This window comes from Eptesicus fuscus, chromosome 9 (assembly GCF_027574615.1).
Source record: "Eptesicus fuscus isolate TK198812 chromosome 9, DD_ASM_mEF_20220401, whole genome shotgun sequence".
Classification (NCBI taxonomy): domain Eukaryota; kingdom Metazoa; phylum Chordata; class Mammalia; order Chiroptera; family Vespertilionidae; genus Eptesicus; species Eptesicus fuscus.
The window spans coordinates 13,112,814-13,220,878 of record NC_072481.1 but is presented as its reverse complement, the minus strand read 5'-3'; the positions used below and the strand labels follow the sequence as shown (position 1 = coordinate 13,220,878).

Sequence of the window (108,065 nt, the reverse complement as noted above, 5' to 3'; positions counted from 1 at the left end):
AACGAGGAAGGCCGACCTGGCCACGCGTTGTCCTCCCTCTCCTCTCTCTGCTCCCCAGGGCGGCCTCTCGGCTCCAACAGACCAGGCCAGGACAGAAACCAGGGCACCAGGTGGATAAAACCTAGAGCCACACATCTAACGAGACAGAGCAGGGATCGGAGCTCAGATCTGAGTGGCTCTGACCCGCTGCACTAATGTCCACTGTCTTCCCATCCGGTACTTCCCCATAAAATGGTTGCCGTTCTAGAAAACATTTTTCCTGTAGGAGCCCAGGGACAGGGGAGAGACGGGGAAGTCAGATCAGCCAGGATGCTTCCCAGAGCCGCCTGGGCCGGGGGACCACCCTCGCACACCTGTGCCAGGCACTGTGTGGGGCTCAGCGGCCCCACGCGTCCTTCTCCCCTCGAAGGAAGGGCCCCGGCTGACCCGGCAAGTGCGGACCGAGGACTGTGAGACTGAGGGGCGGGACTGAGCCACGGACAATCCAGTCCCGGAGCAAGGCACAGGGCATGCTCGGTGCTGCCGGACACATTTCCAGAGTTTAGGCCGGGCTGCTGTCTCAGGCAGGATGGGTAGGAGAGAGCAGGCCGGGAGACTCGGTAGGTCCTATGACAACACTTAGGTCTGACAGGCCAGGCTGCTCAGGGACTGGGAAGGATTAAGAAATGCTTGAACACAGCATGGTGTCTAGCAGCAAGCTCTGGAGCCAGTGGCCTGGGCTCCCGTCCCAGCTGTGCTGCTCACTGGTTACGTAGTTCAAGCGGCTTCCCGGGTGCCGGCTGCCTCCCCGGTCGCAGGGGATGGACAGTAACAGCACCCGCATCATGGTGCTGGTGAGACGAGAATTACACTCGCTCTTTGTCCGTGTCCAACGTGTGCTTAATAACAGGAACTATTAATGATGAGAGCACTTTTCTTTTTTAAAACATATTTTATTGATTTCAGAGAGGAAGGGAGAGAGAGAGAGACACACATCAATGACGAGAGAGAAATCATTTATCGGCTACCATCTGCATGCCCCATACTGGGGATCGAGCCTGCAACCCAGGCATGTGCCCTGACTGGGATTTGAACCATGACCTCCTAGTTCATAGGTTGACGCTCAACCACTGAGCCATGCAGGCTGGGCAAGAATATTTCTAAAAAATATTAATCCCCCCCTCCACCACCACCACTTCATGAAAAAGAGAGAGAAAAAGAGAAACCCAGCATCTATAGGTACTTTAGGTCTCTGGGCGGCATGGGTGTTTTTGGTTCTTGTTTCTCATATGTGACCTGGCCTGGCCACAGGTCAGCAGTCCCCCAGCAGCAGGACCCACGCATGGGACTGGGCACTGGTAGGCGCTCAGGCCTCCAGAACTTCAGGTCTACGACGCCGATGTGCCAGGCCACCTACATGCGTGTGTGCATGAACAGACGGAATGAGGCCCAGCTCTTGCCCTTGAAGGGGTCACCGTTTAGCGAGGGAGGGTCTGTGCTCCCAAACCCGCAGGGGCCCCCGCCGGCGGCTCACCCAGGCTCAGGCACAGCCACCCCTTCCTCATTTCCCTTCGGTTCCGGGCTCACAGGCAGCTCTGGCCCTGGCCTCCGGACATGCTGGCGCCGGGTGGACCCTGCGTGGGCACAGAGGTTTCCATCTTCCACGGAATGAGAAGCCGTTCGGTCCTGTGCCGGCCCCATGGGCCCCTTCCCCACGTCCTGCCCGTGCTTATCAGACCCGCCTGATGGCTGCTCCATAAAATCTCCCCTGGAGGCGAGTGGGTCCCTGGACTGACCTTGTCCTGTGTTTGATCAGCTGTTTGTGGCTCGAGCCGGGGAACCAGAGCGGGAAGAGCCGGCAGGAGCGGTGTTTGGTCAGAGCAGCCGGGAGCCAGGCCACTAGCTGCTCCTAGTCTCCCGCTAACCTCCCTGGAGGACGGAGCCGAGGGAGTGTGGACAGACCGCCCCCGGGGGACTCGGGGGAGAGGAGGGAGTGTGGACAGACCGGCCCCCGGGAGGACGGGGAGGAGGGAGTGTGGACAGACCGGCCCCCGGGGGACTCGGGGGAGAGGAGGGAGTGTGGACAGACCGGCCAACGGGGGACTCCGGGGAGAGGAGGGAGTGTGGACAGACCGGCCCACGGGGGACTCGGGGGAGAGGAGGGAGTGTGGACAGACCGGCCCCCGGGTGACTCCGGGGAGAGGAGGGAGTGTGGACAGACCGGCCCCGGGGGACGGGGAGGAGGGAGTGTGGACAGACCGGCCCAGGGGGGACTCCGGGGAGAGGAGGGAGTGTGGACAGACCGGCCCACGGGGGACTCGGGGGAGAGGAGGGAGTGTGGACAGACCGGCCCAGGGGGGACTCCGGGGAGAGGAGGGAGTGTGGACAGACCGGCCCACGGGTGACTCAGGGGAGAGGAGGGAGTGTGGACAGACCGGTCCACGGGGGACTCCGGGGAGAGGAGGGAGTCTGGACAGACCGGCCCACGGGGGACTCCGGGGAGAGGAGGGAGCGTGGACAGACCGGCCCCCGGGTGACTCGGGGGAGAGGAGGGAGTGTGGACAGACCGGCCCCCGGGGGACTCGGGGGAGAGGAGGGAGCGTGGACAGACCGGCCCACGGGGGACTCCGGGGAGAGGAGGGAGTGTGGACAGACCGGCCCCCGGGTGACTCGGGGGAGAGGAGGGAGTGTGGACAGACCGGCCCACGGGGGACTCCGGGGAGAGGAGGGAGCGTGGACAGACCGGCCCACGGGGGACTCCGGGGAGAGGAGGGAGAGTGGACAGACCGGCCCCCGGGTGACTCGGGGGAGAGGAGGGAGCGTGGACAGACCGGCCCACGGGGGACTCAGGGGAGAGGAGGGAGCGTGGACAGACCGGCCCAGGGGGGACTCGGGGGAGAGGAGGGAGTGTGGACAGACCGGCCCACGGGGGACTCGGGGGAGAGGAGGGAGCGTGGACAGACCGGCCCACGGGGGACTCGGGGGAGAGGAGGGAGCGTGGACAGACCGGCCCACGGGGGACTCCGGGGAGAGGAGGGAGTGTGGACAGACCGGCCCACGGGTGACTCCGGGGAGAGGAGGGAGTGTGGACAGACCGGCCCCCGGGGGACTCGGGGGAGAGGAGGGAGTGTGGACAGACCGGCCCCCGGGGGACTCCGGGGAGAGGAGGGAGCGTGGACAGACCGGCCCACGGGGGACTCCGGGGAGAGGAGGGAGTGTGGACAGACCGGTCCACGGGGGACTCGGGGGAGAGGAGGGAGCGTGGACAGACCGGCCCACGGGGGACTCCGGGGAGAGGAGGGAGTGTGGACAGACCGGCCCCCGGGGGACTCGGGGGAGAGGAGGGAGTGTGGACAGACCGGCCCCCGGGGGACTCAGGGGAGAGGAGGGAGCGTGGACAGACCGGCCCACGGGGGACTCGGGGGAGAGGAGGGAGCGTGGACAGACCGGCCCACGGGTGACTCCGGGGAGAGGAGGGAGTGTGGACAGACCGGCCCACGGGTAACTCAGGGGAGAGGAGGGAGCGTGGACAGACCGGCCAACGGGTGACTCCGGGGAGAGGAGGGAGTGTGTACAGACCGGCCCACGGGGGACTCGGGGGAGAGGAGGGAGTGTGGACAGACGGGCCCACAGGTAACTTGGGGGAGAGGAGGGAGTGTGGACAGACCGGCCAACGGGTGACTCGGGGGAGAGGAGGGAGTGTGGACAGACCGGCCCACGGGTGACTTGGGGGTAGCATGGCTGGCAGGGGCGGATGGAGAAGTTGGATTCTCCCTGAGCGGCCACAAGGGTAAGCGAGGGAAGCACTGCGTGGTCCCGGCCGAGCAACAGCACCTACTAAGCACCAAGCGCACTGTCTGGGCCAGGTATTTGGGGAGACAGTGTCTTCGTGGACAGGGACCTGTGGCCTGGCTCACTGGGCGACAGGGTAGCAGACGCAGGTGCACAGGAAGGAAGGAGCTTGCTGCCTGTACCGTGTCCTAGTGACGCCTCGGTCCTCGGTCATTTCCTAACCAAGGTGATGGCTCTTGGCCTCAGACAAGTCACTTTGCACACCACACGCGTCCCTGAGTTCCCGAGCCCTGGCTGGGTGTGTCCCCGTGACACTCAGAGTCGGCCCCTCAGTGGTGGTGCCCCGGGGCTGGGTCCCTGCGCCCACCAGTTCTGGCCTGGGACACAGGGCTGTTCGCTTGCCTGGGTGTTGAACGCCCCTGCGGCTCATCCAGGCCCCCAGCCTCAGGACGGTGAGGCTTCCTCCTTCCCGCCCTCTGCCCCTGCCCAGGCCATTGCCAAGTACCTGGGATGTGGACAGGCATCTGTACGGGGCACCTCCACTCCGGGAGACATTTCACAAACGCTGACTCTCCTCCTCACAGTCACTGTGCGGGCGGCTCGCCCAAGGTCAAAGCCTGGTCAGAGGTGCGCTGGGAAGCTCAGAGTCCAGGCCTGAGGTGACGGGTCACCAGGACCCGCCGGCCCATTTCCTACCTCTGCTCAGTCCTCCCGCGCGTCACCTCTGCGGTCACCTTCACGCTGGAGCCAGCGGCAGCTGCCATTACCCCGCTCCTCGGACGCGCTCGGGATTACAGCTCTAAGAACCACAGCGCCAGCCCCTCCCAGACACTGCCTAGGCGGAGGGCACTCCTTCTCAAGGCGCTGCGGGCTCTGGGCCAGTGTACTGGGGCGGGCTACTCCAGCAGGCCCCCCTCCCCCCTCCCAGCGTTGGGTGGGCAACGCTGGCCTGAGCCGAGGCTGCAGGCTAGACCCTCCCCCGGCCTCACACACCGGATCTAACTGCAGAAACCACCACAGCCTCTCTGTGTCTGCCTCTCGTTCCCTTGTTGGCTGCCAACAACGTGACATTCCCAGCTTTCACCACAAAAGGTTTCTGCTTATTTTATAGTTATCTGCTCAGCATCTTATGCTTTGGGGGCAGCTGAGATTCTAGAGATGAGTGAGAAGTGGTGGGTGTTGTAAGGATCCCTAAGGATGCGCAGGGACTGGAAGAGACACGTACGCGTGAAGGAACGAACACTCGGTCTAGAGACCGCAGGGAACGGCTGGCCTGTGTGAAGGACATGGTTAGTAACGACTACAATTTTCAACACCAAGTTCATTAAGTCCAGGCTTTTAACCCACACTACCATTCTGTGGGCAGATACAATAATCCCCCATTCACAGGTGAAGCCAGAGAAGGGCGCTCAGGAGGGGCCTCACCAGTCACACGGTCAGCACGTGGCACAGCCGGGATGTGCCCAGGTCTGACCCTGCACCACACTGGCTCCCTGGGAAAGAGTGTTTAGGAAACGAGACTCCACAGGACAGGCGAGTGCCCCTCCCCCCCCCCCCCCCCCCCCCCCGACCCTGCTAGCATGGCCTGAAGGTGCACAGAGCCCCTAGGAGGCCAGGCCCCTCCAGCCTGTTTGACAGCTGCCCTGAGCCTCAGAAATCACCTGCATCATCACCGTCCATTTGAAGCTCACGCAGCATCACGGTTTTTAAAGCACATATTTTATTTATATAGACTAATGCACGGTGAGCACGGACAATGGTGTGTAATCCTATTTATACAGCACCACGTGCTGCTTAGTCGTCTTGATCACGGGCGGGCCGGCCTGGTAAGGTACGACGACAAACATTTCTGTGATTTGGAAGCCATCGAAATTAAATTGCCCAGGGGATACACTTCTCAACACGTTATCACCAAAGCACAGAGAGTTTCTCTGCGTTATAGGCTGAGTCGATGGTGTAGCAAGTTTCTGAGTTCTGACTGTGCTTCTGAGCCTTTGGCCCAAGTCCTACCAGCCCCAAGGTTTCCCATGGCAACCAAAACAGTTATCAACTTGCCTTCACACTCCCTTCAACCCCAAGTCCTCCTTTATCTACTTCCCCAGGTCCCTGGGATGCACTGGGCCACACCGACCTGGCCTGGCTGCTGAGTTCTTTTGGGAGGACTGATTAAAGTATGCCAGCATTTTCTCCATCACTGTCCAACTTTGTAGCCCGTGTAATAGAAACATTGCTGTAAGAACCACTCAGGGTAAGGTGAGCAGTTTCCTCCACCCTTGGTCATTCACTGATCTCAGGCACATCCGATTTAAAGGCACATCCCTCCCACCTCATTAATATGCCGTCAGCCTGTGGTGCCCACATTACCCGGGTGAGGGAGAAACTCCTAGGGCCCGCCTCATCTCGATTTGGGAGTGTTCCTCTAGCCCAGGCGCGGAGAACGGGCCTGATTCCCATTCATCCTCAGCCCCTCTCAGGCCCTCCCTGGAGGTGAGGCTGATGTGTTCCATGGTCAGCAGGAGGAGAGTCTGAAGCCACCCCAGAGAGGGCTGCAATCTCCAGGGAACCCAGGACTCACACTGTAGACCATGGAAGACCTGGCCTCAAAGTTTTCCAAACACAACACTTTGGAGACGGAAGAGATGGGCTTTATAAAATAAAGGAGACACCTTCGTCTTTGCCCCTGCGCTGCCCCTCTGGCCTCAGGCTCTGCTCAGACATCTCCCTACGGCCATCCTTGCTCCTGAACCTCTACGTGCTTCTCACTTACCTGGATGGTAAGTCCTGTCCCTAAGTGATTCCCATCACTCCCACCGAATTAGCCTTCCGCTCGCAGCCTGCCTGCCTGCCCCTCCTCCCCAGCTGTCTCAGGAGCTCTGGGAGCCACGGACTCCTCCAGACCACCGCATAAGCCCCGCGTTCAGCCGGAGGCCACAGGCAGCACCCATGGCAACGAGGCAGAGAGACAAGACCACTGCCATGAAGTCGGTGAGGGGGACGAGGCCACAGCAACAGTGTCCTCTGTGGCAGTGCAGAAGTGGGAGAAAGAAAATGGCCAACTAGAGCTAGAAAAGTTTTTCTACAATAAAATCACACCTGGGCATCTCCAGAGAGGGCCAGTGTAAGGTCACTGCCAATGCCGCATCTTGCAAAGGTCCCCTCGGAGAAGAGACGAAACTCGGGATGGCCCTTCCTCATCCCCGACCAGAATGAGCACAAGGCTGTGCCCGACGCGGGTGCCGGGCGAGTCTGACAGCAGCAGTCAGTCTGGCGTCTGTGTCCGCTCCCAGCTCGGCGACCTGCTGGGCTGGTGACAGGAGAAAACACATGTCCTGTCACAGCCCGGGTCCGTCAGGAATGAAGAAAGGGGTCTCAGTACCTGAAGGATCGGAAGTTGGGTTTAAAACACACACCTTTCTTATTCGGAAGACTGTTTAAAAGGAGAAACCCCTTTCTGCTGCAGGCCCTCAGCAATTCCTTTCCATTGACGTGTGTTTGGCTGGGAGATGTTTTGAGGACACGCAGTTCCCAGCCGCAGCCTGTGGCTCTGAGGAGCTGCGTCCTCATCGCTGGGCTGGGCCTCAGGCGCTGTAAGCACAGGCCACTCCACTCTCAGTGGGTTTATCTGGTGTCAGCGGGAGAGTCCGTGTCATTTCGCCACTTGCAGATGGAGAGCTCTCCTGGGCTGACAGCTCACAGGACTGAAAACCTTAAGGAGACAGACAGGCTTGGCAGCAGCAGTGAGGGCTGCACGTGGAGGCAAAGTCTCAAAGGTTTGAGCACCATCTTCTGGTCAGTTTTTGGCTTTTGAGGCGACTTGCCTTTGAAACGTCATTGACTTCAGAAGGAAGATCCCTGAGCTGCCCAGCTCAAGCGATTTGCATATCACAATGAGGACACCCTGGAGGCAGGAGTATGTGGGTGGAGGGCCCAGGCGGAGCTCACTGCCTGCAGGCCCTGGCCCACGCACATGCTGGGCAGTGTTAAGGGCCACCTTTGCCTTTCCAGCAGTGTGCGGTGGCAATAAAAGTCCCTCCCGTGACCATCATGGACCCTTTATCCCTGCTGGCCCCTGGCGATGGAAATGTGCTTGGAAAGGGGTGGGCTCGACTTCCGCCACCTCGAGCTTGAAGGCCAGTGATCACATTGGGCGCCGCCCTCCGCAGGGGGCAAGCCCGAGGTGGCAGGGAGCCTGCCTGTGTGTAAACACTGCACTAGCAGGCCAACCTTCTGGCATGGAGGAAAGGAAGATAAATGCTAGTCATTCTCTCCAAATGGCGGGGACCTACATCCATCTAATTGCACTTCATAATGGACTCCACCACCCATTAATTACCAGATTACATGTTAGAAATGGAAGATAAAAAGCCTGGTGCTATTCAGACTCCAAAGGATCCCTGACCTGAGGAAGCGGTGGCAGCCTGGAAGAGTCAGACAGCAGGCCGAACACCCAGTGTGGAGGACGGCGGCAGGAGGCAGAGCCAGGGCGGTCACGGGCACTGCTCCACCTGGCGCGGGTTGCTAGCTCTATTACATGCTCCGGAGGGAGGGCACGCCTCCGGGTCGGGCAGAAGGCAGGCGTTGACAGGGAAGGGGATGGGGGCAGCGGGGAAGGCCGAGGCTCAGCCATCAGTACAGAGCACCACGAAGCTCCCGGAGGGGCAGAGACGGCTTTGCAGCCGATGGCCTCCACTGAACACGTCCAGAAACTCTTCCAAGGCTTCGCTTGCGGAAGGGCTGACGGCACTGCCCGGGTGGGAGTCCCCATGTAGATGAGGCCTTGCTGTGTTCACGGGCTGCTCCTGTCCATGACCAGCAGCTGGGGGGATGAGAGACGTGAGGAAGGGGCCAACTGTGCTCAAGACTGGGAGCCCCTGGATGGTCCGTGGGTGCTTTTCTCTCCTTCTTAAGTGGCCAGAAGGTACTGACAGCATCTGCAGCCCCTCAGTGGGGCTGCGAGCCCACACCTGCCATTCTGCGCAGAGGGCTGCGGCTCCTGGCTCCTCTGCTTACCTGGTCACCAGCTCCTGCCCACGGCTTTCCGACTATTTCAGAAGCTCTGCTCTGCTGCAGGGTGGACAGTGTCACGGAGGCCATGGCCAGCCTGTGGGAGGGCGGTGGGTCGGCAATGATATACTCAGACATTGGTGGTTCAAATGACACTTCTGCCGTCTATTTTCCAAGTGAGACCATTTTGGTTGGTGCTGGGCTAAGATGCTCATCACGCAGGACAGCCAGGGACAGAGGGCAAAGTGCCCGCCGTGGAGCTTTCTCTGCTGCCAGTGCAGGACCCCTTCACCGATGAGCAGCCACTCACTTGGCCTCACCACAGATCAGGGTCACGGTCCCGTCCAGCAGGTCCTCCACGGTCACCGCCACGAGCTCAGAGCTGGTCTGAGACGTCTGCGAGTCCGGCAACGTCACAAACACCTGGGACCCAGCAAGCTGGGTCTCCTCCAAAGTGATCACCTGCTCTGCTGAGGCGGCCGGCTCCGGGGTTTGGATCACCTGAAAGGAAAAGACCATGAGGCTCTGGGCAGCGTCCGCAGTTAGCTCCCCAGAATTTACATGGTTTCCATCTCAGGCTGTAATGATGATATTTATGTTTTCACCTGAGGAGAGCAATTACACGTGCCTAATGGGAAGAGGCAAATCTTACACACCAGTGATGCAAAGGAGAGGCAGGCAAACAATTTAAATAACCGTGTGCTAAATTGCTATAATTTAGCTCAGTATGCCATCTCAGGCCCGGACTCTGATTACACACCGGTGAGCGCCAGCTCGGCTTCTCACACTGGGCCTTCCCGTCTCGAGGATTCCACTGCAGCGTTAAGAGCCATGCGAAAGGAATGCTACTAAGCTGTCAGCTTCATGCTAGAACCACGGACACTGGAATGATATGCCGACAGGGGTGTTTCTGGACCTGATCAGGCTAAGAGCCTCCCGTGGCTCCATGGCTGCAGAGCGAGTGGATGAAGTGTGACTTCTGTCAACTCACTCATCTGGCTCACCAGGCTGGCAGGGCAGGCATCTCCCCTCCCTCCACAGGCCACACCCCTTCCATGTCGGCATCTGTCAAAGATGGCCTTCCCGTCCCGGGAGAACCAGTCTGTGCTAAGTAACCCAGTTCCTGCTGGAACCTCCAGGTTGATGACCTGAACTGCGGAGCTCAGGACAGCCTGATGTCCCTGCTATTTTAAGCCAGAGTGCCCACAGGGGCACAGGTACCCTGGCTCTTGAGAACGAGCCCAGAGTGGGGAGCAGGGCACTGGATAAAAGTGGGCAGCAGTGGGGCAGCCCAGCTCAGCCACGTCTCTGTGCCGCTGGGAGTGGAGAGACCAACTATGATGTTCAACCAAAAACCATCCAGAGGGTAGTTTTCAAGCCGCGTGTTCTTTCTTTTTCTTTTAGCAACGGACTCTTTCCCCAAAGGCCATCTTACCAAGAATCCGAAAAGGTGAGAATGCCACGAGCACAGCGTCTGACATAAGGCAGGAGTCACCCAGAGGCCGGCCCCTGACTGGCCCTCGCACCCTGGAGGCTGTAGAACACGGCTTACAGATGGTGCCCAGGAGGCTGGACGGCCGTGCCACCAGCCTGCAGCCCCTCTCCAGTCCCCCCCAAATTCCTGCCAGGACTTAGAGGGAGCTGCTTCTCCTTTCTGCCCCCCTCTGAAGAAGACGGGAAGAACAATGAAAGGGGGCGGGAGCAAGCTTGGCCTCAACACACATCAGGCGGCGCTTTCCACCCGGTAAAGGCGAGAGGCCCACGTGCCCACGTGTGTCCTGCGCCAGCCGGAGGAGCTCTCAGGGTGAAGGAGCTCCCAACAAAGAGCTCCCCACCTCTCCGAGGCTCCCCAGCTCTCACCACGTCCCACGGTGCCTCACAGGAGGCGGGGAGTGCGGGAATCGGGAGAGCCGCCTAGGTGGTTCTGCTTTTGGAAATTCTTGTTCTAGGCTCCCGCTACTTAGGGGCATCTCGCATGTGGCCACCAGGACACTAGAACTTCCTGTTCTGTTTGGCAAGAGGTCCAGAGAGACCCTGACAGGCCCTCTTAGCGACGACTGTATCGCTTACAGGACCCTCTGAGAGCCCCAGAGAGGCTGGGTGTTGTGAGGGAGAGACCCCTAGAGAAGCCTTAGGAACCCCATGTCAGCACCCCGTGTCTGAGGGCCCAGTCACCTGCACCACCTGCGAGGCCGCTGCCTGGGTTTCAGTGCCCGTCACCTTCGGGTGCTCGGATTCCAGGTGACCCTCCAGCTGGGCCTGGGAGGTGAAGAGCTCCCCGCAGAGCTCGCAGGGGAAGGTGCTCTCCGACTGCTTGAAGTGCTCCGTGGTGACGTGGTGCTGCAGCGCTCCGGGGAAGCGGAAGGTGGCCGCACAGTACAAGCACCTGAATGGCTGCGACCCTGGAGGGGGAGACAGGGATGAGCTGTGGGTGAAACGGCTGAGAGACAAGGGCAGGGAGAGGGAGGAGCAGCAAGGAACACGCTCAAAGGCAGACCCGGGTTCTGTGGGCCCGAAGCCCCCGTGAACCACAGCTTCAGGAGCCTGGGTTCAGGCTGAACCGCCTCTGCGGAAGCCCGCTATTCACTCAGCGGCAGGGAATGGTGCTGCCGACACCGTGTGCCATCAATTCTAGGAAGCACGTTTTAACATCTCTGAAACGGAGTCAACGGCATTAAACGACGCCACGGGCGAGGTGGCAGTCGGGCGTCACTGTCAACAACTGCATGAACATCGACACTGGGTGAAGTCCGGCACCAGGACCCGCACAGGGTGTGCCCGGGGCCTGGAAGAAAGTCCCTAAGACAGGAGCAGTGCATGTCTCTCACTGACGGGAATCCAAAGGCTTAGGAGAGAGGAGGCGAGGGGTGAGTGTTCAGATACACCCCAGGTGGGAATGAAAAATAAACCAGATTCCCATGGTGTCAACAGACCATAGCCAGAGGCCCCACTATGCGCTCCACCCAGCGCTCCGGATGGCAGTTTACCACCATGTGGAATAACACGCATGTCAACAATCTGAGTTGAAAGCTACTCTGAGAAGCTGGAGTCTGACCTTATTTATTTCTTCTGTTTCCCTTTTTATATATACACATAAGAATGCATATTGGGGTGGGAACCGGGTGGAGGGGAGCTATGGGGGGAAAAAAGAGGAACAACTGTAATAATCTAAATAAAGATTTATTGAAAAAGAAAAAAAAAGAATGCATAAAAATTGATGTCAAATTAAGTCCAAAACAGCACTTAGAATAATCTGTAAGTTCTAAGTGACAAGGAAGCAGAGTTTAGTTAGCAGCTGCGTTTCTTTCTTAATGGTTCATTCTTTTTAAAGGGTGCATCTTAAGCTGGCTTTTAGATTTGATGAGACATGGCAGTAACAATGACAATCACAGGTCATGCTTACGGAATGCTCACCGGTGCCAGGCCCCTATGTGTATTTTGTCTACTGGCATATTCAATCCTTACAGTTACCTGATGAGGTAGGAAATACACCTGTCCCCGTTTTACAGATGAGGAAACTGAGGCACAGGTAGCTAGGCTATGTGGCCTGGGTTGCACAGCTGTGAACAGTGGAGAGGAGAGTCTCCGCCGGGCAGGGCAGCTCAACCGCATCCCCAGGGCACTGACCTGAGTGCTGGCACTTGATGTGAACTTGAAGCAAAGCTGGCGTGGGGAAGAGCTCCTTACACTGCTCACATTCATGGAACTTCATATCTGCGAAGCACACAGGGAAGAAAAGGATGGCTCCCTAAGGCTGGACAGTGACAGGGCTGGGGCGGGGTGTGTGGGGGGGGGGGTGACGCCTAACATGAGCAGGCGCCTACCAAGTGCCAAGAACCTTCCACCTATGCCATATCATGCACTCTAGTGGTGAAGACGCCAGCGCTGGGTCCAGACGGCCTGGACGCAGGTTGTTGTGAGGATTAAAGGACAAAATACACGTGGAGTGCTTAGCAATAGTTACTTGCACACGGGAAATGCTTCATTACTGCTGGCTGTTGTGATTATCCTCAAATTCCCCTGCAAGGTAGGTATTAATTACAGGCATCCTGAAGAGAAGGAAGCAGGCTCAGAAAGGAGAAGTCACTCGCCAAGGTCATGCAGCTGATCAGTGCTGGTCAGGATTTCCACCCAGGCCTGTGTGCACCAGAGCCGCCCTTCCCTTGTGCTGTGGCTGGGTGTGACTTGGGTTGGGAGCCGCTTACACTGCCCTCCATCTCTGGGTTAGAGAACTCAAGCTGCTGTTACTGGGCATCAGGGAGGCACGCTTCAGGTGTGCTGGGAGAACGGAGGTCATTACCATCGCACCCTACTCTAGCCCTGAGTTGGGGTGCGGGGTAAACCCAGGATCCGCGTCACTAAGCCTCTCTGCTCCCCGCCTCTGGCACCGCTCACCTGCGTGCTCTGTTTTGATGTGCTTCTTGTGTTCAATGGTGTTGGAAAAGGTTTTGTCACACGAGCTGCACTGGAGTGATGAGAACTTAGAAGATCGATGGTTCTGAGCAGCAAACACGTCAGGGTGGTGGGTCCGATTGTGGTACCACAGACCAGACAATTGCTGCAAGGAATGTGGCAGGTGTTCAGTTTCAGGACGTCCCAGCAAGCAGAGAGCTCATAAGGCCTCATGCGCGAGAGAAACAAACCGCTCTCAGCTCGGCGGTGGGTCTGGACTCCCACTCTTCCCTGCCACCGAGTGCTGGCCTGACAGAGGCTAGTGTTGCGGGAAGAGGCACCTGCGCGTGTCCTGAGAGGCCACCACGGGGCAGGCTCAGCAGGACACTCACTCCTCACAACAAGCCCGTGAGGGAGGAGTTAGAATCATTTCCGTGAGGCGGAGGCTGAGACAGAGGGGTCAAATGCCTTGCCCAGGGTCACACGATTAGTAAATAGCAAGAGCAAGACTCAAATCCTGGTGTCTGTTCTTTACCACTGAGCCGTGTCTCAATGCTGCCCAGTGCCCAGGTGCAGGGAGCAACCTGCTGAAGGGCGCAGGGCCCCTACCCCACAGGCAGGTGACCCCTTTCTGGGTTCGGAGCAGCACTGGGACTCTCCCCAGAATCCCACGGTTTCCTAGGGACCAAGCCCAGGCCTTCCTCAACTCTGTCCTGTAATGTCCCAGCACAAGGCTTGGTACAAAGTCAACATCCCAATCTCGGTTGAGCTGCAATGAGCTGCTGGGCTTCTCTCCATAACCTAAATCTTACAGATGCCGGCAAGGACCCTTCTCTTCTCTGTGCGCTTAGATTTCCACACGTGTGGTTTCTTTTCAGTTCTCTATGGAGTTTCCCTTTAATTACATACAAATCCTAAGGTAAAAAGCAGAGCCCTCCCCTGGGAGTTAAAAGTAATAGTCCTAAACAAAGTAATTCTAGGCAGTGTTACAGGCCCTATTGCCGTTCTCACGTTCCTCCACACTCGGGGTCAACAGAGTCTATGAATGTGACTGCCCTGGGGGAAGCAGCACTCAGTTCAGGGGGTGAGAACTCGGCTCCATTTAGAGCCCCCTCCCTCCCCCCAACCCCCCGTACTACTCCCACCAGATCACCTTAGAGAATCTGCATTAGTACAAGCTGCATCTTCATGAGCAGCAGCCAAGTCGTCCCACCTGGAGACACGATGTGCTCCACAAACCAGACCAGGAGAGAGAAGCCGAGGGACAGGCCCGAGCGCCAGGGAACCTGCGGTCACCTGGTAGGCCTTGTTGCAGATCCCGCAGCTGAAGGGCTTCCCTCCAACGTGGGTCACCATGTGGCGCTCCAGCATGGAGGGGGCGCTGAAGATCTTCCCACACGTGGGGCAGGGGTGGTAGTCCTTGGAGTGCACCTCGTGGATGTGCTTGCGGTGATCCTGCAGAGTGGAGAAGCTCATCCTGCACTTCTTGCAGTCGTACGGATCTTCTATGTCTGGTTCCGTGAGGGACGTCCATGGGAGGAAGGGGTGGGGGAAAAACACAGGCTGGTCAGTGAGGTGTGGGTGGCCGTGCACAGCTCTAGGTACAAGACTCTCTTTAGAGGTCATGCAAGGTCACAGGCTCCAAGGACCAGAAGTCAGTACAGTGATCACCTGACTATCCTAGCTTCATCCCGGGAGGTGGGATTCCTCCGAAGCTTCTGGATTAACCATCTCTGCAGCATCAAACAGTTCCCCTCAATTCCTCACTTCACATCTTACAAGTTCAAGTCTGTTTTACTGCTGTCCAGGGTGTGCTGCTCTTCTCCTGCTTGTGGTGGGCATCTTTGTTTTCTAATTCTCCCTAGAGATTTCCGGCATACTCCCCAGAGCATCACTATTCGTATGAATGGCAGGAGGAATGCTCCCTTGCTCCCCACTTTAGACTCGATAATAAAAACACTTGCATAGGTAATGTTTAATGACACCGTGTGACAGGCACGTTCTCAGTGCCTTGCATATGTTAACCCACTTAACCTTTTGCACTTGGATGTCAAGTGTGACTCGACACGGTTAGCATCGGTAGCAGGAATCGAGAAAAAAGCAAGCGAGTGCAAAGGGTTAATCCTTCCAACAACCCTGTGAGTAGGTGCTAGTCTCAGTCCTATTCTACAGAGGAGGGAGTCAAGGCTTAGAGAGTGTGGGTGGCACAAGCAGGAAATGGCTGAAGTAGGTAACGACCCAGCTTTCATTCCCGGCTCTGGTAGAAGGGGGCCCAGCTCTGGCAGAGTGATAATGTGCTATGACTGTCACATGTCTGAGGCCTTGATTGGGGCCCAGCTCTGGTAGAGTGACAATTCTGTTAGGCTTGTCACATGTTTTCTCAAGGCCAGGTCTGTGCTGAATGTCCGTCAGCCACAACCTCAGTACATACTGTGAAAGGTGTGCAGGTGGATGGAGAGGCCATTGGCCTGCCGGAAGCCCTTGCCACAGTCCCTGCAGACATAGGGCTTGTCCCCGGTGTGGGTCCTCACGTGGCGGGACAGCTCGATGGACTGGGCAAACACAGCATCACAGTACTGGCACGCGTACATTTTTCCTGGAAATACACGTGTTTATTAGAGCCAGCACTAAACATGAGGCCATTTGCAATACGATGGGTGAGAGCCTGAGCCATCCCATCAGAGGACGCCTCATGAACACAGCTGATACACAGCGGGTGTCAGTGTGGGCTCCCCCCTGAGGAATAAGGACAGAGCTCTTATCACACAGATTACCCATCTTTTAACCAGGCCACCACAAGTATGGCAGAGCTCACTCCACACGCAGGAAACAGATATGTCCAGGTGTCCAGAAACCACCAAGTCTGGATCCCCTGAACTTTTTCAGCACGGAACTGCAGCAGCACATAAAGGTGAGAATCAAAGCTTCTCCCAATGACTTGCTATAGTTATTATAAGTCACCTGGCTTCTCTATCTTCTCACTCTGACAAATGTTAGCCTCGAAGACCCATTTTGGACTTTTAACCTCCAAAGCGGTAAGATGATACATTCCTGTTGTTTTAAGCCATTGTTTGTAATACACGGTTTGCATAAAACCAAAGCCCTTCCCTTGGCGTATAAGGCCCTGCAAGGTCTGGCCTTTGGCGACCTCTCTGACCGCATCTCTCAGCACTCACTCGTTTATTCTGCTTCAGCCCCTTCTAGTTCCTTTGGTCTCTCAAACAGCTCAGCTCATTCCTGTGTGGGATGCTTTTCTCCTAGAGCTTCTGCTGGTTCCAACTCTCACTTCATTCAGGTTTCTACTCAGCTCTCAGCTCTCAGAGGCCTTTTCTGATTAAATAAACAGGCCCCTCCTCACCCGTCCTCTTGCTGGTTACCCTGCCTTATTTCTCTTCACACAATGACCACTACCTTTTTGTATTACTCACTTATTTGTTTATGGTCTGCTTTACCGAGAGCAGAGCATACAGTTAGACTGTCCCCAGTGCCTGCAACAGGGCTCAAGAAATTCATTTACTCAGTAAGTGTTTACTGAGCACCTTCCATCGCTAAGTACTATTCTGAGTTCTACGGGTACAGCAATGAAACAAAAGACTAGCAGCTCTGCCCTCATAAAGCTTTCATTCTAACAGGGGAGACTAACTCTAAGCAATGACTAAGGTAGATAATAAATCGTATGACAAGCACTATGGGGAAAAATAAGGCGGGAACTGGGCTGGGTCCCTGAGATTTCACACAGGTGGTCAGGAGAAGTGAGGTGAAGAGCCTTCTTGGGGTTTTGAGCAGAGAGCGACAGGATATGGTTTAGTTTCAAAAGGAAACTGAGAACACTGTCCAGGGGGAGGGGGAGAGGAGACCGGTTAGGAGGCTACGGCAATCTGGGCAAGATGCAGCAGCATTAGCACTTCCATATAAATGCTCCAAACTACGCAGAATCCTTGGAGAAGGCTCCTCCCCTCCAACCGGACCAGAAACCCTACGTCCTCCTCCCGTATGTCCAGTTGTTGTTGGGTATCACACCACCGGTGACTGCACTGTCACTGCCTCTACACTAGACACTCTAAGCCACGAGCTCTGTGAGCACAGGATCCAGCTTAGTCACGCAGCATCTGCCACTGCCCGATCCACAGTAGGTGCGCAATCAAGGTCTGTCCCATGCTCCAAGTCCATCTTCAAGTCCAGGGAATTCCTGGCTTTATGTAAATTCTATGACTATAAAGTCATAGCACTACGTTAGTCAGCCTCCCATCAGAATCACTCACTAGAGCATTTACATGCCTGCACATATGTGTTCCTAGTCCTCTGTGTGCCTAGAGATTTTTACATTCTGTTCTGTTTTTAATCTTCTTGAGATATAGATCCTGCCTAATTCCAAGTGGGTTTTCAGGCAGCTCACACAATTAAAGTATCAGGAGAAATGAAGAAATTCTTGCCCAGACGGTGTGGCTCCGTGGTTGAGCGGCGACCTATGAACCAGGAGGTCACGGTTCGATTCCCAGTCAGGGCACGTGCCTGGGTTGCAGCTCAATCCCCATGTGGGGCGTGCAGGAGGCAGCTGATCAATGATTCCCTCTCATCATTGATGTTTCTATCCCTCTCTCCTTCTCCCTTCTTCTCTCTGAAATTAATAAAAACATTTAAAAAAAAACCACAAAAATTCCCCATGCCTTACCTTCTGAGTGCTTCTTCTTGGTGTGGTAGGCCAGGGCCGAGGCCTGGGTGAAGGTCATGAGGCAGTGCTTGCACATGAACGGGCGGTCCCCAGTGTGGAGGCGGAGGTGGTTCTTCAGGGTAGAATTGGCTGCAAACTTTGCCCCACACTCTTCACAGGAGAAAGGCTTCTCGTCAAAGTGCTCGGTCAGCTTGTGGTACTGCATGCCTGGGGAGGCCGGCCAGGGACCGGAGAGATACCAGTCATCAGTGCCATGACGCTACCTCGTATCATGTCAGGTACACCCCAACATGCCTCGGGCCAGGACTCATGAGGAAGCCCAGCATGAACCATGGACACAGGTCATATCAGCTTTGACCTCACATGGCCATGCTGCCCATCTGCCCAGCATTCCAAAAGTCACCTCAGTCCCACTCATGGTTCAATCAGGCATGAAGGGTCCTAGGTTTTTCTTTCCTATCCTCTCTCTCCTTCTCTTAAACAGGATCCAGTCACCCAGAAAGAGTGAAACCAAACTCATTGTTATGTTTCATTAGGTTTACCCAACATCTGGAGCAAGGGAAAACAATTCTGACTATGTACCCATGGTTTCTCTTGTTTATTATCAAGATTCAAGTGATGCACAGAAGCCTAAGAGTCAGGTGTTAAAATAGTTGGTTATCATATGAATAATAGCCACAATTTACTGAGCACTAATTTAATGTAGGTACTGTACTAGGTGTTTAGCTATATTATCTTAAATCTTCATAACAATCTAAAAAAGTAGGTGGAATCAGGGTGCCTACTGATGGGAAAATTCAAGCTCAGAGAACAGATTCCATAGCTCATGCTCTTCTCAAAACACCGCCCTGCCTCTGGAGGAACCTGCTGTTTTCTAAGCCCATCCCCGGCCCTGATTGCATACAGCCAGGAGCCAGGCCTGGAGTCCAAACCGAAGCATCCAGAATGATCATGCCCAGTTACTTCGCCCTCCTGAACGTACCTGAGGCATGAGCAAATTCTCTTCCACAGAGGTCACAGGTCACTGGAAGCCTCTTCTTCTTCTTCTTGGGGACCTCAGCCTCTCCCCCTGCACCATGGGCCTCCAGCTGATGCTTCTCCAGCTCTTTCTTAGACTCCTTGGTCTCATTACACTCCTTACACTGCACCTGCTTGCTCTTGGCCACCCGGCAGCGCTTCATGTGCACCTTCAGGCGGCAGTAGAAATGGAAGCTCTTGTCACAGGCCTTACACACAAAGCTCTTCTTGGCAGAGTCCGGGGAGGCAGAAGTCTCTTTCTCTTGTTCTGGCAAGGAGCGAGCCTCCCCTTGGCCGTTCTGCTTCCGGGACTGGCCGTCTTCTTCAACCGGCTCAGCTGCCTTTGCATCAGCTTTGTTGTTGGCTTCCAGGTGAAACGTACTCCTCACCTTCCACCTGTCCTTCTCCCCGTTTTCCTGAGTAAGGAAACCTGCATAGGAGAGAAATCTCGTGGCTCTAAGTTTCTCTGTTGCTCCCGAACTTTCCTTCTTAGAGGAGAATGCAGACAACTGGAGACCCTCAGAAAACTCTGAAGCAATATCATCTTTACTTGATTAGCACAAATAGTATCATTTTGCATCTATGTCTATGACTTTTCTAAGTACGAGAGCATATAAAATCAGTAAATAAAGCAACTAAGGTGAACTCTCATATGAACTGCTGCCTCTTCTCTCCAATACGGAAACCCCTGGGGGCCTGACAGGACCCCACCACCCGTTCCTCACCAGTGTGTGCTAACTCCTGCACGACCGGCTGCAGGCCTGGGGAGCTGCGGCGGGCGCTGCACAGGAGCTGACACATCTCAGTGGCCGACACCGATTTCTCCGCGGCTCTGCTCAGCACCGCTCGCAGGGAAGCTTCAGGGCTGGCTGTCTCAGAGGAGCTGCTCAGAATCTAAATGAAGACCACGAGATGAAGGTTTGCGGTTAATATCAACAGATTTTCTACATGGTTTGCAACTTAAAAAAAATAAAAGCTAATTTCAGGACGGCATTGCTCCATCTATAACAAGCTTACAATGCCTGTGATAAGTGTAGTGGAGAGCCCTATTCTCCAAAAACATGGACATTAACAAGTGCAAAAAGGAGGCACCTGGAAGACAAATGTGCAGATACAAAAAGGTGCATGCCAGGAAGCAGGAAGCATTTGCTATGAGAAATACCCTCTCAGCAACCAGAACTTTTCCAGATCTTAATATTAAAAGCTAACTGTAGGATTTGGTTGTTGGTGTTTCTGCCTTGAAGATCAAAATAATTTTTCATAATAGATAATTGTTTCAGTATCTGGAAGTAATTCTGCATGATTAGTGGCTTTACATTTTTAGATACTTAGATGCACCCTTTAAACATTTTCCTTCATAAAGAAACGCAGCTTTTTAAAGAAAGGGGCTTTCAAGAGGCCAAGAGCATTCTTTCAAAGCCATCCTCTTTCAGAATGTGAGAGCTATCAGCAGAAACAGTCGTACACTGAGGAAATAAAGCAAAACCATCCACAGATGGCCAAGCGGAATTTTCATTTTGGAAGTTATTTTATTTCTGCTCTTTTCAAGTCTCTCTAAATAAGCCTGCTGTCCCTGGAGGCAGGCATGAGACTCATTAGTGAGGCTCAACTGATCAGCTGCAGAAGCCCGTCTCTGAAGTGTGTGGCGCTGGGAGAGTCTAACAGACGGGTCTTCCCTCTGAAGCCCACAGAAACGTGTGCCACCTCCCTCCGCTTGAGAGTCAGACTAAGGTGGGGCGGGCACCTGTGTGGACAGTGAGAAACCAGCCCTCTGCACACCTCTCATGCCCACGTGGACCAAAAGGCACTACGGTGAACTTGTGTTTAATTTTAAGTCTTCCCACTGCAGATACACCTGATCCTGGGCTGGACATCCACGAATTCCCCCAGTCCCACCTGGTTTTTCTGGGATGCTGGCCACACTGTGAGAAGCCTTACAGAAAATGAGTTGGCACTATTTGCTACCCCATATGGGCAAAAGCTTTGTTCTCTCTCTGTGTATCTTGGCTCTTTCTAGAAGCCAGAATGGAGCACATAAGACCATTTAAGTTTCCTTCCTCTAAAAGAAGTTGCTTTTAAAACATGTTAGAGAGCAGTATGGCTCCCTTAGAGTTTGCCGAGGTTTAGACAAATGGAATAAATCTAGGTTTGTCACATGAACCTGGGTTTGCACTCTGCTTCATCTCTGAGCAGCTGGAGCAGCCTAGACAAGCTACCGAACACTTGGAGCCTCAGGTCCCTTATCCGTTGACTGGGGATGACATCATCTCCCACGTAGAGCAGCAGAGGTGTGGCTGGCAGAGGCTCGGCACACAGCAGGCACTCCGCAGAAGTTGGTTCCTCCCTAGGAGTGAGGCAGGCCCAGGCACTGACTCTCCAAACGGTGTTTTTAATTCCCACCTCACCTCTTTCACAGCCTCCGCCAGGTGCTCTTCCTCTGAGGTCAAGCCCTTCAGTTCAAGCGTGTGCTGGATGGCCTCCAGGATCAACGTGCGGTGCCTCAGGATGGTTCCTAAGGCAGCACTTTCTGGGGTGGTCACTGGAAGAAAGGGGGTTGAGATCCCATCAGTAAACTATGAGCACCATTCTGGGCTCTGGAATTCTCTTCACCTTTTCTCAATCAATTCTTCATAATGAGAATACACTTCACCTATCTCCTAGCTGGGGGCGGGAGCAAGGAAAATGGCAGTCAGAGTATAATTTCTAATAAAAGCTTAGAATACTTACTCCATCTTTTATTTTAAAAGGTTTATATCCTGAAACAAAATGACTCGTCCTTATTTCTAATGGGAGGGCTTGGAGGCTGCCATAAGAGAGCCCCTGCTACTTCCTGACAACAACCTCTAGTGGGGACGGTCACGCGCAGGTCGGGTCGCCTACCTGCCCGGAAGAAAGCCCCGGCACCCGGCTCCCTTCGCATTTCCTCCATGAGCGGGCTCAGCGGGCAGGCCTTTGTCTCCTGAACCAGCAGCAGCAGCTGCCAAAAGGCTGTCGCGGAGAGAGTCTGCTTTTCTAGAACTGCTGACATCAAAGAACTGAAACCACCGGAACCAGAGTCACGTTTCACCAGCTTCTCCATGACCTTCAAGAGGCAGCACAAACACACGCGTGAGGGGCTTCCTGGCCACTGGGTCCAGGGACCGTGCCTATGGGAGGAGTTTCTCAGCACCTTCACTCTCTCTACCTGAGAGATGCTTGTACATAACGAAGTTCTTCATGCCTCCTGTTGAATGCCTTTCCTTATTACTGCAGAAGTTACAACTATCCTACTTATCACGCCAACGGAATCACCTTCTATTTCTCCTCTACTGACCCCTTAGCATTTCTCAACATGGCTGTGTGTGTATATTTATATGATATAAATACCTTTAAAAAAATTCATCTTTTTCTCTACTTTCTCATTTTACACTCCCCTCCCCCGTCCCTCTCTTACCTCTCTTTCTCCAGGGGCTACACTCCTCAGGTGCGGGATCATGTGCAATAACATCTGGTTGTCTGTGAAAATCTCAGAGAGGTTTTCGTGATAGCGTCTCAATAGCTCAGTCCCGTAATCTTCAGGGCTCGCTTGGACTGTAAGGATATTAGCAAAACAATCATGTTCGGCAGAAAACAGCTCCTTAGGGGCTTCTCCTATGGAGGACCAGGGAGTCACTATGAGAGAGGAGGAGAGAAGTCAGCGCAAGGGCACTGTGTCCTCCGGAGAGGAGCTCAGCTTCTGGCTTAGGCCTCGTGCATGTGCTCACGTTCAGATGTCCTTCAGTCTACACTCGATCACTCGGTGTGCAGGGTCACAGACCATTAAGCCTTTGAAAGTTAGTGCCCCGTGGCAGAAGCTAGCGATTGCTCAATGGGCTGGAGGAAGGGGTGGGGAGAGAAGGGAGTAATTAGAAGGCTTCACGTGTAACAGAATCAGATGAACAGATTCAAGGGGTGTTGTTTATCAAGGCTGAGGTAGAGGATCCATGTGGTGGTCAAACACAGGCAGGCATGAGCCGAGACTGTGGTAGTGAAGCTGACCCACCGTTCTGTTTACATGCCCCTTGAGCCAATCTGCACCTTGAGCTTTCTTTTAAGAGGTCATATTTATTTGAAAGTAAAGAAAAATCAACACCATCAGGCATTTCCATTAGCTTTGCTGATATTTAAAAATTTATTCTCCTTTTTGGTCCAATAATTCCACTCCTGGGGATCAAGGTATTGTCACTGTATAACTTGTGGGGGTGATGACGATGAAGATAATAACGACTATTTATGAGTGCCTATTATATGCAGGCACTGTGCTAAATGTTTTACATATATAATCTCGTGGTAGCCACAAAAATGAATGTGACAGGTACCTTTCTTATCTTTATTTCACAGAGGAGAGAATGAGGTTCAAAAAGCATAAGTCACTTGCTCAGGGTCACACAGCTACAAAATGAGCAGTCTTGACAGTCTTAACCATTATGCTACAGGTGTACCCAAACAAGGGCATGAATAACACATCATACACATCCTTACGAATGAAAACTACCTAGCCTTGAAAAACAGGATTATAGGGAGGTTTTTGTAATGGGGAGGATGTTTATATTATACTGTTAAATGAGAAAAATTACACCATTTGGTAAAGTATCTCAACACTGTACAAATTATTGACAGATAAAATATGATAATGTGTAAATATTGATATAATCAAGTGGTAGGATTTTAGGTTGTTTTTTTTTTCTTTTTTTTTAAAACTGTTCAAGTCTGTGTAAGTATATATTACTTTTAAAAGCTAGAAAAAAGTTCTCACTTCCCAAATATGCTTTTTCTGAAAACCATCTAGTTTCAAGTGCTCTAAGACAGGGGAGAACTGGTTAGAGTGGGTGTTTTTCTAAGGATGGAATACGGACTCACTGCCCCGAACTGAATGGACAGGAGGGCTGCTGGAACCAAACAGCACTCAGTGGGAATGGGGAAGTCAAGATTTGAGTTTTTACTGCTCACATTTGTCAACATAATGTGTCAAAATCGTGAGCCTTGTGAGCCCATTTGATGACACGTGACATCCTGGGAAAACCACACTTGAAGAAACCCTGCACCACTGGAACATCATAAGGGAGCTTAATAGAAAAGAATGGTTCTCAGATTCCAGATCTTAACTTCAGAAATATTAGGATCACTGATTGGTGACAGCTAGTTTCTGCTTTGCAATGGCATTTCTTAACATTATCTTGCTCCCCAGCATGGCACTAAAGCGTGTTTAAGCTGTAATTTTCTGTAGGAGCGGTTCCAGTCCAGCGAGCCAGCAATTAACAATACCTGTGGTGCTCGGCAAAGTGGCTAGTCTCTGCAGATTCTCCAGCAGGAGGCCCAAATCCGGGAACGCCATCTTCACAGCCTGAAGGACTTTTACCAAACTCTCCGCAGTCAGGGTCCTCTCCTCAGACATTCTGTGCAACAACTTTTCTATTGTCTCCTTGGGTGTTCCACTCTCACAGCAATTCAGAATCACCTGTGGTGGCAAGCAATCAACCAGACACCAGTTACTGGCAATTCTAGATGTATCTGTCGCACCACTGGAGAAGCCAGCAAGCTGGTATTACCAGATGCCCTGTCTCCAGGTCCTCCCTCTGCTGGTCTTTGGTGTTATTTTTGTCAAAGTCTCTTCCTTACTCTGCTTCAATAAAGACCCAAAACATTCTCCAAATAAATAGCTCTATGAAAATCAATCTTTCTCAGTGGCAGGTGTGTGTATTTCTTTGCCTCCAACAGTTTGCATTTTGTGAAAATATTCTTGCACTGGGCTTACATGGCAGAGCAAGTAGCTTACATCTAACCTGACTCTTTAGATTTAGTTTGTTCAGACACTAAGGCTGAGAAACAGATTGGCAATTAATTAATACAGTTATAGCATTTTTCAATTTCTGTTCAGTAAAGTACACAACAGTGGTACAGGTTGCAATTTCAACACAATTCTATTATTTTACTTCCTTTTACTTTATTTGCATAGCATTTTGAATACCCAGATAATTTATATATTAGTCTGTGTCCTCCAAAATAAGACTTAAAGTACATTTTTGGATTAGTTTTCTGTGGGTTCTTTGCTGTCTATCCTTCTCATTCCCAATGGCCTCATATACCAGCTCCAGTCATCACCCACATCATCATCTGTTCTTCCTGGTGTGTTGAAGGGTGTTCTGAGTCAGGCGTGCACAGGGCCCAAGCAAAAGGATGAAAGATCAAACAGATGACGTCTATCTTACAGATATTTTCCTATTACAATAGAACTGTTTCTTAATGGATGTACAACTCACTATGCATAGCTTGGCTCTTATGGAACTGATAATGCAGGGGATTATTTCAGTATGTAATCTACAGGTTCACAGTAACTGAATTTTGAGTGTTCCTTTGGGAAAGTACCAGCTCTCAGGAGAAACCGTCCAGCAGATCATTCACAGCAGCACGCCAGAGGATGTTTCTATCAAATTAACTCCCAGTTTAAAATAATTACTTTTGCTACAAAAACAAATTGGTTTGCCCTAGCTGGTTTGGCTCAGTGGATAGAGCATCTGCCTGCAGACTGAAGGGTCCTGGGTTCAATTCCGGTCAAGGGCACATGCCTGGGTTGCAGGCTTGATCCCCAGTGGGGGGCATGCAGGAGACAGCCGATCAATGATTTTCTCTCATCATTGATGTTTCTATCTCTCTCTCCCTTTCTGAAATCAATAAAAATATACTTTAAAAATTGGTTTTATATATGCGAAAGGAAAATCTATATTATATATATTAAAGGAATGGATATATTATAAATAAGTTGTCATATTCCTTGTCAGTACACCACATAGTCCTTCTCTTTAAAGTCTAATGTATCTTAAGATTTCTACTTAAATGAATCATAATTTAAAATTTAAGAGCTTGTATCTAAAACCCATATTGATTTCAGTGCTATCTCTTCATGATGAAGCAATAACCTGATACACAATGAGGAAGCCAGTTACTTTAAGAGTAGGAATGGGTTTTCAAGCCAGATAGGCCTAGTTTGAACCCCAGTTCTAAAATTTATTGCCCGTGTGAGCCTGGGCGAGGTATTTCATTCTTTGAACCTTATTTTCCTCATCTTCAAAAAAAGATAAGTGTACCACCTCTTGCACTATTCTTAAGAGACGTCTAGAATGAAGTTGCTGTTTGGAGAGCCTAGCATAACCCCTAGGACATATGTGATTGTGAATAAATGACAGTAGTTTACTGATATTATTAGCAGCAGTATGCACAGTGGTTAAGAGAATGCGCTTTGTTGAGAAGTCTGGGTTCCAGTACTGGCTACAAGCAGCTGTGACTTTGGGTGAGCTGCTTAACCTTCTTAAGTGCCTGTTTCTTCATCTTTAAAAATAGGGTGATATCCATAGCTTCATAAAGTTGCTGTGAGGGTAGAGTTTATAAACTTAAAAGGTCCCCAGCGTATTTCTTGGCACACAGCAAGCAATAAGTAAATGGCAGCTATATAATTCCTGTTTTTGTATGTTTCCAATCCTGAAGACATTCTTATTCACCATTTCTTGCAGAACAGATAAGGGCCATGGTGCCTGTGATTAGCATCATTCCATAGCAGAAAAAAGCTCTAAAAGGCCTGCGTGCATGTTCCACATGATGTCAAAACACTGAGGCTATTTGATCAACATTCACCTCTACACACCTACTTTATTATTTTGCTTCAATCTTGTGAAACGGAGTAGCTTAATGAGGCTCTGGTGGAACCCAATCCTAAGAAATATTTTTTGTAATTTATTACTAATTTAAGTTCTTCTGCTTCGGCCCTTTCTGTCAAGTTAACTGAAAATGACAGAAGAAAATGACAGCATGGTCTGCCTTGCAGCACACAATGAGGCTGAGTTTGGGCTCTCCCTATCAATGCTGTTTTACCAAGATAATGAAATAGTTCAGAGGACACATCCAATCCAGCTATTAAGGAAAAGGTTTGAATGAGTAATCCAATGGAATCACTAAGGGTATCAGGTGCCTCCAGCACATAAGCAACTTACTTTGAGTGCCAGAAATTACACTTAATCTGAAGTCTAAGGATAAAACAGGGGTTTAATTTTAATATTATTTTGTGTATTATCTTTTTCTAAGAAGTTAAAATTTTAAAAACATAAATAATTTGCAAAACGCAATTTTGAGATTAAAGATTATTCCCATTTTATATGAAACAATAGCAATACAAGATTACTGAAAAAAAGAAAATATAGAATCCAGTCTCACTATGCATCCACTGCTTAGCCATCACACCAGTGATTCGTAAACACTTTCTCCCCTGAACATTTAAGCCACTTCCCACAAAGAATTGATGCCACAAAAGTTCTCTGTTACTATTGCTTCCTTCCAGATATAAAAATATTTTTAGCACAAAGTTGAAATCAATAACACCGACAAATACAGTTATCTAGTTGACTTGAGAAGACATGCCAGCAGTTTTATGAGGATTTTAGTAGCCAGCTGGTGGGAGAGTAAATCGGTATAACCTTCCTGAAGGGCAATTGACAACATATACCAAGCACTTGAAACATTTTATACTATTTCAAAATCCCACTTCTTAAAATTATTCTAAGGAAAGGATTTCAGAAGTATGCAAAGATTATGTGCCAGGGGGTTCTCTGAAACACCATTTACAATAGCAAAATCCTGGGAGCAAATGCCCAACAATAAAGAATTAATGAATTATGGTATGTCCATTAGACAGAGTACAATACAGCTCCCAAAATCCATACTGAAGTAAGGAGATGTATTCACAATACATTAAATAAAACAGTTAAGAAACTGTCTGATAACCCCGTGCAAGGATGACTCAGATGAAAAAAGGGGAGCACACGCTCGACAGGGTTAGCAGTGCTCACCTCTGAGTGATGGGATGGAGGGATATTGGAATTTCCCCCCCCACACACACACTGTTTTCTACAGATGAACAGTATATAATTTCTTTAAAAAGGAAAAAGTGTCATAATAATTACAAATATACCTAGACACTTCAATTCTTGGGACAACTATTTTATAAAACTCACTGATCAGAGCAGGAATACCCATCCACTGTATACCTACCCCTTTAACGTACAACTACAATGCGCAAGGCCCTTGGCACGCTGCTGCTGGGATGCAGAGGCATGAATCAAGAACCTGAACTTCAAGGTGCTTACTATGTCGTATGTACAAAAATTGCTACATGCCGCAGAAGAAGTTTAAAAAAACACAGTGCCTTATGAATTCAGAAGGGAGGAGAGATACTCGACAGCTACCCTTTTCTCGGTGCCGGGCAGGAATCCCTCCGTGGCTGTTTCCAGGAACTCCATAATAGGTCTCAGCTGGGTTACACACTGGATCAGGTCCTCTTTGTGTTCTAGTAACAGAGCGGACAAGGTCTTTCCCTCTCCTGTGCTCCCTGTGGGGAAAGAGTTAGAGACGCACAAGAGAAGCCGGTCAATTTGAAGAAAATGACAGCATGGTTTGTCAAGAGAGATCTAACAGAATAGCAAAGTGATCCTCGGCCTATTCTGAGGATCCAAATGCAGAATCTCGCTTTTTGGAGAGGAAAATACTTTATTATTCTGTTTAAATTGTATGAAAGGAAAAGTGTTTCATTTATCTGTCGAAACACAAAGCCGCAGAGCCAGCCAGAGGTTAACTTCTGGTTGGCAAGGCCACTGCTTTGTACCGAGCCCCAATGAGACAAGCTGAGCCTTTAAAAGTGCTGTCAGCGAACCAGCTCACCCTGGGCTCAACACATCGAGGAGGGTGTGCGGCTTTGTGAAGGGCAGGAGAACACTGAGGGCATCCTCCAACCTCAAGGTGTCAGACTAGTTTAGCACACGAGGGGATAGACATGGAGTCTCCAATTTAGCTTGTACATATTTAACACGCAGCTTCTGGAGTTACATGCACAATTTATGTGAAAATCACTTAACAATAACTAGGCCACTGAAGAAATGAATCACTGTACCGAAACCGGTTTGGCTCAGTGGATAGAGCATCGGTCTGTGGACTGAAAGGTCCCAGGTTCGATTCCGGTCAAGGGCATGTACATTGGTTGCGGGCACATCCCCAGTAGGAGGTGTGCAGGAGGCAGCTGGTCGATGTTTCTCTCTCATCGATGTTTCTAGCTCTCTATCCCTCTCTCTTCCTCTCTGCAAAAAATCAATAAAATATATTTAAAATAAAAAAATAAAAAGAAAGAAAGAAATGAATCACTGGAGCACACTTCATAGTATCTGCCCAGAATAAAACTGGGCGACCCAGTGGATGGGTTTCTCCTACCTCTTGGCTGCACGGCTTCCACATCCTCTGGCTTTCCACCTGACAGTGCTGTCTTCACTGCAGGATTAGAATCCTGGTACAGCCTCAGCAGGGACACAACCGTCTGAACATCCAGGCTCTCGTCTCTTACTTTATCCAGGATTCTCTGGAATGCTGAATGTCCTTCTGCACCCACAAGACATCCCATAATGGTCTACGAACACAAGTACCCAGAAAGATTAGCTCGACGCAAGAACCCCACGCTCCTTGACTTTGGCAAGTAAGGCCCTCAACAATTTGATCCCCACCCACTTGACCTTTCTGTGCCATTTGGCACTGCTATTGCCTCTGTATAACAATTCTCCTCTAACTTCATCAGACTGAATGAAGCATTTTGGATAAGCATTTTCTGACCACTCCTTTTCAGCCTTCCTTGTTGGTTACTGGAGTAACTACCATGAACTTATCTTGTCTCTATGTTTAAAATAATAAATAAGATTCAGACACCAATTGAATGCTTAATCCCCTCTAGTCACACGTATTCAACCCTTCATGTTCCTGTTAGCTGGCCTACACTCTCTGTAGAATGCCTTTTCCCTGACAGCAGTAGGGACCTGAGGTAGGCAGCCTCTAAAATGGTTCTCAATATCCCTGCCTCCAGGCACTCATGCCCTTGGGCTGACCCTAATAACTAAGGAAGGTAACAGGTAAAGGTAATGGATGCCACTTCTGAGATGAGGTCACTGTGACTTCCACGTTGCCTATGTGTGCGCCGTCTTTGCTCTGATGCGAGCTGCCATGTTGTAAGCTGCCGACAGAGCGGCCAGGAGCTAAATTCTCTGGCCAACAGTCAGTGAGTGAACTTGGAAGTGGCTCTTCCAAAGCCTGCCAAAGGTCACATGACTAAGCTTAGAGAGACACTCTCCCAGCTGAGCCCTGAGATGTCAGCAGCCCTGGGTGACACTTAGAGGGCAGCCCTGTGAGGCCCCAAGCCAGGGACTCAGCTAAGCTAGGCCTGGATTCCTGACCCACAGAAACCATGAGGTTATAAATGTTTGTTCTTTTAAGCCGATAAACTTTAGAGTAATTTGTTACATAGCAATGGATAACTGAGAGAGACTCACTCATTGCTAATGCCCTAAGTAAACATTTTTCTTTCTCTTTATTTTCATTTCTTTCTTTAGCACATCATAATTAAATGGCATACAGCTATCTCACTCTATAGGTGGCCAGCTTTGTGCACCCGAAGCTCTCGGAATAGCCCAAATCCACCTTTCTCAGCATCCAATTTGTCTGGCATTATCACTGGAGCCACTGGGGAAGAGTAGCTTTCATCAATGGTGGCATCTGATGTGCTTCTCATTATCCTCTCTGCTGTCTCCTCCTCTGCAGAACTACTCAGCAGTGAAATTAAAACATTTGTTAACTTCATTGCTCAGCAGTGACGCTAGGGTGACCATCTGGGAAGAGAAGGAGGGGTGGGCTGATGAAAGGGCCAGGAGGGAACAGTGAGTTGCCTGGATGGCCCTGCTCTCCGCTCTTTCTTCCAGAACCTACTGGGGACCTGTATCAGAGCCAGCGTTCATAAACTGTTACTCCACCAGCCCCCTGCGCTGCCTGGGGCTCCACAGTGGAGTGGGCTCTTTTCTGAAATAGGATCTCTGCCTAAACAGAAGGGTGTCACATATTGCTACAGGCTGGGGCTCATTGATTGCTACCATGTAACAGACTCCAAGACATGAACCAAAACAGAGTTCTGTTCTTTAACCACACATTTGGAACTCCTTTGATTCTCAGAGTTAAAGGTACTGTACCTTAGTAAATTCATATAAATTCATAGTCACATGTGTAATCAAAGCATATTTATGTGAGTAAAGTGAAGATGAGACAGTTTCCTTTCTCTCAATTATATGTGATAAAACACTTAATCTTCCCCTTACACTCAGGTCTTTTAACTGAATTTTCTTATTTTCCCAACTGTTAGCCAGCAGGTTTGTTTGGGCTACACTATATTCTTGTTTGCTCATGCCTCCCCTAAATGCTGAGAGCAGGAATGATACAGACCACCGCAGCTCAACACCACCCCAGACTGTGCACATGTGCCATCTACTTTACTCCACACATCACTCCCAGGAGGCATTACCAAGACTAGTTAGATGAGTCAGAGAGGTGAAGTAACCCACCCAGGTCACGTGGCAAGTGAGCAGAGGAGTCTGGAAAAACAAACAAACACTGAGCTCATTGACCTGGCACCCTCTTTATCCAGTTCCATCTCCCAGATTTTGAGTGTGACCAAATCCATGTACACTGGATTCCACTGGACTTCTAGAATCAACATCACTGTGAATACTGTGTAGTAGTATCTAGACAATCTGAAGCATTCCACTTGGTCTCAATGATTAGTAGAGATAGGTACATAGTAGGTGCTTAATAAATGCTTACCTGAATGAAATTTCTTTGCCATAACACCACTAGCCCTTCTGTTGATGGCAGGATATCTTAGACTTGATAATTAGCACAGAGGAGATTTGGGGGGAAATGTATTTTCATCTCTCATAGACCTGCAGAGTGAATCCTATTAACTCACTTCTCAAGAGGGTCAGCCTACCCTGTCAGTGAACAAAGTCCACACAGCACAGACCTGCACTTTCTGACAAACTTCCAAAGCAGTGACGTGGTTGAAAACATCAGATTCTCGCAGGTAATAAAAGTTGTTTGCCTTTGAAACAAAGCTGAAGGAGAAAAAAATGCTACTACATCCTCAGCTTGGGAGTCTTTCTAGAACTTTAGGTACAAAGTGGCTCAAACAGCAAGGAAATCAATAGTAGAAAAGGGAATCTCTTTATTCTAGTGAAAGGCTCACTTTGCTATACACACAATTAATTAAAAGCAGGGACATGGCTAGGAATAAAGAAGACAATGAAAAGTTCTAGCGTAAAAGCTGAAAAAAAGCCCGAGTTTGCCTTTAAATAAAGATTTTACTAAGCGCAGCCAGAAAGCCTCTTAGGTCAGTTCCTGCTTTTTCTAACGGGTAGGGGACAGAACAAAAGACAGGCAGAAGACACGTCCTCATCCCAGCACCCAACACACTTCTCCGGAATCAGTTTTGGCTTTGGTTTCACATAATCCAAACAACCCAGCCTCTTCTCATGTTATCACAATCATTGCTCAGGGAATGGCTTTGCCACCTTTCATCATTTATCTCAGGAAATAAAATAATCAGGACACTGGTCCATGGTGTCCTTCCTAAACTCAGGCCAGCTGCACAGCCTGGTCTGTTTTTCAGAAAAGGTACAGGCGGTCCACCTCAACCAGAAATCGCTCATAACCCTTAAATCAAGCCTTACAATGACACATCTAAGGATAAATTATTTTTTAAATACATTTTTTTATTAATTTCAGAGAGGAAGGGAGAGATAGAAACATCAATGATGAGAATCATTGATAGGCTGCCTCCTGCACGCCCCCTACTGGGGATCAAGCCCACAACCCAGGCATGTGCCCTGTCTGGGAATCGAACCATGACCTCCTAGCTCATAGGTCAACATTCAACCACTGAGCCACACCAGCCAGTCCAAGCATAGATTATTTTTAACATTAAACTATTTCCAATTATGTTATGACTAGAGGCCCAGTACACAAAATTTGTGCACGGGGGAGCAGGGTCCTCTCAGCCTGGCCTAAACCCTCTCCAGTCCAGGACCCCTCGGGGGATGTCTGACTGCCTCTCGCAATCCGGGACCGCTGGCTCCTAACCACTCGCCTGCCTGCCTGCCTGCCTGATCACCCCTAACTACCTCTGCCTGCCTGCCTGATCGCCCCTAACCGCCTCTGCCTGCCTGCCTGATCGCCCCTAACCGCCTCTGCCTTGCCCTGCACCCGGGACCCAGGATTCCCTCCTCCGGCCGGTCACAGGCACCCAGGACCCGGGCCAGCTTTGCCCAGGCTGACTGCAGCCACAGGGGACAGTGGGCGGGCGGCTTCACCCGGGCCGCAGCCACAGCCACTGGCACCCAGGACCGCGGGGCGGACGGTTTATCCCTCTCCCGGGCTGCAGGTGCAGGCACTGGCGCCCAGGACCACAGGGCGGGCAGCTTGTCCCTCTCCCAGGCCGCAGTCTGGCTGGTCCCCATTCCTCTCTCATGAGCTCATTTGTGCCTGGCTGGTCCCCATTCCTCTCTCCCCATTGTTGAGTGTCTGAGCTGTGAGGGCATGAGGGAGTGACAACCATTTGCATATTAGCTCTTTATTTATATAGGATAATTAACCAAATAACAACCACCACCAACAACAAAAAATACTCAAAGCTCTTTGGGGTCTAAAAATATGTAAGCAGAAAAACAACAACAAACAAACTGAACCCTCCAAACAACCTTTACAATTGTAGTTGAAATGTAGAATGGTGCAGAACAATTCTTAAATACTCTGAACACTGATGTCTTTTGGTGATTCCTGCAGTTTGGTGGCTTCTGTGTACATTCCCCACAAATTACACCTGGCAGATTTCTTTGCTCTTAGGACATTCTATAAGGATAGGGATCTAGTCTTAGGTTTGTTTTCCTAGCAACCAGCTCAATGTCTGGCACATACCAGATGCAGTAAATATTTACTGAATCAAGGGGAAAGCAAAGAGTAACCCTTGGAAAAATGGATATTCAGTGACCCCACAAAAGTTTAAGAAATGTCAGCAGAGAAACTGTGACATCTGCCATCATACACTAAGAATTCGTGAGCCATTAATTTTCCAGCAGTGCTTCTCAAAAATGTGGTTTAGAGATACCAAACAGCATCCCACAGGGAAGCTGTTAAAGAGGGAGATGTCCAAGTCCTACCACAACCTAGGAATCAGACTCTCTGGAAATGTGGTCTGGAAATGTACAATTTAACAAGCCCCAGATGATTTTTATATACACTGAACTGTTGTAGAGGTGATGGCTGTGTAGGAGACACTACACATACAGACCAGGAAGCTACTTCCAAGATGGGAATGGCACCTATTTGAAAACATGACTTGCAAATTATGCCGAAAGTGACAGCAAACCATCTCGTGTAGGAGTAAATGACCATGGTACTAGGATATGAAAAGGCATGAGGTGAAGTTTGGTGTATTATGAATGTGGCACAGTAAATAAAACTATGTGTACAAAATATTTAGTTTATTTCTATGGGAGCCATTATGTTCACAATATATAAAATGTATCTAATTAAACAATTATGAATCTGTTTTGTGTCCTAGAAATGTTTTTGGGGAAAGATGGCAAAAATGTCATTGGAGCTAAGATGAAAGTGTTTTGTTTTGGAAAAAGAAAAAAAAAGGTATGAGGTGAAAAAGGGGTTTCAAGATCAACTATGTCTAAAAAGGCTGTGTTAATGTATAACAAACAACAGTTGCACCTACTGAGTCCTTTTATGTGCCTGGCATTTTAGTATGACTTTCATATAAATAACCTTAATTTCACCATGATTCTGAGAACATTCCCATTTTACCAATTAGAAAATAAAGGCTTAGAGCAGGCGTCCTCAAACTACGGCTCGCGGGCCACATGCGGGTGTTTTTGCCGTTTTGTTTTTTTACTTCAAAACAAGATATGTGCAGTGTGCATAGGAATTTGTTCATAGTTATTTTTTAAATTATAGTCCGGCCCTCCAACGGTCTGAGGGACAGTGAACTGGCCCCTGTTTAAAAAGTTTGAGGACCCCTGGCTTAGAGAGATGAAGTTGCTCAAGGTCACAAGGTTAGCAGAGCTAGATAAACTGTACATCCACACAATGGACACTGCTCAGCAGTAAAAAGGAATGAATATGCAACCTCAAAATAAGTATGCTGAATGAAAGAAGCCAGACCAAAGGAATACAGACTATATGACTCCATTTATAGAGTACTAGTGGCCCGGTGCACGAAATTCATACATGGGGGGGGGGGGAGGTTCCCTCAGCCCAGCCTGCATCCTCTCCAATCGGGGACCCCTTAAGGGATGTCTGACTGCCTGTGGGATTGGGCCTAAACCGGCAGTCAGACATCCCTCTCGCAATCTGGGACCACTGGCTCCTAACCACTCAACTGCCTGCCTGACCACCCCTAACTGCCTTTGCCTGCCTGCCTGATTGCCCCTAACCCCTCTGCCTGCCTGCTTGATCACCCCTAACCTCTCTGACTGCCTGCCTGATCACCCCTAACTGCCTCTGCCTGTCTGCCTGATCGCCCCTAACTGCTCTCCCCTGCCAGCCTGATCACCCCTAACTGCCTCTGCCTGCCTGATCTCGCCCCCAACGGCCCTCCCCTGCTGGCCTGATCTCACCTCCAACTGCCCTCCCCTGCCAGCCTGATCTCACCCCCAATGGCCCTCCCCTGCTGATCTGATCTCACCCCCAACTGCCCTCCCCTGCCGGCCTGATCTCGCCCCCAACATCCCTCCCCTGCCAGCCTGATTGCTCCTAACTGCCTCTGCCTCAGCCCACACCACCATGGCTTTGTCGGGAAGGAAGTCGGATATCCAGAAGATGGCCGGTCAACCCGGTATAATTAGCATATTACCCTTTTATTAGTATAGATTCTAGAAAATGCAAATTAACTATAGTGGCAGAAAGCAGATCAGTGCTACCTGGGCATGGGCGAGTGGAAGGAGGAGGAGGGAGGGGTTACCAAGGGAACTAAAACTTTTAGAAGCAGCAGACTCTTCACTATCTTGATTGTAGTGATGGTTTCAGGTTTCAAAACTTGTCAAACTGTACACTTTAAATAGTATGTGCAGTTTACTATATGTTAATCATACCTCAATAAAGCTGTCTAAAAGCAAGTAAAAAGAGAGAGAAGTGCGGGGCCTAAGAAAGCAGCACCTCCCTAATGCTATATTTTATTTAATGTAATCTTATGTTCTTGAAGTATCTTTTTCCTTTCTGCAGCAGGAAGATTTATTATGGAATATAACAGAATCAATTTTAAATACAGCCACCAAATGGTGTGTAGAGCTCTTACTTTGACCTCTAAAAACCGAGGAAGAAATAACATAAGCCTGTAATGATTGCCAGCAGTGATTCAGTGTTCTTTCAAAGTACCAGTAATGTTATTGCCATCAAAAGATTAGGATAAGAATTGGAGGGGAAAATGTTAAAGGAGTTCATGTCTGTAAATATTTTTGAGCACCCGTTATGTGCCAGATACTTTTAGGCACCAGTGATAGGAAAAAAAATGCATTAAGACAGAATTCAAGTAAGTACAGAGGTGTCATTAATAATTTCAGTATTGCTGACTAAGGGATGATGTTGCTCTCTGCATCCAAACTTAAGAGGAGAGGAAACCTTAAGAGAAAAAACAAAGAGTTATGACTACAGCTAGCTATCGGGTTATGTCGGAGATCCATTCCTATGGCGCGACGTAACGCGATTTTCACCGTAAGTTGGAAACCCACCTACATAAGCACCTACGTCACTCACATGGAGCACATACACAGCAGTAATGAAGTGAAACAGTAAAAAAAAACTTAAAAGAAAGATAACAATTCCTGACCTTTACTTGTGGTAAATAAATAATAAAAAACATAAAGCACATATGTATATATGTTGAAACTTTTTTTTTTTTTTATAAATAACTGGGAGATGGTGACGTAACCACAAAACGACATACGTTGAGACCGACATAACCCAAGGACTGCCTGTAACAAACTAGTGACAAAATGATGCATTAAACAGTTAAGAGAACATCCAAGTGCAAAAACATAAAACCATAATGTCCTTCAGCATAACTGGTTCAAAGTATACCAAGGCTTTTAACTTGAACCCTCCCTAAGAGAGTCCTCAGGGTTAGCCCACTCTTGTAAATAGCTTATCTCTTAAGAAAATAATTTATAGCCAACTGTTGATTAACCATGGTTAAAGTAAGTACTTGACCTTGACTTCGTTCTTTTAAAAAAAATTTTACTATGCATCAGGGATACATTTAAATATTAGAAGGCATTTATTTATCGGATTAATAGTAACTAACAAAAACTAAACACCTATAGCAGCATGGGAGGCCTCACAACACTGCCCACCAATCAGATGAGGAAGCCTGGGGGGCAGTGCCCTCTCCTCTGCCAGCGCCTCTGGAACGGGAGGGCTGGGGGAAAGGGGAAGCAAGGGGAGTTCCAAAATGGCCCTGGGATCAATCCTGCAAGGTTGTGAGGAATTGGGGAGTGAGGGAGCCTACAGGTGGGGGTGTGTCTCACTGAGATATTGAAGAAGAAAAAAAAGGTTGGCTAAGAAACAGAGCCTGATTACCATTTGGCAGTTTTATGTCAATTAATTCCTGAACATTTATTTATACATACACTAGAGGCCCGATGCACAAAATTCTTGCAAGAATAGGCCTTCCTGCCCTAGCTGGTTTGGCTCAGTGGATAGAGCGTCGGCCTGGGGACCGAAGGGTCCCAGGTTCGATTCCAGTCAAGGGCACATGCTCGGGTTGTGGGCTCGATCCCCAGTGTAGGGCATGTAGGAGGCAGCCGATCAATGATTCTCTTACATCATTGATGTTTTTTTTTCTCTCTCCCTTTCCCTTCCTCTCTGCTCTTTAAAAAATAAAAAGAGTAGGCCTTCCTTCCCCCGGCTGCCAGCACCGGCTTCCCTCTGGCACCCGGGACCTGGGCTTCCCTCACAGCCCCGGCTTCCTCTGGAAAGTTGTCAGTCTAATTAGCATATTATGCTTTTATTATTATAGATGATATACACACAGCACTTTTACCCTTTGGGAGACAGTATTAACTCAACATGTATGAGAACAGCTCAAGTTAGAATGCTTAGTTTGAATTCTTGCTCAGTCTCACAAGCTCTGTGACTTGGCCAAGTTACAGCATCTCCTTAAGATAGTTTTCTCATCCATAAAACAAGGCTAAATAAAAAAAATAGTAGCATCCACCTCGATGATTTTTGTGAGGATTAAATGAGATAACACATGCTCCAAACATAGCATACTAAATGTTCACCATTCTTGTTTGGATAGCTGAAAATGGCCACTGTCGTCCTAAACATTGGATACAATTTACCAGGTAAGTTTATATTACATCCTTTTTGTACCATGTGTTAAGTATTTGTTGTTTTGTTTAATCCTTGATTAACCGGAGGGAATGTTATAATCACTTAAGAATCAAAATTAGTTATAAGCTGGAATTCACCTGTTAATCAAAATACAATTTTGTTTTGAAAGTATATTGCCTAGTACTTTAGGGAATAAATGTAAAAAAAAATAGTTTGAAAAAACTGAAACTCTGGGGGATTTTGCATTTTCATATTTCTGTCCTATTTTAGAAGCGGATCTGGTACCCTGAGAACACGAAACTAGCAAGTAAAACTCAGTACCTACCTCTTTCTGGAAACCTTTAATTTCTGAACATTCCTCTAGTTTTTTTAAAACATCCTGGGTAACCAAGAGTGTGTCTGAGAAGATACTTTCATTTTCTAGAAGAAAATTCATCTGGTAGTGTTTTGTCTCATACTCTGAATGTAAAACAAAATAAAAAAATCAGTGATTCATTACTTGAAATGACTTAAAAGTTTAAGCCGAGAAGCTTCAGGTCATAAACTGCACTTGTGAGTCATGCAGCACACCAGTTATCAGTAATAAATAGAAAACTGTGTCTCTAACATCTTCCTTCTTTGTGCCATCCTCATCCTGGTTAAAGTAATGGACAAGTATAAAAAATGGTGCAGTTATTCCAATATTGCTTTTCTGCTCTGTAGTTCAGCTTCGGATTTTTAACACTCACAAACACAGATACTTTTACAAGAAGAATGCCCTGGTGGGAGTAATGTATTAGATTTTTATGTCTTATCTAACAGTGGTCTTTGGTAAATTTATCAATGAAACAAAAAAATTCATAAAGGTCATTGAATCCAGTCATTGACGCTAGGAGGATAGATTACAAAACAACTATTACACGCGTATTACCTGGTTCTGTGCTGGCCTCCTTTGCCTCACTGAAGGCTTGGACAACAGGGGAGGAGGGACAGATTTCCGCAGTGAGAGGAGTCTCCGCTGGGGCGTCTGCATCCCCCTGACGCTCCTGGGCAGGGGAAGGACCCACACTCATCTCTTGTGCAACCGTAGGGACGGCTTCCTGCGTCTCGGCCTTCACAGGGGTGGAACCCTCCCGGGGAGGAGGTGGCTCTCCCGCACCCTCTGAAGAAAGGATTTCTTCTTCGGGCTTCTCTGACTCCTTCCTGAATGACTCCGAGGGTGGCACGGAGACATCCCTCACCACCTGACCCTGAACAGAGCAGTTTACAAGGCTACTCAGAAGATTTTTACAACTAACAGCCACGTCAAACATCTGGAGGCTGTCGGCTAAAGAGATGATTTTGGAGAAGTTGTGCTTGCCCACAGGTAGTCTGCCAGTGTACATCATCTCTAACAAGAGGGCGAACTCCTCGGGGCTCACCACGGATGCATCAATGGAGATGGTGTCTGTGTTGTCCAGCAGGGTTTTGAAGAGGAGGCTGGCAGCAGCCAGGACAAGTTTGTGGGCCCTGAAGTAAATGGTCCCAATAGAAATGGTGCAGTCACAGAACTGCTGCTCCTTGCACAGCGTGTAGAGCTGCTGGAGCAGCTGCCGGCTGTAGTTGGGGAGCTCCATCGCATCGGCTCTGCCTCGAGGCCGTCTCTTCCTCTCTTCTTCCAGGATCCGCTTTGTGAGGATCAGCACTAGATCCTAGAGAAACCCCAAAAGGCCATGTTAATACTTCACAACACACAGGGAAGTGCCTTGAATGAAATATTAAAACAAGCCAACAAAAGGCAATTCACTCATTCATTAACAAATGTTGCTTAATATGAAGGGGCACTGAGCCAGGATTATAAAATTAACAGTGCTGATAACTGTCATGTGTTTAACTACATGAACAGGATGATACTTAGTGCTTCACCTGGATGATCTTATTTAAGCCTCACAACAAGTCTACATGGGGAAAGATACTACATCCTCCCCATTTTCAGATGAGACTGAAATGCAAGGGGCTGAGAGAACCAGCCTAAGGGAAAGCAGCCGTTAAATGGCATGCCCATATCTCACTGCTTTCAAAGCTGTATGTGTTCCTGCTATCCATGAGTTCTCAGCCAACTGAAGGAGACAAATATATAGACAGTTATAACATAACTAGAGGCCCAGTGCATGAAATTTGTGCACGGGGGGGGGGGAGGGGGGGAAGGGAGAGGAGGTGTCCCTCAGCCCAGCCTGCACCCTCTCCAATCTGGGACCCCTTGAGGGATGTCCGACCGCCCGTTTAGATCCAATCCCACCGGGATAAGGTCTAAACAGGCAGTTGGATATCCCTCTCACAATCCAGGACTGCTGGCTCCCAACTGCTCGCCTGCCTCTGCCTGATTGCCCCTAACTGCTTCTGCCTGCCAGCCTGATCACCCCCTAACCACTCCCCTGCCAGCCTGATCGACGCCTAACTGCTCCCTAGCCGGCCCGACTGCCCCTAACTGCCCTCCCCTGTCAGCCTGGTCACCCCTAACTGCCCTCCCCTGCCAGCCTGGTCACCCCTAACTGCCCTCCCCTGCCACTCTGGTCACCCCTAACTATCCTCCCCTGCAGGCCTGGTCGCCTCTAACTGCCCTCCCCTGCTGGCCTGGTCACCCCTAACTGCCCTCCCTGCTGGCCTAATCGCCCCCAACTGCCCTCCCTTGCAGACCTGGTCCCCCCAAACTGTCCTCCATTGCAGGCCTGGTACCCCCCAACTGCCCTTCCCTGCAGGCCTGGGTCCCCCCACCCAACTGCCCTCCCTTCCTGGCCTGGTCTCCCCCAGCTGCTCTCCTCTGCTGCCCTGGTCACCCCTAATTGCCCACAACTGCCCTCCCCTGCAGGCCATCTTGTGGCAGCCATCTTGTGTCCACATGGTGGCAGCCATCTTTGACCACATGGGGGCGGCCATCTTGTCTTGGAGTGATGATCAATTTGCATATTACTCTTTTATTAGATAGGATGTCCTCATCTTATCCCACCTACCTGCAACATTGTACACAAGTCACCATTGCCTCCCTCTTAAATGCACTGCCACTTGCTCCTGCTCTCTGGTTCTCCTAGCGCCTCACTAGCCTTCTTAGTTTCCTTTGGCCAGATGCCCTCTGCATCACTTTGACCTCTCAAGTTTGGAGTGCTTCAGGACTCAGTCATCTCACCTCATATCTTCTCTCTCATCTGATTCCTTAAGTGTAAAATCTCTAAATGCAGACAGCTTTCAGATTTGTATTTCCATCTCAGACCTCTCCTCGGAACACCCAATGTAAACCTTCAATTATGCATGCAAATCTCCAACTGGAGACCTGACATGTTTCTTAAACTTACATCTAAAACTCTCCTGCCATCTTCCCACTTCACAGCAATTCTGTCCTTCTGGTTGTTCAGGCTAAAAACCTAGAAGTCATCCTTGTCTCCCTTTTTCTTTTCATACTCCTTATCTGTAGGGAGCGGCTATAGGGCTAAGCCTTGGACTGACCAGTGGCAGGGCCAAAAACAAGACCCAGCTTGGAGGCAGAGCCCTCTTAGCATAATTAAGCTTGACCTTATAGTCCTCCCTTGCTCCTTCCTAGGTAGCTAATGGGCTGTGGGAGATGTAACAAGTGCTGCCAAAACAAGGAAAAGAAAAATTAAGGTAAGAGAATGCCGATGACCGAACTACAAAAGGCTTAACACAATTCTCTATCCTAAGTTTCAATTTTCTCTAAGAAAACCATTTCCAGTCTATATCTTAAGAGCTTCAACTCTTTTACGTCTCATGTCAGCCTCCTCACTCCCTTGTCCTTCAGAATTATCAGCTGCTTTCTGTAAAATAAGTAGAGAAGCAAACCACTTAGGATAAAACCTCAAATTCGGTGCAGAGAATATGAATAAACTAACATCTAACAATGTAAAATGGTAAATTGTTCAATGTAAAAAAAAAGAAATAATGGTGGAGTAGAAAGGGCATTATCCATAATTCTGCTAACAAAGGCAACCAGTGTTATTTTGACATATGTCTTTCTATCCTGTTATTTTTACTATACTTTTTGCTTTATACCAAGTGTACAGGTTAATAATGCGGATTTTGTAATCAAAGGAAACACGATGATTTCAAGAGAAACATCAAAAGTGCTTTATTCAAAGTAATGTCCATCGCTAGCTACACATTTCCCCCATCTTTCAGATAATTTGTGAATACCGTCCCAATAGAACTTTTCTTGTTTTGAGGCAAACCATTCAGAGACCCAATTTTCCATTTCTTCGTACATTTTGAAGTGCTGCTCAGAAAGTGCTTGTGCCATCCATCAGAACAAGTGGTAATCTGAAGGCTTATGCCATAGAGGTATAACATCCAAATGTACACCCTGCATCCTACAGAAATCCTAAGCAGAGAAATTAACATAAAAACTGGTCTTTGACATGCAGCAGAAAAAACCCCAGAATACTTTCAAAACCCAAGGCATAGACTCACACAGGGAAAAAGGAAAATATAGAAAAGAGCTCACTATTATAAGCCATATGAGGAAACTTGAATGTGAAAGGTAAATCTATAAAAGCTAACAGTAGAAAATGTCAGAGGGTATCTTTGAAGCAAGGGTAGGAAAACTTTTTAAACTAAAAACCAAAAAAAAAAAAGGTAGAAGAAAAAAAGGTAAAGGATAAATTTGACTATATTGATATTAAAGGTTTCTGTCAAAGAACTCTGTAGATATAAATTAACAGACAAATGGACAAATGGTAGAACTAGGAGATAATATTTGCAAAGTTTAAAGGCAACAAAGAATCAAATCTAGACTATTTAAGAAGTTTCTGTAAATCTTAGGGAAAACATTGAAATCCAAGTGGAGATGGGAAATGGGCAAATTATATAACTACACAATTCAGAGAAGGAAAAGCTTATTTAATTGATAACAACTATAGTAGCAGTCGTTGTAACAACAGCATCTAACATTTATTTTGATAAGGCGGATGCTGTAATTATCCCCTGTTACTGATGGGGAGCCTAAGGCCAAAAGAGATCGAGTAATTTCTCCAAGGTCTCACAAGTAACATGTGGTGGAACATGGATTTGCATCCAGGGCACCACTGGTGGGTTTACAAATCGATACAGCTGTCCTGGAAAAAAAAATTCTGGTAATATTTAGTTAAAATTTCTGTGCATATATGCCTTATGACCCAGGAATCATAATTCTAGGTATATATCCTAGAAAAATTCTCACATAAGAAAACATAGGCAAAAAGATCACTGGGGTATTGTCTGTGGTAGCAGGGAGAGGAGAGGCAATTTAGATGTCCATCACTAAAAGAATGTGTTTATGATGTATACTATGGAATATAGTGCATTACAAAGAACCACCAAGTAGTTATTCAGACCAAAACATAGATCTTAAATAACCAGTGTTGAGTAAAAATGTAAGAACCAAAATGAGATCTAGTGCATGACACCATTTACATAAGTCAAAAATGCACAATCAAAACAATACTATATGGTATATAAAGTGACATATACAGCCAAATACATTTTATCAAATATACGTAAGAGTGGGTGCTATGGGGGGAGGAAAATGGGAGTAGGGGTTAATGAAAACTAAACAAGAGGTGCCTTGCCCAGATTGATATAGGAGGCTCTCTGTATCATCCCAAAATGGCAAAAAATAAAAATAAAAAGTCACATGAGGAAATGAATCACCAAAAAGGAAAGTTAGTAAATGCAGGAAAGTAACACAAATAGCATTCCCAAGAACTGAAAACCATAAAAATTACAGAATATTATGGAAAATGCTAACCTTGTTTCATTTTAATAAGCAGGAAGAATAAAGGAAGACCATATGAAAGAACAAGATAATATGAAAAAAGAATAGGCAAATGTGAAAAAGAACTTTTAGGAATAAAAAATTAAGTCACCAAAATTCACCCATTGATGGATTACATAGATTAGATATAACTAAAGAGAAAATTAGTGATTAGGAAGAGAAGTCTGAGAAAATTACTTGGAAGGTGGCAGAGTTAAAGAAGCAGAAATATGAAAGAGAGGCTAAAAGACATGGAAGATAGAATAAGAAGGTTGCACATGCATCTAATAGGTGCTCCAGATGGAGGCAATGGCAAACATGTGGGAAAAGCAATTTGAAGATACAATTTCTGAGAATTTTCCAGAATTAAAGACAGACATGAGTCTTTAGAATAAAAAGTTCAAAATAACACAGGTGAAAAAATTGTAAAAAATCCAAGAGAAAAAGATATTACTTATAAGAGAATGACAACTGGACTAATACAGACTTCTCATTAATAAAAACAAATGTCAGAATAAAATGGAGTAAGTTTTCATATATTAAGGAAAATAACTATCAATCAAGTATCTATATCCAGTTTGATATAACATCATCTTTAGACAAAGATAGAAGACTCACTGACTGTCATTAAAAGAATTACCAAAGGAAGGAAACTGAATCAGAAAGAAGGGATACAATGTAAAAGAAAAACAAAAGCAAGTAGCAAGCAAAGAAACTGTTAAATATATCCTGTAGAAAAGTTAAAATCACAGACTGGTAACACCAAATGTTGGTGAGGATGTGGAGTGACTAGAATGCTCATACATTGCTGGTGGAAGTGTAAAATGGTACAACTACTTGGGAGAACGGTGTGGAGGTTTCTGATAGTAAAAAAAAAAAAAAAAAAATGAACTACTACTGATAAGGCAACAACATGGACAAATTTTTAAAATATTAAGTCAAAGGAAACCACAAAAGAATACATACCACATGACTTAATTTAGAGGTAACAGAAATACAGGCAAAACTGATCTACAGTGATAAAAATCAGATAGTGTTTGTGGAGGCTGTTGGGGTAGGGCAGGGAAGGGAACTGAATAGAAAGACACACAAAGGAACTTTGAGGAAATGGAAATGTTCTACATCTTATTTTGGATGGTCATTAAAGTGTAGATTATTTGTCAAAACTGTTAAAATAGAAAACTTAAGCTCATTGGACTGCATGTGAATTATATCTCAATAAAAAAGAAGTTAAGAAATGTGTTGGTATACCTAAAATGCACTCACTGTTTAAAAATAGGCATGGGAAGGGGAGGTTAAAAACAAAGTAGAATAATGATAAAAATAGTACCTACCACTTACTAAATGCTTACTATGTGCCAGGTACCATTTATATTAACTTAACAATTCCATGAAGTAAGTACTCTTATTATCCCCATTTTCTAGATAAGAGAGGTTACACTTACCCCAGAGTTACACAACTAGGTCAAGGTCCAAACTCAGGCAGTCTGGTTCTGAGGTGGTTAAAACTCCACTGCCTCTCTGAAATTAAAAAACAACAACATAGAAGATGAAAGAAGGGAGACTAGAGTTAAAAGTGTTCCAAGGTCAAGGGGATGACTAAAACAATGATTAACTATAACCTTTGTTAAGTGATGTATGTTAACAGGTAAGGGCAAAAGGGAATAGAAGCTAAATAAATATTTGCAAACAAGAGGTATAAAAGGAAATAAAGAAAAATGTGATTGATCCAATAGCAATTTAAAAAAGGGAAAAATGAAGGCAAAGAAAGTGTAATAAATAAAAAAACAACTAAAGATGGTAGAAATAATTCCAAATGTATTAGTAATTGCTATTTTTAAAAAGGCAGATTACACTTTATTGTTAAAAGGCAGAGAGAGCCCTGGATGGTATAGCTCAGTTGGTTGGAGTGTCATCCCATGCACCAAAAGATAGTGGGTTTAATTCCTGGTCAGGGCACATGCGGGAAGCAACCAATTGATATCTCTCTCTCTCTCTCTCTCTCTCTCTCTCTCTCTCTCTCCCCTCCCCCTGCCCCTTCCTCTCACTCTCTCAAAAAAATTAAAAGGCAGAGAGATTCTCTGTTTAGATTTTTAAAAAGGGGGGAAAAAAGCACCTAGCTATATGTTGCTTTTAAAAGAATGAAGTGTGGGTATATTTACACGTAAAACAGTATTTAGCACATGATAAATACTACATGTGTTAGCTGTTATTATTATTACCAAGAAAAGATGTGAATAATTCTCATTAAATAGTTTTTTTTTAAATATATTTTTATTCATTTCAGAGAGGAAGGAAGAGGGAGAGAGAGAATCATGGATCGGCTGCCTCCTGCAAGTCCCCCACTGGGGATCGAGCCCACAACCTGGGCATGTGCCCTTGACCAGAATCAAACCTGGGACCTTTCAGTTCGCAGGCTGACGCTCTATCCACTGAGCCAAACTTAAAGTTAGCCATCTGACGTGACAGCTGAAGTATCTATCTGTAAATAAACAATTAAACTATATAATCTTTGAAGACCACTTTCAGGTATGTACTACTGTTACTGAGGGATACACTAGTGATTTGGGAGCTGCGGAAATATACTATAGAGGCTAAGTTATACTTTGCTGACCTCACAACTAAAATGTAAAAGCCTCTGACATATATTTTAGTGAGTTTACCCTAACTCCCTTTGCAAAGATGTTAAATGGAGGAGAGAGAATATAGCATAGCTAGAATGTCACCAAAGTGTGCTTTTCAGAGTTAAGAAACTATAGTATAAACACTGCATGTTGGAAATCTCTAAGGGAATCCTGTAGAATCTCATATAGAGGCAACCTAAATCATGTTATTAAGCACTTCCTGAAATTGCTAGTCTTGGGAAAATTGTCAAAGGTCCTAGGGGGAAAACATTTAAGCAACAAAAGAGCACCAGAATGATGAATGTTCCTCAAAGGAACAATATTAAAGCTTCAAGAAAAGACCATACTGATATAGAATTAAGATACATTGAAAAAACTTAATTGGTTGAACCAAGTGCTGCATAATGACCCGAAACACAAATGGGACTTCAACATAAAGTGATAATTAGGCCAGCTTTCTAAAGAAAGCACATATATATTTTATCTGTGTGTCTATCTATCTATCTATCTATCTATCTATCTATCTATCTATCTATTCATTTACAGTTTTATTCTGTCTACTTTCCAAAAACGAATTGGAAGTTTGAAGATTCTTTAAGTTATAAAGAAACAACAGTCACAGGAGAAAAAAAACACAAAAGTAGCAACTAAGTCATAGTTGGTAGAAGCTATAGAATCCCTTTAATGAACATAGAGGAATATGAAAACTTACAGTTTCAATATGTATTGCTTAGTTTAATAAAATAAATGTTCTGAAATCCACAATTGCTGGCAATGTCCTTAGCAAAGCACACAAACAAAGGCCCTCACTGCCACTTCCGGAGAGTCAGAGACTTTTCTGTGCCTCAGTAACTGGACCTGCTAGTCCCCCATTCACTGTACTTATTTTCCCCTAAGTCAACCAATAATTTATGGGCCAACTGCCTACTATTTACTCAGCACACTGCCAGGTGCTGTGTGGGAGCCAAGTGAAATAAAACACGATCCTTGTCCACAGGGAGTTTGTAATAAAGTTGACTTAACTCTGAAATGATTGAAGAACAAAACTCTTAAGAGACTCAATCCACATGAGACAAGAAGAGGGAAAGAAAGAAGAGGAGAGGAAAACAGATCGATCCCAGTGAGTGGCAAGGAAAGGGAAAGGGAAAGGGATGGAACAGGTGAAGGTAAGTTAGGTACAATTTCAACAGGCAAGGGTGAAAAGGTAAAGAAGTACAGACTGAGGGAGAACCATGAACCCAGTTCCAGAAGAGAACACTTGGCACATATGCTAAAAATAATGTATGTGCACAGGCAACAGGCACTGAAAATGTATCTGATAAGCAGGTGCCATTATGATATGGACACTGGGCTGGCTAGAGTGGGTCTCCAAGAAGAAGTGTGGAGTACAAGGCTGCCTAGATTGGGGAGGCCAGAAAATGAGCAGAGGAACTTACATCTACTTGCGGGAGAAGCTTCTAAAATAAAAACAAAGTGACAGGGAGGATGGACTAATGAGGAAAAGTGAGCAGCAATGCGAAGGAAGAATGGGCATCCTATATATATTATCTACAACTGGACAACTGGAGTTCCATGGAGCAGAAGCTTGGCCCACCTCTGCTGGATTTCTGTATTCCAATATCCTATATGATAAAGGGGTAATATGCAAATTGACCCTCACACCCTCGCACAAGATGGCCGCCCCCATGTGGTCAAAGATGGCCGCTACAAGATGTCAGGCAGGGGAGGGTAGTTGTGGCGATCAGGCCATCAGGGGAGGGCAGTTAGGGGTGACCGGGTCAGCAGGGGAGGGTAGTTGGGGGCAACCAGGCCTGCAGGTGAAGGCAGTTGGGAACGACCAGGCCGGCAGGGGAGGACAGTTAGGGGTGACTGGGCCGGCAGGGGAGGGCAGTTGGGGGTTACCGGGCCAGCAGGGGAGGGCAGTTGGGGACAATCAGGCCAGCAGGGGAGCAGTTAGGCATCAGTCAGGCTGGCAGGGGAGTGGTTAGGGGGTGATCAGGCTGGTAGGCAGGCAAGCTGTTGGGAGTCAGCAGTCCCTGATTGTGAGAGGGATGTCCGACTGCCGGTTTAGGCCCAATCCCACAGGGACATCCGGCAGTCGGACATCCCCTGAGGGGTCCCAGACTGGAGAGGGTGCAGGCTGGGCTGAGGGACACCCCCCCACACCCTAGTGCATGAATTTCATGCACCAGGCCTCTAGTCCTATATAATAAAAGGCCAATATGTAAATCGACTGAATGGTGAACGACTAGTCGCTATGACGTGCACTGACCACCAGGGGACAGATGATCAACGCAGGAGCTGCCCCCTGGTGGTTAGTGCGCTCCCACAGGGGGAGCGGCGCTCAGCCAGAAGCCCTGAGCCAGGCTCACAGCTAAGGAGCGCAGCGGTGGTGGTGGGAACCTCTCCCGCCTCCGCGGCAGCACTAAGGATGTCTGACTGCTGGCTTAGGCCCGCTCCCTGTCAGTCGGACATCCTCCGAGGGCTCCTGGACTGCAAAAGGGCGCAGGTCGGTCTGAGGGATGACCCCCACCTCAAGTGCATGCATTTCATGCACCGAGCCTCTAGTTCCATGATAAAAGCCATTCTAATACTTGATCAGGGGTCCTCTATTCTGGTTCCCTAACAATTCTGTACTCTCCTTGCAGAACATCTATCTCAGGGCCTAAGACATTTCTCTTATGGTCTTGTTTGATGCTACCTCACCAGCTTAGAGCATTTTTCCCCCTTACTGTTGCTATTGATAATCCCTATCTCCTGAATAAAATTTTTACTTCTCTTGATGCCTCGGCTCTGCTGGAACCAGAGAGCTGGAGGGGACCTTGCTGAGCCCTATTCATTGCTTTCAGCAAACAGTTCATTACTTTATCTATCATGTACTCTTGTCATATGACTAAATGACCTTAGTGCAATCTCTTCCTTTTTTAAGGAAGGAAACTGAGGTCCTGAGAGGCAGAGTTGCTCTTTGATCTGAGTCAGCTTTAACCCCATGGCTGTTTAGTATCACACAAACAACCAGAATCAGGTGAAATAACAGGCACTCTCAAATAATTAGAGCAAAGATCACACATTCTGAGACAAGAAATGGGGCATTTGCTCCACACAAAAAGATGATTTAAAATGTAAGGTATCTAAGGAATCGGCTAAGTTAAAAGGGAACCACTAGCAATTATTTCTGAGAACGCAAGGAGGATTGGTGAGGTTAGAAAAGGGTGACTGTAGCTTTTAGCAGGCCCAGATTTCTCAAGTTCAAAAGCAGCTGTCATTTGGTCTCTTATCTTACACTGACAGCCTGAAAGGCAGCAATTTATAGTGTAAGGGATGAAGATTTTTGTATCTGACACTCTTGGGTTTATGGTAGTATCTTTTCTTATGTATCATCATGGTTATTTCTAATGTTATCATCACTACCATCATCATTCCATCCCAAATGGTGGTCTACTCCTGTTCCAGTCCCTAAGATTTGCAGCAACACCTGACCGACCTGTGTGCTTTCCTAAGTACATCCTGGTCACTGGGAAATCCGGGTAGATAGCACAGCTCTGAAGAACTCGGCACTCAAAATTCTAAAGCAGCTGAACCAGGCAGAAAACACACTGTTGGGGATTTGGGGTGCTGTCTACTGAGCTCTATAGCAGAAATCAAGTAAGGATGATGCTACGATAATAATACCTTGCTTATATACTGGGATTTGTGCCTCATCATCCCATTTATCCTCGATGACTAAGGCTCAGAGGTGCCAAATGCCTTACTATGGGCCACAGAGTTAATAAGGAGCAAAAAAGAGCCCAAGTCTCAATTCTCAAGCCATGGTTCTTTCCTTTGTAATGCGAAAGTCTCACTGAATGCTAAGGCTTAACTACCACTTCTGCAGATCATTCTCCCTCCCAAGAGCTCAGCAGCCATTAAGAAGTATAGCTGTCAACTCTTGGTCACTTAACAAGTATACTTACAGTCTCCCTCTGAGGGAACTGCCCCACTGGCTCAAGAGACTACATTGTTCTCAATTACCAATTCATGTTTCTCAACAAATTAGTCTTAATGATATTTTGCTCTCTCTTCATATTCTACCAAATTATACTAGAATATTAATCATCAAATAACCACTAATAAGAGCTACTAATAATTAAATACCTTGTTATGTTTATAAGAACTTTTTACATGTTACCTCCTTTAATACTAACAACCTGGCAAGAAAGTCAAATCCAATTTAAAACAAGTACTGATAGTGAAGAAGTTAAGGAACAGGCCCAAGATCACATAGCACATCAGTAGAGAAACTGAGATTTTAATCCAGCCGGCCTGATTCTAAAGCTCATGACCTCTGTCCACTAGAACAGTTTCTCAAGCTTTCATGTGGGTAAGAATCATGGGGGATCTTGCCAAAGGAAAGATTGTGATCCAGAAGTTCTGGGTGGGGCCTGAATTCTGCATTTCTAATAAGCTCCAGGTGATATGAATGCTGTGGGTTCAAGGAATCCTCTCTGAGTCACAAAGGACATGACATTATCTCTTCCCAAATCTCAGTTTTTCACATCTAATTATTATGCTTTAAGCAACCCTTCACCTCTAAAAAGTTGCAAGTCAAATCCCTTTTTTTTTCCATCTGCCCTTGGCTCCAGCCTAAAAAGCAAACTCCAGAATAGCTCTGGGAATAAAACATACAAAATACGGAATATTCCAATAACCAGGCCTTATCGACTAGCGCTATGGCCTGGCACCAACCCGAACTCCTTTAAAATGCATTTCAGCAACCTGGTCCTCCAGGACTAGCTCAGCTTCCCTGGCTGCTGCCCAAGTAACTAGAGGTCAAATTGCTCCCAATCTCGAGTTAAGTGGTCCACCGAGCCTGGTCAAGCCTTGGAAGGGCCTTAGGATGGTACAGCCATTCGATAAACGTATGCTGAAATGCATTCAGTGAAGAGATCTTGGTTCATGACATTATATATGATATATTGTGACATATCCTTCCTAGCCACTGTGCCACCAGTCTTCCCCCACAGAATCAGACAACTCTCCTTATCCTCCATAGGCTCCTACTCAGATCCCCTGAAAATGGTATTAAAGAGCATTTCAAGGCCTGTATTCTCTTTCCTAGTATGAAGTCTAAAATTAAGGATCAATATTATGTGCTGCCTGGACATTGGGTAAAATCAGGAGAGCCTCAAAGGGCTTAATCACAAATTCCACTACCTTCTCTGCTCCCATGGATGAGGTCCTGTAGCCGAATTATCTTTCTTATAAAGGGACCAGGTACAGTTCCTGTTTATCCTTGAGCAGTGGGATTTAGTTCCCTACAGCCCCATTCACATCCTCTGGCAAGAGCCAGAAGGCACTCAATCCTCTTCATGTTCCAAAGCCTGCCTCCCACAGCCCCTGGTCCCGCTGCTCCTGAGTACAGTCGCACCCTGGCATGGCCGGCTGTGTTCTCCTCTGGCGCCAAGTGTATATGCTTATAAACTGCTGTCAATCTTATCTGTCCAGTGTCCTGTGTTGTAGGTTCAGCCATGACCCTAAGATTAGAATCCCTCCCTTGTCACTGGGATGAAATGGAGGTCATTAAAACATCTTTTTTGCCCAATCCACCAGTCTCTACTCTTTTCACATCTTTGAATCTCTTCAATGCCTTTGACAGTACCTCAACTACTCTGATGGTAATGATGTCCAGCACATGTTAATCACAGTCTATACACTTTCCCATTTACTTCCCCGACCCTCCCTATGAGGTAGAATACCATCATTATCTCTAATTTTCAGGTGAGGAAACTAGTGACCAACAAGGTTACGCAACTTGCCTAAGACTCACAGCTAATGAACTTGGGCAGAGCTCAGATGCAGATCTGCCTGGCTCTTAATGACTACCTTAGTCTTGACAGGCTTTCCGGGCTCACTGCTGTCCTTCCTCAAGGCCTCTCACAGACAAACGTACTGCGGGATGCCGACAGGAGCACCTGCATTTGAGGCACCTTGTTCCTTCGGCCGGTCTCTGCTGAAAGATGGATGGAGATGTGTATCTGGCACACAGTGCTGTTGGAACAGGCCAGCTGACTGGCTAGGTGCCAAGACTCTTCCCTCGATGACTTGAACTTAAGGTCTGGTTTGGTTGTCAACCTTGCGGATACAAAAACCCCATCCAGTAGAAGTCTCACAGTTAATTGGACTTGGGGAGGTTAGATAACACTGTCTAAATTCATAAGAGAAGAACTATAAATCAAAAAGTCAATTTATTAGTTGATTTACTAGTGAAATATGCCTACTCTTAGCAGTTACCTGTAAAAAAAAAAAAAATTAAGCAGTGAGGCCAAGAATCATCAGAACGCCTTTTAAGAATCACAGAAGAGGCTATATTCACTGGAAGTCTGATGCATCTATCTTTTCCATGGAAGTAGATGCCTGGCCTCAGGACTGGGCAGATAGAGTCTGAGGGTGAATGTACACTGTACAGGCAGCACCAGCTGCCATTCTATCTTTTCACCTTCATCACTGAGTTTCTGGACTCTTCTGTGGCTACCGTCTCTCTTTGGAACGGTTGGACTCAGCTTTGTCCTTGAGGTAACCCTGTGCGGGTACCTAACAGCAGTGATCATGTGCTAATTTTTCAGACTCTCTGAGAATGTAAGGAGTGCCCTCCTGTTGCTCCCGCCCACGGGCTTTTCTGTTGGTGCTCCAAACATCTATCTATCGCAGATCAGAACTCCTCTTTCCAGGAGTCTAAGCCCAATGAAGCTTTCAACTCACTTCAAACTTATCCGCCTTCTAACTTCCATCTGGATCATCCACCTTACACTGGCTATCCCACACACTGTGTGATTTTAGGAAAATTACTTAACCTGGGTGGGGCAGTTTCCTCGTCTACAAAATAGGAGTCTTAATAGTACCTCTCTCATTGAGTTGTTAGAAGCTTTATTAAATGAGTCCACATACTTAAAGCACCAGCACTAGGAACACACTCAATAAATCAGTAAGCTGCTGGCCATCATCATCTCCACCATCACCTCACCACAGATTCTCAAAGTAGAGACACAGCAGATTAAGGTCCACTAGAAAGTAACCATTACATTCAACTATTCTTTTTCCAGACTCTCAATTTCAAATGGAATTCTTCTTTTGAGGCATTCTATAAAATACCATGATATAAAACATCAAAGTGCTTGGCATAACAAACTGCTAGTGTCCTCTTATCTCAGACTAATTCAGAGAAACGAGTAATTTAAAATGGAAGGAGGCTTTGAGAGACTTATCTGCCTTTGCTCTGCCGTTCTGGGCCATGCTGCTCTGATCCAATAGTTCATCCAAGATAACTCTCAACAGGCCCAACTGCAAAATCTCCCAAGCAACACATTCATCTAATGAGTGACAGGGGACAGTGACTGCATCACATCTAGGCTGACTGTTGCATCCTGCATCAAGAGCCTCAACAAGCAATCATCACTTCAGTGCCCTCACATCCAACCTCTTAGGTGTTAGTAAAGACCCTTGGCTTTGTCGCGGGTACCGATAGACTTTTTGCTCTGACCTGAAAATGTGGATGAGTCCTGAGTTCTCACCAACTTGATTATGAGAATACTTTTCTTCAACAGGGAATAAATCTGGACCAACACAAAGCCAAATTCTAAGTTGAGAGATACTAGTCTATCAAAGCACTCAGGCAAATAAAAGAGACCAAGTCAAGCCTTGGGACTCCAGAGGCTGTGTGCTTACAGTAAACGTTGGCTCTAGACCAGTGGTTCTCAACCTTCCTAATGCCGCGACCCTTTCATACAGCTCCTCATGTTGTGGTGACCCCCAACCATAAAATTATTTTCGTTGCTACTTCATAACTGTAATTTTGCTACTGTTAATGAATCGTAATGTAAATATCTGTGTTTTCTGATGGTCTTAGGCTCTACAGCCGACCCACAGGTTGAGAACCACTAGCAGGGTCACCTAAGACCATTGGAAAACATAGACCCACAGGTTGAGAACCGCTGCTGTAGAGCCTAAGACCATCGGAAAACACAGATATATACATTACGATTCATAACAGTAGCAAAATTACAGTTATGAAGTAGCAACAAAAATAATTTTATGGTTGGGGGTCACCACAACATGAGGAACTGTATTAAAGGGTCGCGGCATTAGGAAGGTGGAGAACCACTACTCTAGACAGACAGCCAGGGAGTGAAGTGCAGCTCTGCCCTCTAACTATCTATTTAACTTTAGCTAAGTTGCTTAACCCTCTAGGCCTCAGTTTCCTCATATGTAAAATGGGGATAACAGTTATCTCATGGGGTAGCTACAAGCAATAATATACTACTACATGTAAATGAGTCAATAGACATAAAGGACATTTCCTGTAACATTTTAAACATTCACTAAGTGTTAAAAGGAATAATAAAAATACACCTGCCAAAATATGTTTTTGTATTTCTTAGGTTGGATGGTCAGTTCACAGATGTACTTTTTAAAAATCACTCTGCCTCATCATTTTATATGTTATCTATTTATCTTCTATATATGGCAAATATTACAAAAATTCTTCTTTAAATGAAAAGAATTTCTAGACAATCACATTACTAGTTTCATACAGCTGGTCTGAGATGGGAGTCAGCTAGGAAAGAGAGAATGAAGAGGGTTAGGCCTCTTATAGCACAGACCTCTGGGCTATCATCAGAGATTTCATTCAAAGCCTTAAACTCACTGAAAATTGGGAGGAGATATAAAGAACTTCTGAAATCACCTGGTTCAATGCCCACATTTTGTAGATGAGAAACTGTTGAGAAGTAAAGTGTTTTTTAAGACCTTCTAGTTAACTAGTGACAGAAATGAGGCTGATCTTGTTACCCCTGTCTGAGCTATATATTCTAAGTGGGAAGTAATGAGGAAGACATTTTGGAAAGGGAAAGAGGTAGACACAGTTTGAAAGAGTTAAGGAAGTGACCTAACAATATGTAGCCAACGTTTACCAAAATCTATTATATCCCAGCACCATGCCAAGAACTTTGCCTGGGTAGCCTTATATAATTTGTGCAAAACCTGTGAGGCAGTTACTATTATTAACTCCACTTTCAACTGGGAAAGTGGAGGCCTAGAGAGATGAAATGACTCACCCCAAATCACAAAGCCAGGGAGTGGTGGAGTCAGTAAAATGAACCCACACTGTCTGACTCTGGAGCTGGAACCTTACCACTCACTGTATCTTGCCCAACCTTGAGAATTTAAAAAGCAGTTAAGCTTTTGATCCTAGAGTCTTTCTCCTACTTTTTTGGTAACTTCTTTGTTCAGAGGCACTGCAAAGATAAAAGAAGTGATTTTTAAGTAAGAGCAGATGACATTATATAGCATTTGCTTATTCTGGGCAACATGAGGCATCATACACATACTTCTCAAGCCCCAGACTTGTCCCAGGCCACACAGCTGGGCTGTGAAACCCATGCAGCCCCAGCATGACTCCAAGGCCACGTCCCAGCCTCATCAGTGGACAGTGTGTCCAGCAGGTCTTTACCAAGTTCAGCCAAGTGCCCTTACCTGTGGTTTGACACTGCACAGGGAAGAAATTCAGCATAATCTCTGCTCTCAGGGAGCATATGGCACAGCTGAGAAGAGACCACCTTCAGCTTAAAATCCTTCCTTTCTTACACCTTAGTAGTTAAGTAGCATTAGCACTGAAGAAAATGAACCCCCAGCTCCCTGTATTACTGTCCTACTGTCCTACTCCACTACTCAGATCAGCTGACCTTCGGTACCTCTGTGTTCATTCACAGATGAACTCCATTCTCCTCTCCTCCTAGTGCTGTAAGCTTCTTCTTTGGTCTTTGAAGAAATGCGAATTATTTTCATCTCTATCTTTCTCTCATCCATCACCAGGGAGTACGACAAGAGGGTTAAATTAAGGAGCTAATAAAAAATGTAAAAGGCATAACTTCTTTATTGTTTTTAACTTTGAGAAAGAGCCTATGGAGTCTCTAGTATTTGCCCAAAAATGTTCAAAGGAAGACCTGGAACATTTCACCCTCAAAAGTTTGCTGCCCGGGAAGAAAATCCAGAACTCCAGGGGCCAATTAGTCTGCTGTCTTGGACTTTGACCTTGGAAAGTCTCCCTGTGGATTGAATCTGACTGGAACTGAGGGCAGCTGACAGCAGAGTGGTGTCTGGGTGGTCAAATTTAATGACTGCCAGGCCTTTAGAGCAACCTTTAAAAGTTATAGTACCACAGCAATGTCAGGGCTAAATGTATAAGAGCAATAAGTTTCGCTGTTAAACTTACAAGTTCCTATTATGTTCCTGACATCATGCTAGGAGCTGGGCACTCAAAACAGAGGCAGTCCTTTAAACATCAACTCATCAAATTGCACTAATAAAACTAGACAAAGAGAAGGCAAAGTGTGAGCAAGAGGAGTAATGACAGGAGGGCTTACCGTTTATAAATGGCCAAAGTGAGGGCAGTATCTGTGATATGCATTAGGAGGGACTAATAAAACATTACCAGTTTGAGTTTGGAATAGTGGCTCTCGGCTGTCTTCTTTCTGCTTTTCCCTAGCCAGTTGGAGTTAAAATTTGGGGAAAAAAAAAAATCTTAATAAGGAGCGAAAAACAAGTTAGCTTCTAAAGCTGACTTTAGCTTTGTAATCTTTGAGTTACTTAAGCTTTCAAAACCTGCTTTCTCAAGTGTAAAATGGAGTGAACATGTATGTGGGAGTTCACAATGCTATTCTCACTTTCGTATGCTTGAAATTTCCAGTTTTAAAATGGGGATAATAGTACCTATTGCTTAGCTGCTATAAGGATTACACAAAAGAATTATGTAAAAACACCCCGTACCGTGCCTGGCACTTTGTAGGTGTTCAATAAATGGTAACTGTTATTACCAACACGCTACTTTTTAAAGTTCTGGGGTGGGGATAAAGAGAACAAAATACTATGAACCAGTGGATTAACAGCTGCAGAGTGCAGATTTATAGGTCTAACTAGAGGCCCGGTGCACAGAATGGTACACAATAAGTTTGGAGTATATGGATGTATGCAACTTCTCTGAGACGTTTTAGAGGGAATCTTAAGAATTTTTTTTAAATTAAAAATGGAAGTCTAATAAACTGAACAAGAAGCATACAAATTTTATATAAGGAAAACATAAAGCACTCCTGAAAAATCATAAAAGTAACCCTGAGCTAGTGGAAAGACAGGATAGGACAACTCAATATCAGAAAGATGTCTGTTTTCCCTAAGCTGACTCATAAATTTAACATGATCTCAATAAAAATGCCACCAAGTTGTCTCCTTCTGAAATTAGACAAATTAATTATGAAGTTCATATTGCAGAATAAATAAGCAGAAACAGCCAAGAAAACCCTAAAAAAAAAATACGAAAAAGTTGGCCTTCCAGATAGTAAAACAAATTAAAAGGCTCTAAAATTATGATGCTTTTGTAATTGCATATGAACTAGCAAATCAGTGGAACAAAATGGAAAATCCAGTAAGAAATCCAAATGCATGCAAGAGTTTTATATCCAAGAAAGAATGCATCTAAAATCAGTGGAGAAAAGGTAAGAACTTTAAGTAGTTTTGGGATGCCTGTCTGGCCAATAGGAAAAAGATAAAATTGATCTTTTCTCAAACTAAATGCCAAAAATTCCAGATGGATTAGAGTCTTAGATGTTTTTTTTAAAAAGGTGAAACCATGTATGTACTAGAAGAAAACATAATTCCTCATAAATTAAGAGTGGGACAAACTTCCTTACTCCGACTCAAAATCTAAATCAGCGGTTTTATTTAGTCAGGCGCACTAACCTCTTTTCCCTTAGGATGCCAAATAGAAAAAAAATCATAACAGATAACACAACAATAGCCATCTGGTGTGAATGAATCAAAATTATACCTTTTTTCTTTTTTGTCCAATCGGCTAAAACTATATTTTTTGGTGTGCTGCAGACTTTTAGTAATCAGTTTACGTGTGCCATGAGATGAAAAAAGTTAAAAAGTGCTGGTCTAAAGCAGGACATACACTGTAAGTCTGATAAATATTACTATAAAATATATAAAACTTTTGTACAGCAATAAAACAGGCAAAGTCAGGCAGATGACAAATTGGAAAAAAAATCTTGCAACTTATACCACAGACATTGGGCAGCTAACCTGTATCTCAAGAAAGGAGAAAACAAATTTAAACTATACTGATATATTATTTCTTACCTAACAGACTGACAAAAGCCCAAAACTGAAAGCAAGATTCAAGAGGGAAAAAGAGGAGTCAGGCATGAAATAAAAACTTGTGTGAATGCACCCTGTTATATAATTTGGATTTTGAAATCATGCAAATGGTTTACACAGTTAAAAACAAAATTAGCCTTGGCCAATGTGCTCAATGGTTAGAACACCTGCAGTGCACTGAAGGTCTCAGGTTCAATTCTGGTCAGGGCCTGGGTTGTGGGTTCACTCCCTGTCCCTAGTTGGGGAGCACGCAGGAGGCAACCAATGGATGTGTCTCTCTCTATCTCTCTCTCCTTTCCACACACTCCCTGAAAAGCAATGGAAAAAAGATCCTCCGGTGAGGATTAACAAAAACAACAACAAAAAATTAGGCTTTTAAAGCAATTTTTAAAGTTTCAAACAAATGAACCTGTTTATCAAGCTGGTGGCATAGCCACACAGAGAAAATAACTACAAGTGCCTTTAGCACAGATTTGACTATACATCCCAAGTAGCATATAGTCTAAGGACAAAGAAACCACACAGAAACTAAGACAACATTCAGTAATCTAATGGTCAGTGTGGCTAATAGCATCGCCACTGGCCGGGTTAGTAACATGGCCAGGAAATCAGCAGCCTCAAAGCCCAGAGCGTGGCCCAGAGAATGAAGTTCAGTGACCCACTGAATGTTTTCTACAGCTTAAGTAGATGAGTGAGAGGGAGCTAAGAGCGTGCTGAGATGAGGCTTGAGTCTGGCCCAGCCAGAGAGCTCGAGGCCAGCATATGCCAAGCCACGAAAATGCACTATCCTGAGGGCAGACAACCATCCTGGAGTTTCAAGCATGAGAGTGACATGTTCAGATTTGTGCTTTACAAAGATCACTGACAGTGAACAAAACATACTGAAGAGCAGAGCTGGAAGCCAGGTGAGCAGCTAGAAGGCTGTTGCACTGACCCAGGACAAGAGATTATAGTAGCTTTAACCAAAAGAAAAAAAGGGGGCCATCCAACAGGTGTACAGCTGACATACATGTGTGCTCTTTGTGAGTGGGGGATGGAAGGAGGGTGGCGGCTTCAGAGAAGGGCAAGGACGTGGGAGGTTTCTGCCTTGGGCAACTCTGTGGTGCCATTTACTGAGACTAATAACTGAAGGGAAGTACCAGATGGGAGGAAAGTGGCAAGTTCCCTGCTGCCTGAGCGCCTGACATGCTATTTCAGTTAGGGGGACAGGAGCTGAAGGGGTCAAGAAGGAAGATCCACGCTGCAGCCTAGAAAACTGAGAAACAGAGAAGAAACTAGTTAACCTACTAGTTTACCTCTTGCAATATTTTCTACAAGTCAGAAATAGTCACATCCTGTTCACTTTTGTTTTTATATTTAAAAATTCAAGTAACCAATATTTGGAACCTCAACAGCTATTATTTACACTTGTAATCCTATATTTCTAATCTCCCTCATCCTTCTTGGGCCCTTTCCTTCATAAAATATTCCCTATTATTTGTCCCAAGAACCAGACTCTAGGACGTATAGCAGAGGCCACTCATCCAAATACCTCCAGGGGGCAGGCAGGTGTACAATCTCTGATGTTTAAATGTAAGCAACTAGTTGTTAAACACTATATGGACCAAACTCTGGCCTACAAAAGATTTCTACTGAGGTGGCATTTTTACAAAATAGCCTACGATGAAGATCTAAAAGGTATGTCCTCCCTCTTATTTCCCTTCCAGTACTAATAAACCCAGAAATTACATCTATGAATTGACTTTCCCAGGGGTCTTAGTATTAGAGACGTTCTGAGTAAAGTTGTTTTCAAAAAGAAGCTCTTGACTTTCACAGGTACAGACAGAGGGACTCCGGGACAAAAGCAGGCAGGCATCCTCTCCTCCTTACTCCTGTCTCTGCCTCCCTGACTACCTCTCTCCTCCTCTCCATTTCCCTCCTAACCCTCACCTCCTAGCTCTGAGGAACTGAATCATCTGTAGGAAGCTGAAGCCCAGAGCCAAATAATTAGGCTGCTACTGCTCTTCCTTTCACCTGTCTGAAGAAACAAATTCGGAATCTGCTAACAAGGTTGCCAAGACAACATGCCCCCATTTCACCGGTCTCACGTACAAGAAGGGCAAACAAGGATCTCTAAGGGATTTCTGAAGCACCTCTTTGGGTAAATATCTCTATTACAAATAAGCATTCAACTATGCTTGACTGCTTTAGGCAGGAAAAAAGGTTGGAAAGATAATTTCAAAACTCTGAGATCAAGGCCATACAACTCTAGAAAGTTACTGTTTCCCGAGGGAGTCTCAGCACTACTTCCATTTGTGATGGACATTTCGCTGTTGGCTCTGCACCCTTTGAGGGGTCAGGGACTGAGATCTGATTAATGTAACGGGCTCTCTCCCCAGAAAAACAACAGTCACACAAATCTGCAGGCAAACTCAAAGGGTTCATGGATCCCTTGCAGCTGGGCCATTCACCCCAGATTAACAATCCTTGCTAGAACACATTTACTTCACCGAAGGAAATGAAATACTTGAAGTCATGATTTTGAGGACCCAACAGCATGATGTGGAGGATAACATTAGGAAAGTGTAAGGTAAGTGAGCATTCTTTCCTTTCCCTTCTCTCCCTTGAGGCCTGCAGGAGTCTCAACACTGCACACCCTGCATGACGTTTAAAAAGGGACAATCTCACCTTTGAATTTAAATAATCTTAATATTTAATTTTTCTTCTCTGTGGTTATAGCTTGCTTTTTTCTATATTATCAAGATGATGACTTTAGAAGGCGGGCTATTGGAGATCCAGAAACCATATACCCCAATCCAATGCCCTTGTAAAAATCAAAGCGCTCACTCTCTGGAGGAGTTGAAAGAGGCTGAGGGGTCACCCCTGCCCCCAGGGCGCTGGCACAGGCAGAACTTCAGAAAGGCAATGTAAATACGCAGTATGAGGCAACGGGGCATACCAATTTGTTTTTCAATCTATTTTATTTCAGTTCAAAGCCTCGTTGCAGACAGGCAGTCCAAGAAAATAAGCCACATTTTAGTTACACTCAGTCTTCCCCAATCTCCTAAAGCAGCCGAGCATTGTCCGAGTGTGGCTCTTTTTCCTGCGCTGCCTGTCTGCTTTGAACCGAAATAAAATAGACCGAAAAACAAATCAGTATGCCCTGGCTCTTCCTGCAGTTTTATATTATCCTTCAAAGCTAGTGTTACCACCTACTTTTTACTGGAACCCAACAGACCCAAATCACAGAGTGAAACTGCAATACTTTAAATGTGAAGGTCCCACCCAACCCTAAAATAACCATTTAATTCGGGGCTTGTTGTTTAACGTTGCATTAACATGCCACTCTCTGTCCGGTTCCGTGCTCCATTTGCTGGGCTGGATCATATCTTCTGATGACATGTGCCATCTGGTTACTGGATACAGTTTAAAGCAAACCTTGACATTGCTCATCGTATATAGTTTGCTCGATTTATTACTGCCTCTGTAATTTTCCATGTTCATGAGCCCAAACATCATATTATGTTTACCTATTTAAAAAGTCCCCTACTTGCTTTAAACGTATTTAAAGCAGGGCATTGAAAATAATGCAACATTATTTTGAAAACTTTTAGAGGAAACCCAAATCATTTGCAAACAAATTTTGAAATGATCTCCAACTAGAGTGTGAAGCCTATCATTTTGTTAGCATGCCTCTTTCATGTGTGCAATGGAGGAACAAACCGTTTCAAGCTTAAAACACCAAAATGATGAAAAATGCTCTAAATAGACATTTGTATAATTAGGTTGAAAAAATTTACTTCCCAGTTGGAAAAGTTCAGCTCTTAAGAGAAACATTAAGAAAAAATAAGATTTGTCCCTCTTCTCCCAAAAGACAGAAACACACACACACACCCCTTCAATTTTGTCTATAACATTCTTCTGGATTTTTGTAATCATTTACCATTTTACATAAGTTTCCATTTGGGGCCAAATTTCATTAGTTTCCTCTGATTGGAATTTGGCAGCATATATAACAAGAAAACTCAGAACCTATTTTTACATGTTCTCTAACTTAATCCACACAATAACTCTTTAAGGACGTACCGTTATCCACATTTGGCAGATCAGACAACCAATCTGTAACTGGCTCACTGGCATGCAGCTCTGTCAGCAGCAAAGCCATGTTCAGGGCCAGGGACTCCGGACAGGACTGAGACCCACAGCACAATCACTCATTTCTTTCCGTTCTGCAGCACCCCAAGTTCTTGTCAGCTCACAGGCTCTAAACCTGCAGAAAAGTCCTGCCTTCCCACTTCTCTCCCTTTGCCCTCCTTGCTGGACTGGATCCTTGTCACTCAACAAGTTTCAGCTTAAACTTTTCCAAGGCCCTCTCAGGTTAGCACTGCTTTGTTTCCTTTTAGCAGTTGCCACAATTTGGAATAACTTGGTTATTTCTTCACCGTCTCAGACACTGTTTTAGGTCCATCTTGCTTACTATGGTATTCACAGGGCCTAGCACAATGGTGTCTGGTACAAAGCAGGCACTCAAATGTTTGCTCAACGAACAGCCTGGATTTGTTTATTTAATATTTACCAGATGACTGGTTGTGGGCACTGGCTAGCAGCTGATACAAAAGACTGCCCTTGAGGACCTCCCACATTGGTAGAAAAGATAAACAGATGGACTAATACAGGGTGGTGAGTGTGATCAGTTCAGGTTCAGATCCCAGCTCCCTTATGCATTAGCTATGTAACCTCGTAAATCTCTTCTGAGTCTCAGTGTGTTCATCTTTAAAATGGTAGTATTAATACTACCTGTCATAATGGTGTGAAGATTAAAAGATAATCCGTGCAAATCAAGCACATAGTCTAAGACAAGCTCAAAGAGCTCTGGGCAACACAAGAATTAATAAATATTAACTACTCATTTGTTATTATGATGCTCTGACAGCTGTATTTGAAATTATCTTTGTTTACTTGTGTACCATTTGTCCAAGCCCCTATATAATTTAAATTGTGTGGAAGGACAAAGTTCACATTGATCCTTTCACCGCTGTATTTCAAAGGATCTGGACCATCCCTAGTACACAGTAGGTGGTCAACAAATACTGAATGATTTATGAACGCATGCATGCAAACATAATATTCTGAAACCATTTGTTAAATCAGTGATGAATATGCCCCGTGTGGGCTCAATCCCCGGTGTGGAATGTGCAGGAGGCAATAGATCAATGATTCTCTCTCATCATTGATGTGTGTCTCTCTCTTTCCCTCTCCCTTCCTCTCTGAAATTAATAAAAAATATATTAAATAAGTAAATAAATCAGAGATGAATAGCTAGGTTTGGGAACTACTGCCATATATGAAAGGCATCTAAACTAGAAAGTGGAGTGTGGCAAAAGTTCGAAGATTTTAGCCAAGGAGAGAGGTATTTCACTTTGGGGTTGTCATTAAATCTACATACACCACAAAAGACTTGGATACAATTCCAAGGAAGAACCAATAGCCCCAGATTGAGAGAGTTGAAAGAATAAATTCTGAGCATATGGCATGGGTCACCAGGCAGGGGCTTCCAGGCATGACCTATATATATACAACCTGTGATCTAGGACCACTGTAAACAGCTGAACCACTCAGAAACTAAGATTCCTCCTCTTAAGCAGAAACATGGACACTTGCTTATAAAGTGTTGCTAGCACAAAAATGTTGTGCATGAATGTAAATAAACCACCTGACTTCTGGTAGGGGCTGGGTGGGTGGTATTACTGTTATTTAAAGTAGGGGAAACAATTCCCACTTGGAATAATACATTAAGACCAGAAGAGATAATGGAAGTCAGAGTGTTTTGTCAAACAGCTCTCGGTGCAAGGGACAGGTGTACCCAGAGTTTCCCATTAGGTGTGAAGTGACCAGAGAAATCGCTGGACAACATCGACCCAGTCTATTTGTGTCAAGGGTAGGGGTCGGCACCCTTTCTGTGAGCGGCCAGCCAGCCAGATATTCTCCGCTTTGTGGGCCAAGCGATCGATGTCATGCAACATGGGACTCTCCCAGCTCTGCTCCTGCAGCAGGAAAGCAGCCACAGACAATACATAAACAATGAACATGGCTGTGTTCCAATGAAACTCCCTTTATGGACTCCGAAATCTGATTTCATATAACTGTCACAATTCATATGAAATATTCTTCCCCCCGCCCCCCAACCATTTAAAAATGTAAAACCCATTTTTAGTTTGGGAGGGGGACGTTGGGGGATGGATTTGGCCCTAGGCCAGATGGCCCGCGCCAGGCGAAGGGACTTGGCGGGGGAGGGGGAGGGAGAGGGAGGACCGAGAAGACCGGCAGCGGCAGCGCGAGGCCGCGGTCCGCCGAGGAGCCGGGGTGCGGGGCCACGGCAGGCCCGGGGGAGAGGAGGCCCCCGCGGGGGGCGGGGGGAGGGCCCAGCCGGGACCCGCCGCCTTTCTCCGCCGGAGATTAGAGCCGAGCCAGCGCTCCGGCTGTGGGCCGCTCCTGGGGGTCCCGGGGCAAGGGGCGGCTGGGACTGAGCAGAGCCCGCGGAGTTCGACACGCGGAAGGGTCTCTGTCTCTGTGATCCCCTCCTGTGGGGCGCCTCTCAAGCCTCAGCTCCAAAAGGGGTCTCCACGCTGAGTCCTAGCCCCGTTTCTATGGTTACCTGTTCAGCACCGATTCAAACTGCCGTTCTTTATTGACAGCGCCATAGAGGACACGAACACTCCTGCCCGAAGGGAACAATAAAGATTTCTCCATTCAACAGCGCCAGAGACGCCACAAGGCGGCCATCTTGAGGCTGGCGAGGCAGGGATACCAGCAAGGAGGGGGAGGCCCAGCCTGCCTCACGCGCCGCGGTCACGTGCCGGGGGCGTGCCTCCGGGGCGGGGCCTGCGTCGCTCACGCGCCCTCCACCAATGGCAGGCCGAGTGCTGGCCTGGCCGCTCGTCTTCGCTCCTCTCCCCCACACTTCCAGGGAAGTTCTCATTGGGTCCCACCGTCCCTCGCTGACGCAGCAGCCCTGGGGTTAGGATCTTATTTCAAAGAATGGTGGGAAGGTATACACAAAAGATTTCTCTCCGTTTTTCCAAAACAGTACGTTCACGTGCCAGGCGGAGACGGGACCGGAGGCTGGTCCCCGGACGTATTCTCATTGGTGGAGAGGCTTGACACCGCTCAGACGTGATTGGCTAACAGGCCCGTGTCAACCAATCGTGGTGTCTTGAAGGCATTTTTTTTTTTTTAGAGCCCGCCTCTCCTCCCAATTTTAGTATTTAGGGTTTGGGAGAAAGCGTGTTTGCTAAACTCGCGTGTCCCGCGCTTTGTCGCACACGACACGTTCCACGTTGGCGCCCCCCTTGCCAGCCTCACACAGCCCAGCCGAGGAAGTGCGATGCAGACGGCCTCCGGCTCATCAAGCCGGGCCCGCGCCGCACACGGTCCCTCTGAGCCGCAGCCACCTTTTCTGTCACTGCCAGTCGTGCGGCCCAAAGCCATCGTCTCGGTACCAGGCCGGGCTCCCTGTGTGCTGCAGCTGTTGCCTCCACAGTGTCAGCATTCAGTCATGGTCAGACCGACTCCCACTCCATCACCGTTTTTAACCACAAATTCAATCCACCGGGCAGAACCGTCACTCACGTTGTTGCTGTCAGTGGCCCCTCATTTTTACCGTCACTGTCTGAGGTGCAAACACTGCCCATGACCACACACGTCAAGCTGTTCTGTGCAGCGTAGCACTGGGACTGTGTGCCCAGCGGTCACCCTTTCAGTTGCCTTCACGGTCCCTGGCACTCGCCTACTTCCACTGCCACACAGTCACGCCGACATTTAGCAAGCCCCCACCGGTGCACAGCTGTCCCTGTGGCTGTCCAATCAGTCACTTTCACTATTGTACTCACACATCACTGTCTCGTTCAGAGTCAGGTTTAATGTAGCTGACACTCAGTCACTGTTGTAGTCACTGGAGCCACAACACAGCTGTTGTATCTCCTAAGCATGTATTTCCACGATCGTTGCATCCTCCTTTAAGTAAGAGCCCTCAATGTAGGGTTGCCAGATTTAGGAAACAAACACCTACAATGTTTCTTGGCACATAGTAGGTGCTCAAGAAATACTCATCGAATGAATAGATTTAAAAAACACAGTATTATTCCAATGTACTGTATGTGAATGTGGATGACTTGAGGCTTATCAGTCACGAGCAACAGGAATAACTTTGCGGGTACAATCTGTCCTCCCTCTTCCACTTACCCAAACTCTGCATCCTATCGGGACTCGAGGAGAAAGCAGGAGAAATGTGGCCACTATGCCTAAACTGAAATCCTAGGATCGTGTTTGCAAAGTGTAGGGTTGGTTTTTTTTTTTTAAGTTTTTATTTCTTATTTTATTTCATATTCTAAAACAAAAATACCTTCGCTGTGGAGCATTTGGAAACATTGGAAGGAGTCCCCCCTTCTGAAGGGTGCCATCCCTGCCCTTGCTGGTTTGATTCAGTGGATAGAGTGTTGGCTTGTGGACCAAAGGGTCCCGGGTTCGATTCTGGTCAAGGGCACGTACCTTGGTTGCAGGCTCCTCCCCAGCCTGGGCCCTGATCGGGGCATGTGCAGGAGGCAACCAAGCAATGTGTTTCTCCCACATCAATGTTTCTCTCGGTCTTTCTCTCTTCCACTTTCTCCAAAAGATCAATGGAAAAATATCCTCGGGTGAGGATTAACAACAACAACAAAAGAATACCATCCCTCAACGCACCCCACACATGTACACATAGTCAATGGGTCAACGGCTGCAGTTTCTCCATAATTGTTTACTTGTGGTTTTGCATTACCAGAAACTCCCATGGGGATGCCTGGACCACAGTGCATGAAAAACAGCATAGGGTCATGGAGAGCAGTGGCCCTGGGTTCTGGCTGGCCGTCAGATGGGAGAAGAAGAAAACAGCGGCTGGACCCTCTAAGAACCTAATCTCTTGGGAGCTCTTCAAGGTTTTTAGAGAAATAACGATTGCTTCTAACTAATCACCAGAAGGATCCAATCCTTGACCTTGAGGGGGAAGGTACTTGTGGACTTTTCACCCTTTTTTCTACCTTAATAGAAAATGTTCCCAAAACAGTGGCTGAAACTAACCCACCATTTCTGAAGTGACTATTACATGCCAAGAATACCGGGGAGAACAGGACATGGTCCCTGCCTGGTAGGAGGTAACACAGCCACTACCACGTCTACAGCTACTAACAAGTCACCACTGATCCCACTTTACTCTCTGCCAGGCACCATGCCAAGATCTTTACCTGGATTATCTCATCTAATGCTCATAACCACCCAATGAGGTGGGTCACACATCACACTCTTATCCCCTTCTATGCAGGAGGAAAGTGACTCAGAGAAAGAAAATAATTTGCTCTAGGTTAAATCATTTTTTCTACTAAGCAGTGGAATTGGGGTTTAAAACTAGGAAATCTGACTCTAGAGCCTTAATTTTTTTACCCCAGAATAATGACTTAAGTTTTTTACAAAATATATAGGTTCATTGTGAACAATTCCTGGATTAAAAATAAAAAATAAAAAAACATACACAAGAGAGTTAAAAGCAGAATCACTATAAATCCTACCACTTAGCGGTGACATTACATTATAGGGAAACATTTCTCCATCTCTAGGCAGTTACATGCAGGTAGATAGATGGACGAATAATGATAATAATGACAGTTTCCCCCCAGTGAGCACTGTGTGCTGAATGCTGTTCTGAGGGCTTTCCATGAATTAACACATTTAATTTACTCAGAAATGAATAGACAGAATTTTATGAAAATGAGTTCCTTTAACATATTCAGGGGTCGCAGCAGCAGCCAACCACCTGGTGGTGTTTTCCCCAAATCTGGTTCTTTTCTGGGTCTTTGCTGTCTCCTCTCTGCCTTCCAATCCAATCTTAAGCCCAGCGTCCTTGGGCTGCAAAAGCCGAGTCTTTAAATAGCATCCTCGCACAGCTGCTGCCTGGTCAAATGTCTCTGCTGTTCCCCAAGGCGGTGGTGTTATTTGTAGAAGTGAATTTTGCTAGAGGCTCAACATATGCTTTCTATTTCTTAGAGTAGGTATCTGCGCCTTGGCATTCTTTTCCCTGGCTCTCTAAGTGTCAGAATTTCACTCCCCTTTTCTCCAATCCAACTGAAGCTTGGTTTTTAGATCTTGCCCAGTGGAGACCAGAGAGTCTCAGAAGAGGATGCTGTTGGAATTTGCCAAATGACTCAGAAAGGTCAGCTGCCTGCTTATCCATCTGGGATGACAAAGACAGAGAAGGAGGGAGATGGCCTCGCTCCAAAGGGGCTGTGGGCCGATGAGAGTCTGGAGCACTTCGGTGGTTCTGGCTCTACCAATATCATGTACTGTGAATGAAGCCCTTGCCTCAGTTTCCCCCGAGACAAAAGGCACTCTTGCATTTAGAATGATGGAATCAACATCTCCCCGGAGATGGAGAAGCCACCAAGCCTGCCTCTCCCCTCTGGCTCCCCCGCTCAGAGTCTAGCCCACCCACCACTCCCTGCCCCATTGCCCAGGTCAGACACTTTTGTTGCTCAACCAGTCACCAAGTCTTGTTGATTTTTGCCTCTAAATAGACTCTCTCCGTGTCCACAGGCCAAGTCCAAATGACCTTTATCTCTCACCTACTGGGATATCCTCTGGTGCGGTCTCTGTTTCTGTCTTTTACTTGGTTCTGTAGACAGCACAACAGCCCAGTCTTACATTTCTATTAGAATCAACTTTATAAATGTATAATAAAGTTACACCCAAGACAATATACTCATTTAAAGTGGAATTTTGGGCAGGGTATACACTTGTGTAACAAATTGAAACATGGGACATTTTTTTCAAGAGCAGTTTTAGGTTCACAGCAAAATGGAGAGAAAGGTACAAAGATTTTCCATAGCCTCCTGCCCCTACACATGCATAGCCTTCCCTACCACCAACCCCCCCCCCACCAGAATGATAAATGTGTTACAATTGCTGCACCTCCATTCACAGATCACTGTCACCCAAAGTCCATCGTTTACATTAGGGTTTGCTCTTGGTGTTGTACATTCTGTGGGTTTGGGCAAATGTATCCACTATCATAGTGCCAGACAACTAGTTTCACTGCCCTAACATCCTCTGAGTTCTGCCTATTCACCCCTCCCTCCCCCACCCCCAGCCCGCCCCATAGGGTTTGCCTTTTCCAGAATGTCACGTAGTTGGAATCACACAGTATGTAGCCTTTTCAGATTGACCTCTTTCACGTAGTCACATGCATGTAAGTTCCCTCCGTGTCTTTGCATGACTGGAGAGTTCATTGCTTTTTAGTGCTGAATAATATTCCACAGTTTATCCATTCACCGACTAAAAGATAATTTGGTTGCTTGTAAGTTTGGCAATTATGCCTACAGCTGCTATAATCATCTGTGTGCAGGTTTTTGTGTGTGTGTGTGTGGACATAAGTTTTCAGTTCACTTGGGTAAATAACAAGGAACGCAATTGCTGGATCCTATTGTAAGGGTATGTTTAGTTTTTATAAGAAACGGTTCATCTGTCTTCCAAATTGGCTGCACCATTTGGCATTCTCACCAGCAATGAATCGGAGTTTCATCTGCATTTGGTGTTGTCAGTGTTTTGGATTTGGGCCTTTGTAATGGGTGTATTGTGGTATATCTCATTGTTACCTTAATTTGCATTTCCCTGATGACATATTATGTGGAGCATCTTTTCATATGCTTACTTGCCATCTGTGTGTCTTCAGTGTGGTGTTTGTTAAACTCTTTGGCCCATTTTAAAAATCAGGTTGTTTGCTTTCTTATTGTTAAATTTTAAGAGTTCTTTGTGTATTTTGATAATAGTTCTTTATCAGACTAGAAGAATATATTTTCAATATATGTGACTGACTTTAATATTGGAAATGTACAGCAAATAAGAAAAAAAGGAGGGGGAGAATTCTATATAAAAATGTGAAAAGGAAAAGATATGGGCGAACAGTTCATAGAACCAGGAAACCAGATACCAGAACGACTAATAAACAAGAAAAAGAGATGTCTAACCTTACTAATAACCAGAGAAATGCAAAATAAAGTGAGAAATGGATACAACTTTAAATCCAAAGATACAATATGGGGTAATATCAAACTGCCAAAGATGTGGGGAAAATGCAACCTTTACGCATCACTGGCAGGGGAAGGCAAAACTGGTGCAGCCATTTTGGGGACCAATTGGGGGTATTTAGTGGTAGGGACAAAGGGCATTCTCACTCTATACTGCAAACCCTTGTGTATAAACCCCAGAGAAATTCTTCTTTAAGTACACAGCTTCTTTAAGAGAGATGTTCAAGGATGTCTATTGCAGCCTTGTTTATAATAACAGAGCTGGAAATAACCATTCTTCAATAAGGAATTGCTAAATAAAATAGACTAGATGGAAAGAATGGAATAGAATGCAACAGTCAAAAGAAGAGGACTAGACCTACATTAATGAATATTAATAGATTTCAAAGAAGCAGAATGAGACATGCAACAATGTATCACCTAAGTACATTAAATATACTAGTACACATCGTATGTTGTTCATATAAATGCATATCTATGTATTCAAAATGTAAGTGTATTTATAAGCTATAAGTATAAATAAAATGGACAGAGAACCTGAGAACAGTGCCTATGGGGCAAGGGAAATGAGACTGGAAATTGAAGATGACCAGAAAATTTTCAATTAAAAAATAAAGTAATAATCCTATATAATAAAAGGCTAATATGCAAATCAACCGCATGGCAGAATGACGGGTCGCTATGATGCTCACTGACCACCAGGGGGCAGGTGCTCAATACAGGAGCTTCCCCCTGGTGATCAGTACACTCCCACAGGGGAAGTGCCACTCAGCCAGAAGCTGAGGGCTAGCAAGTGCAGCGGTGGGGGTGGGAGCCTCTCCCACCTCCACGGCAGCACTAAGGATGTTCAACTGATGACTGATGCAGGGGAGCAGGCCTAAGCAGTCAGTTGGACAACCCCCAAGGGCTCCCAGATTGTGAGAGGGCGCAGGCTGGGCTGAGAGACCACACCCTCCGAGTGCACGAATTTTGTGCACCGGGCCTCTGGTAAATAAAATAAAAACAAATGATAAATATGTGTCAACCTGGGGCAAGACTGAAGCTCCTTACGTGTAGATCTGGGCTTGGTTCCTCTTTAAAGCCACAAAACTCCCGGTTTTACAAATAACCGATACTCCCTAGTATTATTTGACTTCCTGGCTGACAACTCCCCAAACGGAAAATCGGAAAATCGCTGAGTCTGGTGTGAAGCCTCGTGGGGTCTGTGTGACGATTCGTGTGAATACTTTCCTCTTAGGGGCTAGCATCATTTGCCTCCGACTGTTTAATCTCATCGAGCGGTGCGCTCACAATTTCAAGTTCTTTCTTGTGAGGCCATTATCATTGCTGAGGTTTTTTGTTTCTCATTTGGCATTGTGTTTCTAAAGCATCGCTTTCCCTGCAGGTTTTGAGCCATCTGCGATAAAGGAGGTACTTAGGATTTCAATAACAACAAAAACAGATTAACTAAAGGTTTGCCTTTCATGTGGAGTGTGTCTCCGTTCAACTTTCAGGCGATGCACTACAAAGAGTCTTTATTTTGTTTCAGTTGATTGAAAATGAGGCCGAGGTACTGGGTGGAATGTATTTCTTCTCTTTTTAGCTGTTTCCAAATGTGGCCATCTCTTCCCGCAGATATCCGCATTCCCTCAATGTGAATGTTCCAATGTCATGTTTTGGAGAGGCCTTCTCTCCTTGCAAGAGCATCTCCATTACTCCCTCCCTCCTTTATTCTGCTTTATTTTTCCTCATGGCACTTACGATTACGGTATATCATATTCTGTTCATTTGTTTATCTGTCTCCCCACACTAGAATGTGAGCTCCATGAGCACAGAGACCTGGTCTCCTCCGCTCACTGCCCCACCCCTGCACTGGGAAAAGTGCCTGGAACAGAGACAGTGCTCACTAAATATGCAACGTCTGCAAGAATGAGGACTTTTCGGACAGATTTTGTAAAAGTCTCTCCATTATATTCCTATTCAGTTCAGTACATTTCTTATAATGAACCCAACGAGCATTTATCCCTTTTGCTGTTAATCTTTCCACCCTGTATAAATGTCATTCACCCAGTATTTTTTGAGCTCCTACTATGTGCCAGGCACGGTGCGAGGTGCTAGGGGATTCTGTGGCAAATGAAACAGGCCATGCCTCATAATATTTTTTTAAATTTATTTTTAGAGAGAGAGGAGGGGAGAGAAAGAGAGGGAGAGAGAGGGGGGGAGAGAGAGAGAGAGAGAGAGAGAGAGAGAGAGAGAGAGAGAGAGAGAAACACTGATGTGAGAGCAAAACATTGATCAATTAGTTGCCTCCTGCACACCCCCTCTCAGGGATCAAGCCTATAACCCTGGCATGGGCCCTGCCAGGGCAATTTTTGTTTTTGCTTTCAACAATGACAATGATCTCACATTTCTAAAATCAGCACACGCCTATTAAAAGTTGACTCTGTGCCAAGCAGAGTGAATCTCATTACATCCATTGTCTTTCTCAGACCTCACGATAATCCTATGAATTTGATATCATTAAAGTATTTCAAAATTTCTTTCCCATAAGCATGCAGTTTATGAGCAATAAATAAAACAACAGAATTAACTTGTACTCACAGAGCGGTACACGGGGCACAACTACACAGAACAGGGGCAGAGCCTGGCAAAGACCCCCCACCCCCCCACCTGTTCCCGGGGTTCTTGATGCCCTTTTGCCCATTAAGTGCCCCTTTGCTTCAACTGCACAGATTTGTTTAGTGCCTGTCTCATCCCTCGAGGCTTTTATCCAGAAGAAACACAGACTGACATGGTCACAGGGCTTTAGGACTTATTTGCACGTGTTTATATCTAGTCACCTTTCCACTCCACACCCAGCACTCTCCTTCATGAGAAAGTGGAGAGGGTGTGGGCATGAAAAAGGGAGGGAGGTAATGTTATGCACTGAGCTTTGTGCTAAACACAGTATTTGCTGTTGGAGGGCAGGGACTTTGTCCGTCTTGATGTATTCCTACTGATGTAATAAATACTCTTTGGCAGATGGTGGGCCGCACATTATTGAAGAAATGACTGTCTGACTGGTTGAATGAATGAATGAATGAATGGGAGGGTTTTAAGCAGGGAGATTATATTCTAATTTTTGAATCAGCACTCTAGGAGTAGGAATGCAAATAGGTCACGATGGGATGAGGTTGCTGGCTATTGGACAGGCTGCTAGGAGGCTAATTTGGTTCCCACGCTTGAGATGCTGGTGGCTTTGACCAGGTGATAGTGAGGGGTGGTGGAGAAAGTGGACAGCGAGGGGCCAGGGAGGGCAATAGCTCCGGGACTTGATGAGCAGGGGCTGAAGGACAGGCAGGAATGAAAGGTCCATGGTTTTGACTTGGACAACTGGCTGTCTAGGGTACTGTGGGGAGCATTGGGCAGCTATAATCCGGGCTCCTTGTCGTGTGCCCGGCGGGGGAAGGCACGTTTATGTCTGGCCTGCAGGCTTTGGCATCTGCTGTTCCCTCAGTCCGGAAGGCCTTTCCTGTGCCTTCCGTACCTGGCCACCATCTTTGCCCTGAAGGGCTCAGATCAACCACCACTTTCTCCATCGTTGCTTCACTGTCACTCCCACCTGCTCGCCAGGTGTCCCTCCTCTGGCTTCCACAGGCCCTGGCCAGTCACACTGGGGTCTCTTGGCACTGACCTGCTTTTCTGTCCTGTGTGCCTAACACAGTGTCTGGCATGTGGCCGGCCCCCAATACGTGTTTGTGGAGGGAATGAAGTAAATTGACCATATTGTATTGCTGAACAAGAACCGGGAGATTTCAGTTCCGTAAATGACCTCGGAAGTAGTAGGATTCCTTTGCACCAACTGTCAGGGGAGATATCAGGATGGGAGGGAGGGTCAGGAACCCGGCTCTCACCTGCTGTAGGAGGCCAATCTCTCTCTCTCTTCTTCTTCTTCTTCTTCTTCTTCTAACCCTGGCATCACAGACTTCGGTTTGGAGGCCTGAGATTGAGGCTCTGCTCAGCCACCCCTCTGCTGTGTGGCCCCGAGCCAGGCAGTTCCCACTCCGGGCTTCGGCGATCTCTCCATGAAGTAACGCGGTTCGACTACACACACAGAGCTAACCTAGTTACTCATCGGGGGTGCTCACAAGTCCCGGGCACTATTCACACTGCTGGTGCCTGTATTATCTCACTTCATCCTCACGACAGCCCTCCAACATGGTAGTATTCTCCTCTATTCTTCACGGGGAAACCGAAGCACAGAATGGTCAAGTACTTTGCCCAAAGCGTCACAACTAGTAACAGAGGAGGCTGGGCCTTTACCCAACCCACCCTTCCCAGAGCCCACCTCTTCACCCCGAACGGACTTGCCTCTCCGCGGGATGACTTATAACAAGCCCCACTCCTGCGTGGCAACGGGGGCTCTATTCTCTTCCGATGGAGGATACCTGCTTTTGGTGCGTCAGAGCCCATTTTTAACTGGCCGCCTCCCGAGAGAGCAGGATTGTCAGCTTTTCCCCTGCCCCTCGTGTGGGTTGATTAGCGAGGAAGCTGGTGGGGACGCAGTCAGTCAGGTGCTGGGCTCACCGGGCTGGGATCGCAGCCGCGTCGCTCACCTGCTGCGCTACGGGGGCAATCCCTTCACCTCTGGGAACCTGGGTTACCACGCCTGTGAACCATCTGTGCAGATGGTTCCTGGCTCCAGAATCCTCCTCCTTGGTGGCTGGGAGGATGAAATAATACAGATGGGGTCCCAGATTGAGCGAAGAGAAATACAGGCTGCTTGAATCCCAGATAAGCAAGGAATGATTTTTTTTTTTTTTTTAGTATAAGTAAGTCCCGTACAACATTTGGGACATACCTATGCTAATAAGTTATTCCTGGCTAACCTGGAATTTGAATTGAACTGGGTGTCCGGCATTGAATCTGACCTTATATGCGTGTCCCATGGGAAGTGCTCAATAAACTTAGAATCTCTGCTGGAGCCACTGCTCTGCACGCCCCCTTCCACCCCTCGGCCCTCGCCGCCCAGGGCTCGCAGAAGGCCAGGGCTGTGATTAAAGTCTGCAATCGCCGTGACTGAGCACCTGGCTGTTGTGGCCGGAGTTCTCTCACCTGTGTCAGCTCAGTGAGCAGGGAGGTCAATCTGCCTCACTTCCCTTGCCCACTGACCCTCTCCACCCTCTTGAGCCCCTGATCTTGATCCAGGGTGAGTTACAGCTAATTCCTCCTTCCTCCCTCCCCGCTGCCACGGTGGTCGTGTCCTCTCCTCTCCACTCCCACTCCTTCCTCCGCAACCCCCACACTTCCCCACAGCGGGAGTCCTCAACAGAGCCGGGACACCCGACGCCCCTTCTGCACCCACCTCCCAGCATCACGATCCCATCCTTCTCCTTTGCTCTAACCACCCCGAGCACTCAGGTCCCCAGAGACACCCTGCCACTGTGTGCCTGCGAGTAGAGTAGCGTCGCTCTCTAAACCCTCCTCTGCAAGCCCCCCGCCTGCCCCACCTCCCCAACATTCCCCTCAGGGAGTTGAGCCCCAGCTCCTGTGGGCCCCACTGGCCTCTCTCAGACCCCACGATGGCACTGGGCATCCTCGCCTGGCCACTCAGTTCCGGAAGACGGGAGAGAGCCCTGGCTGAGACAGGGCCTCTGGGGTCAAGACGTGGGGCTCGATTGTCTGGATTTGAGGGGGACCTTGGACTTCAGTTGAGGAGGCTTGATAGGGCCTTTCTGAAACACAGGCTGATGAGGGAGGTACCCTCCTCATCAGAGGCCAGGCAGACACTGTAGGCCCCTTGTCAGCAGTCCCCATAGTAAGTCTCCCACCCCGGCCAGGCGCACTCCAGTCAGTTCCCTATCCAAGAGCGCCATCTAGTGACAGAATCTGGGTTGGCAGCCTCGTGTGTGGCGGAGCAGAGGCCGGGACACTGGGTGGGGCCCAGAAAGGTCTAGCTTGACCAGCCCTGTTCCCTGCAGAGCCTCTTTAGCTAGTTCCCCAATCGCCCTGCTTTCTCTCTTTCCACTCACCTCTGGCAGCACTGACTCTCCATCACACTCACATTAGCCTACTGAACAACACCTGTACCACACAACACCTGTACCACACCGTGGATGCTCACACAACACCTGTACCACACCGTGGGTGCTCACACAACACCTGTACCACACCGTGGATGCTCACACAACACCTGTACCACACCGTGGGTGCTCACACAACACCTGTACCACACCGTAGGTGCTCACACAACACCTGTACCACACCGTGGATGCTCACACAACGCCTGTACCACACCGTGGATGCTCAGACAACACCTGTACCACACCGTGGATGATCACACAACACCTGTCCACACCGTGGATGATCACACAACACCTGTCCACACCATAGATGCTCACACAACACCTGTACCACACCGTGGATGATCACACAACACCTGTCCACACCATAGAGCTCACACAACACCTGTACCACACCGTGGATGCTCACACAACACCTGTACCACACCGTGGATGCTCACACAACACCTGTACCACACCGTGGATGCTCACACAACACCTGTACCACACCGTGGATGCTCAGACAACGCCTGTACCACACCGTGGGTGCTCACACAACACCTGTACCACACCGTGGATGCTCAGACAACACCTGTACCACACCGTAGGTGCTCACACAACACCTGTACCACACAATAGGTGCTCAGACAACACCTGTATCACACCATAGATCAGTGATGGCGAACCTATGACATGCGTGTCAGCACTGACACGCGTAGCCATTTCTGACACGCGGCTGCTGAGGCGGCCGCATGCCGAGGATGAAACATTTGCTGCTCCTGAGGATGAAACATTTGCGACTAGAGTCTTGGAGTTAGTTTTTTCCTCAGAGTGACACACTACCCGAGTTATGCTCAGTTTTTTGGCGAAGTTTGACACACCAAGCTCAAAAGGTTGCCCATCACTGCCATAGATGCTCACACAACACCTGTACCATATTGTGGATGCTCAGACAAACCTGTATCACACCGTAGGTGCTCACACAACACCTGTCCACAACATAGGTGCTCACACAACACCTGTCCAGACCATAGATGCTCACACAACACCTGTATCACACCATAGGTGCTCACACAACACCTGTACCACACCGTGGATGATCACACAACACCTGTCCACACCATAGAGCTCACACAACACCTGTCAACACCATAGATGCTCACACAACACCTGCCCACACTGTAGATGCTCACACAACACCTGCCCACACTGTAGATGCTCACACAACACCTGTACCACACCGTAGATTCTTAGAGAGGCTGCAGGTATGGGGAAAATAGCACAGATAGGAGTCAGAAAAGCTTAGGTTGTGGCTCTGGCAAACCACTTACGAGCTATACCACCTTGAAGGGATTCTAGAAACTCCTCTGAAGCCATTTCTTGGTGAGGCTGTGATAACAATCCCTGCCTTGCATATGTTGACAGACTTGGGTGAGGAAGAATTGGTTGTGCATGTAAAAGTGCTCTGAAAACTGTACAGTGCCATGGCAGTGAGCGTAATTTCATACGTATTATTACAGAGCTTCTATAAGAATAGGCTATGTTATTAATAACGGTGACAATGGCAACATTTCCTGGATACGTCGGTAGCTCCTTGTTCTGTTCGCCTCCCACTTCCAGGCCCAGGATGCACCGCTCCAGGCTCGCCCTTCTGTCTGCACTAAATGCCACCAGCATCCGGGCGACAGAGTGGCTCATGTGGCAGTAAAAAGCCTGCATCTGCCAGAGGGCACTCAAGTTCCCTGTGCCTCAGTTTCCTCACCTGTATAATGGTGATAAGTCTCCCTTCTGGTGGGGAGTCAATGAGATAATAGGCGGGAAGCACCTGGTAACTTTAGCAAACTCTAAAGCAGGGGTCCTCAAACTTTTTAAACAGGGGGCCAGTTCACTGTCCCTCAGACCGTTGGAGGGCCGGACTATAGTTTAAAAAAAACTATGAACAAATTCCTATGCACACTGCACATATCTTATTTTGAAGTAAAAAAAAATGGCAAAAACACCCGCATGTGGCCCGCGGGCCGTAGTTTGAGGACGCCTGCTCTAAAGAAGTACTAGTTGGGATTTCTTTCACATACTGGCTGTTAGTCTGCTAGGAAACGTGCGGAGAAATGGAAGTTGCATGGGGCTGTAGCCAGAGACGAGTGACTTCCAATGTGAGCTCTGTCACCAACATCATCGCCAGGCGACTCTGGCAGGGGCCTTGACCTCTCCGAGCCCTGTTCTCCCCCATGAACTAGGGCAGTGGTCGGCAAACTGCAGCTCGCGAGCCACCTGCGGCTCGCGAGCCGCAGTTTGCCGCTCTGTTGGCTAATGAGTTTGCCGACCACTGCTAGGGAAAAACACTTAAAAATCATTTTAATAATGTACTAATGTCTTTAACCTGAAGTCGAAACTTCTGGGTAAGGGTAATGCCTTATGCAGTGGTCGGCAAACTCATTAGTCAATAGAGCGGCAAACCACGGCTCGAGAGCTGCAGGTGGCTCTCGAGCTGCAGTTTGCCGACCACTGACCTAGAGGGAGAAAGAGACTCTAGCTCCATGGCTGGGGTGAGGATTACCCGACACCACTCTGTACAGTGCTCTGCATGTTCCGTCACTGCCCAACCACCAGGTGAACGGCAGCTCTTATGTATTTCCTTCCTCTCTTCCAGCCACAACCTTTCAACCTGTCTATTAAAAAGCATCTATTAGCCGAAACCGGTTTGGCTCAGGGGATGGAGCGTCGGCCTGTGGACTCAAGGGTCCCGGGTTCGATTCCGGTCAGGGGCGTGTGCCTTGGTTGCGGGCACATCCCCGGTGGGGGGTGTGCAGGAGGCAGCTGATCAATGTTTCTCTCTCATCGATGTTTCTAACTCTCTATCCCTCTCTCTTCCTCTCTGTAAAAAATCAATAAAATATATTAAAAAAAAAAAAAAGCATCTATTACACTTCCTCTACGGCCCGATCACTTGGTAGTTGCCAGGGATACAAAGATAAATAAGACATGAGTCTTGCCTCCGGGAATATTCAGTCTCCTGGGAGAAGAGTACTGAAAAGAATCACTTCATTTAAAGAATCACCTTCTATGCGGCAGACACTGGGGTAGGGCCTTCCACACACCCTCTCAGTAAATCCTCACGGGGACCCAGGACTTACGCCCAAGCCCCATGACCTGGCCCAGAGGCCCTGGTCTCAGCCAATACTCTCTCCCGTCTCCCAGAATTGAGTGGCCGGGCGACGGTGCCCAGTGCGGGTGAGAAGGACCATCATGGGGTCTGAGAGAGGCCGTGGGGCCCAGAGGAGCGAGTGCTCAGTTCCATGAGGGGAATGTTGGGGAGGTGGGGGCAGGCGGGGGCTTGCAGAGGAGGGTTTAGAGAGCAACGCTCTGGGTGGTTGGGGCAGTGGGCAGAGGCTTGCAGGCACACAGTGGCAGGGCGAGGGCAGAGGGGAGAAATGGAGAGGGGCTGGGGTACAGGGTCGGTGGGTACAGCCTCCACGAACTTCCTGCTGGGGCTGAAGGGGAGACAGGCGACTGGGGCTTGTGAGTGGCAGGGTCACTCACAAGTGACTCTGCGTGACCTTGGATGTACCGTCTCCACTCTGGGTCCAGTAATTTCCTCTTTGCAAAGAGAGTTTGTTCAGGTGGTACGTTTCCTCCCTGATCAAAATGATGTAATTATACAGAGCCGAGGGACAGAGGGAATATTGGGGGGTCAAGGAGCCAGTGATCCGGGCCCTCCGCTGGACTGGTGAGGGCAGGAGCGGAATGTGCACCCCCTCCTCTGGCTGCAGCAGCCCCTGCACAGCTCCTCACTGCTGCACGGAGGCCACTGGAGGGCGCTGTGTCCCCACAGTTCTGACTGAGCGGCCCCAGAACTTGCTGAAGAGAACTTGCAAGGCCAGGGGCCAGCGCGGGGGAGGCCTCTGGACAAGCCATGGGGGGCCACTAGGACCTGATGCTTCTGTGAGCCTCCGTGTCAGCAGCTGTAAAATGGGGACAACGATGTCTGCCTTCCAGCCTGTGGTGCGAAATGCTCTGAATGAGAGTGCGTGTGAGTGCCTCCCAGCACGGGGCTGTTCCCTATGCCAGAGGAAGCATCTACCGGCGCCACCCTCAGAGAATCGTCCCGTCACCCTGTCCGAGGGGCACGGGCGAGGGCCTCCTATGACCTGAGAACGGGCCGAGGCACTCCCTGGACGACCTCCGCCCCATTCCCACAAGCGCCCCATACGGTACGAATTACTAGCATCTCCATTTCACAGTTGGCAAAGCCCAGGCCCAGAAAGGGTCACCCAGCCATCGGTGGCCTCAGTGGAGTTCAAACCTGGGTCTATCTGACTCACAGACCTGCCTCCAACCACACACAGCCCAGCCCCCCTCACTCCAAGGCAGGAGGGTCCGGCACGTCTTGTCTTTCGTGCTGAGATTCCAGACCGATGTCCTTTGGCTCCCCTCCCAATGGCTTTCCCATGAACCAGTACAGGGTGGGGCAAAAGCGGGTCTACAGTTGTTTGTATGGAAAATAATACGATAGCTGGTTCACAAATAACAATACGAGAATAACCTGTGTTTTGTGTATTCATAACGGTAACCCTACTTTGCCCCACCCTGTATGTGCTTGATATGGAAGGTCGGGGACTTTGCAATTTCCTCTTCCCTTGGACTTGAGCACGGTTCTTCCTCCTCCCTGGCAAGCAGAGCCGGCCCTGGGATGCAAGTGGCTTCACCTGCAACTTGACCGCGCTGTCAGTCTGAGTGAGTGGCAGGGGACCGCACTGTCAGTCTGAGTGAGTGGCAGGTGACTGCGCTGTCAGTCTGAGTGGCAGGTGACCGCGCGGTCAGTCTGAGTGGCAGGTGACCAGGCTGTCAGTCTGAGTGAGTGGCAGGTGACCGCACTGTCAGTCTGAGTGAGTGGCAGGTGACTGCGCTGTCAGTCTGAGTGAGTGGCAGGTGACCGCGCTGTCAGTCTGAGTGAGTGACAGGTGGGTGGGAGAAGCTCGACTCCTGGTCCATCCCCAGCTCCCCAGGGTACATGCGATGCAGGGCACTGGCTGCCACGGTGGAACTCACCTCCGTGAGAAGGTCTAATCGAAGGGCTTGTAGTATTTCTCAGTTTTTATTTTCTGTCTTGATGAGAGAAAGATCATGCACTTTGCATGGCTGTAGATGCATAGAAGTGTGGCTCAGTTTTCACAATTTCTGTTCTCTTTCTCCCTAGCCCTCCCTTCGCTTGAGAAGGTAAATTCTGGAATCTCCCAACCAGGGGGTTCTTGGAGTCCCTGAGTCATGGCATCGTGGTGCTGGGAGAGCCCTGGAGACCAGGTAAGCAGACCTCTCAGGGCAGAGAGGAGGCAACTGAGGCCCAGGGAGAGCCCACGGTCAGGACAGGTTGGGGCCAGAGCCCTCTGGTTCTCCTGGTCTCATACCAACACATTTGCCAAGTCACGTGTCCGAAGCTCGGACCAGGAAAGAGAGATGGGACAGTGGAGGGACAGGGAGGTGCTGATCTTGCTCTTTGGAAGCTCTAGTGGGGAGTTGACTGTCTCATCTGACGTCAGCCCTGGGGCCAAGAATGGCCACAGAAAGAAAATATTGTGAGAGTAAATGTGTCAACACAGAGCTGGTGGCAGTTCAGTGTCAGAAATAGGCTGACTCCAGGCTCGGCCAGCCCAGCCCTCTGGGGCTGCCTCTCACCGAATGCTGGGGAAGCAGGACCTGTCTGCGAAGATGGGGGGCAGGCGCCCCTGAGAAGCCGTAAGAACTGGGGAACAGCTTGCCCAGGGCTGAAGGAGAACGCCCAGGGATGCAGGAAGGAAAGCTCGCGGTCAGCTACTGAGTACCAGGCCTGACTGAGCACTTTACAGTGATTCTCATTTCATCTTCCCAGTAGCCCTGAGAGACAGGCTTTGTTGTCCCCATTTTGCAGAGCAGGATGCTCAGAGAGGTTAAGTAACTTGCCCGCAGTCACACAGATAGCAAGTGGCGTAGCACAGATTTGATCCCAGGTCTGTCGACCCCTGGGTGTTTCTAATACTGGGCTGGGGACATCACTTGATCAGAAATACCAGGAACACTTGTTGGGAAGGAGATACCTAGGCTTCGCCCCAGACCTACTGAATGGGAACCTTGGGGTGGGCCTGGGAGCAGTACTCTTCACAGGTTCCCACGGAAGGGGTGGAGGGCCTATGCCGCTAAGGCCTGGGAATAATTGCTCAATAGCAGGAGTTGGCCAACTTTTCCTGTAAACAGATAGATAGTAAATATTTTTGACTTTGCAGGCCCGCTGGTCTCTGTCACAGCTCTTCTGGAAGAAGCCACAGACAATGCTCCCACGAATGGGCATGGCTGTGTTCCAATAAAACTTTATTTACAAAAAACAGGTGGTGGGCCAGATTGGACCTATGGTAGTTTGCTTAGTCTATAGCAGGCGTCCTCAAACTACGGCCCGCGGGCCACATGCGGGTATTTTTGCCATTTTGTTTTTTTACTTCAAAGTAAGATATGTGCAGTGTGCATAGGAATTTGTTCATAGTTATTTTTAAACTATAGTCCGGCCCTCCAACGGTCTGAGGAACAGTGAACTGGCCCCCTGTTTAAAAAGTTTGAGGACCCCTGGTCTATAGCATGCAAAGTACCCACATAACCAGTCTTCCCCAGCTGCCCCCGGGTGAGAGCATGGTTATCTCCATTCTGCAGATGAAAAGACTGAGGCCCAAGGAGGTTAGACATCAAGGGTCACACAGGGAGTGAGTGACTGGCCGAGCTGGGATTAGAACCAGACCTTCTGACACCCAGTCCCACGGCACTGGAAAGCGTGAAGCCTGCTAAGAATGCCTGGGCCGTGCGGAGTGTCACGATTTAATGAATGCAGCCACCATTCGCTGAGCACTTACCATGTGACAGGCAGAGTCATTACCTCATGTGTAGGCTACCCAGATGTTGGATGTCATTGTCCCTGTCACAGGGAGCCGTCACAACCTCCCTGGGAGGTAGGAAGGCATATGCAGTGTGTCAAAACCAGCTTATCTGAGTGCCCCCCGCACCTGATCCGCTGCAGCTGGACACGGGGAGATGGGAGCTGCTGACAAGACGCGTTTGCCCTTCCCTTCTTGAGCATGCGCGTGCACACACCCTACGCTCCAACATCAAACGGACACGTGGTCGGTTCGGTGACCTCCTGGTCATAGGTAGGAGAACACAAAATTCAAGGCCTGCAAATGACTCTTCTGGTTTACACAAGATGCCCCCCCGTGAGACCAGGAACCAGGAAACTGCCTAGTTGGGGGGAAAGAATGTTGGATTTCCAGCTGGCCTAGATCCCACACCACACTCTGCCCCCGGTCTGCTGGGCGACCTTAGGTGTCACTTTCCTAATTTGTAAAATGGGTGGGAAGTAGGTGTGCCCAGTTGTTTTAGCCATTCATTCATCCAGCCAGCCACGGACAATGCATTAAACACCTACTCTGTGCCAAGCACAACCAGATCATTTTGGTTTGAAATTCCAAAGATTTGAGATTGAATCCTTCCTAGTGCTGAATAGGAGAGAGTAGATAAATGATAGGTCCCTTTGGTTCAAGGATGCCTTGGGTTAGGATTTCTCTCCAGGTAGAAAGTTCACCTCTCTCTCTCCTGCATAAAGGAGGTATTGGCAAGCATGCAGAGCCAGCTCCACTCACCAATCCATCCCTTAATCCAACCTTCCATCCATTTATCTTTCCTCCAGTCATCCATATACCTCTCTCCATCTATATGTCCATCCCAGTATTTGTTGAGCACTCATGGTGTGCCCGGTTTAGTACTGTGTCTGCCACCTCCAGGAAGTCCCCACTAGTGCCCATACCAACCTAGGGTTTGAGGCCATGGAAAACCTGGAGTCTAAGTAGCAATAATTCTCCATTCTCAAAATCCAGGGACTTTCTGGAATGCCTGCATGCATTTGTAGGATGCAGAGGGCCAGAGACAGGCCTGCTTGGGCTGCACACACCTCCCCATGCAGACGTGGCCTCTCCTCCTGGTTCTGCTCTGGCCTCCTCCCTCTAAGAACACCCCTGAACTGAAAATAATCCCATGTGAATGGGTAAACAAAATGTGGTATATCCATTCAATGGAATATTATTTGGCCATGAAAAGGAATGAAGTACTGACACATGCTACAACGTAGATGAACCTTGAAAACACCATGCTAAGAGAAAAAAAACCCAGACACAAATGACCACATCATGCATGATTCCATTTATTTGAGCTATCCAGAAAGGCAAATCCATAGAGACAGAAAGTGTATTAGTAGTTGCCAGGGCTGAGGGAAAGGAGGAATGAGGAATGACTGCTAATGATACAGGATTTCTTTTGGGGATGATGGAATGTTCTGGAATTAGAACGTAGTGAGGCTTGCACAACCTTGTGAATATAATAAAAACCATTGAATTGTATACGTTAACAGGGTGAATTTTATGGGATGTGAGTTATTTTAAAAGATTTGAAAGTCATTAGAAAACATTAAACATTTGAAACAATACCCTCATGTGTTACCACATAGCCTCCTCCCAACTCCTGGTGACACAGAGCAGGTAGCATCGAGGGGCTCAGACTTGCATTGCTCATTAATTGCAGAGGGAGGACAGGATGCAGAGCTGGACTCCTGGTCTAGTGCTCTTTCCTTCCCTTCAGGCTGCCTGACAAGTAGATGGTGCCTCATGGGCCAATCGCCCAGCAAAGGCCACTCACCACGTAGTTCAGGGGTTTCTGCAGGCAGGGACCACGCAACGCCCAAAGCCAGTCCCAAACCAGCTTCAATTCAGGCTGGACATCAGCACCCACCCCTACCCCGCTTCAGCCCTCATCCCAGCCTGACCTTGGCCCCAGCCCCAGCCTTAAACACACCGGCAACTGCCCTGGCCCCAGCCCTAACCTCAGACCCACTGCAGCTGCAGCCCAGTCAGAAAGCTCAACCCTACCCCAAGCCTGAGTCCTGTTCCCAGCTCGGCCTCATCCTAACCTCTGTCCCAGCCCAGCCTGAGCCCCAGGGCCGGCCAGTGGTATACTCTGGTCAAGGGCAGAGGAATCACCAGATGGCTTTCCTCTGCCTCGGGGTCCGACACAAATGACTTATTAAATACCTCCAATGTGCCAGGCCCTCTAGGTGCTGGCGACATATCTGTGAACAGGAAAGTTGCTTTGGGCAGAGGGGAGAGCCCCAATTCTCCCCCGACTTGCACTTCCTCCCCACCCTCCCTCCTTTCCCCCAGCCTCCATCCTTTCCCCCCAGCCTCTCTCCTTTCCCCCCAGCCTCTCTCCTTTCCCCCCAGCCTCTATCCTTTCCCCCCAGCCTCCCTCCTCCCCCCAGCCTCCATCCTTTCCCTCAGCCTCCATCCTTTCCCCCCAGCCTCTCTCCTTTCCCCCCAGCCTCCATCCTTTCCCCCCAGCCTCCCTCCTCCCCCCAGCCTCCATCCTTTCCCTCAGCCTCCATCCTTTCCCCCAGCCTCCCTCCTTTCTCCCAGCCTCCATCCTTTCCCCCCAGCCTCCATCCTTTCCCCCAGCCTCCATCCTTTCCCCCCAGTCTCATCCTTCCAATCACAGACTTCCTCCTCTTTCTAGCCTCCCTCCTCCCTCCAGCCTCCCATTGTTGAGACCTCCACTCACCCTCTACCCCATTCATTCTCTGCTCTTCCCCTCCAGGGCCAGGAGCCTTGGGCTGTGCTTCTGAACAGCCACTGTCTCCTTTGTGCTGTGGGCAGGCCTCCTCCCTCTAGGCCTTGGCTAAGCTTCAGGATGCAGTATGAGAGGGGGGGCAGGACAGCCTGGCTCTGGAGGCCCCACCAGCCTGTGACCTTCTAGAAACCATCCATCCATGTACAAGTGGTAAAACAGTTGCTGGGCTTTCTGGGCTGAGCGGTGGTAGAATCGAGCCGCTGGCATCAGGAACCAGAAACAGACAGTCTGCTCTCTGGTGGCATCTGGAGAGCAAGGACCCTCTCCTCAACCCAAACCCGGAGCCGTGAGGCTGAAGGAGTCATGCAGCCCTGGCCCCGTGGCCACTCACCCTCCTACTCCCCCATCGCTTAGGATGATGTTCCGGAGCCCACGGTCCAGGCCCTGGTCGGATTCTCATCCCTGCACTGTGCCCCTAGCTGCCCCTGGCTTCTGCCTCTCCTGGCTCCGCCCCAGCCTCTTTCGTCCTCACCATTGGTCTCCCCCACCTCACTTTCTTTCCTGTCCTTTTATGCATTAATTTTCAATTCTTCTGATTGTCTTAGGCCCACCTCCCTCCCTTCTCGTCATTTTCTCTGCAGCATTTTCTTTCCTCTATTTTTCTCCGTCTCTCTTCAATTCTCATCGTCTATCACTTACAACCAAAAGAATCCATAGGAACTGGAGCTTCTGGTCCATGGCAGTTGAGGAAATAGGAATTTTAGCTCCCAGAGCTTAAGAAATTCTTGTGATCCATCCCTTCAAAGTGGTACACTATTGTCAGTGTTAAGCACAACCTAGAGACGGCTGGGCGGCCTTCAGCACGCTGTTCCTTGGGGGTTATAGTAAGTTGTGTAAGCTCACCTGGTCCTCCAAGCTATCCTGTGAGGAAGATGGGGCTCGTGTTAATGTCCCCAATTTTCCTGTGGGGAAATGGATGCGGTAGTGACCTCTCATGCAGGCCAGGAGCTGACCCCAATCCAGTGTTGTCCGTTGTCCCCTTCATTGCACTGTGGACTGTAACACCCACCTCATTGCACAGGGAGGAATGTTTCTGGTTGATTCTGGGATGCAGAGGGGCTTCCAACGCTGAGCAGTAGGTGATGGCACAGCCTCCTCGGCCCTGGCTGGCCCAGGCAGGCTGCTGGATGGATGGGCAGCGCGGTGCGGGGACTCCCATCCCAGCCTTGCTTCGAGGGTGCGTTCTCAGTGCTTGGGACAGGAGCGTCCGGGGCTGTCATCTGTCTGGTTTGAATTAGATGCTGGGTTCTGCAGAACCTCGGGCTCGTTAGCGGGCTCATCGCCCAGCCTGGTGCCTGCAAGATGGTGACATTTCATTGTTTCCTTGCTTTTTCTTTTTTTAGTGTTTCTATCTCTTTCCCCCCTTTCTTTAATGTTTCAGATTTCCACCTTATGCCACAAAAATGCAAAGGCTGCCACAGTCCCGCTGGGACACACTCAAGTCAACGGCGCCTCTGGTGCCCACATCCCTCACCACTCTCCCGAGTGCCACAGCTACAGGCCCACGGATCCCTCCCCCAGGGCAGGACTCAGGGAACCAGGCTGGGTGTTTCTCTGCCCCCATCCAACACACAATCCCCCCCATCGGCATTTCTCTGGGAATTCAGGGTGTCACAATGGTTAGCAGGCATTTCTTGGGGTCTCTCTTCCTCCTTTTTTTTTTCCTGATCCATAATTTATTCTTTACTTAACAATTCAACCTTTCTCATCTGCAAAATGGATGTAATAAGAGTATCTCCCATCATTATGTTAGGCTGAAAGGATACAGTGAGCAGAAGGTGCTTATCCCAAACTAGGCACCTAGCAAGTGCTTAATAAATAGTGTGCATTGCTATTATCCTACTGATGTTGGGGACACCACTGCCACGTGAAGAACACTTACTTTCATGGCTACAAGGAAGAATAGATGAGAAGTCTCACCAGGTCAGGCATGTTCAGTAAGAGGTATATTGGCATTCATCATCACTGCCATCATCACCACCATCATCACCACCATCATCACCATCACTATCATAATCATCATCATCACCACCATCATCATCATCATCATCATCACCATCATCACCACCATCATCACCATCACTATCATCATCACCACCACCATCATCATCATCACCATCATCTACCATCATCATCATCATCATCACCACCATCACCATCATCATCACCATCATCACCATCACTATCATCATCATCATCATCACCATCATCATCATCGCCATCATCATCACCATCACCACCATCACCATCACCATCATCATCATCATCATCACCATCATCATCACCATCATCACCATCACTATCATCATCATCATCATCACCATCATCATCATCGCCATCATCATCACCATCACCACCATCACCATCACCATCACCATCACTATCATTAGCATCATCATCACCATTCATCACCATCACTATCATCATCATCACCATCATCATCATCATCATCATCACCATCATTATCACCATCACCATCATCATTATCACCACCATCACCCTCAACACCATCATCATCACCATCATAATCACCACCATCACCAATCATCACTACTACTACCACCGCCACCATCACCACCATCATCATCACCATCATCATCATCACCATTATAATCATCACCATCACCATCATCACCACCATCACCACCACCATCATTATTGCCATCATCATACCACCATTATGATCATCATCATCATCATCATCATCACCTCTAACTCTACTTCTGTTATCCCTTTCCTGTGTTCTCCTCAGAGGAGGGTAGGAGAGAATGTGATGAGGAGATGCTGAGAGGGGCTGAGCTGACTTGGAAGAACTGTGAATTGCAGGACCACAGAGATGCCTGGAAAAGGAGATGGACTAAGCTAAGTGGAGCAGGGGGGATGAGAGGGCTGGTGAGCTGGGTCCAGGAGAAGCAAGAGGTAGGGGGAAGGCAGTTGGAGGGAGGAGTAATTTCTGATGACATGACCAGAGCTTACATTATACAGCATACATTATGTTACCTCTGAGTTGACAAGGATTCCTCTCAGATTCTTTCCCCCTCACAGCAGTCCTTGAGGAGGGGCCAATTACTCACATGTCTAGTGCTGTCTCTGAGGCATCAGGGTTGGGTGGGCGTGGCAGGGGCAGAAATTTCTAGGCAGGGCCTCTGGGAAGTTGTATCTTGTGTATATCAGGTCATCCTGGGCAGGATGGCCTATGCCCGGTTGGTGGGAAGATTAAATGAGTTAATATATGTAAATCTCTTAGAACAGTGCCTGGCACAGAGTAAATGCTCATTGAACATTAGCTTGATTCAAAAGCCATAAGAAAGGGGATGGGAAGATACTGGGTTACCCTGAGCTGAGCACAAACAAGCCTGTTCATATTGCCCAGTGCTTTTCCCATACTAGGAGCTGGAGCATTGTCTGATAAAACGAACTGAACTGAAATTAGAAACCACAGTATGCCGTCAACTCATGCTGAGTTTGTGGCTAGCTAAACCCCAAAGCCTTTCTTCACAGCCTTATTGCTCAGCCAGTGATCCCTCATCCTGTATTTGTGGGTTTTCACTTTATTTTTTGTGGTCTGTTTGCTTTTTTTATGTTCCGGATTATAAAAGTAATATATGCCCACTGTGGAAAGTTTGTAATGAGCATAAAATTACAAAGGGCAGGAAAAGAGCAAGTTACAAATCAGCATGAATGGTTTGAATCCACTTGCATAAAATGTTTTTATATGTTTATAAAGTGAGGCAGAGATCGACAGGAATAAAGAGAGAGAGAGAGGGCGAAAAGGATGCTTGAAAAGATGTTCACGGAAATGATTGCAGTGGCTGCATTCACGTGACTTATATATGCTCCCTTATATTTTTTCCTTTAGGCTCTTTGAATTTTTAAAAGGACAAATCTGTATTATCTTTTCAAAACTAATTTTTTCATAATCATTATTTAAAAATGGAAATCAGATGATTTATTCCCCCCTCCCCTATTTAAAATTCTTTAAGGGATCTCCATTCATTCAACAAATACTCATTGAGTGGGTGTAAGTGCCAGGCTGGCTCTCCGCCCCCCACCCCCCGGCTTTATGGTCCTCACAGCTTCCATCACTCTCCCAGAGTATTGTTCTTTACAGGTTCTGGGTTTAATGTCTGCTCTCCTCCCACAATAGAGCTTGATCTATGTGGAGACAGAGCTCTGTAGATGAATGCCAGTGTCTGCCCCAAACAATGCCTGGCATGGGGTAGGCACTCAATAAATATCTATTGAATGAATGAATGTTTTAAAAGCAAAAATGAAGAAGTAAAAGGAAATCTTTCGTACTTCCACCGCCTAGAGATTATTGTTAGCATCCTGGTATGTTTCCTTCCAAACCTTTTTTTTTTTCTATTTTTATGTATAAGTATAGTTAAAAACACATTTTGCATCTTTTAACCCAGCATAATAACATACGTGTTTCCCATGGTATTAAGGAATATTATTTTTCTTGAATGTAAGCAGTGCTTCTCCACCGAGGGTGATTTGCCCCCAAGAGGGCATTTGACAATGTCTGGAGACATTTTTGGCTGTCACAAGGGGGAGAGTGGGGCGTGTTGCCACGGGTTGCTAAGGTCCAACAATGCACAGGACAGTCCCCACCACAAAGGATTATCCGGCCCAAATGCTGATGGTGCCAAGGCTGAGAACCCTGCTGCTAGTGGTCCGTCATACGGATCTACAAGACTTGACTGACCCACCTCTTCTTGTTGCAAATGAAGTTGTTTCTAGTTTTTCACTGATAAAAACTAAGGTCCTGAAAGAGTTTCAGACATAAATCTCTACCCACCTCCTACATCACCTTCGGATAAGTTGCAGTGCTTGGTTTTCAGGAACTGAAGTGATGAAGGACAAGACTGACCTTGCTTGAACTTCATTTCGTCGCTTTCAGCTGGGTAGCACTGCCGCTCTGGGTATGCTGTCCTCTGCCACATCTGTGGTCTGTCCCAGCGGTGAGTCATGTCAAAGAAAATATCCAGACTTCCATGGCCCGGGTGCTTTCTGTGATGAGGTTACCCCAGCAGTTCCTCACCTGCCTGAGCCGCTCGGGCTGCTGTAAACAATTGTCATGGACTAGGTGGCTGAGACAATAAACATCTATATCTCACAGCTCTGGAGGCTAAAAGCCCAAGATCAAGGTGCAGACAGACCCAGTGTCTGGTGGGGGCTCTCTCTCCGGTTTGCATACGGACGCCTTCTTGTTGCATCTCTTTCTCTTCTTACAAGGGCACTAATACCATCATAGGTCCCCACCATCATGACCTCATCTAAACCTGATCACCACCCAAAGGCCCCAATTCCTAATACCATCTCACTGGGGGTTCAGATTTCAGCATATGAATGGGGGGGGGGGGCTCAAGCATGTTGTCCATAACATCACCTGTCCAAGATGTCAAACCTTCATTTGGGAAGAGCCTGATTAATCATGACTTACAAATAACATCGGTCATGGGAGCGGAAGGGCAGAATCGAAGCCAGGCAGGCATTCCTTGCCATCCCTACGTACGCCAACAAAACCACTATCGTTCAAGAGTGTTTGGGAGTTGCTTTTGGGGTTTTCAGTGCCTTCCTTCAATAAGGACATCATCCAGGTGGGCGGTGTTGCTAGGTATACAAATGCGGCCTCTGCAAAACAGAATATTCATTCAACAGATATTTACCGAGACCCTGCTGTGCAGCAGGCAGTCCCAGGCACTAAGGACACAGGGATGAAACAAGACACAAAGAGAGAGCCCTGCCCTGGTAGCACCTACATTCTAGAGGGGACACCGTCACATAAACAAATCATGTAAAATACAATGTCAGGAAGAAAAACACAGCAGAGACAGGAATGGCAGGACGAGGAATGCTGTTTTAGATGAGATGGTCAGAGTCAGAGATGGGCTCTCTGAGGAGGGGCTGTGTTAAAGGGATCTGAGTTAAGAGAATGGGTATGAAGCCCTGGGAATATCTGAGGGACTCGTACGTGCAAAGGCCCTGAGGCAGGCATGTGTTGGGCAAGGTCGAGGAGCAGCAGCAGAGGCTGGTGTGTCTGGTGCGACATGAGTGAGGGGGAGAGCTGTCGGACATGAGTTAGAGTGGCAGGCGGTGGCCAGGTCGAGGAGGGACTGGCAGGCCACGGTGAGGACTTAAAGTTGTATTCCACTGGAGGGTTTAAGCAGGTGGGGAAGAGACCAGATGTCCATTTTAAACGGTCCCTCTGGCTCCGTATGGACCATAGGAGACAAGCGTGTAAGTGGGGAGCCCGGGGGGAGGCTGTTGCAACACTGCAGGTGAGAGAAGGTGCTGGCTTGGATCCGGGAGGAAATGATACATATATGAGACGTGGCCAGATCCCAGGTGTATTTTAAAGGGAGAGCTGGTGGGTGTGCCAACGGAGCGCCTGACGGGGAGGCCTGAGAGACAGAAGAATTGACGATGACTAACAGTTGGGAGCTGTGAGAGCTCAAGCGGTCTCTGCTGGGATCTGTGTTTCCGTGACATGCCCACATGCGATGGAGCCCAGGACACACCGCCAACCCTGGACAGTTGGATGTGGATCAGCTGGCAGGGTTTTCGGGTTCTTTTCCCAACCCCGGGCTTTTATTTACTCTTCATTTGATGCCTTGGGGCCGGCCACCCAGCCGAGCCCCATGGAGGAGTCCTGCCTCCCAGCCGGAGGACTGCCAGGATGGGCCGCTGGCTGCGCCCAGCCGGGGAGCGTGTGAGCCGCTCCTCTCCTGCCCCCTCGGCTGGACGGAGCGGGACTCCTGGTGAAAGCTAAGACACCTCGGCCCGGCCTCAGGAAAGCTGCTGCCCACCTGGCCTTCCTCGCTCGGCTTGGCTGTGTCCTCTCGGTTGGGCTGGCCTGCACAGCGGAGAATAAATTAGCACTTCCATGGAGGGGAAAGTCTGCTTCTATTTTTTGGTGATGAAATGAAGTATGGGGAAATGTTTTGGTAATAGGGCGGGGGTGGGGGTGGGGGGGCGGGGCTGGGCATCCAGGATGTGAGTAGTAGGACAGGACAAGAGGAGCAGCTGGCAGGAGCTGCCTTCCGCCGGCCCAGGGAAGGGCCCCGGCGGTGGCATCTACGCTGGAGGTCGCTGGAGGTCTCAGGGCTTCGGACACCGGACTCTAGGAAGCGGCCGCTGCCCTGGGTTGGACAGAGCTGGAGTCTAGCCCCAGAGAGATGTGGCTGCATGATTTGGGGGAAGTCCTCCATCTTCTCTGGGCCTCAGTTTCCTCATCTGTTAAAGGAGACGTTGGTCACAGTGGCCTCTCAGGTCCTCCTCGTTGCCATGGTCTGGGACCCGCTTGACGGGGGGCAATAGAAGCTGTCCCTGAGGTGGCTTCTGACACCATCACCAGAAGCAACGGGGGCAGCAATGGGCCCAACATTTCAGGAGAGGGCAGTGCTCACTCTAAGCACTGTCACCGCTCATGGGGGAGTTCATGCCACAGGCACAGCCTCTTCTACCTGAGGGGGTCGAGACGAACTTAATTATGTCCAAGCCAGCTTGCTGGGAGCTCCTGGCACTGGAGGAGGTGGGGCAGGGGAGGGGGAGACCCTAGAGAGAGTGAGCCTGACTGTTTGTGTGTGTGTGTGTGTGTGTGTGTGTTGGGGGGAACACCTACTCTTGCATTCAATGCTGGTGCATAGTAGGAGCTCACTGGTCTGCCTTCTAGTATGGGCTGCACTAAAGGTTCTGATCCAAGGTCCAAGGAGGGCACTTAGCAGGCTTTAGTGTCAGCTGTGATGGCCGAACCATGGGCCAGTGCGGGCGGCCACCACCGATGCCCGGGTCCCAACTCAGGGCAAGGATGGGCAGCGCAGAGGCGAGGTCTGGACTCCTCTCCAGCGGGTGGTAGCATGGCACTGCGGTTTTGTGCTTGGGCTCAGGATTCGGAAGCAGCAGGCTCACAGCCGACCACAACTCCCACGGAGCCGACCTGGGCAGCTGCCTTCTCCTCGCCTCCTCCTCTGTAAGTCCTGCCTCGCAGAGCGGAGGCGAGGATTCGGTAAGACCAGGTGCCATGTGTCGGGGTACCTGGGCCCCGCTCACTGTCGGTGGGTGTCATTTTCAGGGGGACAGGAGGCCCACCCAGTAGTCTCTGCCCCACGCCTGGGCCCAGCAGAGTGAACTTGGGAAGACCCTACCTCTCCCAGCTGACACTGTGCCTCGGGCCAGGGGACAGAGCCATAGAGGCGGACTCTGGGCGTCTCAGGTGAGGCAGATTCCTGCCCAGGTGCCAGGTCCTCCACCAGACCCTCCCAGGCTTCAGCCAGCGCAGAGGAGACACGCCGGTCCCAGCCCAGGCCCAGATGGCTGCTGGCAGCCTGCCCCTCTGGCGCCTCAGGGCCAGGCCCTTGCTCTGCTCCCACAGACCCTGCCTTGTCCCCGAGGACCTATCTGTCTGCAGGGTAGGCGTGCTCTCTTGCCTCCCCATCAGGTTCCAATGTGACCAGCCTGGTGACTCACGGCCCTAAGCAGAGAGCTTGGCAGTGCCGGTCCCACTCCCAGGCGCTCAGAGGAGGCCATCAGTGACAGGGCGTGCTTGGGGGCCACCCACCCACCAAATTATCTCCTTGGTGGATGCCTGAAATTCCACCACTAATACTTCATTCTTTGGGAGGATATTGTGGCCTTATCTCAGTTCCACTCTCTCCATATAAGCCCCCTGGGATATATAACATACCTGAATATGGATGAGCATGTCAAAACATTTTCCTTCCCACGGGAGGGATCCAACTTCTCGGGGTCCAAGGTCAGCACTCTTTCTGGCACTTTCAGTTCCCCAGCGAGCACCATCAAGCCCCTACGACGTGCTGCATGCACCCTGTGCCCAGTGCGGAGGTGAGGGAGACACAGCCTTGTCCATGAGGCACATAGTAGGTGCCCCGTAAGTGTTAGTGGAAGGCCTTACTCTTGCACCTGGTGCTGGTGCATAGTAGGTGCTCACTAGATCATCGTAGCGTGAATGAATGCAGCTCAGCAGCTGCAAATATAAGGCAGCTCAGCGCCGGGAGTGTGAGCACAGAGCTGAAGCCCCCTGTCTGAGTCTGTCTTCTGGCTCCACCACGCCCCAGCTACGTGATGTCAGCGCATCTCTGCGTCTTTCTTTTTTTTTTTTAAATACATATTTTATTGATTTTTTACAGAGAGGAAGGGAGAGGGATAGAGAGCTAGAAACATCAATGAGAGAGAAACATCGATCAGCTGCCTCCTGCACACCTCCTACTGGGGATGTGCCCGCAACCAAGGTACATGCCCTTGATCGGAATCGAACCCGGGACCTTTCAGTCCGCAGGCCGATGCTCTATCCACTGAGCCAAACCGGGTAGGGCTCTCTGCATCTTTCTCTGCCTCAGTCTCCTGGTTGGTAAAATGGGAGCGATAATGGTCGTGCTGAGGATTCACGGGGAGTTAATCTCTGTAAAGCACTTAGAACATTTCCTGGCACGCGGCACGCACTATGTAAGTGTTTGTTAAATAACGAAATCTCAGCAAACATTATTGAATACACATGGAAGGTATCCGTTCATGTTTGCTGGCTGGTCCGGGGACTCCGCAGGGCAGGAATGGTGTTTTAATCTTCTCCGTAGCCGGAGAGGCTGGCACGGGATAGGCATCGGCAAATGTTGGTTTCCTGGCCTGGGCCCGTCCTGGGCCCGACCTGGCTTTCCCGGCCGGCCGGGAGCGGCGTGTCTGGGAGTGCGGGAGCCGCAGCGGGGCTGGTGCGCTTTGGCAGCCCGCGTGCTTGGAGATGCGGTCGTAAATCCAGTTGTCGTCGGGTCCCTCCAGCAGGGCTGTTTTTTTCTGCCTGTTTGGGTGCAGACAGGAACTGTCAATACAGAATCGATCTTTACAAGGCGGGACTCGTGTGTGGGGCGGTGAAACGTGGTGTGGACACCCAGCGGGAACAGCCCGTACTTCTCACGACTTCCCCGCGGTTCTGGGCGTGTGGTTGGTACGCGGGAAATGCTCGTTAATGATGTGTGAGCCTGTTTGGAACAGACAGTCTGCTCGTGACTCCCCGCGCATGCTGCGACGTGTCCACCGCGAGCCCTCGCTTGGGCTGCTCTCGCCACACAGAGCATCTCTTTACACCCCCTTCTCTTTTCCGAATTCCTTCTGCCTTGTTCACGTGGCTTATCCCCAGATCCCTGCTCGGTTTTTGTGCAATATCTTCCCTTCCATGCAAACAACACCCCAGCCCCACCAAGCTGCTGCTGCAAACATTCCTCGAGGCTCTGCTCTGTGCCGAGCCCAAGGACCCCAGACTCACAGCCTCCTGAGAAAACGGAAAGTAAACAAATGATGACAGTGCACAAAGGAGGAGTGGACGCGTCTGTGGGTTACCACGCATGGAGAACTCAGGGTTCAGGAAGGGCCTGTGTTGGGGGGAGCAGTTGGGGGGAGGAGGGGAGCTTAAGCCGAGTGTCTGAGATGAAGGAAGGGAGAGCGCAGTGCAGATTTGAACTTGATACCGAGGGCCATGGGGAGCGTGAAATGCAGAACCCGATGATGGATGTCAATTGCAGATACAAAATGAGGTTGATGTTTGAGAATATAAAACTGGTATTTTTTTAAAGTTTTTATTTTTAATCTGCTCTATTAAAAATAACTTACGTATAAAAATCACCAGTTTTAAGTGTACAAATCCGTCCATTTTGACAAGGGCACACCGCTGTGTAACTACCACTGTCATCAAGGACGGAGCATGTCCATCACCCCCGGAGGCCACCCTGCCCCCTGCAGTCTGTCCCCTCCCTCCACCCACCAGCCCCAGGCACATGGACGTGCTTTCAGATCTGTGCACGTGCCTTCTGGAGACATTCCCGTCAATGGCATTGCACAGGGGCAGCCTTCTGTGCCTGGCTTTTCCACTGAGCACCATGCCTCTGAGAGCCCCCATTTGTGATATTCCCCTGCCTGTCCCACAGTGTGGGTATCATTTCACGGCGGGTGGGCGTTTGCGTTATAAGAAGGCGGCTTTGGATTCTCCCCTCCTCCCCCCTAAAGCATGTTGCCTTGCAGCCTTGATAATTGTCTTGAAAACCAGCCTGGCAGGGGAAGAAAAGCTTTCTTTCTTTTTTTAAAAAAAATTTTATTGATTTTTTACAGAGAGGAGGGGAGAGGGATAGAGAGTTAGAAACATCAATGAGAGAGAAACATCAATCAGCTGCCTCCTGTACATCCCCCACTGGGGATGTGCCCGCAACCAAGGTACATGCCCTTGACCAGAATCGAACCTGGGACCCTTCAGTCCGCAGGCCGATGCTCTATCCACTGAGCCAAACCAGTCAGGGCAAGAAAAGCTTTCTTAAAAACACCCCAAGCTCCCTGTGTGTTCACAAGCCAGGCCTGACCCACTTGGACCAGAGAGCGTTCCTGGGAGCCTGAGAGGGAGCGCAGATGCAAGGGGAGCACCCAGCCCAGCGAGTGGAACTGGGAGGCCTCCCTGCAGGCGGGGAGGAGGGAAGGACCAGCCTTGGGAGAGGGGAGAAAACAGAAGCTCTCTGGGGCACTTTAGGGAGTAAAGCGGGGATGGAGAGCAGGCTGGCTCGGGCCAACAACAAGTGAAGTGTCCAGACTAGCACATCCGAGAGAGCCCGGCTGGCTGCCTGTGGCCTGCGGGTGAGGGACACAAGCCCAGCAGTCCACCTGTGCCTCCCGAAGTGGGGTTCCGAGGGACCAAGAGGATCAGGGCCAGGAGGCCACAGAGAGGTCATGGCAGGGACCAAGGACAGCACCTGCAGATTCTGAGAAAACAGGGTCTGAAGGGGGCCAGGAGGCCTGAGGCCAGAGGACACATGTGGACTAGCAGCAAGCCCTGCACCCCGAGGACCACCCAGGAAGGAAAGGGGGGGAAGGGCGGGGAGAGAACCAGTGAAAGACAGAGGAAGGAACCAAGGTAACCCAAAGAGATGGACTCACCTTTAATTGGTGAAGTCCAGTCTACGTGTTAGTTTGTTTCTCCTGGAGCAAGTTCTTGACATCATTTGAGCACCTGGATCCCAGGAATCAGACCTGTCCTCTGAGTTTTCCGTGACTGGAGTCCTGGAGAAAGTAAGCTACATTTCTGTGCACGTGTGGTCCATCTCAACTATGGCGGGTGTGCTTTTTTCCTGCGATGAGAGGCTGCTCTGGCTAGGGTGTGGGAGATGGGTTTTGGGGGGCTGCCCTGGAGGCGAGGCTGAGGACTGTCCTAGTTGTCCTTGTAGGAGGCTTGGCCCAGGGTGGGGCTGTGGGGAGCTGCGAGGGACCGGGGCAGGGGCGGTGGGTCTCAGCCTCCGGTGGACATTAGAATTACAGCGTCTCACTGCTCAGACCACACCCGGGACCAATTCAATCAGCATCTCTGCAGGTGGATCCAGGCCCCAGCATCTTCAAAGGCCCTCAGATGATGTCACGATGCAGCCAAGGTTGAGAAAAGTAGAAGCTGGAGACGCTGGAGAGCAGAGCTTCTCAGACTTTAATACTCGTATGAATCATCGGGGATGTTGCTAAAATGCACATTTTAGTCTGTAGGTCTGAGGTGGGGCCGAGGGTCTGATGCTGCTGGTCCATGGACCACACTTGGAGGAGCGAGCATTTGGTGAAAATATGGAGGAGTTAGAACCAACAGACTTGGTGATGCCTGGACGTGGGGGAGGGCAGGGGATTCCAGGGAAGTTCCCAGGTTCCTGGCCTGAGTGACTGAGAGGACGGGGGCTGAATGGGCATGAGGACTGGGGGTGGGGTGGAGGCCAGGCCAGTCCAGGTCCCATTGAGCAGAGCTGTCTAATGGCCTGGAGCTCAGCAGCATGAATTTGAGGTATAGATTCGGGAGTTGTCAGAACATGGCTAACGTCAGCTCCCATTTACTGAGCACAAACGATGTGTTGGGCTCGAGTAGCATTTTGCATATAATAATTCACTTAAAGGCCACAGTGCCCCTTTGAGACGAGTAGTATTATTACCCCATTTTTAACATAGGGAAGCTGAGGCATAGTGGACTCTTTTAGTCACAGGTGATAGAAACCCGACTCAAACTCCCTTATGTAAAAAATGGAAGTTGGCCCTGACTGGTTTGGCTCAGTGGATAGAGCCTGTGGACTCAAGGGTCCCAGGTTCGATTCCAGTCAAGGGCATGTACCTTGGTTGAGGGCACATACCCAGTAGGAAGGTGTGCAGGAGGCAGCTGATCAATGTTTCTCTCTCATCGATGTTTCTAACTCTCTATCCCTCTCCCTTCCTCTCTGTAAAAAATAAATAAAAATATTTTTATTTTAAAAAATGGAAGTTGTTGGCTCAAGTAACTGAAAACTCAAAGGACAGATCTGCTTTACAGGCGTGCTGGGATCCCGGCGCTAAAATGATGCCAAGAACTTGCTCCATGTCTCGCTCTCCTTCCCGTGTCAGTCATTCCCAGGCAGCCTCTCCTCGGGTGCGACTGTGAGGCCCAACAGCTCCAGGCTCCCATCTTACCTGTTTAGCAACCCCGATAGAGAGAGGGACAGTTTCCTAATTGCTCCTGCTGCAGTCCTGGCACTGCCGCTCGCTGGCTCTGATTGGCCCAGCACAGGTCATGTGCCAAGCCCTGAGCCAATCGCTGTGGCCAGGCAAAGGCCAAGTGCCCCCTGCAGGGTGAACTCTGGGGCCCGGAAGTGCAGGGGTGGGAATGGATTCTGGGCAGGCCAAAGCACAGATGCCGCTCGTAAGGGGAACAGAAGCCAGAGCTTGCCCCGTGGACACAGGGATGCCACGATCCCACCGGGCGTGGTGCAGCCCCGCATCCTTGTCCTGCTGTTTCCTCAGCCTGACTGCCTCCTCAGCTCCCTGTCACATGCTCTGCCACTTGCTCATCCTCCCAGGCCTGGCTCCAGTACATCTGCCCCTCTGGTGCTCTCCTCGCAGCCCTAGGTTATCAGACACCTCTTACCCACCACTTCAGATCCTCTGTCCTCACAGTCCTGTGGCTCCTTCCCGCTCTCCATGGCTACCAGCCATCTCCCAGGTGCAGCTTCCTGCCCATCCTGGGGCTTCTCTTCACTCTGTCTCGGGGTGCCTGTGTGCCCCACCCAAAAGTGCAGGGGTTCCTGGACCATGTGTAAAACTGATCACTCGGAGATGAGAGCCAGTGAATAGGTTTTCTCCCCACCTCTCAACCCCAAGGGATGTCCCAAAGCCCAGCCGATGTGGTGTCTCAGGGCGCTTTCACAGGCCCGGCTGTCAACGACTCTTGCCTGTAGCTGACTCGATCACACATCCCCTTAAGGCTCTCTCCCCACCTCATTCCTCTTGTCCTTCACTCCTGCGTCCTGATGTGTTAGGACTCTCCAGAGCAACAGAACCATGGGGAGACATATCTATATTGATACTGACATCGAAACATGCGTGTCAGTATAAGATTTGCTGTAAGGAACTGGATCACATAGTTAGGGGGTGCTGAGAAGTCCCAGGATCTGCCATCTGCAAGCTGGAGACCCCAGAAAGGTGGGGATGTCATTTCAGCCTGAGGACCTGAGTGCCGAGGGCGTGAATTCCAGTCCAAGGCAACTCGCTTTATGACGATGGTCTGGAATCGAACCCGCGACATCCCTGAGATCTGCCTGTACTTCCAGAAGTGCCTCCTGCAGCGAGAGGACTGGCTGGTGCAGGGGTGACTGGGGGTGCTACGTGCATGGGCATCCATATCAGCATAGAAGAAAGCCATTCCTTTGTCTCCCCAACTTTATTGGATTATATTTGAAGTACAATGATCTGCATACATTTCAAGTGTACAATTTTGGTCAGGTTTGACATATGTATACAGTCATGAAACCATCACCATAACTGGGATAAGAAACATCTCCCTCAATCCACTGATCTGCACCTATCACTACAAACTGTTTTTGTCGCCCTAGCCAGTTTGGCTCAGTAGATAGAGTGTTGGCCTGCGGACCAAAGGGTCCCAGGTTCAGTTCTGGTCAAGGGCAGGTACCTAGGTTGCAGGCTCCTTCCTGGCCCTGGCCCTGGCCCTGGTTAGGACTCGTGCAGAAGGCAACCAATTGATGTGGTTCTCTCACATCTATGTTTCCCTCTCCCTCTCTCTTCCACTCTCCCTAAAAATCAATGGAAAAATATCCTCGGGTTAGGATTAAAAAAAGACAAAACTGTTTTTGTTTTCTAGAGTTTTATATAGAGTCACATAGAATATATTCTTTTTTGTCTGGCTCCTTTTGCTCAGCTTATTTTGATATATATGTACCAATGGTACATTGATATATGTACCATTGGTACATATATCAATCATTTATTCCTTTTAATTGCTGACTCATAGCCCCTGGTATAGATATAGGACAATTTGTTTATCCATTCACCTGTTGACCAACATTTGGGTTGGTCCCCGTTTTTAGCTGTTACAAATAAAGCTGCTAAAGCATTTGCATACAAGGGTCTTTAAACACGTATACTTCCCTTCCTTTTGGGTAAGAGGAATGAAATGGCCGGGTCACGCAGTACTGCCAAACCACATTCCAGAGTGGTTGTGCTGTTTTTATTCCCACCAGAAGTGAATGAGAGTTTCATCTTCACCAGCACTGGGTATGGTGTGTGTCTTTAATTTTAGCCATACTAATAGGTGTGGATGGTATCTCAGGGAGGTTGTAATAATCTGTTCTCAGGTCATTGATTATCTTCAACATCTTTCATGTGCTTATTTGGTGTCCGTCTGTATATCTTCTTTGGTGAAGTGTCTGTTCAAATCTTTTGCCCCGCCCCCACCCCCTTTTTTTTTTTGGTTGGGCTGTTTGCTTTCTTCTTATTTTTGAAAGTTCTTTATACATTCCAGATGCACGTCCTTTAACAGATATGTGATCTGCAAATGGCTTCTCTCAGCCTGTGCCTTATCTTTTCACTTCCTTAGCAAAGTCTTTCAAAGAGCATACGTTCTTAATTTTGATGTAGTCTGACTTACCCATTTCTTCTTCTACGGACAGTGTTTTTGGGTGCTAGATCCAAGAAACCTTTGCCTTCCCCAAGATCACAAAGGTTTCTTCCTATGTTTTCTTCTAGAACTTTTGCACTTTTTATGTTTTATATTTGGGTATATGATCCATTTTTTATTTCTATTTTTTTAAGTATGAAATTGCAAGATGCAAGATACAGCTCCTAGGGCAAAGCATTCAGTCTTTCACCGTGAAGTCTGCTGCTCGCTCTAGGTTTTCCATGGCCGTCCTGTATCAGGTTCAGGGCCGTCCTATTTCCACGGCTCTTACTAGTCTATGTTGATTTTTGGATTGCACCCTGGACACTGCGAATGTGATGCTGTGTGGATTCTGGATCGTTATTGTCTTTGAAGCCTGGTGAGGCTTGTCTTTAGGCAGCCAGACAACCTGGCTGGGCTCAGTCTCTGAGTTCCGCGTGGCTCCCGTGGGCGGTGGTTCGCCTCTCGGTGCAGTTTTCTGAGCCTTTGCCACGTTGGTTTGGATCTGTCCAGTGTCCGCATTGTTCTGGGCTCGGCTGAGACTTGTCTGGGTCGTTGAGGTCTCTGAGCCCGGTCCTGATGGGAGCTGTACCACAATCCTTTGCGATGCCCGAGGCAAAAGTCAACCTCCTCCTCTGGCAGATGAAGTCATTTGGGACCCACGGCTCCGTCGGTGCTCAGGGGCAAGAGCCACACGTGGTGGCTTCCTTCCCCGCCAGCTGTGAGGGCTGGGGGAGCCCTCGATCTGTGTCACTGGCGGTGGGAGGCTGCTCCGGCATCTTTGCACCACAATGTGGAGACCGGGGGCCCAGGGCTGACCTCCCCAGCCACACCCTGGCTCCAGCCGAGGTCTTCCAGCTCCAGCCCCCCACACACATACCCCCCACCCAGATGACAAGCACTCTGACTCAGATTGTCCTCATCCTTCTTCCCTATGGCCCAAGAACATGTGGAGGGAGTGGAGGGAGGGAAGGAGAAGTGCGAGGAAGGGGTGATCCCATCTCTCAGGGCGTCTCTGGGACTCCCCATGAAGTCAGCCGAGTCCCAGCGGCTGATGTCAAGGAATAATAGTAATAAACACTACGCTTCCTGAGTGCTTGCTGTGTGCCAGGCACCGTGCAAAGCACATGTATGTACACTCAGGCACGCCTCAACTCCTGGTAACAACTTCATGAGACGGGCTGAGATGACACCCATTTCACAGACGAGGAAACTGAGGCGCCACTTGAAGGCAACCTCCCTTGTCCAAGGTCACACAGCGGATAAATGGTAGGGCCCCTGGAGGGGGAGCTCGGAGTCGGATGCTTCTCTCTGTAACCTGGGCGGCTCTGGCAACTGGACCAGCTCCCCAGTGCCTTGCCGAGTTCCCTGGGAACCGCCTACCCTCAGGTGCCAGAGCCCTTTCTTGGGGTGCCCAGAGAAATGAGGTGATCCCAGCCCCACCCCCAAAAGAGAAGAGGTAGATTCCCAGGGGCCCCCAGGCTAAGCAGGCCTCTACCTCCAATGGGAAATGAACTCAGAGGGTGAAGGAGGAAGAGAGATGGGGTTGACTGCTTTCTGTTCTTTATTAAGTAACAAAGGGGGAAACCAACTGGGCATGGTGCACAAGATTCCCCACCAGCACCACCCCGGACTCCGCACATCTTTATCCACTTACCCGGGGAATCAGGAAATGCTCCTCCGAGCCAGTTTTATTGGAGATTTTGGAAGCAAAGCTCACAGCCTCCCAATCAATAACAGATGAACGATGCTCGCATCACATTTTTTCAGGAGGACGTTTGGCCCAGGCTTGTCCCAAGGCCTAGCCTTGGACATCCCCATTCCACTGGACATTGCTGGGAAATGAGGCTCAGGGCAGTTCTAGAAGCCAGAGTCATCGGCATGTGGGTGCGGCGGGCAGGGGTGTCTTGGCCGGGTCAGGCCTGGGGAAGCCCTGTGTTTTGCAAGGGTTGGGGTCTGGCCCACGCATCTCCCCCTTGCCTCCCCTCGCCCCCACCTCTTCCCTGGCTCGTCCTCCACATGTGCTCAGCACGGGCATCGCATCCACAGGCCATAAAGAATCAATCAAATCCAGTCCTGGCTGAGCCAGGGGACGCGGCGCCAAAGCGCTGATGGAGGAAGCGTAGGCAGCGGGGTGATGGCAGGCCTGCTGTGCAGAGTGATTTCGGCAGAAACCTTCCCCTCACCGCACCCACAGACACCCGACGCTGGCAACCATGGTCCAAGACGGGGACCAGGACCACCTCTGGGGCCTCCTTGTCCCCCAGCCCCACAGCTGGAAGTGGGGGACGGGGAGCAGGGAGGGGGACAGGAATGGTGGTAACACTTTGTCACCATCAGAGCGTCTGTAGTAAAAGAAATGCGCTACTTGGAATGTGAAGCAGGCTCCCCAGTTCCACTTTCCCACCTCATCAACACTCGTTGAGCACCTACTACGTGCCAGGTGGGAGGTATGAAGTATGGTGAGCAAATGCAGGCCCTGCCCGCCGGAGCTTCCGGTCTGGAGGGCTGTAGCCCCTCAGTCGATATCACAACTGTCTCCTCAAGAAAGCAAACAGCAACAAGAAGAATTATCCACGTTCTGGGGTCTCATCTAACTACCGTGACAGATCTATGAGGTAAGACCTCGTATCCCCATTTCATGGTGAGAAAACTTGGGCCCATCCAAGGGTCAGTGACTTGCCTACCTGAGAGACAGATGGAAAATTCTGCCAAACCAAGTACCGCCGGCTGGGCGCTCCTGAAAGCCGGAGCGATGGAGGAGGCCTTCCAGGAACAAAGGTGTTGGCATCTGAGGCTCAGAGAACAAGAATGGACCGTTTCCTAGAATGCTTCATTCACTCATGCATTCATTCACTCATCACTCACTCAGTCCCTAATTCAGAATTCACTCACCCATTTGGTTTTTTTGTTTTGTTTTGCTTTGCTTTATTTTTGTTAATCCTCACCCGAGGATATTTTTCCATTGATTTTTAGGGAGAGTGGAAGAGAGAGGGAAAAACAGAGAGAAACATATTGATTGGTTGCCTTCTGCACAAGCCCTGACCAGGGTCCGGGATGGGGAGGAGCCTGCAACCAAGGTATGTGTTCTTGACTGGAATCGAACCTGGAACCCTCTGGCCTGCAGGCCAACGCTCTGTCCACTGAGCCAAACTGGCTAGGGCTCACTCATTTGTTTTCTCATTCCATTAATGAATTTCTCATTAATGAATTTATGTACTTACTCACTAATTAATTTGTTTAATCACTTGCATGTTCTGTGTAGCAGACTTTATTTCTGGACTGTTGTTTGTTAGAATTCTTCCATTACCAATGGCAGAAACACAACTCAAATTCACTCAAGCAGAAAAAGGAATTTGATGGTATGTGTATCTGAACTGTCCTAAGGCGAGGATAGATAACGGCTTCAGTCATGACTGGATCCAGGTGCTTAGATGTTATTGTCAGGAACTCTCCCTACACCCTTTGCCTCTGCTTTCCTCTGTGTTGATATCACTCTCGGGCAGGTTGGGTTTTTTCTCTCTGCTTATAAAGTTGCCCACCAGCACCTGCAGGCTTATGTTCTATCAGCTCAGCCACTCCAGCTGAAAGAAGATGCTTTTTCCCCAAGAGCTCAGCAAAAAATCCCAGAGAGGCCTCTTATTGGCCTAGCCTGGGTCACATGCTCACTCCTGAACCAATCACTGTGGTTGGAGGAGTCAGGGCTCTGATTGGCCAGGCCTGGTTCTGGGTTAACAGCCCCAACCTCAGCAAATGGCATAGACTGTTAGCATGGAGGAGGGGTATTTCTCTAAGGAAACGTGGATTCAGTGGTGGGGGCTGGCGGGCGAAAATTAAGAGGTGTCTTTTATATAGGGATAAGAAGTTTGCATTGTACTGGGCTCCTCCCACCCAGGTCATCCACCAATTTCTTATTGGTTTCATGATGGAGTTGGAGAAATAATGGCTTCTCATTGGGAAATGCCAAGCTATGCTGTCCTTCAAGACAACGATACGAGGCCTTCCTTACCAGGCTGGCTAAAGGCTTTACAGACAGGCCCCTTTAATCCTGCGCCAGGGAGGTGGGCAGGGGGAAGTGCTGTTCCCCTTTCCCACGTGGGAAGCCTGGGGATTTGAGAAGGTAAGGGCTTTAAGCTATGCGATGGCTAATTTTATGTGTCACCTTGACTGGGCCGAGGGATGCACAGGTAGCTGGAAACACATCATTTCCGGGTGCACCTGTGAGGGTGTTTCTGTGGGAGAGGAGCATTTCAATCAGTAGACTGAGTAACGCAGGCCACCTGGCCCATGTGGGCATCATCCAGTCCATGGAGGGGACAAAATGCTGGGGGAAGGGCGAATCGGCTCTCTCTCCTTGAGCTGGGACATCCATCGGCAGCCCTGGGACATCAGTGCCCCTGGAGCTTGGGCCCTTCAGACTCAGGCTGAGCCTCATTCCCAGCATTCCCTTTTCTGGGTCTCCAGCTCGCGGAGGGCACCTTGTGGGGCTTCTCGGCCTCCAGAATCTCATGAGCCAACCCTGCAGTAGATCTCCCCTATACTCTATTCTATGTAGAGGGAACCCTGACTGCACTCACAGCCGCCCAGTGACGGAGCTCAGGTTCCACCCCAAGTGTATGCGATCCCAGAGTCCACGCCAGCCATCTCCGCAGGGGAGGTGAAATCCTGCTCCCAGGTGAAGCTCGGCTCCGCTCGCTGAGCGAGTGGGGAGAGGGCAGAGTTCTCCATGTGGACCTGGTGGGATAGGAGCTTCCACGGTTCCTGGGGCTTTCTCAGGCCCACCCCCGCTGAACAATTTCCATTGCGCTGGCCACGCGGATGCAGGCCGAACGGGGCAGGGCTCAGGCAGGGCACACCCAGCAGGACGCATCTCAAGCCTCCCGGGTGGAGGGTAGCTGAGGTCACCAGGCAGCCGAGGAGGGGTGGGAACCAAGTGTTTGTAGAGCATCCATTGTTTCCCAGAACAGCCGGGCTGAGCAGGATACCGGGAAACGTAATGTCACAGTCATCGTGGGCAGAGATTCGTTTGAAATTAGCACAAGCGGCCCCAGAGGCCATCTGGTCCAGGGCTGGCAAACTCAGATGGCTGTTGGGGCGGCACAAGCGACATTCCTGAGCACGGCTGGAAGGGCCTGGGGCCTGGGAGGGGCGGGGGGAGTCTTGTGGAACACAGACCCCCTCTGAGGGACAGCCGCCAGTCGGCATCTGCCGTGTGGACGGGTGAGCCCTGCCTGCTCCGCCTCCTGGCTTTCTGGAGGAAACCTGGAAATCAATTTCGAGGTGAACTCCTCCAGTCTTTAAAAAACAGGCTCAACTTTTTACAGGACACTGTGGCCTAAAGCAACATGTCTACAGGTATTTTGACCTCACCTCCCTTTCCTGATGGGGATACTGCGGCCCAGAGAGGGGAGGTAACGTGCCCAAGGTCACACAGCCGGAATGCGAGCCAGCTCTTCCACCCTCCAGGCCTGCGGTCTGATCCTGGGCCACTGTGTCCCTTACAAGTACACGTCCAGCACGCGGCAGTTGACACAGCACTTCTGCACCCCGTATCTCAGGATCTTCACCTTGCCCGGAGGAGGCAGAGGCGGGGACAGTCACCCCCACTTTCCTGATGAGGAAGCAGAGGCCCAGAGGAGCTGGGCATC

General features: G+C 48.6%; 1 protein-coding gene and 1 long non-coding RNA gene across 2 annotated transcripts; one reads left to right on the top strand and one right to left on the bottom strand.

Annotated features, from left to right (window-relative positions):
- Positions 1-5,476: 5,476 nt before the first annotated feature.
- On the bottom strand, positions 5,477-65,454 carry ZBTB40 (zinc finger and BTB domain containing 40). The gene is made up of 19 exons (XM_054721045.1): positions 65,313-65,454; positions 45,314-45,389; positions 39,024-39,783; positions 38,439-38,572; positions 29,123-29,315; positions 28,108-28,250; positions 24,140-24,332; positions 22,290-22,426; positions 21,737-21,938; positions 21,262-21,395; positions 19,582-19,750; positions 18,822-19,286; positions 17,840-18,046; positions 15,599-15,763; positions 14,464-14,678; positions 13,171-13,333; positions 12,403-12,489; positions 10,951-11,177; positions 5,477-9,276 (listed from the first exon to the last, which is right to left on the bottom strand). Exons 3-19 carry the CDS (start codon positions 39,706-39,708, stop codon positions 9,082-9,084), a joined length of 3,714 nt encoding a protein of 1,237 aa, XP_054577020.1. The 5' UTR covers positions 39,709-39,783; positions 45,314-45,389; positions 65,313-65,454; the 3' UTR covers positions 5,477-9,081.
- Positions 65,455-81,690: 16,236 nt separating this feature from the next.
- On the top strand, positions 81,691-83,117 carry LOC129150362 (uncharacterized). The gene is made up of 3 exons (XR_008557095.1): positions 81,691-81,737; positions 81,985-82,088; positions 83,045-83,117. It is a non-coding gene; the product is annotated as an uncharacterized LOC129150362 (long non-coding RNA).
- The last annotated feature ends 24,948 nt before the right edge of the window (positions 83,118-108,065 follow it).

Excerpts from the sequence above, each read along its gene's own strand:
- ZBTB40 (XM_054721045.1), bottom strand. The coding sequence starts at position 39,708 with ATGGAGCTCCCCAACTACAGCCGGCAGCTGCTCCAGCAGCTCTACACG. Across the intron at positions 22,427-24,139 it reads CACTTTGCCGAGCACCACAG|TCCAAGCGAGCCCTGAAGAT; the intron begins GTATTGTTAATT and ends ATATCCTTACAG. Across the intron at positions 19,751-21,261 it reads TGGCGGAGGCTGTGAAAGAG|ATTCTGAGCAGCTCCTCTGA; the intron begins GTGAGGTGGGAA and ends GTCTTCATTTAG.